This window comes from Amblyomma mixtum, chromosome 2, assembly GCF_055824585.1.
Source record: "Amblyomma mixtum isolate Tamu chromosome 2, ASM5582458v1, whole genome shotgun sequence".
In the NCBI taxonomy this organism is placed as follows: domain Eukaryota; kingdom Metazoa; phylum Arthropoda; class Arachnida; order Ixodida; family Ixodidae; genus Amblyomma; species Amblyomma mixtum.
In genome coordinates, this window is record NC_143013.1 from 43,851,114 (window position 1) to 43,973,009 (window position 121,896).

The window sequence follows — 121,896 nt, forward strand, 5'->3', positions numbered from 1 at the left end:
AGATAATTCTAGGCGCGGCTTGCGTCACAAACGAAGTGATAAAGCGGCGTGCCGGCAGCCTTAAAACATGAACAAATAAACACAACAAACAAACGCTACAAAGATTCGCGGCAATATGCACTGAAGACAGTCCATAGAAGATGACTTGTCAGGGGCACACATTCATTGTCTCATTCGAATCCTTTCGAGGACAGAGACGCAAGAGCAACACGTATCTGGCAAAAAACGTAATTTCTTCGAGAGAAGTGCTGCCGGAGCCAAACTAAAGGCACGAGGGAATCAGAAAAAACACACTGCGTCGACAGGAAACATCCCTCGTGAATGTAGACATCGTCGGCCAGCACGCTGTTCGAGAGCAGACGCCAGACTGACTTTATTAGATGGTAGTGCTAACACCAGCCTCAGTCCCCACGTTGTGGACATCGGCAGTGGGGCGACGGGGCTGAATGGAACGCTCGAGCTGGGCTCCTTGGTAGAAGCCTATAACTGCTGTGAGCCAGCACTGTTCTCTTCGAAGCCCATACGTTGACCGTTCGCCTTACTCTTCCGATGAAGAGGAGATGGGATGCTGACTTGAGAAAAAGTGATTTGGCTATTACGGAGGAAAGCATGAACATGGACTTTTTTTAAGCATGAGTGTAATAAATGTTGGAAGTACGCGAGTAAAATTGCCTCAGAACTTGTAATCATTCTTTATCGCTCCTCTGGAGGTAGTGAATCGAAAGTAGAAAAACAAAAAACGAATAAACGGCCACACCGTTTAAGAGTTCGTTTCGAGCAATCCGGACTTCCGTCGGACAACAGCCTTCGGGTGAAAGTGAAGAGGGGACTGGCATTCAGCGTTCTTTCAAGTGACTGCTTTCAACGGCGGACAGGGGAAAAGGAGGCGGGGGTATACGGGGCGTAGCGAAGCAGCCGAGACAGAGACGGTAGCTGCCGCTGAAAAACAGGGTTCTTCGCCTCTTCCTCCAGAAAATAAGAAGAATCCCCGCTTCCACCTCGGCCGCGCCGAAACCTCTGCCGTGAATAGCACGCCCGATCTCCTCTCGGTGCGTATACCATGCCGCTCGCCCGAAGCCAGCCGCGGTAGCGCATCCGCCGCTTCCTAGTCGCACCGCGTGCTCGGCGGCTAAGCTCCGCTGCACGCCATTTTTCGCGGGGAATGCCCTGCGAACACGGAAGAAAGGGAAGCGGCCGGCAATGCACGCTGTGCCATCGCATCATCAGTGCCTAGCTTTATACCGGCTTCGCCCCGAAGCTCTCATCTCCGCGTGTGTGCTGCCTTTCTTGCCTCTTTCTTTCTTTTTATCTCCAAATCCTTTCCCGCTGCTCTTGAACCTCGTCGAGCGGATTAAAATAGCTCGCCAACAACTCTCCGTAGACAAAGGAAAACGAATAGTGCATATACTGAGGGCGATTCGAGAGATAGCGTCAGACGGGGCTCTATAAGCCGGCAGTTTTGCCCCGATCGCTCTTAATTCGAGTCACGAGGATTTCGCTGAAAGATTCCGTTGCGCAATAGATCGCCTGCAGCCACAATTGCGACAGCGTGTGCGGGTGCAATGCGAGGAATTAAGGTACCTACAGCTCAACATGTGCGAAACGGTCCGTGTCTCGTATAGGACACGTGTGGAGGTGAGGGAACCATGACGACTGCGACGCTCATTCGCGGAAAGATGCGTGTACCGCTAGCGCAAGAAAGGGTCAGTCTACTTATTCACGACCTCCTCACGAACCCAGAAACTGGGGGCTAAGAAGACGGAATTTTATCCATATGTATCAGCAGCGCGAACACCACACAGGAAGAAGAAGGAGAAGAAGGTAAAGAGCGCTGAACTTCCAACTTTTATTTGAGCAAAAATTGAACCCGCACTTTTATACACCAGGTAAAATCCCACCAGGGGGTAATCAAGGCGTTCTATCGAATTGGGACCAACACGATGTCCAGGGCATCAAAATGATAACTACTATCACACTATTCAAAGACTTCCATGAAAAGCACGAATGACATGCGGAAAAAACAAGACAATGTAAAAACAGGGCTGAGTGTGCGCGAATGGAAAAATGGAAAAACAGGGTTGAGGGCGCGAATTTTGCTAAAACCATGAGAAGGCAAGAACACGGTAAAAAGGTAAAAACAGGGTTGAGTGTGCGCAAATGGAAAAAAAAATGGAAAAACAGGGTTGAGGGCGCGAATTTTGCTAAAAGAAACAAAGAAAAAAAACATGAGAAGGCGAGACACGGTAACAACGTAAGCGATGCGAAGGGATGAGCGCCAACAATTAACACGGCTAGAACTAAAATGCAGGGTGCCCCTAAAAACCAGGTAAAATCAGGTAAAACCAGAGAGAAAGGTGATTTCTTTTTCAGATAATGAGATGGAAGGGGTGCTTACGCAACCTTCTTTGAGCCCTGAGATGTAGGTAGCTTCAATGATTTCGCGTGTTAATTGGTTTTTATGTTTCTTTAAGACGGTTGCTTTCTTAAAATGAGGAATGCACTTCTTTTGGCTGTCACATACGCTGCAATGGGCGGGCAGGTTCCTCAACGGCGCCCCAGTTAGATCGTTCCTATGTTCCATTAACCTTTCGTTTAAGCATCTTCCTGTTTGGCCTATGTACGCCTTACCGCAAGCTAAAGGTATAGAGTATACAACACCCTCCGCACAAGGTACAAAAGGATCTCGGTGCCTGGTTGTACAGCCACTATTCTTTTTCTTTTTATTAACTTTGTTGCACAGGCTTGACAGGCGCAGAGGGGCTGAAAAGACTACGTCTACGCCTGCTTTTCTGCCAATTTTCTTCAGATTATGCGAGATTTGGTGCAGGTATGGCAGAACGGCGAACGGGTACGTCGATGACTTCCTGGTCCTCTTAGATTGCGACACTGAAGCCTTTAAAACAGAAGCAACTCAAGTCCTCCACATTTTTTCTAATACTATATCACCTCTTGAAGTTACTCATGAATTCCCAGAACAAAACGCGATGCGGTTTCTAGAGTTAAAGTTGTTTTTCGGAGAGAACCATGTGTGCTGGTTATTTGAACCAAGAGCCAATAAGCCCATCCTACCCTACGATTCAGCCCATTCAAAACTTGTAAAAAGGAACATAGTGAAGTCAACTTTTAAGAACGCACTCACAAAATCGTGTCACCACAGGTTACAGGACAGTTTTTCGAGCCAAGTGCTGAGGCTGAAGCAATCAGGATACCCGCAATCTCTCCTTTCGTCTGTTGCAAAAAAAGTCCTGATAAGTATGAAGCATGAATGTGAAGCCCCGGATGATACGCGACAGCGGAACAAAAGGGTCGCCGTTCTGCCATACCTGCACCAAATCTCGCATAATCTGAAGAAAATTGGCAGAAAAGCAGGCGTAGACGTAGTCTTTTCAGCCCCTCTGCGCCTGTCAAGCCTGTGCAACAAAGTTAATAAAAAGAAAAAGAATAGTGGCTGTACAACCAGGCACCGAGATCCTTTTGTACCTTGTGCGGAGGGTGTTGTATACTCTATACCTTTAGCTTGCGGTAAGGCGTACATAGGCCAAACAGGAAGATGCTTAAACGAAAGGTTAATGGAACATAGGAACGATCTAACTGGGGCGCCGTTGAGGAACCTGCCCGCCCATTGCAGCGTATGTGACAGCCAAAAGAAGTGCATTCCTCATTTTAAGAAAGCAACCGTCTTAAAGAAACATAAAAACCAATTAACACGCGAAATCATTGAAGCTACCTACATCTCAGGGCTCAAAGAAGGTTGCGTAAGCACCCCTTCCATCTCATTATCTGAAAAAGAAATCACCTTTCTCTCTGGTTTTACCTGATTTTACCTGGTTTTTAGGGGCACCCTGCATTTTAGTTCTAGCCGTGTTAATTGTTGGCGCTCATCCCTTCGCATCGCTTACGTTGTTACCGTGTCTCGCCTTCTCATGTTTTTTTTCTTTGTTTCTTTTAGCAAAATTCGCGCCCTCAACCCTGTTTTTCCATTTTTTTTCCATTTGCGCACACTCAACCCTGTTTTTACCTTTTTACCGTGTTCTTGCCTTCTCATGGTTTTAGCAAAATTCGCGCCCTCAACCCTGTTTTTCCATTTTTCCATTCGCGCACACTCAGCCCTGTTTTTACATTGTCTTGTTTTTTCCGCATGTCATTCGTGCTTTTCATGGAAGTCTTTGAATAGTGTGATAGTAGTTATCATTTTGATGCCCTGGACATCGTGTTGGTCCCAATTCGATAGAACGCCTTGATTACCCCCTGGTGGGATTTTACCTGGTGTATAAAAGTGCGGGTTCAATTTTTGCTCAAATAAAAGTTGGAAGTTCAGCGCTCTTTACCTTCTTCTCCTTCTTCTTCCTGTGTGGTGTTCGCGCTGCTGATACATATGGATCGCAACCAACTAGCCCGACAGATGGTGGAATTTTATCCTCGCTTCGATTTCGATGGAAGCGAAATGCAAAAGACGTCCGTGTGCTGCGCGATGCTTGTGCACAACAAACAATCCCAGGAGGTGGAAATTAATCCGAAGACCTCCATTATGGTGACTGTTCCTTCCTTTTCCACCTTCTTCATCCCTTCCTCCACGATGAGGTTCGGTGTCCACCCTGAGGGAGAAGGTGATGGCGCTAAGGGGCATGGGAGAATAGCGTATACCTGTCACAAACTCCTACCGCTGTATAAGAAGGCAAAAGTCCTCTAAGAATTTCAAAAGTAGCCTCGCCACCACGCGCCTTTTAGAAAGTGGTCCTTCAAGGAACACTAGGTGAGCGGCGGTGTCCAGTGACACCATCGAGCTGCGCAGAAATGTCCCATGCTACCAGGAAGGCACTTAAGTTTGCCTTTCCAAACTTTGTCACAAGTTATTGCATTCAGTGTTGACAAGATTATCGCCGTGCACATTACACTTAGGCGTTCGAGCTAATGCTGTCTTGAGGTAGGTAAACTGCTGCTCCGTATTTCTTATGCTTCGCATATCGGGCTTACCAATACTTGTCCCTGAGCTCGCGCAAAGCAATCTTGGTGTGCAGTGTGCGTCAGTAGAAAGCAGGCTGCGCAATTTTCTTAATACTTATTACGGGCAGATTCAATTCAGCCTCGCGCAAGACAGCAATGAGTGCATTTGACGGTTTAATGATTTCTCGTCGCATTCTTCTTCTAGCTATACGGGGTTAATAATAATCTCGCTCTACCTTTAGCTCGCAGCAGTGTAATGAATCATTGCAGAAAAAGTTTAATTTTACATTCCGATCCGATAATCTTTTATCAACCAGGACAACCAGAAACTTAAAGCAGAATACAAGCTCGTTCACTCGTTCCAGTTTCTCGCTAACTGCTGCCAGATGTCCGGTTGCCCTCGTATGTATACGAGTCACACCCAAGTAGGAAGAACAGGTACAGGCTGCGCCGGAAACTCACCGACCGCCATCTCGCACCCGCATACCTCACAATACAGCACCCACAAAGCCAACAAAGCGCTCTGCGTATTATGCAGCACCCTTAATTGGAGTTACTCGCCATTAAAGAAGAACAAAAACGGTGACCCCCTCTGCACGATGCAGCTACACATAGGCGGCGACGGCCGGTGCCATGCGATGCAGGCCGTGTAATAGCAGGTCGTGGCGACCAAGCAGGGTCCCCCCGGCGAGAACCGGCGGGGACCGTAATTGGCCGTGACCCAGAGAGCTACATGGGTCCGCTAAACGAAAGGGGACCGAACAGGAAGACGTGCCTACAACGTCCGTCCATATGCACGAGCGGCGCTTGGCACCGCTCGATGACCTTCATACACCAAAAGAGCGTTGCGCCCCCTGCCCGTGCACACCCCTCTACACCCTTTAAACATTGTCTGCAGCTACAACGGTGCAGCGCGCTCAAACCTGTAGGCCTGGCGCCCGCGAATCGACGGCGACAATCACTTTTTCAAGCATGAAGCGAGTTGTACGATTGGCTGTTGGGCGTGTGCTGGTCAATCCTGACAGGTAAAGAAAGGGGGACCAATCAGTCACGAAACGCATACCAGTGCTGTTTAGTATGGTTTACTCTGCCACCCAGAGCCCTTGAATGAGAGGTCGGTGCCGTTTTTTTTTTTACCAAATGTAACCAGGAAACGGGGTTTGCTTCTCAGTTGCACAGAAGATCCTTTTTTGCTCTCCGAAAGACCAAAAGGTCTTGAAAACTAAGGACAAGGGCTCTCCTTACCTTACACAGGTGTAGAGCTTAAGGGATGCTGTATGTGCTTCGCTACGTGGCTAAGACACGAACCCGGTTGCCTGGTTACTTTCAACAACGAGAACTGAACATTTGGAACCTTGTAATGTTCTACGTGCCGAGTGTGCAATGCAGCGAGTACAAATGTCAATTGTTTTGGTTTCTATTTGAAGAAGAACACGAAATAATCGCAGCAATGTAGAAACCGCAATTGCCAGCATATTTCTCAAACCAAGGAGCTAAAAGGTCAGCTGCGAGAGGTGTAGAAGACACTGTCTGAGATTAATCGCTGCAAAACCCTTCGGCAAGCAAAAAAAAAGTGAAATTTCAGTGAGCGTGGTAGAGGTAAAGAAATGATTTTGAACTTCTTGTCGCTAATTCGCTAAAGTGTCGCTAATTCCACTTCTGTTGCCACGACCGCAAAGCTCGTTCGGCGGCGTCGTCAACTATTGTGACTGGTATTAGGATCGGGTGAGCGTGGTCGGGCCGGAGAAGGGACGAGGAAGGCGGGAGACGGGGTTACGAGGAGAAAACAAGGAAGGAGAACTTTATGCAGGGATATTTACATTATTTACAAAAGGGTAACTGAGAGGGATTCTCAGTGAAAGAGAACGTCTTCAGGAGTCAACAGGAGTGCTCTGGAGTCCTCAAAACAACACCCGTTAAATAACGCACGGATTCCCCAGATCCCTGTCTGGGGAATATATTCCGAAGAATGACGTCCAATCGCATGGGCAGACGTGGACCCGGGAGGTACCACCCACGGCTGGGCGGTGCTGGCTGTCCCGCTCTCTCGTAGCTCGGTTGATGGGAGAGGGTAGAGGCTCAGTAATTAAACACTGCTGTCTTTCACGCAGCACACCACCACTCTGTTCGTTGACCCGAGGGTCGACTCGGCCACGGAACGCCGCCATCGTCGCCGCATCTTCGGCCTTCGGCGGTCTTTGACTTTCGCCGCTGCCATCGTGGTCCCACGGTCCTGAAGGTCGCTGCCTAATCCACTTAGGCAGCAGGGGAACCGCGAGCTGCCTTAATCCACAAGGCAGAGGGGGGGGGGGGGGGGGCATCCCAAACCCAACACTGGTCAGCGCACGGGCGCCGGCCGATGATACTACGAGCCGACCTGCCTGCTGAACTGGGGTCCTGATGTGGTGCCGCCAGATGTACAGCTTCAATAATGCTGCATAGTTTTAGCGGGACAGCGTTTGGACGTCTGAGCAACATCCAGGAAGCCGTCCTCGGATGCTACGCGGAACCATCATCACTATGGCTGCGATGGTGGCAGCTCCGAGCGCATGATGTGCATGACCCCCCTCCATCCCCTCTTTCTTTCCACTCCCACACACACCCGGCCCCTTCTATATATATATATATTTTTTGAGAGCTTCATTTAGACGCAGTTGGTGCTTAATCTTCTTTTCGGTTGGCCTCGCCACCGTAGTAAGACAATGCGCTCAGCAGTTAGCCTTACCTCTCAGGTGGGCCAGCGCTCATTTGAGAGCGGCTTTCGTTGCATCATCGCATGGAGGTTCGGCGCCGCTGATAACGACGAAGCCGCCGGTGCGCGCCAGAGGTGGAAGCACAATGAGTGGGCGTGTGATTTGTGGCTTGTCGGCAGCGGCGCGGGGAGCGACGGCCATGCGAGATACGAACCTTGAAAAAGAGGTTCACGGCCTGACCCTCCCCGTGTTCGTCCAATGCGGAGATCGCTATTCCTTTGCCGCGTAATGCGCCCGTAGTACGTGGCCTACAAGAGAGCCTCGTGCTCGTTTTCTTTTTTTCTTACTGAGGAAGACGACATGCAAAGATGAACAAGTGAGTCTTTAATAAAGACCCTTATTGCAAGGCGATGCAGGAATTTTCAGCACAGGCACAAACAAGACCGAAGGACGAACGTGTTTACATTCATACTCAAATGTGAAGGCGGTGTGGGCGGTATTAGTGAAGTTCAAGGCTTGCTTTATATTTAGCCTTTTCTTTTTAACCCTTGACGATAAAACTACATAAATAATAAACATACATCTGAGAGTAAGCAAATTTCTATTCTGGCAACGAGATGGACACGAAAACATTGACACTTTCACAGAAACTGTTCCACCTGTTCGGTACAGAAAGTGCCAGGGGCCAAATACTTTCTGCGGCGAATTCTGTGATGGGGTGGGGTTCACCTTTCTTGGTACAGATTAGGCTGATTAGCGCACGCCATACAATATGGTCTGTTGCGCCTCGTTTAGCTATAAACTGATTTTAATAAGGTAAAAAATGCCGACAACCGATGATGATTGCAATTGCGCGCGTTTCTCTTGCCGATATTCGTTCCTCGTTGGCAGTCTTCAAAGTAGGGGCGGTAACGGCACGACAGCAGACTTGAAAAAAAAAAATGCAGTCAATTGGCAGAGTGTGGCTTTCCAGTTTTATTCAACGCTCCCACCCAGTAGCCTATTAACTCCAGATGAAATCTCTGGACACTAGACCTATGAGCAATATAATCAGCTCACAGTGACCTAATGTTAGGCAAGTCGTCAATTTGCGCACCCAGTGCATGAACCATAGTCTTAAAAATTCCCTTAGGGTACGTGCGGTGAAAACAGAGCAATTCCAAATGCTTTTTGCCAGATGAGAACAATAAAATATTCAGAAGCAATTAGATTTTGACAGAGGGATCGAATATGTACCGCGAAAGCAGCTGAAAAAGCCTTTTTGTGCTATAATTTCCATGACTAAATTCATTGTGAGGATCCTGAGCAGCTCCAGCCATATATGATCTCGAGTGATACATTTTTGATGGAGCTAACCTCGGCGCAAGCCTCACTGACTCGGGGCTCCATCATTTACAGTGATAACTGCTGGGCTGCTCTGTACAGAAGCGTTGTTTTTTACAATACCTCAAGTAAAAAAATCTAGGGTGGTCCCCTCGTCACCCGAGGAGCCTTTACGTCTGGTCACTTTGCCGAATTTAGCATCCACTTGGTCGCTTATGCACCGCCGATCCCTGCCCTTTAGTTTATACACACGCATGCCCAATGGTTACAAATCGATGAAACCGGACACGAATGAACGATTTGCTTTGGGCAATTCTTTCTGAAGTCCTTTTAGATTCTTTTAGATTTTTTAGTCCTTTTAGAAAACATGGAAACGCGGAACGTTTTCGCCTGACTCGTGGCCACTTGCGTCGCTACTGACTGCAGCGCTGCTCAGGCGCGGGGGAAAAAGAAATACAAAGAAGGAAGAGAAAGAAAGAAATATCTTTTATGTATGTACCGGCAGTACGATCGAATGTCACAGCTGTCAACTAAGCAGTGGCTGCGAAACAAAATACTGAAAGGAAAAAGTAACTTAATGGACACCCTTCATGCGCATGAAGTGCACCAACACTAAGGAGGAGCTACATAAGATGAGAAACCTAGATCAATTTGTTATCGACGCGTGGTGCAGCAGGACGGGGAAAATATGGAGGGCAACCTTAGCTACGCCTCAACGGCATGACGCGACAGCATTATTAGGTAAATGACCATATATTCGCCACTGATCATTCTCTATTTGACGTGAATAGCTCGCGAGTTGTATGTCACCACTCCTGGTGCAGAAGTTCTCGTGACCACTTAATTAATTTAGCTGCACCTGCCAAAGTGGGCAGATTGATCATGGTGGGCAGGTTGTGATGGCGTCACAAGGTCACGTGTCCTTCATAACGGGAGCGTTGCGTGCCTCTTTTCGTGGAGCTTTCTTTTTGCACGTACCCGTCTGTATTAAGCAGGAGGAGCTGTCTTTAAACGTCAGCCCACTCCGTTTATTCTTTATTGCTGATGTCGTACACGTACATAATGGGGAATTAACAAGGCCTCGGTGTTAAGTCCTACAGAGAGATATGGGATTCAAATATTTGAAATGATCTTAGAAGAAATAGTAAAGATGAGTTGTGAAAGAAAATTTAAGTAATTAAAAATAAAAGTGGAAATTTGGGCTGACAACGTTATGAAAAAAAAAAGGCCCTTATCCTTGCTCATGTGTGGCAATCGACCCAACGTATGCCACCCACCTCCTTCAGACGTTCCAAACGACCAGGTTATGCTGCAGACGATGGCATGAATTACGTGGTGGAGACAGGCCGCCGGGCGCTTACAGGCGGCACGAATTACGTTAAAGACAATGCACTCACACACAGAGGCACGTCATCTCTGTCCCGCAGTACGAGAGCTTCGGACGATCAGCAGTCGTACAGGGGCGTTTGGCAGCAGCGTCTGCTACATTGTGAGGACGGAAGGTCGCGGCCGTTCGTTTTGCGAACAAGGGGTCTCTCGGACCGCATAACGTCCATGCGCCGACGGTAGCTCTCCTCCGCATCGCGCGAGCCACTGGCTTTACGTCTGCCCCTCGTAGAAGAAGAAGAAGACGGAATGAGCCGATTGTGATGGCCCTCGTACTATACGGTGTGTGTAGCGGACCGTTTCTGCGCTGTACCCATTGTCCCAAGGTCAGCGCCTCTCTCCGAGGCGCTCGGGAGGCCAGACTGGTAGGCCATTTTGCATCGGCGCACTTACGGAGACAGTTGGGCGAGAGCTCCATGTCGCTTACAGCGCCATCTCCGCCCCTCGCGGAGACAGACTTGAAACACCGGCAGATATGTTTCTAACGGTGGGGCGAATGGCGAGAAGCTTCTGCCGCCGAGCGGTGATGTACGGCGAAGGAGCTTTCCCGGGCCGTCTAAGATGACTGTAGAGGACTCGAGTATTGTGCACTCGGAATTAGGTCGCGGTTGCCGTCAGAGCTATGTACTGACGTAAGAAGACTCAGAGAAGAGCGAACAAAGGTGACGAACCATCCAGGTGGGACAACAGAGAAAACCTGCGAAGCGCTCCAATAACGCCGTAGATAAAAGCCTCCCGTCCTCCTACGGTACGGCCGTGAAAATGAAATGGAAACCAAAGAATGATTACAGGCTCCCGCTGCATCGGTTCATGTGTGACTGTATGTAGATGGACTCCGCATAAGGGTACGTTATTGCGGCAGCCAACACACTGTTGTCATGACGAAAGTTCGGCGTCGAGAGTTTTATCATCTGCAGATGCATCACACAGTGTGCCTCGAACGCTTGCGCTACACGGCCTATCTCTCCACTTAAAGAATATGTGCGCGGTACATTATCAACAAATACTGCTCAGTACAACAACGTTATATTTAGTCTTACATAAAACCAGGAGGCTGGCTAAATACGACTACTGCCAGAATTCAGCGTGGCTTCGCTTAGAGACAGCACTCATACACGCTTAGACAGAGATAACTGCGCCGGTTTAGGAGAGATTATCAACGCGAGTTCAGGTATTAGCGTTTCCGAACAGAAAAACTGTGGCAGTGGCTACGGTGTGCTACTCATGAGCACGAGGTCGCGGGTTCGAATCCGGCGGCGGAGGCCGCGTTTTGATGGAGGTGGAATGAAAAAACACTCGAGCGCTGAGATGTCATCGCACACTTTGTACAGCGTAGTTCACTGCAGCTCCCTCTGCTTCAAAAGATAATAACAGGTCACTTATTAATTCACATACGGATAAACTAGTATGTTATAAACTAGCATGTCATGACTAACAGCACTGGAGGACTGCACACTCTCATAAGAGGAAGGAGGCGAGCAGAATACCTGCGCGGCAAGGGTTCGCTCGCACAGACGTATGGGCCGACCAGAGCAGGTCTCCTCCCTCAAAAGTGCAATAAGGCGAAAATGTGCCGCCCACTGCTGGGCCTTACCGGCGCAAAAGCACGAAGCCGCAGCAGATAAAAAAAAACAAAAAAAAAACGTGCACACGCGCACTATGCAAGCACACGCACGTCGTGGGTAAACTGCGTGCGAAGATGGGGCGAGTCTGGACCACGGAAACGTGACGTGAGGTCTGCGGGAAGCGTGCGGGGCTGGTTAAGCTGACCTGCCGATGCGTTCGTTAGACAAACAAAAAGAAGGGGCAGGAAAAGAACAGAAAAGAAGGAACTGCCCAGGGAGGAGGTGCCAGCGGCGCCCAAGGACGAAAGGGCACAAAAGCTGCCGTTGTTTCAGTGGCCCCGTTGTATCGCTATAGAGTATAAAGGGAACTTTGCGCGCCATGTTTGAAGCCACAGCGCGCGCACCCTGCCACGCAGCAGTTCGTGTATTGTTCTCCGCAGCGCGGTCATAGGCTTCATTATTTCGCTGCCACCAAGCTGCAGCGAACTGCACAATATACACACCTTTTCAAAAAGCGCTCTAGTTGCTTCGCCACCTGGTTCGCTGGAGTGGTGTGCGGCAAGTACAGAGCAAGTTTTAGCCGCAGCTTCGTGTACATGACTGCGTAGCTCTAACCGAATTCACTGTGGCGGAAGTAGTAAGAGAATATGTCTATTTAGGGAAGGTAGTGACAGCTGATCCAGATCATGAGAGGGAAATAACTAGAAGAATAAGAATGGGGTGGAGCGCATATGGCAGGTTTTCTCAGGTCATGAATGGCAGTTTACCAATATCCCTCAAGAGAAAAGTATACAACAGGTGTATCTTACCGGTATTCACCTATGGGGCAGAAACGTGGAGGCTAACAAAGAGGGTTCAGCTTAAGTTAAGGGCAACGCAGCGAGCTATGGAAAGAAAAATGATAGGTGTAACGTTAAGAGATCGGAAGCGGAGGGAGTGGGTGAGAGAACAAACGCGGGTTAATGACATCCTAGTTGAAAACAAGAGGAAGAAGTGGGCTTGGGCAGGGCATGTAATGCGAAGGCAAGATAACCGCTGGTCCTTAAGGGTAACGGAGTGGATTCCAAGAGAAGGCAAATGTAGCAGGGGGCGGCAGAAAATTAGGTGGGCAGATGAGATAAAGAAATTTGCGGGAATATGGTGGCCGCGGCTGGCGAAGGACAGGGTTAACTGGAGAGACATGGGAGAGGCTTTTGCCCTGCAGTGGGCGTAGTCAGGCTGATGATGATGATGATGCGACATGACAACGGGTATATAGAGCGGGTGTCTTGTTTCTTCTCGACTTTCGACTCCCATACGTAAACAATACAAATGCCGTGTGGACCTTGCATAGTTTACATACAGGAAGCAAAACATGCGCTCGTGGGACTGTCGCGAACACAACCTCTGCACTATGTACATTCTGGAGTCAAATGGAGAAAGAAACGGGAGGATGGAAAAAGAACAGGCAGGTATTGAGAAAGGTAATACCGTAAAGCAAACGGCCTCGACACCAGCCTCGCTGAACTCGCTGTGCCATCATTCTTCTGAAACAAATTCATTCGCGCTTTTGTTTAAAAACATGTGGAGGCACCGGTGCACGAGCGCTGCCGATTGCCGACACGTTCTGCGCAGTTTCTTGTTCCTCAGATTGGGTTCAGAAGCAGCAGAGGGGCGCCGTCACGGTGAGGCACGTCGTCTCTCGAAAGCTGCCACCAGCGCCGGCCGAGGCCTGCAGTTGCGAAGCCCAGCCATGGCGACGGTCACCGTCACGCAAGCCAGAGGCCGTCGCTTCCTCTTTCGCCGCTGTGTTGTTCGTCTGCAACGCAGTCGATAAGGCGTCGCTCCTCTTCGCTGCGGTACATGGCCCAGGGGTCGTGAACCACGCCTTGCACCACACCACGCTCGTATGCACAGTGGGCGCCGGACTCCGGAGAACCTACCTCGTCGACAACGTCTGTCGCTACATCGCATTCACGCATTTCGCGTACAAAGAGACAGTCGACAGCTTCGTGGTGCACGAGCTCCAGCTGTGAAACCAGCAGTAATCCGTGCGCCAAGCGTCCAGTACAACCGCCAGCCTCCTGCTGTAGTCGCACGACAGTGGGAGCCACCCGAGCCGAACATGCCACGGCGCCAGCCTCGTCTGGGAGCGGCTACGCGGTCTGGCGTTCGTCGATGTCGGCGCGGTGATAACTGAATGCAAGCCCATTGAGCCCCTTTATCTCGGCATCGTCTTCGCGGGCGTCCACGAACCTTGGCTCAGCTTCCGCCAGGCGTCCTAAACAAGGAGTTGGCACCTCTGCAGAAGCTGATTATGAAGACGAAGGTGCTGCCATTCGTCGACGGTCTGCGCCGCACGAACCTCGTGACAGCACCGGTGGAGCCCTTCTGTGGCGATTCTCACCGGTGCCAGCAGTTGCTTTCGCTGAGAAGTGCCAACGGACTGGCAGCGAGCTCATCCACGGTGCTCGTCGGCGACGTCTCCAACGTGTACGAGCAGGACGCGTTGCCCGCACCAGCTTGCAAGTCGTGGTCGATGAACAGAGCGGGCAACGTACGCACAGAGAGGGCATTACGTAAGCAGGGAGCTAGCTGACATACGCTGACACAGCTTTCTTAATGCTGTGCACTTCACTTCTTCACTTTATTCACCTTAAAGAACCCCTTCAGGGGGTATTACATAAGGGGTGGGTTAGTATATTCAACAATAATAAATACATGTCATTGCAGTATGATGCGGCAGGACGAAGTCGTCGTCGAGAGTGCCTGCAGGCTGCGAGAACAACGAGGTGCAAACAGGCTCGTGTGTTGTGACACGTCAGAGCACATGAAAGAGCCCCGTGTGGTCGAAATTGTCTCCAGCCCTCCACTACATGACGTCCACACTCAACACGTGCGGCTTTGGGTCATCAAAACTCATATAGTGTGCAATATTTTTTGTCGTACTATCAGCATTAGTCGGAACGGCAAAGAGCAACCACTCTTAAAACATTCCACAGGTGTAATATAGCGCGCTTAGAGCATTCTTTTTAGCGCTTCCTTAACCGCACTTAGCGTTAACAGGCTGGATGCTTTCCGACGGATGATAACCTCTTAATAACATATCGGTGCACTAGCTGGACAACAAACACAAATAATACACCACGAGACACATTCACAGACAAACACTTGTGAGTGACTGTGCCTCGTTGTGTATTTTTTGTGTTGTCTGTTCCAAAGTTGGTGCACCCCTATGTCACTATGAACGACCAACTACACTCCTTTAAAGCACTGCTGATAGCTCTTGTCGCACATGACCCTGAGCCCGTAGCTGTGAATCCACCTAGCACGCACTAAAAATTTCGGACAGCCGCACACTGATCAGTGTTTAGGCCTTGACTGCACTCGTTGCATCAGTGCAGCAGTTTCGTATTCGTCTTTCCAGTGCCCTGCCCACGACCTGTACTCCACTTCCAATTTCGCCGAAGTACGCGCCTAGTTCGACACGAACTCACGGCCAACTCAGCAAAGTGTAGGTTCAGAGGGAGCGCATCGAGATAGATGGCGGCTGTCTGCCATCTGATATCTGCACGTGACATGAGGTCTGCTGTACGTATGCGCCAACTCTACGGGCAACGTGCTCGGTGCACACTCGCAGATAGCGCATCTGTATTACATGCAACGACTATCCGGAACGGATAAATTACTGGCCCGCAAATACGTCTTAACGCAATTCATTCCTTGTTCATCGGGCGTTCCTGCGAGTACCTTCTTGACCCTCTTCCGTGTAGCAGTGGGATCGTCTATTTCTCGATCCTGCTGTGTGTGTCTCAGATTGCGCTGTTCGCTCCATGCAGCTTCAGAGCCAACTAGCCTGCGAAAACGTCCGGAGCGGCGACCGCCTGCGGCTGGTCGATGGCAACAGGTCTCACTTGGCCGCAAATGGCGGCACGAAAATATCAACCGTGGTTCGGGGCCTTAGCGGCTGCTGTAGGGCGGCGCGCGGCTGGCTGTCATTTGGCGGAAACGCCGGGGCGAGTAGACGATCGACGGAGCCTGCACTCGGCCGCAGGGGCGCCAGCGTTCAGTTGAGCCTCAACTGTGCGAACTGGCACTGCGTACACGTGCTCCTGGCGCCGCCGTGTAAATGTCCAGCACCATCTCAGCTAAACCGAAGAGCCCTTTTCTATTTGATGCAGCTTGCGTACTGGAAGCGGACAAAGCACATAAAGGAATTCTAGAAATATCGCAACATTGCGAGTTTTCGGGTTCGAGCACTTCTGCTAGCAGAAAAACTTGCTTAAAACGATCTGAGGCAGCTTCCTTACATACAAAAAAGTATTTCGACGTCAAGGAAACAATAAGACAAGAAGTACGGCATTGTGACGCAAAGGCCAAAAGACGAGTTTTATAACTGTTTACTCAAATGCGTCCATATTCAGTTTTCGAACTCTCATGGGCTGCTTCACTTGGGTCCATGTAGTGGACATCTCTTCGTCCCTGCACTGCGTAATTCCGTTCTCCCAATGATACAGTATACCACAACTTCCGGTTTTACCTCCCGAATCGTCTCGGAGCTTCTCAAAAGCCGATTCTAGCTCGAAAGGACCTCAGAACGCAACCTAAAAGGCAACACACACCCAGGGAAGAGGGCATTCATTCTTGATTAAATAAGCGACAAGAACAAAACATTATTCCAAAGGAAGGAATTCGAGCTTTTGTCCTAAGCGTTCGATGCTGCCCAATGTGATCCAGTGCACAGTTATCCAATGCGCCACAGAACCGATGAGAATGAGCGCTAATTGTGCGCGTGTCCATACTCATGTAAAACACGTAGGAAATAGCAAGAACGGAATCATTCCCCTGTATCCCGCGATGAATTCGTTACGCCAACGTATACTTCCCCCATCTGCGCTCTGTATTGAAAACACTGTGCGGCAATGCCGACGACACGATGTTTCAAGATGATTACGACGACGTTGCACATAATGTCTCCTCGGTGCGTGAGCGGCATGCGAGCTTTCAGAGGTGCAGGGCGAGGGCTGACAGTGGAAAGATATCACATATAACAGCGGGGGATCCCGGAGAAAGTCCCAATACTGGGTCAGCCGCACGCGGCATGGGAGTTATTTTCCGCGCACGAAGAGAGAGATATCAATGGCGCAGAACGAATCGCCCGGAAGCATCTCGACTCCGGTAGAAAGCCCGAAAGGTCAAAAGGGCGACACGATAGCAGTGATACTAAAATACTTTATTCGGCAGAAGTATAGAAGGAAGCAAACACAGAAACGAGGATGGGGTGCACGCAGTCTGAACGGTTCAGGCGGACTCTCCTCGGCCGCTTCTGTCCAGCGAGCCGAAATCGACCTCACGGCGGCATCACTGAGAGGCTGGCGGATTCGACACCGGATATACTGGATCGCACTGGGAAGTCGGGACTGCACCGAAGTGCCTTGATGATCGAACACAAGAGCAAACACCATATTGGCTATCGGGGGGCATCATGCCTGTAGTCGCTTGTTACAGTGTTGGAAATTCGTTGTGAGAGCGGCTACCCGAGAAGCGGTAGCTATATGCTTCTGCGAAATGTCTCCGATTTCAGCCAGTTCCTCTCAAAGTTGCTTTCTCTCGCGGCGAAGATACGCGGAATGGCGCCAGAACATTTGTTGTGGTGTGGTGCAGAGAAGCACAAGAGGGAAAGGGTCGTGAAATATTGTGTTGTTATGATGCCTTTGGGGCACTGTTCTTCGTAAAACAAATTAAGAAAATGCAGGGATAACAGCGTCACATGCCAGCGATAGGGCCAATGCGGGCTGCACTATCTTATAAAAAGCCCTTTTCGTCAGGGTACGAACGAAGTGCTCGACACATTTTCCTGTTGCTCGACAAATTTTCCTCGACTTTCTCTGGCACCGTCAGTGGAAGATACGACTTGCTACCGCAAACACTGGGGCGAAGAGCGTAAGTGGCATCACACGCCCACATGCGTACAGTGCTGCTCAAAAGCCTTTAGGCCACATGGCTTGCTTTTCAGCCATGAGGTAGAACACTTACGGCTCTAAATTGAAAAGAACCTTCGTCTTAATATTGCAGTATCCTTCGATCTTTACGGGTTCCCTATGTGCTGCACCATACGACACAAAAGGAAACAACGTGGCCTAAAGTTTCGACGAGGGCTGTACGTTCACACTTTTTTTTTTTTTTTCAGGCAGCGTTTATTGCATGACGGTATAGGTCTATGTGCACGCGGCTCAAGCGCTGTATACGGCCCAAACGCAAGACGTACCACGTGTTCAATCTGCAGCTTTTGTCGCATATTTGTGCCCAAACTCGGCTCTCCGTTTACTTCTATTTTTTCCCTCAACAAAAACAAAAACGCTCCGCCGAACGAGCGCGTGAAGTGGGACGCACTTTTCTCAAGAGCAGCGTTCATTGCCAGCAGCTACCCTCATCGTTAGTTTTTTTCCAAAGCTTGCAAAGGTAAACTCGGTGCACTGCTCTCTGCCCGGCTGTCTCCGGCCGTTCTTCCTGTACAGCCCCCACCAATGGCAGCACTTTGTCCATCTCCGCGCTACGCTGACATTACTTGGGCAGGAAACCCTTTGCCTCAGTTCTCACAGCACCGACGACTCGTGCAAGAAGAGCTTTCGCACGGCGCAGGTCCGTCGCAACCTGCAGCGCGCACACAGCACTGCCCTGTTCTGCCTCCCGCCAGCGCCGATATAGACGACGTGCACGCTGCGCTCGAGTCAAAACGAGCCTTCGCGTGAGCGAAAAGTTGCGCGGGGCGTTCGGTGCGACAGGCGGCTGCCTTTATTATGCGCCCGCACAGCGCGTTCTCACGCTTCGGAGACAAAAGAGCCGAGCGCGCGCTAACGTGCAAAAAGCACCGTTGACCAATATGCGCGGCGCTTCGAGCACTACGCGGCGGCAACGGGGCCGCCGATACGGGCTGCTCCCAGGAACAAACGCCTGGGCGCTTGGTGGTCCATGCTCTGCAGAGCTTCGCTGTATAGTGGCGGCATACGTGACACGCTTGTGCGGGCACGACTTGCATCGATTTTTTTTTCTCTCGCTCTTTCTTTTTTGCCTGAAAATGACCTAGAAGAAAACGTCACTGGACCGTGTCCGTGAAGAAAGTACCTACGGGAGACGGTCTTTTCAGGCAACCGCAGCGGATACTCTGGCAACAAAAAAGAAAAGGCGACGACTGCACCGCAACGACAGCAAAGAAAGCCGCGCTCCAGCTCCTCCCTGCGTGTGTTTTCGAAGCCGATCGGCGACGATCGGTCGCGAAGCTGACGGAAACTAAGCCACTTGCTCGCGAGCAACCGGACGATGCGTCTGCCGACAGGTACAAGCTTCCGCCCCACGACGAGAGAGCGATCCTGAGCACGACTCGGTTTTAGCAGGGAGGAGATGCTTCGAGCAGAGCGGTAGGGGTTTTGATGGGATGGGATACTCACGAGTGGCCGCCATATTGGCGCTTGAGTGACAGCAAGATCGGCACGACCTACACTCGCGGACAGCGCTGCGCACACGAATCGAGTGCATCATGAGCGCATAGTCATAAATCACAATCGGCCGCTGGCGATGAACGGTGCTCTCTGCTCGTTGATGGGCGGAAGATTGCACGGCGGAAGTTCGTGCGCGTTTTTGTTTTTTTTTCTTTTCCCTCTCACCCGCTTCCGTTCATATTTGACGTTTTCATCTTGAGCACGGAACAAGTTGTTGCGTGGCGTGCACTCTGCTGGTGCTTGCCCAAGCTTCGAGAAGGCAGCAACGCAGGAACAATGTCGGAAGCGAGGTATTAAGTAGCCAAGCCTCATTATAAAGCAATCGAACGGATAAACGAACATATACACGCGCGAATGCAGCGGTTTTGAATGCTCCTTCTTCGCTGCACAGGAAACGACGCGTACGTCTGCCATAACATAATCGGCTCTGCAGAAACGCCCACTGCGAGAGCGCGGCGCGAGCATCGTGCATCGCAAGTGGAAGCAACAGCTTTTCATCTAAATGGTGAATATACAGCGACAGAAACGACAGTGACAGAAACAGCGAAATACGCACACGGGCGCTATCAATTGAATTTCATTTCTGAGGCACAAACGATATGTAGTCGAAGGAGAGGGCGGTACATCGAGAAAACGCTGCGCGCCGCCACCGGATTTCAGTGTAGTCATGCCAATCCATAAGACGTGAGTTATGAATGATGAACACGATAAAATCGATAAAAGCCGTGAGGTGTAAAGGGACGTCACGCAAACAAAAAGACCAGTAAAATCGGAATGTAGCGCTTAAATGCGGCCAAAAAGGGTTATACAAATGGAAAAAATAAAACATTAGTGATAAAACAATCCTGAACAAAGTTCAAACGTACGAGGCAGGTTACCGCACCCACAACGCATGCCCAGCGCACCCAAGAACTTAGCTCTTTCTTACAAAGGAGCAGAGGTGCGCTTACACACTGTTCCATGGAACGACGAATTTCAAAGGCTTCCACTATCTCCCTGTTTGTACGATCTCGTACTTTTCCTATGATGATACATGCTTCGAACGCGGCAGTGCAAGTCTTACTTCCACATTTCTGTCTGGCAAGATTCCCGGAAATGGAAAGTTATTGACATTTTTTGCATGTTCTTGGAGTCTGATGCACCTCCCCTTTGACCTTTCCCACAAGGGCACTGAATAGATGGCACTGGTGGCACAAGAAACATAAGGATTGCCCTGCGTCTGCATGCAGCCTCGATGAACCTGTTGACTGTTTACTTTCGAAGAGAACGAAAAAAGCTTGTTAGGTGCCGAAAAAAACCACGTCGACGGCTAAACGCTGACCGAGGTTTTTGAAACTATGGCTGAGTCCGTGCAGGTAGTGCAACACAACATTTTTGCGGTCGCTCCCATTGCAAGACGATGAATTTTCTCGTTCGCCCGAAAGACGCGGGTTCGATCCCGGCCGCGGCGGCTGGAATTTCTTTGGAGGAGAAATTCTAGAGGCCCGTGTACTGTGCGATGTCAGTGCACGTTAAAGAACCCCAGGTGGTCGAAATTTCCGGAGCCCTTCACTACGGCGTCTCTCATAGCCTTAGTCGCTTTGGGACGTTAAACCCCATAAAACCAAAACCAATCTCGTTCGCGTTTCTTTACCACGCTGCCGGCTACTAAGACCGGGAGGTGTAAGGGGAATACCCCGCTGCAAAAAGACGCTCTACTTGTATGTAAAAGCTATCTTGAAGCCGATGGTCAGGAGATTTTTGAAGGGCATCGCGAAAGCAGAGGCTGATAATGCCTCACTTTACTGAGCTTCGTATGAGCAGACGCAAATGAAAGGAGCGGTTCTTTACTTCTTGTGCCTTGCGCTGTATATTCACCATGCATAACCAACAAGCGCGTCAGCTCGCTCAAGTAAATCTCATAAATCTAAAGTTAATAGCCGACTGTGGGCATGACCAGCGATGGCGTCATGCTCTAAGGCACAGTTGGTGAAAATGCCACGTTCTCGATATAAACGGGCTGGTACTATGTTTCTCTATCATTTCACGTTTCTCTAACAGTTCATCTCGATCAGCTAACCTTCGAGGTTTGAAGCAATCCGAAAGATGGATTTTGATGTAGTGTACTATCGCGGTCAAAAGTCTCCAGGACTCAAGGGCTGCAACTAAAAGCTCTTATCATGTAGCTTGAGGCGACACTAGCGGAAGTGAAAGCCGGACTCACACGCCTTGATGCATGCTGATTAAACGAGGCGAGTGTGGACAACCATGAGACCGATTCTCCCAGATCAATTTTTGCGCGTCCTGGATACCTTTGTCCCCAATAGTACGCGTGGGCAGTACCGACGGACGGACAAGAAGACGTGGGAGTTCTTTACTTTTGGTGAGGAATTCAAGGAGGATACCGTGCTACCCTTATGGTAATGAAGTACGCATCCTGGATTCCACTGCAATTTCTTGGAACCCACTCCGTTACCCGAATGGAGTGAGATCCAGAAGCAGATAAACCTAGCAGGGGGCGACAGAGGGTCAGTTGGGCGAATGAGATGGGCAAGTTTGCGGGGATATCTGGTGGCCATGGGCGTCCGGAGGGGGGGGCAAGGGGGGGCGGCTGCACCCCCCTGGAAAATCACTCACTCGAACCGTGAGTGATGGCCGCACGCCAGGGGCGGTGGTGCGCTCAGCCAAAAGGGTAAGAGCAGACCCGCTCCCACGCTTTGGGTCACATCTGCGAAATGCCGCGGCCGGGCGCGCGCCGTTCCGCCGTTTTCAAACCACGCCATCGTTAGCTCTGCTGAAGGGCGACCTGTTGCAGACATAGAGCGGCACCGGCGAGCATGTGTTTCGAGCCTTCTTAAGATGGGTGTCTGTTTCTTTGATCTCTAGAGAGATAGCGACACGGAGGCAGACAGTGCACAGGGCATCTTGTTTTCGTACGCCGGCCACCGATGAATTCTTCAGGAGGGAAGGACAAATCAGCCGTGTCCACCCCTGCTTTGTCGGGCTGTTCAGGGCCAAGCGGGCGATGAGTTGGCGCCGCCGCCGCTCACTGTCTCCTGCGATCCACGGGAGAGCGCAGTTCGGTAGAGGCACCGCTTTCAGAATCTTCGGCAAAGGGGATTAGCAGTTGCTTTTGTTCACGGCGACGCAGTCTCCAGAGGCGCCCCCACACCAGCGTTCCTTGCGTCTTCTCCGAAAACCAGCGCCTATGGTCAACGCAGCCCGATGGCGCCTGCCTGGCTCGCCTGTCACCTCTGGCTGGGCCTCAAATCACAACAGCGCCCATGTACTGTGCGATGTCAGTGCATGGTAAAGAGACCCAGGTGGTCGACATTAACCGGAACTCTGTACTACTCCGACCCTCATAGCCTGAGTCGTTTTGGGGCACTGAACCCCATAAAAACACAAAAACAAATTTTCCGACCGGAGTGGCGAGTGTCCCTTCCCCTCGGAAGTCGCGCGGCGTTCCTTTCACCCCCAAAGTGCGCATTCGGGGATATTGCGGCAAGTAAGCCCTTGCACGTGCGCGTCCCTCTGTGTTTGTGCTTCGGTGTTTTTAGTGGCCGGTTGTCAACGAAGCTGAGAACAACCAGCGGACGAGAAAACGACGAGCGGCGAACAGTGTGTGTGCGGTTGCTCGACTGTGCGGATGCGCGAGCAAGATGGAGCGAGGTGTATGAAGCTGCGAGCGTGCATTTATCTTGTAAACAAGTTTTCGTTGTATATATAGTCATCTTTTGTTTTCAACGTACGCGTTCAACCGTTTTTCCAATCAATGTGTATGATGAGTGTGCACCGAGAACGTGTAATGAAGCACAGAAATGAATTTATCACCCGTGTAATCACACAATTCGCCCAGAAAAATCCGAGGCGCCTACAGTTGCTGTTCATGGAAGACTGACTGAGGGACTGTAGTTGCGTGTTTGTGAACATAGTGTGCTGTGTGCTGGTCATCAATCCGGGTGAGTCACGAACCCGTATGCAGCAAGACTGAGCACTCTTCTCCACGAAGTGACAGTATCTTTTTGCATTTTTATTGATTTTAATTGTTTCTTCGTTGATAAATTCCAATGTATCTCTCCTAGCCACGCTTTAATTTGCTGTTTGTAATTTTTCTTTCATGTGTGTATTTCACTTATTTTTTATTTATATATAAATAAATAAATTTACTCCGCAAATAGTGCCTTTTTGCTACGAACATAGCCCCCCCCCCCTCCGGCGCCAACAACCAATGGGCCCCCCCCTGCAAAAAATTCTGCGGACGCCCTTGCTGGTGGCCGTAGGACAGGGTAGCTGCGGGAATATGGGAGAGGCGTCTGTCCTGCAGTGAGCGTACCTGGGCTGATACTGAAAATGGTACGTGTCGCGGTTGCAACACTGTCGAACCCGCTAGTGCACCGACGTATGCTTGTTCGTCGGTGGCAAGCAGCGAAGCACGAAGAAGGAACGAGCCAGGCAGAGAAAAAAAATATAAAATACGAAAGAATGAGAAGAATGAGAGATGCACGCTAATAATGCGCACGCACATCGGCCGGTGTACCGCGACTGTGGAAAACAATAGCGCGGCCGGAAAGCGCGTGTGCGGGGGTGAACTAGGCTACTCCCCCCTTCCTCGGGATTCTTTTTCCTCAACGAGCGGCGTGCCCGGTCATGGCAGGCGAGGAGGGTGTTGGCCCCGCAGGAAACCGGCGCTGTGTGCGCTGCCGGCTGCGTGTACGCGCCTAGCGGGGGGCCGGGTGGCACGCACGCTACGCGGGCACAGCAGCGCGATGCGCAGGGAAGAAAACAAAGGCGGATCGGAGCCCGCTTCCTCGCCCCGACGAGCCATCACCGTGAGGGACGTCGACGCCGCGGGCTGTTCCGGCGTCAACCGGCACACGGCAGGCAGCAGCACGGTTGTGCTTTAACCACCACGCAGATATTACGCATAACATACATCCAGCTGGCGTCGGTTTGGCGCGTCCTGCAGGGCACGTCGCCGGATATGTGGCGTCGAGAGGAGTCAGCATGAATAAGGGTGTGACCTTCAGAGACCGGAACTAACAGGTCAAGTAGCACGTTGCTAAGTGGTACACTGATGGTAACCTTTGTTTATCATCTTTTCCACAGAAACACTCGGACGAGAGAGGGAACGAGACAAGCGCGGTGGTCCAGTTTCCTGCATTCAGTGTTTCAGACAGCTCTGCATAGTGGTGCCCACCACGCGCGCGCATCGCATGCGGTCTAACACTAGCACTAGTAAGCTTAGGAAAGTGTCAGCCTATTGAAAGAGGTACAGTGAGGAAGCGGATACATAGGCCACAGGAGTAGAGCCACAAGCAGCCTGCCCTTATGAAAATAGTCTACGGACTTCTTACTTACTCTATGGCCTTCCTATAGATATTTCCTTTTGTCTACTCAGAGTCTGTAGACTCTCTATAGACAAAAGTCTACTGAAAGTGTATGGCCATCAATCTATAGAACGGCTGCGTGGACGCTCGGTTTATCGCTTTCCTGCCGAGTGAGGGCTTCAAATAGTAAAGTCTCCGTACTGCAATTAACCCCCCCCCCCCCCCAACTATCGCATAATTAGCGTGGACTATGGTCCACATACACCAGCGCAGGGACACCACGTTGGTGCTTGAAAGAGGAGTTTCAGTTATTGGAAAACAAGCGCCCAGTAATTGTGCTTGGGTTTTGTTGATATCAAATACCCAGTTCATTCCCCCTAAAGCTTGGTTTATTAGGGTTTAACGTCCCAAAGCGACTCAGGCTATGAGAGACGACGTAGTGAAGGGCTCCGGAAATTTCGACCACCTGGGGTTCTTTAACGTGCACTGACATCGCACAGTACACGGGCCTCTAGAATTTCGCCTCCATCGAAATTCAGCCGCCGCGGCCGGGATCGAACCCGCGTCTTTTGGGCCAGCAGCCGAGCGCCATAACCACTGAGCCACCGCGGCGGGGCAATTCCCCTAAAGCAACTACCCCCCATTTTACGTGCACATGCGCCCAGCGAGATGTACCAAATGTCAGCGTCGGCGCTTCTGGAGCAACAACTTAATGTGGAGACCCAGAAAAGCAATTTCTATTTCCCGTTCACAGGAAGGCCTTGGTCCACATATCACGTAGCAGTTGACGCATCCAAACACACTGCAGTAGCTTCTTGAACCACTTTATTCAAGGTCACTTTAAAAACCATTTTGCATAGCTGTACTATACACAACTGGTGCTGGAACAGCAATGAATGGAAATGCGTGCGCGCGACAAAAGGACAGAAGAAACGCGTACTTCGAGATTACGAGAGGGAGAAAAAATATATCTCTGACGTGTAGCGAAATAAGGCAGTTCACATTACAAAAGTAAAACAGGAGGAAACGAAAGCGCGCACGCGTGAGACGAAAAAAAAAAAACATCACTGCTGGTGATTGTTTTACGTATAAAACGTACCGGGAACGGTACCTTTGGCGCCAGCCGCTTGAAAATAAAAAACCTGCGAACACATCCCTCTTGGCGGTACGCATGTAAAAGAGAACTCTACATCAAATACACTGAAAACATACACCCGGGTCATCGTTACCGCCACTTTCTTTGACAGACAGCACACGATGGCACAGACAAACAAAAGAAACTATTCAGCTCCAACCACACTTTTCAAAAGCCAGCTACTCTTTTCAATGGAAGCATGACACTGACGAAAGACAGGCCACATCTCCCGCATTGTCTGCCATCACCCCTGTATCGTCACCATGCTCGTAACAGTAGCTATCACTGAGAAAGGAAAAAAAAATCGATCGTGGTTTATGTGGTCAGTTTTTGCCTATACGCCCCAAACTTCTGTTCTGTTCCTTTTTCTCATTCACACGATGCTCCGGCAAAAGAAACATGGCACAAAGTAGGCATCCTCAGCCCACTTCTTGGTCTCAACATCAATCCTTAAAAAAAACACACAAAAAGAAAAAAAAAAAAGACGGCACGCGACAGGATATGCCGCATCAGCGAAGCACACACTGCTCAGAGGCGTACAGGTGAAGAGAGCAGCATCGGTTGCTGGGCTTGTTGGTTAATACACTTCGGGAAAAGAACACGGGCGCACCCCAAAGACGGGAACGCAGAGACAAGACGGTCTTCTGTATATGTCCGCGTCTTTGGTTTCCGCCGCTGCTCTCTTTCCTGAAGAACAGCAGAACGTCCCACACACACACACCGTTATAATACTGTACGTGACGAAGGGAAGCAGCGTAATCTGGGCTAGTCGGATATAATTATGCATGCGCTTATTAAACGAACTTGGTTAAATTATACTGAATGCGTTGCATGCTGCTGTACACTTGTGGACTTTTAGAGTCTCGAATTTGAGAGCTTTAAGAAAGATTCCAAATAAGCTCATGGCATATAGTGCAGTTAATACAAATAAGAATAGTGCAGGTACAAATGTCATGAAGATATTTAAGCAAACACAAAGACAGAAAGAAAAAAAAAAACGACAAACGAAAAGCAAACATCTCAACATCTACTGAGCACGATATTCTCGTGCGCTGAACAAGGAACGTGCTGTAATTGCGCGTCTTGCATACCTTCTTGGTTATCAACGTTCAAGTATTGTTCCGTACACCAGAACAGCAGCTTGCTTGTCGGAGACAAGAGAACGGCGACTCGCTCTTTGCTACGAAAGCATGACAGCCTGCGGATATCTTAAGACGGGTGTAGAAAGAAGAAAACCTAATGATAGACTGGGTTTCGCGTAATTATTGCACACACTCCCTTATGACCCCGACGGGTGTCTGTTTGCACACCAATTAAACACGGAGATCGAACTTGGCGACATCACTGTTTAAAGTATTACAAAATATGGTGTCGGCAACACCCTGCTTTGAGTTAAAAGACAATCATGGAAGGCAAGAATAATAATTCGATACTTTGATACAACAGCGAATTGTCTTAACGACATGACTTACGCTCGAAAACACTTGGCACCCGCATACATGCGCCGATCATTCACATCAAATAATCATTCACTATTCCGGGGCAAATCACACAAGTACAGATTCTGAAGCTGTGGCGTAATCAAATACACCTTGCGCACAAGCGGGAGAGGTATGAGGCTTCAGCCACTCCTAACGATGCTTCTGATCACAACGATTCTAGCGCCAAGGATTCTGGCGCGAAAATGAGTACCAGCGGCTGAACTAGCCGATCTCCTTGAAGTGTGCACAACAATTAGACGACACCCGAGAAACTCAAGTAGAAAAAAACTTTGCCAACTCAACGTGACGTTCTCGCGCTTGGCAATTGTGCGAGATGATTTTAAATATTTCCAGTTAATCCACGTAAGCGTGAATGTTGCCTATATATCCGTAGTATTTCGTACCACACCTGCTACCGCTGCGAGTCGCTGCTCTCTTCCCGACCACCTCCGGTCCTCTTAGACTAAGCCTTCAAGGCTGTGGCGCTGCATTGATAAAAGATTTTTGCTAAAGCAATCAGCGCTTTCGTGCGCGAAGTTATCCGTGGGCGTTGGGAGCTACGCTGCCACTGTACCGAAATATCCTCGCTTCTCGTCTTCTGCATACATTGAACAAACCTCCTCCATTTCACTCGTAGTCCTTAACTATACTCACCTCTGAAATACACGGCGGGCTAGGCTAATCTACTGGCGTTACGAAGTCGATGCAGCAGTGCTATTCGCGCGCAATAACTGTTTTTTTCTTCTCCCATGCCCTCAAGCGATGGCGGTGGTCTCCATCTCTCCCACAGCGTTTGGGATGTCGCATGAAATCACGGTGTAAATGTCCGCGTAGTCCAGCGCCATTTGGTCTTTAGCCAGTGCTTTGTGTGCTACGTGTACCGTAAATGCTGAACGGAGGCGGCTGAGACGCGTGCGCGCCCAGAATTGGGTGTTGTCCAAGAGAACCTGAAGTGAAAAGCAGCACCGTTCGTCACTGTTCAAAACACACATTCTGGCGATACCAAAAGGATGCAGGTAACAGTTCCATTACATGTTCACATCTAAATCCCACATTCTCATTCTCCAAGACTTCCTCACAGGACGACGCACAATGATAATAATATGATTCATAAGAGATCTGCTATAGCAGAGCATCTCTGCAGCGGTCTCGGAATGCCTCTCTTAGGACTAGCATGTGTACAGGTCGTCAGTGAGTGAAAACACCCGAGATAATATCCTCACTGACGCCATTCTGCACCCCATCGGAATGCATGGGCGAACGAGGCGGCGGAAGAGTGATCATTGCCGTCACTGGAAAAAAAAAAGAAAGAAAACACAAACGAGCAAGAAAAGAAGACAAAATGGACACGCTAACGCTCTCTGTGGTCTGCACTGACGCTAGACGTCACCGCAGTGGATCTTGCTCCATGAACAAGTTCCACTTGGCCGCCTTCTCCCTCCTTAAGAAGCAAGGGCAAGAAGCCGGCTTTGAACAGGTACGACTCTGAAGTTTTGGTATTCCTGCATTACGCCCACGGCTAGGCAGGGCATAACGCATGGTAAGCGAGTGCAGACGTCGCGGAGGCACACTGTGGACAGGGACCGTCGCAAGAAGCAAGGTGAGCTTGCGCTAGCTGTGGTTTTCGGAAACCAGCACCAAGAAACGCTAGCTGATCGCAGTTCTCACGCGCTGTAAGGGCTTGTTGGTGAAAATCGGGGTGCTCTTCACACCATCAACCACCCCTAAAACCTGTTCGTTTGCAGCCCTTAACTGGGGGCTCATAGCCTAAAGCACCACCTCGATGGACACTTCCGAGGCGTACACGCGAAGCGCCTGCGCGCTCAGCACGCGCCGCAACGGGCGTCGAAAAGTGGCATGTACCTCCATGCTCCTAGTGCTGGCTCGCTCCCCCTCGCGAGCCGACTGAAAAAATGTCATGCCGTGAACAGATGATTGGGGAGCGTCAAGGATTCCAAGAATCTGTGATTTAATCTGGGATTCCAAGAAAACTTTGGGGGGAATCTGAAAGAGCTTCAAGCAGTGAAGAAAAGAGTCCCCGAGAGCCCCGCGGTCCTCCCATTGTTGTAAACCGGACCCCGCTTCTGACGCGCGCGCGAGCGCCCGTGCGCAGGCGCCGATATCTGACATGCAGAGATATCTGCGCCCCGCTCGCGCCTGCTCGCGCGTCGCGCCTTGCGCATGCGCAGACAGGCTTCAGCGTACAGGGTCGTCCACTCTTGGGGTGATCACCGCTCCCCGTGGCTGCGCTCCGCGGAGCGCCAGTGCGTCCGGCGCGGCCGCGCATCGAAGCAAAGCTGCGCATGCGCGGGGGGAACTAGGGGAGGTGCTTCGCGTCGTCTGCTACAGCGCTGGAGCGCGCCGCTCTTGCTTTGCTGTGAAGCGCACTTCACTGAGCTCCAGCGACTGAGGGACCGAGACGGCATCGCGGGAAAGAGCACTTTAATCGCGGCAGCGTATTGGTTTCGCCTAGAGCATGTGAACAGCCTGTTTCTTCACCGTCAGAAAGTCAATTCAATGCAGAAACTGAAACAAGCATCTCCGCAGATAAACGACTTAAGCATTGCCCCCCCCCCCCCCCCCCCCCGATTGATGAGGATAAAATGACTAAAGCGCTATTCTTTTGCGCGCTGTGCTGGTGCTATTTTTTGTTGTTGCCGCAACTGTTAGTGCCGTGTGTCTGGAGATCCTATCAGGCGCGATTTTCTTGGTTTAGGGCGATGACGTGATGAGCATAGCGCGCAGTTTCGTGCATCGCTTGATGCTATATCGAATTTGATTAATGGGGCTAATAAAACGGCCAACACCCGTCGCTCTGCAGATGGAATCCCACACATCCGGCACGCACGAAGGCTGATCAAACTATTTGGTCACCGCTGAGGCCTCTGGTTAATATAAACCGCTCGGGGTTTATTAACGTGCGTTTCCATAGCAGAGCCACGGGCGTTATTGCATTATGTCATTAAAATTACCGAGGTCACTTAACACTGCTTGCGTGCTGTGAATGCGAAATCATTTATGGGTCATCATGAATTCTGCTGCGTGTTCTATTAAAGGTTTCCCCCACCTTTACCATAAAGGCCTTTGTCCAGAAGGTCTTTGGCCTATAATCATTTACCACAAAAAGCGTTCGACCCGAAGGCATTTAACAATCTCATAATGACTATCAGCATTTATTATGCCCTTTACCTAAAGGCCTTTTAGCTAAAGGTATTTGTCCTAAATGCCTTTGACCTAAAGGTCTTTGCCATAAAACTTTTTTCTGAAGGCCTTTATTGTTTATCATTAGTGCCTTTCACCATTAATAATAATGTCCTTTACCTAAAGGTCTCTATTGCAAAGGCCTTTCACCTTAAGGACTTTGTCCTAAAGACCTTTCACTATTATCACTACTAACTATTAATACTGCTAACTATTATCCCGTACACACATCTCTGATGTCTAGGCTATATTTCAATTATGATGTCTGGCTTTCCTTGATTACGTCATCTGAGTTTTTGGACCACTTTTGCAAACAGCAACATCCGGGTTTCGTTGCCGATAAGCCATATAATGTCGCTATAAAGGTGAAATGTTATAGGGCAAAAGAAGGACGAACACAGATAGTCCATGGACAGGACAGCCGCTGCCCGCTCCTGGCCACAGGACAGCGCCTGTCCTGTCCATTGACTATCTGTGTGTTCGACCTTCTTTTTGAGTTGCAAAAGTTGACCTTTCTTCAGAATGAACCAAGCAGCCGTGGAACACGTTTTATTCTATATTGTCTCCATCGAAGTACTGCCTCCGCGGCTGCGGTTGAACCCGCAACGTTTGGATCAGGGGCAAGAGCGAAAGTCACTGAGTCACGGCAGCGGGTTTCTCAATGATACGAAGCCGCACAGCACCAGCGCGAGTTCAGCTTGAATCATGTCCGAGATGTATAGGATGGCGGTCTGTGGTAGCCGAGTCATGCTACCCGCTCTTATCAGCTTACGATGCTGATACGTGGCTGCTCATGACTGCTCAACGAAGGGGCTGGCCACTCTCAAGCGAATGATTCTCGGATTGTTCGTAAAAGCGAAGGCCAGCGGACGTTTTTACTCTGACCGCAGTTCTGTCGGCTTGCATGATCATCGTGCGATCAGCTTTGGAATATGGATTGCTTTTATCTTTTGCTGCTTCCCATGCCCCTTCGGCGACAAAAACTCTTTGACAGCGCAGGCCCATTTCATTTCCCGGTGCACTTTCGAAAAGGTAGCCATGTCGCGGGTGCCAGAAAATGAAAGACGGCGCATTGTAGATCTCTGCCTTCAAAACTATTCCCAAAGAGTTATATCAGAGATGACTAATCGGCCATTTAAAACTGTGAATCGAATCATCCAGGCGTACAAAAAGGAAGGAAGAATTGCTGATGCTCCCCGTAAAGCCCGGCCCAAAGTGACCACGGAAGAGGACGACATGGCCATTGTTGCGGCGGTGGCTGACAACCCCACTTCAACTGTTCGCGAAATTAAGAATAACCTCGGGCTGGATGGCGTCTCAGACACGACTATCAAGCGTCGCCTCTACGTGGCAGGTCTGAAAAGCAGAACGGCGGCGCAAAAGCCAATAGTGAGCGCGGCCAACAAAGTAAAGCGCGTAAATTTCGCCCTTCAGCATGAGCAGTGGACCGAAAACGAATGGAGAAAAGTCGTCTTCACAGATGAGTCCACCTTTACAACAAGATGGGACCAGAGGCAGCGAGTTTGGCGCCCCGAGAACTGCCGGTAAGCATAATTAGCGTGAGCTCTCATGTCTTGCAAGTGCGCAGGAACTTTGCACAGATATGGAAACGAAGATGTTGATAGCTTGTTACTCTATTCAAAAAATTTCAATGATAGCATGTGTTCAAATTATAATTCATGTTGCGCTTTTTCTTCCGTGTTTTAAAGGAAATATTGAGCTAATAAATGTCATCTCGCAAGCCATATTTTCAGCGCAACGATTTTTGGGTTTCATCCCAGATTATATATACGTTTCTGTATCCCGTATTTACTTCCTGCCAAAGAGTTTAGAAAATTTTGAAACCAAAGACAATCTCCGATTTACTAGCGTTGTGCTGGACCCACGAGCGAAGAAATGTTTGCCTGAAGCTGGGCATAAATCGTGATCTATGTTGGTGCTTGTATTTTAGATTTAACGTCTTATGTCACATAGGCTATGTGAGACGCCATAGAACAGCGCGCTAAAAGAACCTTGACCGTCTAAGCGGTCTTTAAAATGTTATGATATCGCATACATCAAATGCGTTTTACATTTCGACCGCTCCTAACACGGCCGCCGCGGCCAGGTTTCGTTCCCGCGAGTTGGGATCGGTAGCCTGCGCCATATTGTAATGAGATCAAAAATGACAAAATGTGCGGCCACCGGGGTCTTTGTTCATTCCTTTCGTATTATATTCCGTGATAACCACTGGAATGACAGGAAAGGCAAGGTGGCTGTATATTTGACTCTGGGGACGAGTTCAATTGCGTTTCAGCCTGTTAGTGCCAAGCCAAAATCTTAAGAGGTCAGAACATTTCGGTATTCATTACTCTCAGTCCAGACTCTGCATCTGCTTGTTTAAAAAAGGAAATACAATTTTTTTTTATAGATACATGCCGGAGTTTATCCAGCGGGTCGCAGCTAGCGGCCGCTCTGCTGTGAGCGTCTGGGGCGTAATGACTGCTGAAGGACTTGGACCTCTTGTTCAAATCCAGGGCCGCTTCAATGCGGACTCATACTGTTCAATCCTGGACGACGTGCTGCTGCCGTATCTAGTCGGAGGACCATTTCCGGACAATGAATTTATCCTGCAGCACGACAACTCTCCGATTCACAAGGCAAGAAAGGTCGGTGCCTACCTGGACGACCGTGGCGTGGCAGTTCTGGACTGGCCACCACAATCACCCGACATCAACGTCATCGAGAATGTTTGGGGCAGAATGAAATTTTCTATGGCACGCCGACAACTCCACAGCCTCTCAGCGGACGCGCTTTGGACAGCTGTGGAAGAGGAGTGGGATCGCCTTAGGTCCAACACTAGCTTTTGTCGTTCGCTGTACAGCTCCATGCCAAGCAGAATGCGAGCTGTCATTGACGGTGGTGGCGAAGCCACTCGCTACTGAACAGAGTAGAGTTTTAAGAAAGAACTGCTCTGCAATGACGCCAACAGCGATTAGAGCGAAGATATGGGCCCAGGAGAAAACAGACCAAAAAAAAGGCACACCAGTAAGCAAGAAACGCTCACATATCCATACCAAAGTATCGCACGAGCCCCATCGCTTGTCTCCTCCTTTCAACTTGGGTTATGCATTTTCCCCCACCCCGACCACTTTTTCTGAGGTGAAGGGCACCCTCACAAGTACCGTCTTCAAGAGAGATGGTGACTCACTTCGTTTGTTTTCAGGCAGAAATAGTTGTGCCTCTTACGTCTAAAGTGTCATGTCTTTTACTCAACGTCTTTTCCGTGTCTAACTGTGCAGAAAATGTTTTTGTAAATATATGTCACTCATTTCTTTCCTCTTTCACTTGACTTCTCTGTGTTGCTTCTTTCTCACAGAATACAGCTTAATTGTAAGCTAGAAAACAGACACGTCTCTCATAGCTTTTCCCCTCCAACCGCCTATTCAAAACGAACACAAACAGCATTCTCAGACAGTGTGCATTGATCCCAGAGACTCAAAAAAGAAAAAAGAAACGTCAGTGCTACCTGCCTTACAACAGCTTATGAATGTAATAATCAAAGAATTGATTTGCGATTAATCTACCTTAGAATGCGACTTCCCGCGTCAGGTATCCCACAACGAACCGGAACTGCTTCGGCGATTTTACATCAAGTGATGGTAATCAAAATAATTTGTTAGTTGGTTTGTTTATCGGGTTTAACGACATTAAGCGACTCAGGATATGTGGGACGCCATAGTGGAGGGCTCCGGAGAATTTCGACCACCTGGGGTTCTTTAACGTGCAATGACATCGCACAGTACAAAGGCGCCTTGCGTTTCGTCTTCATCGAAACGCGGCCGGGATCGAACCCGCACCCTCGGGATCAGCAGTCGGAAGCCCTAACCACTGAGCCACCGCGGCTTCACATGACGTAAATAAGTTGTATTTTTTATCGGATCTAGAAATATGACTATGGGGCGTAAGGTTGCGACCCTTTGATCGCAGAAATCAGTTGCTATGCCGGACAGCGCAGTGTCGCACATCCCGTAAAGCGATCCACGAACACCTACGAGCGACATTAACACAACAATAAAATAGCCGCGGAGAAGCTGAGATCACTGATTAGCTTCTGTCAAAGTACTGTTTTTATTGCCCGGCTTAATGGTAGAAGAAATGACAAGCAAATGAACAAAATATATATACGAGTGAACAATCGCTCAATTTTTTTTTCCTGATTTTACACGGATGTTGGCCATTTTATTAGCCCCATTAATCAAATTCGATATAGCATCAAGCGATGCACGAAACTGCGCGCTATGCTCATCACGTCATCGCCCTAAACCAAGAAAAGCGCGCCTGATAGGATCTCCAGACACACGGCACTAACAGTTGCGGCAACAACAAAAAATAGCACCAGCACAGCGCGCAAAAGAATAGCGCTTTAGTCATTTTATCCTCATCAATCGGGGGGGGGGGGGGGGGGGCAATGCTTAAGTCGTTTATCTGCGGAGATGCTTGTTTCAGTTTCTGCATTGAATTGACTTTCTGACGGTGAAGAAACAGGCTGTTCACATGCTCTAGGCGAAACCAATACGCTGCCGCGATTAAAGTGCTCTTTCCCGCGATGCCGTCTCGGTCCCTCAGTCGCTGGAGCTCAGTGAAGTGCGCTTCACAGCAAAGCAAGAGCGGCGCGCTCCAGCGCTGTAGCAGACGACGCGAAGCACCTCCCCTAGTTCCCCCCGCGCATGCGCAGCTTTGCTTCGATGCGCGGCCGCGCCGGACGCACTGGCGCTCCGCGGAGCGCAGCCACGGGGAGCGGTGATCACCCCAAGAGTGGACGACCCTGTACGTCCGTGCGCGTAGGCGCTCCGCGTGCGCGCCTCGGAAGTGTCCATCGAGGTGGGGCTTAATGTCCCGTCTTCCGTGACTCTTCAGGCCTTACAGCACGTCGTCCTGTCTGCTTCCACGTGATCTGCACAATCGCGCTTTCCATGCCACTAATAAACGAAGATGGGCTATACATCGCAATTGGACCCACGAGATGCTGGCGAGTGACGCGCGTGTACTAAAACGCGCCGAACCCCTACAAACACCGTCGTCGTCTTGGTCGCGGCGATATGAGAAAAGAAAGCTGGCACAGCTTCGTGCGAAATTTGGATGTCCTGACTCGAGGAACGAAGGAAATATTGTACTAACAAAACAAGCACCGGCTGCGGGGTAACCGCTTTCAGGCTGACAGGGAGGCCAGGTCCAGCCGACAAGTATAAGCGGTGCTTGCCTCCAGTATTCGCAGGTCGGCTGCCACTGAATACGTGAAGACCGCTTTCGACGAAGCCGTGCCAGTTTTCTCACGGTGGAGCAGCGGATACACTACGTCGACAACTTCGCTAAACTATCCGCGTCAGCTCGCACATCCTCTGCACCGAGGACTATCACTGCGCTCTCACGGATTGAGCAATTCGGCTCCTCTTCTATAGATTACAGGCACTGGATCCGGCTTCTGCGTTCAGCCGGTTCCGCCAATATACACACTGGGCCTAAATACCCCTGGTAGCTCTGTCCTACAGGTAGAGCTCAGCCCCAGCACCGAGGGTCTACGGGACCCGCCTCAGCTATACGATAGATGATATAATGCCTGAACATGGCGTGGCCATGCGGAGACTCCAATGTGACACCCGTATACAAAATAAGAGGCACCCTGTCGAAAGCTGGAGCGTGGTTGCCACTCTGTTCTAACCGGATACGTCAGTGGACCAAGTTTCGGTTTTGCACAGCACGCCCTGTGACGGAATTTCTCTAAAAATGATTTCTCCAACGAATGAGAGCTGATTAATCGGCGACAGCGTAGGTACCGTGCTGTCCCTGCAGGACGTAGTGGGCTCCATGCCTGCTTCAGCTACCCTTCGGATGTCCCATCATCACGGCTGTGAGGGGACAGGTGAAAAAGCACCGGATAAATCTCACCACGCGAGCCAGGGTATGGTATAATATAACGATCCTTTATCTTCGATTCTGTTTCAACCTTATCTTTCGCTGCACCCCCTGGCGGAATTCGGCGACAGAGAGGGTGTGGCGTCGTTCCAGCAATTTGTTAAGGGTGAAAAGAATCAAACTTGAACGGAATCGGCGGAGAATCGTTACATTACACCGAATAATCTGCTAGTGCGTGCTGTGCACTTTGGCCGACAGACAAGCCGCGATTAGCAAGTCTTAATTACACGCTCGGCAGCCGTTTCGCGGCGTCCCAGCAGCAAAGTTGGATAGACGGCAACCTGGCCGCCGACTTTCGACAGGGTGCCCAGTGGCGAAGACAAATAACCGGCCCGGAAAGACGGCAAGAAAATCAGCATGGCCGCCGGGAGCAGCGGCGGGGAGGCCCGTCACGTCTCGAAGATGTGCAGGTCCAGCCGGATGACCACTTCGCCCTGGTCCACCTCGTAGAGCCGCAGATGCTTGGTGATGGGGCCCGGGGTCTGGCGAGTCTCCTGGGCGATGTCCCACACGCGAATCTCCGTGCGACCCAGGAAGTCTTTCATAAGGGCCGGGGCAGGGGAAGAGAGAGAACAAGAAGAGGACCCTATGGTAACTACGCCGCAGCACGCTGAGGCGACAGGATGATCTGCACTGCCCAGCAGGCTAAGGGTTCAGTACAGCGAACCGGACAGTAGAGAGTTCAAGAGTAGCGGGGAGACGTATACTAGCGCGGACGCGTGTCAGACCAGCTAAGACTTTAGGACTAGACGCAAACATGCCGCTATGCGTACGCCGCAGGCACCTCGCTCATTGTGCACAAGGCTACTGGGAGGCAGCCGAAGTGTCATTTTATCTTTCTTTTGGTCAGCGCCATTTATTTTTAGTGACCTTGCTGGAGCGCGTCCATGCCAGTACTCGTGTGCACCTATACAGACCTCTACAGACTATAGGCTAATCACAAGGAGGCGCCACACAACGAGACATTACCAGTTTACAAGGTGCTACACATGTCAGCAGCGCCTGCATGGCATTCATATTCCTTCGGCCGCCGCAAGCCTGCCCACCGACCACACCACATAAGAGTCGCGCGATCATGCGATTGGTCTAGCAGCGCTGGTCAGTGTTGCGATCGGCGAAGAAGCCTGGAAGGGAACGGGCATGAAATCGGGTGACGTGTCACGTGGTCGAGCGGCGCCGCGCCGGCGAGAAAAAGAGAGAGGGCATTCTTCCACCGTGACCACGGGCCCACGGGCGTCGCCGAGATTTCAGAGAAGGAGGGAAAACCAGAGAAGCCGCGAGGTCGTTCGGCAGTGCGAGAAATGCGAGTTCGAGCGAGTTCACACAAGCACCTCCCACAGACGGTTAAAAGGCCGATTCACACGACGGTCCGTTCGCCCGCGGCCCGCGCACTACGTGTTCATGCGTCGTCACATTGACAGGCGCGCTGTCAGCCCGCGGCCTGGTCAGCGCGCCTCTCAATTTGCTGACGCATGAACACGTAGTGCGCGGGCCGCGGGCGAACGGACTGTCATGTGAATCGGCCTTTACCGGCATGACATCAGCCACGAAACGCCAACGAGACGGGCGACGTGTTCGACGCGCCACTGATTACCAGTCATTAGGCGGGCCACGGTTTCGGTGACGGGCTCTTCACGCCTGTGCCCAAGCCACGAGTGATGCTCTGCAGGTTCCATCAATACTCAAGCAGGCTACGGTGCACAATTAACCTAAAGATCCGAGTCGAGCAAAATGTTGTCTCTGCGCACATCGAATTCTCTTTCTTCTTTGAGTTTCAAATTTTATCCACTTCGCCCGTTCGATGTAACCAACCGGAAGCAAGATTGGCTATCCTCCGCGCCTTACTCCAGATCTCTTCCTCCAATAGCCAGAGGCCCCACTGACGCAACGCGCGTCAGCCGCTGCCACCTCGAGTTGACTGCCAGCGCGAGCCTCACTGCCCTCACGGTAAGCTGAAGTAGTTGCATGCGGGCTCTTTTCCATTTCGCTCAGCCGTAAAGTTGAACTCGCGACCTACTGAGAAGGGTGTCGCCTCGTTGATGCTTCTTGACGAAGTCTCCACCGTACAAGTCCTCCGTTCGTCTCAAACTCACGAAGAGCAAGCGAAGGCATGAAGGAGCTGTATAACAGAAAGTGGTGCGGGCAGGCCTCAGGTAGACGAATATGGAAAATCGAGTGCAGCCATCGCGCACTCAGATTCGTAGCTTAGTTCAACGGAGGAAGTGCCTAGAAGGCAGCCCGTCGCAGGCGGTTCATATGTTGCGTCAGTGCGCGTACGAGTACGCACTTGGGAGAGACCGGCGACTGAGAAGGAAAATGAGGGGGGAGAGAAAAAGCCTGCGCTGGGGGCTGACAGCTTAGAAAGGAAGAAACCAGAAAGTCAAAAGCGGCACAACACTATTCACGGCTACCTTTCGTTTGAATGTAAGAACAGCACAAAACTGCACGCCAGCGGGCCATTCCCACTTACAACATCCAGAGATTGGAGCTCTAAAAACATACGCTGGTCTATTTCTCGACAACAGCATACACTGCGCGGAGAATGCGGGAGAAAATAAAAGTAAACGAAAACCTACAAACGCAGAAAAGGCGTACACGCTGTCAGCTGGCATCATGCAGCAAGCAAATGAATATGCACATATGCGTTGCTGGGAACGGGAAGCTAGCATGCGAGTGTGCGGCGTAAACCGATACAATCTGCTGGCGTAATTTGGAGCGACACGTTTAGTCATTCACGAGCTCTCGCGTGGACAAGAATACAGACGTCCTTCCTCACCCTATATCATGCCCACCCCATACAGACACCATACGCACACTCACATGCTTCCACCTCCCGCAGTTTCCCTCCACGGCGGACGTGCGACCCCGTTGCATCACGAGGACGGCGAGACGTTAGAGCGCCAACGCGTCCAGCATTTCTCACGGTCCCTTTCCTTTGTCATCCCCGTCCGCTCTATTCTTTCCGGGCGGGAAATAAAAAACTCCGCACCGGAACGTCGCCGCCGTCGCCACAGCTATCGTCGCGATTTCTCGCAAAAACGAATCACACCGCCCCCGAGCTCTATATTTGTTTTTTCTGCTCTCATTTCTCGCCAACTCTCGCCCTGACCAGCGCTGTCCGGACGCGCGACTGTGCCCGGTGATGTAGATTTCGCGCGTCACGCAGCTGTGGACGAGGAGCGCCGCTTTAATTCGCAAACGCGGCGTGTAATGGGTCTGCGACAGCGGGCGACGCCACTCAAGTAAGGACCCGGTCGCGCGACGTTGGGCGTTCGCGTATACACAGGCGAATTACACCGCGTCCGCGACGGGCAAGCAAGCACACGCGGAGACGGCGTAGGCGAGGCCGCGACAGCAAGCCGGCTGCTGACTGACTGTGTTTTGTTAAACGACTGCGGGAAAGGACGAAGAGTGGATGGCCGGCGTTCAGGAAAAGCAAGTAGAATGAGGTATATTTATGGAGCAAAACATCGCACTTTTCTGATGTCTGGTGCAGCCTAGATACAGACAATATGTTAAAAGCGATATATATATATATATATAAACAGGGGAAATACTTTTTTTGAAGCATAGTACTGTCACCGGTGGCGGCAGTCAATAAACCACCAATACGTATTAACCAGGAAGCTGTTTAACTAAACTTCTTTACTGCAGTTAGGCGCCTCACTGTAATCATATCGTCACTAGTTTATTTTTATTTACATGATATGCAGACCTTTTTAGTCCAAGTAGGGAGGGCAAAAGCAAATTACAAGAAATGGTCACAGTGCATTGAACAAATAGCAGCTTACGTACATACACATGTTTAAAATTCATGCATGTATAGATATAAAAGCACTCCGAGATACATCTTCGTCAGATCTAAAATAATCACAAATGCAAGTTTCAGAAGGGCATTTTCAGTGGTTAAAAGACATTGGTAATGACCTCTTTGAAGTTAGCACACGTAAAAACCTCTTTAGGTAGATTTTCGAAAATGCGAGTCTCGTCGGTACTTCGGTGCAATTAACGAATAATAACCCTGCAGACGCGCAGAAACCGAAACCGCGCCGAGGAGCGGCCGCAGCCCGGCGCTCACCGTTGGGCGAGAAGAGCTCCCGGCTGAAGACGGTCAGGCAGAGCACGTCCCTGCGCAGGTCGCGCACCAGGAACTGCATGGAGCTGTTCCACTGCGGGCTGCCGGTGCCGGCCTCCACGTGCGTCTTGTGCTCCTGGCAGGCCATGCTCACCTCGCAGTACGGGTCGCACGGCCCTATTATTGTTGCCACACACACTCACTTGGACTCGCCGCTCGAGTCCGAAACTCAGCACTGCTGCCATTTAACATGTTTTAGCCCCCCCGCTGGAATTATTAACCGATGTTCAACAAGCAGAACCCTAAGCCTCATTCACTGAACACCGCTCGAGAAGAGGACTTAAAGACAAGTTCTTCTGGAAACGCTGGTGAGCAGACTGGGGTTTCTTGTCCTAATCCATGCTTTTAGAACCGTCCTACTTCCTCTATTCTGCCATAAACCAATAAGATGTCCTTGTCAATAGAAGTAACATACTACCGTGTTTACTCGCGTATGAATGCGGTCACTCTCTTTTGGCTGTCAAAAAAGCAAATCAAAAACTTTTTTTTTTTATGCGAAGCATATTACTCGCACAACCGAGGTCTTCCTTGCTGCGCCGCGCAGGGCCGCGTGGCTACCACTTGACCTTCATCGGCGCTCCACGTGATATGACGTCACAACAGCTGTGAAAGCTGGGGCCTCGTGCGCTCGCTTGCGGACGCGCAGCCTCCGCCGGCGGCCTAACTCCAGCTCCTACCGCTAGGAGATACTGACGTCACGCAAAAGGCGACGCACTCGTTGAGTCAGTTGAGCAGCGAGATGTCGGCCAGGGAGAGGGCGGCTCGCCAGACCGCAAAACTATGCTTCGCATCCTAGGCTTAACCATAAACTAAGCCAGGCCATTTTTTTTTTCTTGCGTAATAAACGCACCCCTTTCCTTCTGCGCGCAGTCTGCTGTTGATGATAGTGAATAATAGCAAGCGTCCTTTTTTTTTTTGAACGCCAGAACAACTACGTAAAGCTACATCTGTCCATATTCTCGGTACTTCTCTTACGGTACGGGCAGCCCGCGAGAAACCCCCGAGAACCAGCGGAAGCCACGCCTGGTCACAAAGGGCTTCTCTATCGATGTGCTATATTAAGGATTGTAGCAAACTGTTGCGGTTGGGCTTCGCGCTGAATGGTAAAAGTAGAGCTACAGTCCGGTTGTGCTCGCTTTGGATAGCATTACGGGCTGCTTAGGGAGTTATACGGGAGGGAGGTTTAAGATATACTTTGTTGACTATGCTTTCGAACATGGAAACCACGCTGAAGAGTGTTTTGTTTTATTTAGAAATTGGGTCATACCGGATAAAGTATTTAATCCACCAGCTTATTCTTTGTCCAGTTTGCACTGCTTCCAACTTTCGCTCACTAATGAACACCGCGTAATGAACGCAGCCCCCTACTTTTTTTTTTTAATCAAAGAAAATGCGTTCATTATGCGAGTAAACATGACACTTATCTTGCGTACGTAGTTAAGCCGCATGAAAACCGAATATGCTCTGAAAGATTAAACAACTTCTATTCCAAAAGCTGCAGACCAGGCAAGGCCGCTATACTTTTAGCTACGGGGTACTCACTGACGGTTTAGTACGATATATTCAATGAGCACCCCTGAAGAGAAAAAAAAAAAAAAAACTCAGAGAAGACACTTGATAAGCAAGAAGCCCGAGACACAGCACAGGAAAACAACAGTAAAAAAAAAACGCAAGCAAAAATGCAAGCTAGAGAGCAACACCGAATTTTAACTGAACGCCACATCCTGGGCGGCAAACGCGGACATTACACAATGACAGCAAGAACAGTCAGCAACTACATGCAATGTGCCGTTAGTATCCGCCATGCAGCAAATCAGTATAGTATGTGTTGACACCGAGCACACCGCACACCACTGGTGCCACAAGGTCGAAACACAATGAGTACCGTTTCCACGATAAATACATAAAAGTGTTTCAGCTGTATGCAGGCATGCGTCTCTGCGACAACAGGCGGTTAATGCAGCTGGGGAGAGGGAAAATGGGAAGAAGGATGGGAAGGAATGGGCGCGACGGGAAGGGTGTGAGAGAAAATGCGACGGTTGAGGGAAGTGGTCAAGGTGGGGATGAGAGCAGCGCTTCACAAGAATAGGCGCAAGCTGGCCTCCCTGCAGAACATTAGTGGACTACACGGGAGCCGACCGTGCTGTGAAGGAGGGCTTCCAGGGAAAAGTGGTAATGAATTTTTTCGTTTCGATGGGAAGCAGATCAGAGTGGGAGAACAGTGGGGGAGAGGGGCGAAGATGAGTACACAGAATAATTCTCGGGCTGTACTTTTCTGTCGTTTTCTTCGAGGAGGCGAAGGCATCGGTCTGCTGCTGGGAGATGTGTGTGTGTGTGGGGGGGGGGGGGGGGGGATAATTAACTGGTTCAAACACACAGCTCTGCCGTTGCGTTTCCACCGCATCGTGAGACTCAACAAAAAGCCAACCTTGTTTCAGGGCAACGCTCATTACACAAAATCTCTCAAGTTATTCGCTTCAAAGATTAATTACCGAGGTGTAAACAATAAGTAAACGAGTGCTTAATGAGTGCGTACCTTCGACGTCCTTCAGGTCGAGATCGCACGCCTGCGCTACGACTAGCTTTAACTGGCCAACCGCTGGTCGCCGGCTCACTGCAGGTGACGTCACATGCAAGCGCGCGAGCAGGCACACGAACACGTCAGTCACTGCACACCACACCAAACGTGCTCGAGCAAGACGCGCTCGTTCAAGCACCAGCCGCCGTTTTAGAGAGTCAGCCGCAGCATGTACAGTCGCCGCCCTTATGAACGAGAACGCAGCCTGGCGCACCAGGCACACTGTCGCTCCGCGTGACGCAGTTACTGAGTCGTGGAAACAGGAGGCTTGTATGCGAGAATGCCCAAAGGACAGCCTTAGGGAGTGCACTAAGTCGGGAATGTGACAAAACGTGGCAAGAATAAGAAATGTGGAACTAAATCAGACTTTACCTCAGTCTTTTTATTTTCAAGCTAGTTGCCACGTTTGCTGCGCATTGTAAATAGAGGACACGGTCAGTAGCCCCTTTATGCGATTTTCTCAGCCACTGTAAATAGAAGACACAGCTTACATACGTTTGCCTCATCCACACTCGCTAGGGGGTTACTGCAAAACGAAAGTACCCAGAGTTAATGTACGAGCGGTTCTGAAGCAGCTAAATTACAATTTCATTCTTGCATGCCGACAGTTGCAACACAAAGGAAAAAAAGAAGAAACGAAATGACAAGGCGAACAGCAGCGTACCATACTCCTTTGAAATAAATACCAACCAGCGATTAAATCATCCTCGTCAAGTTCATAAAAGGCGACGACTGTACAGGCGCCCACAGACTTAACACGAACGACGGGAAGCGTGGCTTGGATTGCAGCCAGCGCCCCGAAGCGATAGTCATCGGGTGCGAGATAATGCTGTTCGTATGTCTACAGCGGCTCCCGATAGCTGCCGCACAGCTCGCTTTGATTTTTGGCCCGTGCCCGATCGCCGCGTAATCAGCACACTTGTTAGGGGGCGTCTCTCAGCGTTTTAAGGCGAAAGCCTTTAATGTATCATCGTCGTCGACAAAAGGTTGTCAGCAAAGGTGTCACGCTTTTCTAGTCAGACCAGAAAAAAAAAATCTTTGTGCACAATAGGATTCGGATCACCATCCCGCTGGTCCGCAGCGGAGCGTGCTAATGGCTACGCTACTTTCTGCCCACGCATATATAGTTCTCCTTATCTAGACCGCTGGAGAGTGTTTGCAGAAAGGCGTCGAATCAGACGGATGCCTCCCAAACGTCCTCCAGTGTCTCCAGCATGTAAGATCCACAAACTACTGTGTACTTAATTAACATCTTAACCCCACATCAGTGACACAAGCAGCAACACCGCGCTAAAGGCTTTCGCCTCACCGCACTTTAGGTCAACAAAGTGCCCCCTGAATTTTTTGCTCACCGATGCGGCCTCGCACGCCCAGGCAAAGCGTTGCAGTTTTTTTTTTTTCGCGGGAGCCCGAAATTGCCCGCTAAGTTGCCTCAGCTCGCGCGCTTTGCGAGTTTGGTCCGAAGGGTGTTGATCTAACAAAAAGAAAAAAAAACTAGCACAGGTTTAGCGCTAGTTACACCAAGCGATGCTGTATAGCAGCGGCGAGGCTTCGAGCGAGCGAAGCGGCGGCGCCTCTCCATTGCGAGTCACGTGGTATGACGTCACTTGCAACACATCCACTCCGCCGGCTCAGTGTCAAACATGTGATTGGGAGTTGAGTGCGAAGAGTAGAACTTCCGCTCTAATAAATTTTACAAGCCACAGTACGGTGCGCTTCCAAGTTCGCCCATATATGCCGGAACTTCAGGCAGCGCACCACACTGCTTCTAACATTTATTTTCCAAGATCGGCAGCCTTGGGACCAGACTCGCAAGGCGCGCGAGTTGAGGCAGCTTAGCGCGCAATTCGCGTTCCGCGATAAGAAACCTGCAAAGCGCGCGGCCGGCGCGTGCGAGGCAGATACGCGAGCAAAAGCCTGATAAACACCCTCGTAAGGAGTGTACGCGGCGATTGGGCACAGACGAAAAAGCAGTCAAAGCGAGCTGCGCACCGGCTGTCGTCAGCCGCCGTAAACATACCGAAAGCCACTATCTCGCACCCAATGACTGTCGTTTCGTGGCGCTGGCGGCACGCCGAGCCACGCTTTCCGTCATTCGTGTTAAGTCTGTGGGCGCCTGTACGTTACATACGATACGCAGTGGTAAAAGCACACCGACGGCCACGTGCTGTTAGTCCACACCAGCGCGCACAGAGGACCCAGACGCATGCAGCCAGAGCCGCGTACTCGTGCCACACCCGCACACATACAGGCGCACAGGCCCAGCGTCCTTACCGTGTCCCGCTCCGCTGTTCAGGTTGCGCCCCTCGACTACGACAACTAGGAGGCGGCCGACGCCGCTCTGTTTCGGCGCTTTGGCTGCACCGCAACGGCAGCAGGCAGAGGAGGGAAGCACGTCCACGTTAGACACAGGTTGCGTGAACGCTACACATCTCAGCATACAGTGCGGTAATAAGAACATCTTAGCGTAGCGCTTATTCAAGAACCGTTACCACTGACGTCGGGCGTTAGCTGCGCTTGTGCAGCATGCGCAGTGCCTTGCAGACTCGGTTGAGGTAGTGATAGTGCAGCAGCTGAGAACTAAGGCGTTAAACTATGGGCGCATGCGCGCTCCGTCTGCAGCTAGCGCCCAGCCCGTTGTGTTATGGCGGTGCGGGCAGGGCACTTATTTTTCTCGTGTTTTTCGCATCTGTAGCTGGCATCCGACAGCAGCGGTAAAGGTTGCAGCAGAGCGTTTTACAGCACATTGGATTGGATTGGAACAAACTTTATTTGTGCCTGCAGTTGGGCGCTCGCGCGCCCCGACGAGGGCCTACGTCGTCTACGAGGCTGCCGTTACTCGGCGCGGGTCTCCGCTCGCCGTTGCCGGCACAAAACACACCACACTGTCGGTACCACGTACACTGTAGCGTAGCTGTACACGCCACGCTATAGAACGCTCTAGGTATACTGCAACGCTCTGCTAAAACCCTCCAGAACATAGATGGAGGCGAAATGCTAAAGGCCAGTGTACATTAAAGAACCACTGGTGGTCGAAATCATTATCCCGAGCCCTCCACTACGGCGCCCCTAATTGCTTGAGTCGCTTCGGGTCGTTAAACTTCATAAAACCAAATCCCCAGTACAAAAGTTTGGCATAGCGCGATCCGCTCTCGCGAGGCATCATCTGCGCATGCCAACAGCACAAGTGTAGTTGGCGATTCACTGCCCCGACAGGCCCGGTGCGATAGCGCACATGCCACTGCACCAATGTAGTTAGGTACCCGCGTAAGCGAATCACGGTAGCACATCCCAGAATTCTGAAGCTGTCAAATGACGCAGTTCGCGGAGGTCGCGAATTCACAAGAGCGATCAGTTCCGCGTGGGGCGACAGGGGTCGCACTTTCCATGACAGTGACTGACCACGCGAGAAGTTCCACAGCAGCCCCTCACTCACGTTATCTTCACGTTATTACGCGCTGTGGCGTTACAGTCCGGAGCTGCTAAGCGTGAAATAATCATATTCAAATCGATTCAAGTCCGGTCATGAGAAAGTAGCGCGCTTTTACGAAAATGCTTTTCCCTTATCCCAGACATCTATGAAGGAAAAAAATTAAACTTCCAAATGTCTTATGCCGTACGTCACTATACAAAGTACTCTTGCGACACAGCTCGTTGGATGCCTCTTTCAATGCATCCAATGTATACATAGGAGATCAATTGTATTCGTTCCCGGAACAGGGATTTCTGACTTAAAGCTCACATAACACAATCGCTGTGCCAGCTGCAATCGCTAAAGCTCGAGATACCGTTATCTAATGAAAACAATCGTTTAAAGAAAGAAATAGAAAGAAAAGGGGGCAGTGAAGCACCCTACAAACCTGCGTGCGCTAGGCAAAAAGTATCAATGCGTGCTCAGCGGAATGTGTACGCAATAGTGAGCATCAGATAGGAACCAGATAACAATCACAAAAGGCAGTTTTTCAAAGACAAAGAGACAGCGTTACAAAAAGGCGAGACTCGAACAAATACGTGCACTTACACACATGCAAAAATCGCAAGTGGCTTGCTACTGCATGACTGGCTACACATTTGGCGATGGGCAATAAGTTCCCTACGGTTGTTTTTCAGTATATGCGAGGATACGTGCTCATACGCTTTCATCTAGTTCCTCTCATTGACCGAGAGCCTAGGAATAGTTAAAGAGAAATAGTTAAAGAGGTAGAAGAATAAACTCGTACAAAAAATAACACGCCGGGCAGTCATTGCTATTCGTAGGCAAACAATAAGGCTAAGGAGCGTCAACAGCGGTCACAAAGCGCCGTGACTGCGCCAGCGACGGCGCCACTTAACAAGCTTTCTGTTTCGCTTGCCGCTGATGCGGCCGTTTATGACAATAACCGAATGCCATATCATTTGTGTACGCGTACGACATTATGCGCGCACAAAAAATCGCGATCACGCTGCGTCGAGGCCGGGCTATGCAAACATGCCCTTTTTTCTCACCGATTCTTTTTCATTCATTCTCTTTCTCTTCGAGCGCGTACACAGAGAATAACTAACGGCCCACTCACGACTTCCCCTTTGCACAACCGGGCACTTCCGGTACACGACGCGCACGCGCGCGCGGTCAGAACGCAACGCAACTCAGTCACGAGTGAAAAAGAAACACCAGCGTAAACAAGAAGGCCAAGAATCAACATGCGAGGGAGATAGGAAGACGGAACAGCCGGCGGCAGGAAGAATGACGCTCACCCGAGACCTTCATCTGCTTCGCCTCCGTATTGCGGTAGTTGTGGGCGGCTTCTTTGATCTTCTTGACCCAGAGCAGCCTGCGCACGAACGGCGTACAGAAGCGAAACGCCGTGAACACACACGCACACATAACTGTTCCGGAAGCTCTGTATCCCATGGTATCTTTCCAAGGCCAACCGCCTATGGCGTCCGCTCAGGCAATACCGATACGCGTCAAATGAACCATAAAATAATCGCGCCCTTTTTTTGTTGTTTATTCATCCGAAGAGTTCGCAAAACTGGCACGTGCCCCACTGAACGGCCACCTAGTGCAACTGCGTGCCGAGTGTTGTAAGGACAAACGCTGCCTTGTTCATGCGTCTTTCAATTCACACTAGAACATGTTTCAACTTACACGAATACCTGCTACAAGTATGAGATGATTACTATTGGACCGACAAAATAACTCTGCTCAATGTTGCTTCGTGGCGGAGAGGTTTTGGTCGTCATCTTTCTGGCGGGCGACACCAGTTGCAAGTTGCGCAATTTATTATTTGCATCCGTCGAAATGCTTTTTCCCCGATCCCAAAATACTTACTCTTCAATTCGTGGTTACTACACCCGCAGATCTTCACAGCGTATTGTTGTATTTGAGGTTTAATGGCTTTGCAACGTATTAGAGTACACGCTCGGTGGTTTTCTAATATCTAGAGCATGCAGTGACGGCGAGCTTCGTCGGTACGTTTAAAATTTTAATGCTTTGTTAAGCAATACACGGTAATCGGCCTATAAGCAGTGCACACAGGGTACTACCACTGTCTGTTGGCTTTCACACGCGCCCACTAGCGACAGTGGCGGTAAAAAGGAAAGAGAGAGGGGGGAAGGTGGCGCACTTCTCGTTGGCGTTGGCAGCGCGGAAGACGCTCCGCGGGGCGTCGGGAACCGATATCTGGAACGTGTCGTCAGAAGGGCTGCCCCCGTCCGAGCCGTCTTCCACCAGCACCGTGTTCAGGAACAGCGGCTGGGTCAACGAAGAAAAGAGACAGCGATGCCCGTGAGCACTACCTGAATGAGAATGCACAGCGGAGACGTATCAGGGCAGAGATATACCGGGTTATCGGATGCTTGCTGAGCACGCGAACTAGCAGGTAGGGCCCACGCTCTCTATAACAGCACTTGGCTGGTCCGCGGGCACGAGAGGTTAAGTAATGAAGCAAACATACGCTCAGCGGGAACCCAAATGGTCCGGTATACTTCTACGCCAGTACGCCACCACTATACTAGACACCTTTAGCAAAAGGCGTACCGTCAGTGCGCATCGCCTTGAGGCCGCCAGATGGCGCCAAGTACCCGGCAGCTGCGCGCAAGGCCTGCCGCATCGGGACCAATCAGTGCGTGTGCACTGGCGGTGGGCGGGATCCCGGACCTCCGGTAACGGTAACACGGTACGCTAAGGGTGTCTACTATTAGACACCTTTAGCATACTGTGTACCGTGTTTCCGTTACAGGTAAAGGAGTACCGGGAGCCCGCGCGCAGCCAATGAGCATGCACAAACCTCTTTGATGTCGCCACGTACCCGGCAGCTACGCGCGCACCTGCAGCATCGGGACCAATCAGCGCGTGCTCACCGGCGGTGGGCGGGCTCCCGGTACTCCGGTAACGGTAACGTTAATACGGTACACGGTATGCTAAAGGTGTCTATTATTCTTACTGCGCATCTGCTGTATCCAGCACAGAATATTCTAAAAGCCTTCGAAAAGCGCGGTCCCGCTAGCAACAAAAGAAAAACGGAAAAGGGGAGGCAACAAGGTAGAGATATGCGGTTCAGCTGATACGCGATTAAAGAAAAAAAAAACGCCATCGACTAGAGGAATTGGCGCGCGCAGTCAAACATGACGCTGGCACCCATTCCCCATCAGCCTCGTTTGCTCTCGCTACCGCTTTTGCACACGTGGTTGCGTATCACCGCAAACATATCCGCACTGCCTGTTCCAGCGGCTACGTCACCGTCAGACAATGGGCACACACCATTCATCTGACCAGAGATACTATCGGGAATGTATCCGACACAATACAATAACGTTCCGCATGGAACGAGAGACAGGACTGGACATGTTAATATCCAGGACGCCCAGGCGACGGGTCACGCAACGACCTTGGAAGCCTTTTTATCGCTTAATTCCTCTTATCTCCATGGCCACATCAAACAGCTGAAATCGCTGATAGCTCCATAGCGCGCTGCGGCGATATGATACTGTGGCCTTTTGTCGTGAAAAAATCTGATAGTTGCACATAGTCTGGTCGCCACCGTGTCTCAACCTCTTCGACTTAGTCGCTCACAGACCAAGCTGCTGCTTTTACATCCTTCGTCACGGCCTGCGCGGCGACACGAGCCCTACGTCACCCCATAACGCCATCATCACTCGCCAATGAACGCTCAACGCAGCCGCTCTTGTTCACACCGAGGACGTGCGGCGACTGCCTTGCTTTCTGTGAGTCACCCTTCCCGTTTCCTACACAGCTGTCTGAAGAAGTGCGCGGAACAATGACAGCCGTAACTAAAAATTCTCGAGTGAGCCGGGAGCGCAGCCTGAAAGGAGTGCTGAGGCGGTCGCACACGCAGAAGCTGGCTGCACGTCTCAGTTACAAGGACGCATGTGTTGGCTGGACAAAAAAAAATTGGTGTAGTTTCTCATTTTCCACGGCTTCTGGATTCCGTAAACTTCCCCGGGTGATATACTGCCCTCTTGAAGGAAGGCCCGCCGCAACGGCTCAGTGGCTTTGCCGTTCGCTTGCTGATCCCCAAGGTCGCAGGATCGATGCTGGCCGCGGTGGCCGTTTTCGATGGAGGCGAAATACGAAAACGCCAGCGTCTGTGCGATGTCAGTGCACGTTAAAGAAGCCTAGGTGGTCTAAATTAAAATCGGAGCCCTCCGCTACGGCGTCCACCCTCATATCCCATGTGTCTCTTCGGGACGGTAAACCCTACAATTTGATTATTTACACTTTTAAATTCTTGCAGAAAAAAGATATCCATCAGTTTTGAAACCGCAATGGATCATAGATATCTGCATGTTCCAAACGCTCTAATCCATGAATTCTGAAAAAAGTATTTCTATCAAGTGCTACTTGTACAAACCAGTGTTCTCAGTGCTTTTTGCATTTTGTTGCTGCGTTTCTTGACTGCACCAAAAAGATGTGCAGTATTGCGTAAATAAATTACCATTACTGTACTTTTCGCACTTACAAACGGAAAGCAAATCAGTAATAATTTCCCATAGGACATCTTATAGAAATTACTGAGCTACTTTCCCTCTCTAGCAAAAGCAAACAGCAATATCAATATTTCCTTATGCTTTCCGCCGCCGCGGTGGCTCAGTGGTTATGGTGCTCGGCTGCTGACCCGAAAGACGCGGGTTCGATTCCGGCCGCGGCGGCTGAATTTCTTTGGAGGAGAAATTCTAGAGACCCGTGTACTGTGCGATGTCAGTGCACGTAAAAGAACCCCAGGTGGTCAAAATTTCTGGAGCCCTCCACTACGGCGCCTCTCATAGCCTTAGTCGCTTTGGGACGTTAAACCCCATAAACCAAACCAAACCTTATGCTTTCCTTAGCTTTCAAAATTGTTGCTGTGTGTGCGCGCGTGCGCATGCGTGCGTGCGAGCGTGCGCGCGCTATTACTGTTTTTTTTTGCTCGAGGCAAAATGCTTTAGTGATACTTTAGATAACCATTTAGGTAATCCAGATTACCTGAATCCTTTCCCCGCGATCAGATATGCAACGCTCACGGCTGCTCCTGCCTGACGTTACGAGAACTGCAATCGTATCCCCAGGTCCCTGTGTACCCGCCTTCACAAAGTCGTTATTATAAGTGACAGATTACATTTCTGACTTGTTGGTGCAGCTTACTTGGGTGACATCGAGAACGGACGCTCAAAAAAAATTTGAAACAGTAATTTTATTAACTCGCTGACGGAGCACCTTGCGCATGTATGTGGGTCCTATAGAGGAAAGCCGAGAGGCTTTGGAGACTCACCGCTGTAAGGATAGTCCCTGTAAATGGTAGCGTTTGCTCTTTTGGCAACATTGGGCGGCGGTAGCCATATTTCTTCCAAGCCTGTCGGCGCGGACAAAAGAAACGCGGTAGTCTAAAAATTTATCCAGTCCCTACTGGCTACTCGCGCCCACATGAAGGATCTTTCTGACCGAAAAACAAACGGGCGCGCGATTTCAGGCACATCCCAACGTGACGGGAGAGAGAGACCTCTCGCAAATGCGGAGAGGTCGGCCGGTGGAAAGGTGACCGTGTACAGCCACACTACGAGAAAAGTGAATGCGGCGGCGCAGCCGCACTCGAGGCGCAAGCACCTGCTTGTAGAGCTTGTAGGTGGCGTTCATGGCTTTGTCGGACATGAACACGTTGGTGACCCGGCCGATGTCGCGCGTCGGCTGCGCCAGCAGCAGGAAGTCGTTGAACAGGAAGCCGATCAGCTCCTTGCCGCTCTTCACCTGCGCAGGGAGTAATGAAGGTACACAGGCTATGAGTGAACACACTCTTCCCAGCGTGCACACCCGATACATCAGGGCAGATGCTTTTAGGAGCGAGTACTATATACTTCCTGAGCAACCGAAAGGTTAAGCGGCGTCGGCACTTCGATACAGGAAAAATGTAAAACACCTGTGCAGCGAGATTCCAAAACTCTAGGTGGCCTAAATTAATCCCGTAGCCCTTCGTAACAAAGTCTCTCACAGCCTAAGGTGTTGTTATATAAGGGATAATATCCATTCTTTAATTAATCCATCTTACAAGCACCCTGCCCACGGGGCTTAAGAACCAGTTGTACTTAATTTTCCAGCGGTTATCTGCAAGAGGCGACAGTACATGCTTGGACTGGGCATCTCTTCACTCTGATGCGAGGTCTCTTTCTCGGCTGTCAGCACTTGTCTATAGCTTCGGAAAAGTGTCTCAAGCACCTATCAGCTTATGCTACCGTACATCGCGAGCGCGAGACGCGTACCCAGAGTGAAGAGCAGGGCACTATATAGGCTATGGTTTCCCGCATGCATACTATAATACCACGTGCCTTGGTGAGCGAGCCGGAGTGCAGGAACTTCCTGGAGCCCAGGATGTTGGTGAGCGAGTTGAAGACGAGCTTCTCGGAGATGCCGTTGCACTGGATGTGCGCCTGCGCCCACTCCAGGTGGTCGGCGTTCTCGCGCTCCTTGACCGCCTCGTTGATCTGGCCGCACAGCTGCTCGGCCTTCTCCAACGCCTCGTCCAGATAGCCCCGGTCTGGGTGGCCCTCGTCCGTGTACTCGCGGATCTGAGACCGCCGTCCCTTCGAATTACTTCCACTGCCCCGCTCGTTTCAAGCACTAATTTAAAGGTGCAGTGAAGAGGAATCTGAACTCGTATTTTTGCCGCGGGAACTCTATCCACACGTTCCGAGCATTCTTAGAAACTGCGACTTTTTGCCCTGTGTGGCCGATTTCCCTACTTAAATCGAATTAACGTCCTGCTCCCGCCTTTATTTTTTGAATTCTCCTCGTACGGCGGGCGTAGTCGACCAACGCGTGGAGTGCCTTTCAGCCAGTCCCGTGGAGGCTTTGCTTTCGCTTTATTTTGTTTTTTAGGTTTCCGTGAATAAATAGTTTCATTCGCAGATGATATAGCCGCAAAAGAAGCCCGCAGAAATAAAAATGCGCGCGGACTATTTGCTACTACGGATTACTACGTATTACTCCGCCGATGGCAGAGAGGCAAGCCGCCACGGGACTGGGTGAAAGGCACTCCACGCGTTTGTCGACTCCGCCCACCGTACGGGGTGAATTAAAAAAAAAGGGGAGCCGGACGTTAATGCGATGTAATTAGGGAAATCGACCACACAGGGCCATAAATCGAAGTTTCTAAGAATACTGGGAACGTGTAGATTGAGTTCCCGCGGCAAAAAGACGAGTTAAGATTCCTCTTCACTGCACCTTTAAGGTAAGGCGATGTGGCCTCGCTGACGGGGTAAATGGCCGAAGAAATAAGCGCCTCGCGTCACCGTAACGGCAGCGCCTCAGAAAATCAGACTGAACCCTGTTCCCATCTGTTCTGCTATATTGTTTTAAGGTGAAACTTACCAAGTTGAGGCAAAGCCACTGTTCTTAAAACTTGCAGTGCAAGTTGTACGCCACACCTCTTCCTTGCGACATGAAGTTCTAGTGCCCCATTGCTGCTGAACCACTTCATGGATATCGCCTCCCGTCCGACGCTGCAAGGCGGAGCTTAGGCGTAGAAACCGAAGCGCATTCGACTTTGTATGAAGCAGCGGCTTTCTGGCAGACATGTAAAGTACACCCTTAAATTGTATTTGCGCCTGCGAGGTAAAAATCAGAAAGAACGGCGCATCCGCGGTTTTACTACAGATGTAGCCCTTGTCCCCATAGCTTTGTGCTGTATTCGATGCCTCGCTCCGTCTTGGTGGACAAGCTAACTTTGGTGGACAAGCGAACTTTGGTGGACACGACGTACCTTTTTGATCATGAGAGGATACTTGGTCATCCTCTGCATGGGCTTGAGAAGGAAACTCGTGAAGGGCATGCCTCGCGTTCGCGGGTTCTTGCAGAATTCCTGCAGCAGAGCAGAAGATAAGATTGCGAAGCGGTTCGCCAAAAGCGTGGCTTCGGTTCCGACATCGTTAATCCGATGGGAGTGAAAGACGCACCCTGGTGAAGGCTTTGAAGCGAGGGTCGTTTTCGGATCGCTGCTGAATGAAGGCCATGGACCGCACTTGGCAGCTGCAGAACCTCACGTATGGATTCAGGTAAGGCAGCTGCATAGGGAAAAGAGATGGAAGGAATGCAACCCCTTGTTTCGGTTTTCTGTACAGTGCGTGCTGAGCAACACTTAAAAGGTTTTAGAAGCTGACCGCCAAATTATATGCCGCCGATAATGTGACAACATCATCATCATCATCAGCCTGACTACGCCTACTGCAGGGCAAAGGCCTCTCCCATGTCTTTCACGTTAACCCTGTCCTTCGCCAGCTGCGGCCACCATATCCCCGCAAACTTCTTAATCTCATCCGTCCACCTAACTTACTGCCCTCTGCTACGCATGACTTCTCTTGGAATCCACTCCGTTCCTTAAAGGTGCACTGAAGAGGAATCTGAACTCGTCTTTTTGCCGCGGGAACTCGAACTGCACGTTCCGAGCATTCTTAGAAACTGCGATTTACTGCCCTGCGTGGCCTATTTCCCTAATTAAATCGAATTAACGCCCGGCTCCCGCCTTTCTTTTTGAATTCTGCCTCGTACGGTGGGCGGAGTCGACCAACGCGTGGAGTGCCTTTCAGCCAGTCCCGCGGCGGCTTGCCGCTCTGCCATCAGCGGAGTAATACGTAGTAGTCCGTAGGAGCAAATAGTCCGCGCGTATTTTTATTTCTGCGGGCTTATTTTGCGGTTATATTATCTGCAAATGAAACTATTTATTCACAGAAACCTAAAAAACAAAATGAAGCGAAAGCAAAGCCTCCACGGAGCTGGCTGAAAGGCACTCCCCGCGTTGGTCGACTCCGCCCACCGTACGAGGCAGAATTCGAAAAAAAAGGCGGGAGCCGGGCGTTAATTTGATTTAATTAGGGAAATCGGCCACACAGGGCAATAAGTCGCTGTTTCTAAGAATGCTAGGAACGTGTAGATCGAGTTCCCGCGGCAAAAAGACGAGTTCAGATTCCTCTTCAGTGCACCTTTAAGTACCACCGGTTATCTTGCCTTCGCATTACATGCCCTGTCCAAGACCATTTCTTCCTCTTGATTTCGATTAGGATGTCATTAACTAGCGTTTGTTCGCTCACCCACTCTGCCCCCTTCCAGACTCTTAATGCTACACCTATCATTTCCCTTCCCATAGCTCGCTGCGTTGCGAAAAGCACCAGTTTGAGTTGTTTTTCGCGTCAGTGTGCTGTATAGAGAAAACCAGTAGCTTCGCAGGCGCAGAAAAAATGCAAACATTTTAAGACAAACTCCATAAAGCAAAAATTAGGGTTGAGCTTTCTCTGTGTCTCTGCAGCAGTTCTGGACCTCCGTTGTGATGGCAAACACTACCATTTTGAAATTCTGGCCAATCGTCCACGGTGACCACAGGCTAGTTAAAACGACATTAGGAAGCAGCGGTATGCTTTTTTTTTTCTGTTGCGGTCTCACTGTGAGGCATTAAAACAGTCTCCCGCTTTTTTATTTATAAAAATAAAGGCTGCGCAGGATCATATTTTGCTTTCTGACCATTTCCAATAAAACTTGGTCACGAACTGAAAACAACGGCTGAAAGAAATTCACAAACACCGCAAAATGCCGAGCCAGACAGGCACACGCACTAACAAGGAAAAGAATGAAATACGTGGAGGAAACAACCACAACACACCGCGAATACAATAGAGAATTTTAGCACAGCGTGTACCACTGCTACCGGGCGCCGGCACTACGCATGCGCATATCTAAATGTCTCTAATAATGGACAGGAAAGACGCGCGTCGTCCAGACGACCCGCGCGGCGCCGCACTTACGTTTTCGCAGAGGATGTCTCCGATCATTTCGATGACGCCGTTTTCGCTCATCCGCTGGCGCACCCTAAACGACCTGGCAGGCAGAAGAGAGAAAAACACGCACGAAAGTGAAGCACCCTCGAGCATTTACGTGAATACAAAGGCAAGACCACCGGCACACTGACGCAGGCGCTTAGCCGCACATTCCGTTTCAGGAAACCTGACGGGTGCAAGTTAGCGAAAAGGGAATCTTTACGGAGTTTCAAGGAATTTCAAGAAGCGAAATAGCCTCCCTTTTTTCCAGTCTGGCGTAGTTCTCAAGATGCTGCAAGGAAAAGGCGCCTGAAATAGGAATTTCGGGTCTCCTTGAGGGAATTTTCGCTTACGGCGTGGAGCATCACTCAGTCAACGACTACCGCTCAAGCATAAGCGAGTTATTCTTTTTTTTTATTACTTTTCCTCCAAACCTACGATCCATTTACGCATTTTCCGGTCCGATGTAAAATTAGAAATAATTTGATCTTTGCGTGGGAACTAGTTAAACCCTCTTTTCTTTTTCTCCGTGTTCTTTCCGGAGTAGGAACGCGTTGTGCCCCCCGTTTTTTTTTAATTTTTTACTTTTACGAGTCTGTCATCGAGTTATCGAACCAAATAATGAACGATAATTGTAGTAATTTAGTACCACTTGCACCTGCACACTGAATACGAGAGAAGAATCGCTCTAGCCGCAACTAGTGAAACCGACCCAACCTCCCCTTCTCACTTTTCGATGGCTTCACACACGATCACAATGCACTACACAATGCGTGGCCGAAGAGCGAAGCAGCGAATCCTGATGACGACCGGTGTATGACCCCCAACATTCATGTAGAGCGCGCAGTGTGGGTGGCGACGGCCTTTAGATCAGCACCACGGCTGACGCCGTAATCGCATCGCGGACTCCGTTACGGTACAAACGACAACAACAGCGTGCGATGGAGGCGACGTCGACCCCGTCCAGGTAGTGCGCCCGCGCCGCGAACAAAGGCCGTTACTGTCTCTCACTTGAGCATCTTGGTGTTGCTCATGATGAGCTCGGGCCAGTTCACGAAGATGAGCTTCACCTCTGCGTCGGACAAGAGCGACGACTGTTTCATGGGCCGGTAGAACACCTGCGGGGAGAAAGTGCGAGGCCACTGACGACCGCCCCCAAGGCACAGATCGACAAAACGCGCCCCAGACCATCAGGATCATGCGTGTAGAAGAAGGCCCTGCCTTCCCCCTCCACAACCCCGACCTGGCTCCAGACCAATTTCTTTTTCCCTCTCTTTGTTTGCCTTACACGTTGCCGAATGGATGCAAAAGCGATGGAGCCAACAAAGGCCGTAGTATACACGGTGTATGGGGGAAAGTGTACAAGTGCGAATCTGAACCTTCCCCTCGAGGGCCGTCGCTCGTGCCGTGCCTACGCACCTCTTTGACGAGGGTCAGGTCCTTGACGTAGTTCTCCTCCGTCGAGATGAGCTCGTAGATGTGGCCCTGGCGTTTCTTTTCGCGGGTGGTAAGTGATGTGCTGAACAATATGTCTTGCAGGCTGCTGCCTGGAAACAGGAGAAAAAGAACAACAGTCAGGGGAGAAGAACTGACGCGCCGTTACAAGGAAATACAAAAGTGCAGGGCTTTTTGCTGACCGCAACTAGGACGCCTCGACTTAATTCTCCCTCTCAAGCGAATACGCTTACTTGTGTCTTTATGATCCAATACGGAAAACGCCTCGCTCTATGTGTTGGCGCTCCTGCATATTACAGTCAACTGGTTCGTAATGTGCTCAAAGCAAATAACGTCACCTTGTGATAACGACGTGTGCGGCAACATATCGGATTCTATAGTGTTTCGGATTTTTATATTATGAATGTGCAAATCCCACTGACGAACTTTTCATTAAGCCGAAACTAATACGTCGTCCGGTTCACCTCAGCGATATTGAGCAGTGAGCCAACCACATTTCCACCGGCACCTTTCTCTAGGTTGGCACTTGAAAACTTGGAGTGTAGGATTATAAACGGGCGTCTTATAAACAGAAAATATATAACATCATCACATTCTGTCATTCCACGCCACTGTTAGCGAGTATATTAAGGCCCCTATCCGCCATGAACAAATCGCGAAAAATAAATTGTTCGACGGTAACCAAGCGACTCGGATAAAAAGCTTTGGCCAGCTCGGCCGAAACTCCCACGGGAACCAATAGCCTGCAATCACCGTTATGGTATAGAGAACTTCCTTCCCTTTCTGCAGTGACGCTTCAAGTAAGCTAAGAATCTTCTTTACCTGTTTGTTTATGTAAGGCCAGCCAGTCGAACCTCCGTAGTATATCAAGAGCTGTAACCACTCCTTGCTGTCGTCTAGGGGTGTGCGAATAGTACTTTTTCCAAACCGAATACGAACAGTTTAGCTAAAAACCGAATCGAATACGATCGAATGGTGAGAGAACCGAATCGAATACGAATGGAACATTTTTACGAATATTCGCTACTTGTACGGATATTAAATGAGCAATCGTGATAAACACCGAAACGCTCCTTTCGCAGTTATAGGTGTATCTTAAAATACGCAACACTGATCTCCGTTTGGGGGGTCGCAACAGAAAGTCAAGGCATTAACTTTATCATTGTCACGTTATGCGCATAGGAAAGGTGCCTTTCGCTATTGATAACGGAAGATAAAAACTACGCCAAATCTCAGTGCATGAGACGGGCGAAAGCTAGGTATGAGGCATGGCCTCCGAGGTCAGGCATAAAGGCCGGGTTTGCTGAAACTGCCTGGGCCCTGTCGCGTCGTCCAATCTCTGAGGCCATGTGTGGGGATTACGAACACTGCCACGCGAATGGGCCGCACAGAGGAGTTGAACCCTCGCATACCGATCGCAGCAGCATGATACGCAGCGTGTATGGCCCATGTTCTTGGAATAGTCATGCGATGGCCAACGATTCGAAATGCATTCGAAAACTTGAAATGTTCGATTCATTTCGAATTATCTTCAACATACACAATTTGGTTCGTTCGAATAATCGAACGGGAGGGTATTTGATTCAATATTCGAAATTTCCGAATCGCACACCCCTACTGTCGTTCAACGTATTTTAAGATTTCGTTAAGCAAACAACAACAACAAAAAAAAAATTAGACGGAAGACCCAGAAGTTAAACCGCCCGCTGCGGTTTACAGCCATCCCAAGTTGTGATGTGCACAACCAAGCAGGTAGCCATACAGCGCAGAACCATCTCTCTTCACCTTTCCCCTTGATTTAACAACTTATAAGCACCGCTGAGGGCACTCCCCATAATAACCTGTATAGAGAACAATCTCCGATCCCCACTCGTACGTTGCAGGTCAGAGTGGCCACGATGCTCAAACTGAAATACAGGTCGTGTCTCACTTTCGAAGCGGGCAGTAAAACAGCCCTTGACACACAGCTTCCTTCCTTACAACGCTCCTTCTCCTCTTTCTTTTAGATGAACGCCACGAATACCCGGCGATGCGAAGAAAAGGAAACGCCATTACTCGTCCGTTTATTTTCTTTCTCGCTTCGATGCAATCGGCAACTCCGACATGCAGTCGAACGCAAGAGATAACATCCAAGCGCCAGCAATGCACACAGACGACACCACGTCAACGACCTCTGGCGGGAGACCAACGATGTGCGCAAGTGTCCGCACGGCATCGCTCCCGCGTCTACAATGCGTCCGTGCATGAAGGCGCGCAGAGACAAGCAATTGTAGAGCGCCAACCAAAGCCAGGGCCATGCAGCGCCTGCGGTTGGCCGCGGGGGGACTTTGTCCCCGAGGTGCCACTTTTGGAGGCATCGATCACCGTGAATTACGCGGGGACGAGGCACGTTTTTTTGTGGGGCTGCCTGGACGCGGAAGGCGGCGGTCCTTTCCAGTGGCCCGGCCGCGGTCAATTGGCGGGAATTGAGTTCACGCGGCGCAACGGCGAAGAGAGCCCGCGTGGGGCGCACGTGCCCGAGGCTGAGAATTGAGGAACTGCTCGACGCTGCCGTGTGCACACAAGCTAAACGAGGGGGGAAAAAATCAGGAAGACGGAGGGGGAGAATAAAACAGGGGGCCGCACCCAAGCAACCACCACGGACGGCGGCCAGCATGACGTGTCCATGACGACTACGGCTGGATATCCCAACTGTAGGCTGCGAGCAAGAGCGTTCATCACAAGAAGGGCGGCTTCCTTCGCAGCTACGAGGGGCACGGGATACGCGTCCGGAAAGAGGTGAGCCGTCTGGTACCGAACAGGGTAAGAGCATTTGCGTTTTAGCAATTCCTGGATATGTTATAAAGGAGTCATTACTCATCAGCATCCACCCGCAGCCATACGGCTATAAAATTAGCCATCGCCCTACCATCGCCGATCGTTCCGGGTTCGAACCCCGAACCAGGACGAATTTTTCTCCAATTACGAAGATTCTGTATAGCCTTCCTTTCTAAACATATGGCTGCGCTTGGGTGGATGCTAATGAGTAATTAGTCCTTTATTGCAAACTTAGCCCACCTTCGGTGTAAGGGATCGTTAGTGCGTGCGGGGTCATTACTACCGCTAATTCTTTCTCAGTACCCCGCCGCTGCAGTCTTCAATGGACCCCCCCCCCCCCCCCCCCCCCACTCGACGGGACGGGAGGACGGAACAGCGTCAGGACGTCGTTGACGAGGGGGGCGGTAGAGATGAGGAATAGCCGGCGACAGCGCGTCTAGTCGCGAGCAGCGAAGGCCCGAGTTGGGTGACGCTACGGATACCGGAGAGGCGCCGACTAAACAGCCTTGGGAAGGCTAAGTCGCCTTGGAATGCAGGTCCGAGCTTGCAGTGGCAGTTACAGCGGTAACTACCCGTTTAGGCCCGATAATCCCTTAATCCGGGACGACGCCAAAGTCGAGGGTTATTGGGGAAACCGACTCACGTGCTCGCACGAGTGGATTTTGTGTTTGTGTTTACTTTTATTTTGGAGGGAGAGAATGTTCTACGCCGCACATGCTGGCACTGGCTGGCACGACTGTGCGTTTGTTTGTTTTTATTTTTTTTTGCAATGGAGAGGGTGTTTTGCCCTACGGAGGCTAGAGGGCTGGCCATGCTCTCGATGAGCCAATCGTATGAAGAGTGTAGCATGATTGGTGGCTACCAAATGTGGGCCGGGCCTTTAGGGTTTTAAAACCGGGCCCCGGAGCTGGAAAAAGGGTTCTGGGCTAAGGTCAGGTGCTATGCATCTTCGGCTATGCCGAGTAGGGGCCTCCCCTAGTGTTAGCCAGTTCCACCTTTTTGTTGTTTGTCTTTTTGCTGCTTAATATGTCTCCAGTGCCTTAACTTGTATGTGATTGTAAATATCTGTACATAAACTTCAAGCATTCCCTTTATCCCTGCATCGTAACTCATCTTGAGACCGTCTCTGACGGGGCACCCCTGGTGCGAAGAAAAGCTTCAGTCTTCCAGTTAAAGAAACCGTCTCGGGCGGAGCACCTCTGGTGCAAGGAAGGAGAAGAGAACCTGAACTTTACTGGCGCAGTCGACAGGATCCTGCGGCCATCGGAAGTCGGCGCAGGAAGAAGACTGAAGGCAGGGAGAAAGGCGACGACTAGGCAACAGGTCAGCTTTCGAGAAAGGACCTGCGGAGAGACGGAAACCAGGAGAAGCAGCGCGTCGAGTCGGAAACTCGACGGTCACCGGCGGGTCAAAGCAAGGCGACAGCGGCGGGCACAGGAACAGCGGCGTGCGACAGCTCATCGCAGCGCGCGGTGAAAGTGGCGGTGGACTCCGACACCAGGAAGCTGGCAATGCGGATCGACGCATCGAAACCGTGAGTTTCCTTGGTTGCATTGTTCTCGTCCCTGTGCATGTGTTCGAGCCGGTAGGACAACAGACGGCGTTATGGAGGGTTATCCATGGCGACCCTCACTCGATGGGAGGTGCCAAGTAGAATTGGCGAAGGCGCGCGTGGCGTACTTTGAGGCCAAACTTGCAAAGGTAAATGGCGGAAAGACGCTGCATCGCGAGGAAAAACCTCAGGACGTTAAGTCCGTTTTGAAGGCGTTAGAGGCAAAGCGCCAGCAGCTAGAGCTCGAGCTGGCTGAGCTCAAGGGGGTTAGGAGGGCTAGTGAACTAGCCAGGGGAAACTACTCCGAGTCCAGACAGACTGCGCTGGAAGGCAAAGGCTTGTGCTCGTCGAGCACAAGTGAAGGAAGCAGCAGCCAGGTGGCTGTAAACAAGCAGCCGGCATGCGGGAACACCTCGTCGTTCGAAAAGGCCGAAAAAAAGGCAGGAGGTGAGGGCGAGATTCCTGAGGGGCGCGAAAATATCACAGCTTTTCCGCCACTACACGCGGCTAGCAACGAAAAGGAGCAGCCAAATTCCCATGTTTCGGGGGCAGTCGGGACGAAGCTGTCCGACAACAAACAGGACCGCGATGAAATTCCCGCAGGCTCGATGGCGGAGGTTGTGACCTCCGACATATCAGAAGAACGAAAGAAAAACTGCCAGGCAGAAGAGAAAACTGAGTCAGCTTGTCGAGAAAGTGTAATCTCAGGCGAAGAATGCATCCTGAGGGAACGCAGCCCCACGGTATTGGAGGCGGTGATCTCGCACTGCGATGATCCAGCCGCCCAGGTTAGCTCTACTCCAGATGAGATCAGGAGCGACAATGCGAGTCCAGGAACGTTGGAATTGAGTTTGAAAATTCTAAAAACGCAGTCTCAAGCAAGCTGCGAAAAAGAGCAGTTCGTTCATCATGAAATGGCCAGCGATGACAGACATCAGATTGGCGAGTTAAACGAAGCTACGGAGCCGGCAAGCCCCTATAAGGCAGGGAGCGGCAATTTCAGTGTTGGCTCGTGCAGGAACGGGGCAAATGGCTCCAAGCGAGGCGAAGTAGCCGAAGGCAGGGGCGTGGCTTTCAAATTGAAAGTCGCTGCCAGGAACAGTACGTTCCGTGCTGCGGTACGTCAGGTTAGTTGTAGCAAAGCCGGCCGCACTAGTATGGTTAGACAGGGCAAGGGATGCGCTCCCTACGCAGCGCGAGTTTCGTACCGGCGCGCCGGAAAGAGCGGGCCCTCATGTGCGTCGTGTGGTAAGGGGTTTGGACCCATCGAAGACCGGGATGTATTTGATCCTGGAGGGCACCAGCTTCAGAGTTCTCGCCCCGTGGGGTCATCAGCCTAACGAGTTGAGTGACCGCCAGGCGTTGGCGTTAATCGGGTAGATTAACGCGTAGCGGCTCGGATACACACGTGGCCACCTACGGACATCGTACGAGTGCTGCTGAACGCTCCAGTTGCGAGTGTCTGTGTGTGTGTGTGTGCTCGTTCGCGAGCAGGACGACGGTGTGCATGCAGGTGAACTAGGTACAGCCTATCAACTTGGACTCCGTTTTACGGCGCACAGCAAGCATGCCACCGTGGGTATTTGAGTGTGCATTTTGCTTATGTTTTCTTGGTGCCCGTAAGCATTTTGCGTAATGTTGTGTTAGTGCCCGTGTGCATTATTTTGCTTTTAGTTTTGTTGATGCAACTGGTCCCAGCGCGACAGCTTGGACTTCGGCCAATGCGCTGGATTTAGATGTGTGAAACGCGCATTTGAATGTGTATGGTTTGTGTATGTTATGTCACCCGCAGTGTGGTTTCGTGACAGGCACCGATCCCTTTTGTTATAATTCTAAAAGTGCCATTTGAGCCCTTTTTAGAATCTTGGAAAGGGCGTGTAAGGGATCGTTAGTGCGTGCGGGGTCATTACTACCGCTAATTCTTTCTCAGTACCCCGCCGCTGCCGTCTTCAATGGACCCCCCCCCACTCGACGGGACGGGAGGACGGAACAGCGTCAGGACGTCGTTGACGAGGGGGGCGGTAGAGATGAGGAATAGCCGGCGACAGCGCGTCTAGTCGCGAGCAGCGAAGGCCCGAGTTGGGTGACGCTACGGATACCGGAGAGGCGCCGACTAAACAGCCTTGGGAAGGCTAAGTCGCCTTGGAATGCAGGTCCGAGCTTGCAGTGGCAGTTACAGCGGTAACTACCCGTTTAGGCCCGATAATCCCTTAATCCGGGACGACGCCAAAGTCGAGGGTTATTGGGGAAACCGACTCACGTGCTCGCACGAGTGGATTTTGTGTTTGTGTTTACTTTTATTTTGGAGGGAGAGAATGTTCTACGCCGCACATGCTGGCACTGGCTGGCACGACTGTGCGTTTGTTTGTTTTTATTTTTTTTGCAATGGAGAGGGTGTTTTGCCCTACGGAGGCTAGAGGGCTGGCCATGCTCTCGATGAGCCAATCGTATGAAGAGTGTAGCATGATTGGTGGCTACCAAATGTGGGCCGGGCCTTTAGGGTTTTAAAACCGGGCCCCGGAGCTGGAAAAAGGGTTCTGGGCTAAGGTCAGGTGCTATGCATCTTCGGCTATGCCGAGTAGGGGCCTCCCCTAGTGTTAGCCAGTTCCACCTTTTTGTTGTTTGTCTTTTTGCTGCTTAATATGTCTCCAGTGCCTTAACTTGTATGTGATTGTAAATATCTGTACATAAACTTCAAGTATTCCCTTTGTCCCTGCATCGTAACTCATCGCAAGACCGTCTCTGACGGGGCACCCCTGGTGCGAAGAAAGGCTTCAGTCTTCCAGTTAAACAAACCGTCTCTGGCGGTGCGAGGAAGGAAGATAAAGAACTTGTGAAACTTTACTTTCGGAATTTCCCCTAAAATATTGGTCCTGGACTTGTTTCGACCCCCCATCCCTTTTTGTTTTTGTTGTATAATACTGCGGTCTTCAAGAGAAGGTCGTTGCATTCACTGAGGTTCTTATCCTACTCCTGCACTGCACACTTACTGAACAAGAAATCCACACAAGTATGATAGTTCTTAAATGCTTGTTTCAAGTTTCATTCTACGCAATGAGATCCCGGTGGACCCATTCGGAGTACTCCCAGTTGCACATATCCAAATAATGTGAGCTGTAGCGGTAGTTCCTACTGCTCTATAGGCTCGCCTGAACAATGGCGGTATCCGTTTTCGCTTAAGTGCAAGCGCAGTTGATATAGAGCGCCACCTTTCATCTTGAGTCCCGTCATGCACTCTGCTAGAAGGAGGAAAGGGGCGGGGGGGGGGTAGCATTCGCATACGGTGGTACGTGCGCCTTGCTCGACGAGGAAACTTTGCTGGTGTTGTGATATTTTTTCCTGGAGAAACTGCTTCAGAACTTCCTCTTCAAAAAAGCACTTTCGATATAAAAACGTTTAAACGGACACCGAGAAGAAAAAATTGAAGTTGGCCTGCATCGATAGATTACCGCATTCCAACATCAGGTACGCTAATTTCACTGAAAATGAAACTTTTATAAGCCAGAAAAACCGGAGGGCATTAAGGCTGGTCCACATGCAAGTGAGTGAGCGAAATGAGCAATTGACCGGCGCGTCGCGGCGAAAAATTTCGTCGCTCTGGTCACTCGAGCCGCCGCGACGGTTTAGCTGGTTTTTGGGGATGCGAAATGACGCAGTCACTGTCTCACATCTCGGTGGGCACCGGAACCGCGCTGTAAAGCCTGTTTCACATGCCAGCGAAAATGCTAGCGAATCCTGTCGCCGCGGCGGAAAAACCTGTTTTGAGTCGTCGCTGCGACGAGCGGCGAGGTTTCAACAAGTTGGAAATTTTCGCTGCGACGCGCCGCTCAATCGCTCAGTCGCTTGCATGTGAACCGGCCTTAAAGGGACCATGAAAAGAATTAAAAGACGCTTGTAAATGTTAGAAGTTATGCTCAGAAGCACTGACACCAAGTATGAGTCTTCGGAACTGAGCCGGCAATTTATTATGGCTTTTTAAAAATCGCGTTTTTTTAAATTCGCGGGCCGATTGGTGTCTTCGTAGGGAGCGATTTTGAAACCAAAACCGGGAAAACAGACGTCACTAGTCCCATGACGTCGGTAGGCCACTACACGCTGTCATTCGCTCGAGCCGCGGCACGACGTCACGGGCACACTTCCGGTAGCGGTGAAAATCGTCTGCTCGAGGCGCCGCGCGACCCCCTCGGGCAAGCGCGGGTCAGGGCATTGCCTTCACGCATATGTTTCCAATTTACCTCTGCCGCCTCTTTCTGCCTGGAGTTCGGGAGCAAAGAAAGCGCCGAGACCGGAGAGACGCTGCCGACGCACACTGCTCCTCGGGAGTGCGACAACCGGAAGCCGTAAACCGAACGTCAGCGAATGACGTATTCGTGGGCGGAGCCCAGTCCCGGAGCTGTTTTCTTTATTTTTTCCTTGGTGCTCCGCGCGTATGAGTTGAGGGGAGAGAGGAGGAGCGTGATTTTTAATCGTCTATAACTTCGTTATTATTCATGCTAGCTCGAAAATTCTTTCGCTGGGGTGACGAGTGATGGATTGCCTATCTTTACGTAGTGGAGAGCTCCGGAATAAATTCGACCACCTGGGGATCTTTAACGTGCACTGAAATCGCACAGTACACGAGCGCCTTTGCGTTACGCCTTCATCGAAACACGGCAGCCGCGGCCGGGCTCGAACACGCGAACTCCGGCTCAGTAGCCGAGCGCCCTAACCGCCGCGACGGAAGAAATCGCGAGCGATTTCTCCTGCGTCACTCTCACTCTAGATTCATAGGTCCCTGGGAGTCCTCATACCACTCCTGATGCAGTGGTGCAGCAGTTATTAAGCGGATAGCCAACGCCCCGGCTTCAAACACAGCCGTAGGTGGGGCTTGTGAGACCCAAGTTGTCCTTCCCGAGCAACCTCTCACGACCGATCATTAACTGAGTTGCCACCTGCCACGGTGGACAGGTTGTACCGAAGTCCCAAGGTCACGTGACTTTCGTGGAATTTTTGCTCACGGCCAACGACGCCGACTCCGGCCTACCTGCGACGCGGAAACCTTGACACTATCGCATTAAACGGCCAAAAAAAGTGAAGTACAGGCGTCGCCATCACAGGCCAATTTCGCATCTACACTGTGGTACGCCGAAGCAGTCTTTTTCAGCGCGGATGGCAGAGGTATACGGCTACATCGCTATGCATTTCAAAAACGATAATCACCGAGTTCTCTTCGCTGCAGACTTTTATTGCTGCCGGACAAACATAATTATACCCAGAGAGAGCCGTAGAATCGATTATTACTAACAAAAAAAAATAAGGGGGGGGGGGTCAATTGGACTGATTCGGAGGAAATGAGATAGCAATTTTCCTTCGCTCGCCATATATATTCTAACTCTTACTATATTTTAATTCTGAATCCATTGTCTGTCACTCCCTAATCAATTCCAATTCCGACTATGCAACTACGCGAAATGTGTCACATTGCGCATCTCGAAAAATGAGAGAAGGAATAGCTGCCGCAAGCCCAATTTTGGCACAGCTGTCTACTGTCTACTTTACACAAGAAGGTTATGGCGGGCTAATTGGTTAAGCATCCTGCATCGAACAGCGTGAACACATACAAACACACGAGACGGGGAAACAGATGAACATTGCGGTGTGCTCCTTATGAGGCGTCGACTTAGTGATTTTCACTGTTGCGGAGTCGTTCTTCGTCCAGCGTCTCCCTCCTACAAATGGAGAGGGGGAAGGTGTCGGGAAATCCCCCTAAGCACCACCTGCCACGGCTGGCAGGTGCAGGCCTCAGACAGACTCCGTCACCGGCCATTTTTCACCTTCCTGGCCCTCGTAGTTGACCTCGGAGTCGCTCAAAGGCTACCAGTCAGCAGGATTTAAATGCCTCCCAGAAGCCCCCCATCCCCAACGCCCCCTACAAGAATGACCAAAAAATCCGCCCTTGCGCGCAGAGCAAGCGCAACATTAAGCGCTGAGGACGACCTGGGCCAGGGTCAGCAAAGCCAATTAGTCCGTCAGCTGGTCCGAGACTAGCCAAGCCCGCCACGATGAGGGAGAAAGGGTATGGAAAATGAGGGGACTGAATGGAAAGCGGGAAGGTGAAAAGGGAAGTTCCCTTTCGTATAGTGCCACGGCCGCTCGATGGCGCCGTCGTAGTGTTCGTTGTGTTATGTTTCGGGTTCGACATTCATCACCGGCGGTAATGAAGCAACATCCAGAACAGCCATACTACAAAGAGTTTTAGCACTGCGCAATGCGCTACCGCGGTCCGTTTATGCAGGGACCCAACCCCGCTAGCATAATGGCAGGTGCCCGCCTGCACCTGCCCCTGAGGGGTTACATGCGCATGCAACGATCAACATATGCGCAATGCGTGCAATCTGTGCGCATGCGCACTGCGTGCCGTTTGCGCATACGCGCAGATGGGACACCACGCGGTAGTAGACCGTGCTACACTAAAACTCTGCTTCACTGAGCCGTGCTAAAGGACTGCTTCAAACCTCGAGTGATGGGCACTGTTCATGTTTTCCTTGGCAGTCTTCAGGAAGCCATGAACTAAAATGCCTCTGGGCGAAATAATAACGCAGTCGCCTCCAGAAAAACAAAACAAAAAAATTGGCAGTGGCTTAGCTCTGGTTAAGCCTGGATATACAAGCGAAGAGCTGCAGTTATGCTTTGCTTGACGTCATGGCTGTCGCAGTTCGCGCACAATTCACTGGGAGCACCACGATAACGGTGTAGGCAAGGGCATTATACAGCCCTCCTTGCGCATGCGTAGTAACTGTGGTAAACACGCGGCTGCAAGGAAAGGTGAAACGGTGGCGAGGAGGCGAGCGCGCAGTAGTAGCGGCGGTGAGGAGGCGGCGCACATGCGCAGTAGAGCGCGGCTGCGGCCCCCTGCGCCGCGCGTGACGTCACTCGGTTTCGCGCATGCGCAGAACTCGCCATTCGGTTTCACGGCATACGCGAAGCTCGGCTCCGACCCCCGTAGTGAAGCTTTTCGCTTCAAAAAAACTTCAGCTACAGCTGCGAAAGGAAATGTGTGCTCTCATGCTTTTAGGCTTGTAGAACGGCGACGAAGAGGCGAAGGCATGCACAAGATGACGCAAGCACCCTGCAACTGCACTTACTCCCCCCGCCGTGCACGTTCCTCAACCCTGCGCTCGACAACACAGAAAGTACCTCGGACAAAGAAACTTGCGAGGGTGAGCAAACAATCATCTGCCTTCAGCCTATCGAGGAAAGAGGTAGTCACTGCGAGCCAGTACAACTATAATCGCCCTCGCTGCAAGTCAGCAACGTCACGACGCTACTAGGCTGCGGCTTCCATTTTACAGCGACAGCTGCTAATGCCTCGTTTCCCGAAGCGGCGTCCATCGTCCAGAGTAAAGGCGGGGACACATGTCAGGCGGGCGCTCCGAATCCGGTCCGGCTCGCCGCGTCCGGCGGCGCCGCTCCGGCCAGCCGGCGACCGCCGGACGCGTCAAACCGCGTAGATATGTCCGGTGCACCGCGTCCGGCGAATGTCCGGCACGCCGCTCCGGCGGGCAGCGGCAGCCAATGCGAGCGCGCAGAGCGCCAACGTCACGATGACGTCGAGTTCGCGACGTCACAGGTGAGCACGACAGAGGTACCGTGGTGAGCGGTGTGTCGGCTGCTCAATTGTACGGTTAGTTTGACAGCGCTGTTTTCACCGAACACCATGACTTCGTTCAAACAGTCCCGGATTTGGGAGAACGAACAAGGGGTGCCGAGTGTAGCACCTTTTTTGAGCGCTGGCCAGTCCCGAAGAGCCCGCGGCTGCGGCGTCGATACGAAACCACTAGGCCTAGCGACGACTAGGGCAGTCGGGGACTAGCGCGCAGTTCGTCGCCCGGCGTTGCCGCAGGCGATGTCGTTGCCGAAAGCTCCACTCTAGCACAGGCATGCTGTCGTTAATCGAATCTAGGAAGCATCCTTTCTGGTAGCATGGCTGTTCTGTATTTTCTTGTGCGAACGTGAAGTAAGCCGAGCCTGCCGGTCGACCAGCCTGGATCGCGTCTGCTGGCGTCATAAAAACGAGCTAATGAGTGTTCTTGACGTAAATAATAAACCCTGGGATAGGGAAATGAGAAAATTATATCATTTTTCTGGTTCATTGGCCAATACCGAGTTGCTGGTAAAAGTAACAACTGTGGTACGAGCGAATTAGTTGCGAGAACCGCCTCGCAGCTGCCGCTAGCTGGCCCGACGCTGGGGTCCGGCTCGACTGGCGCCCGCTAGCCGCTGCTGAAGGCGCCACGGAAACTGACCATACTATTATTTTATTGTGTGATGATGCTGTTGACAGCAAAGCGGAGTGAAGAATAGGCCTTGAATTATAGCGCAGGCGACTTCCGAAGCGCCGGCCCCTGCCGCTTCGATGCGGAGCAGGCTATAGGCCTAGCGACGACCACGGCAGACAGGCAGCAGCAGAGCTCGTCGCCCGGAGCGCCCGCGAGCGGTGCCGTTGCCGAAAGCTCGCAACATAAGCAGGCATGCTTTGTCGCCGCTCGAGTATAGCATGCAGTCTTTTTGATAACAAGGCGATGCCGTCTTTTCTTGCAATATTTGTACACCAAGCCAAGCAGCGCTCAGGCACCGCTGCGCGGCGGCGAAGTGCGACGCCGGTTGTGGGCGGAGCTTGGGTTGAGCGGCGCAGCGATGCTCACCGCTCCTTGTGTGTCCCTGCTTGCTGTGGTGCGGCAGTTCGGAAGCGGCGACCGGAGCGGCGCGCCGGACGCGTTGCCGGACATGTGTCCCGAGTGAAGAGAGGAAGCCGCGCGGTAGGGAGAGGACGTAAGAAGCGAAGGGGGAGGCTGTGCCGATTGGTCGGCGTCAGGCGCCTGCGAGAGTTTTCGCCGTTGCTCCGTGGAGAGGAAGGTACTGCCCACTGGCGCAGCGCCTGTGACCCGCAGCACCGATCAGCGCTGGCGCGAAGCTGCGCGCTTCATAGTCTTCGGGGAGGCGTCTTCCCAACCACGGAGCAGTGCCGAAGCGAAGCACAAAGAAGCTCCTAGAACGGTTGCGACTCTCCCACTTTTCTTGGGAGCCAAAAGACAGCACCTCAACACGCATTCTGTAGCAACCTAGGCAAAACGCCGTCGACGAGAACTCCGTGCTGTGCGCGCTGCCGAAGCAGAGGCAAGTGAAAGCCGAGCGGCGACTAGCTATTATTGAAATTTACGTTAGTTTTCTTTTACCATCCTTGCGTCTGCCTAGAATGCTTAAGTTATATAACATGTCTTTTCTCCTAACGATCTCTATTTATCTGTACCTCAAAGGCCCCACTGAAGGGTATTACATGAGGGAGTGGAATATTCAGCAGTACATTTCTTCGATGGACGATTTAATGACGATGAGTCGGTCTGATTCACGATGGCGTTTGGCAGGTCATTCCAGTCCCTTGCTGTATGAATGAAAAATGATGACAGATGCGCAGAAGTGCGGGTAGGGGGAGGGTAGACAGCCTTCCCGTGGTTTGTGCGATTACACACCTCTCAGCCCTTTCTCCTGGCCTACAACTACCATCCTTCTGCCACTTGCACATCTGAAATGTAGTCCACAGTGAAAATGTTTGGTGCTCATCTCCACAGGCAAGCCACTCGCATCCTAATGACCATACCTCTCGAGCACTACTCGTTGCCTGGGTAAAGCCGCACGCTAGAAAATCTCGCACACAGAGCTTTCCACAGATATGACGATATGCAGGCCATTGCAGTTGCTTTCGGGGTAACATTAAAAATTTACCACCCTTCATAAAACAACGTGTGCAGCTTCCTTCGTGGTCCACCAGGCTTGCACCGGCTACACTTCAATTCTTTGTCTTGCAGAGCGAACCCTGTCGGCCCCTCCATTTTTTGGTTCAAGATTTCTGGAGCATAAACTAACAGCCACTGTGAAGGCTTAATGTTGGATAGAAGCATGTGACCCATGACAATGTCTTCGAAAGCCTTTATTATTGCTCCAGGCCACGAAGTGTGCACGCAACTGCTCCAGTGGCAGCTTGCAGGAAGCCGGTTCGGCACGACACGAGCAGCAAAAGCGGATGCCGTAACAGATGCATGCAGTGAGAGGCGCTGCTTTTTTTAGGTATGTTGACAACAGCCCCTAAACAAGGAGACTACAGCCACAACCCTACCCTTCCTTTGAGACGCACCTTGGAGAGATCACAAAGGAAGAACAAGGTAGATAGAGGGCCTGACGTCACATTCTGCAAAGCTGGAAGCAGGGATGCTAAGCCATCTAGGCGAGCAATCTCCTCCCTCCTACTTTTACTGCCATGTTGTTTTTACCACCGTCATCCGCCTCTGCTAAGCCATGCCGCCTTGGCGACAGCAATGCCGTTGCTATGACGAACTTGCGAGCATAGCTGGCATGATTTACTTCACATGTATGTACCGCAATGGTAGAGGATCACAATACTGGTAAATTCAAGAAATGATTACGCCTCCTCTAACCTTTTCCCTTCTCCATATACTTTTGACAGAGAGGTGGCATGGACGCAGATGATGTGTTGTTAGAAGCTGAAACTCTCTACTCAAAGCTCCTTCTCACAAGCTACTGAAAAATCTGAACTCATTCTTCAGCAGTTTAGAAGTCTCTAGTGCCAAAGAAGACAATATATTTGGGATAAAAAACTTTTCAAGCTGCAAAGCGCCTGCATTAAGTTAACACCGCCACAATCTAAAGCTGGGCTGGAAATTATGCATAGCGTTATGGTACACCACTGGCACTTCGGCACGATAATCTTCAGCAAAAAGCCCTATACCTTGTACTATTAAATCAGCAAGGACAGCAACTTCTAAATCCATTTATATCAAAGGAATGTAGACTGTGAATTGCAGCCAACATGCCGAGCATCAGAACGCTGCATACCAAAGGATTAGCAGCCTGCTACATTATATTACTACCACATACGAGAAAGACAAAAAAAAAGTATTGCCTAACATGCTATTGTTCGTCCATCACAAAAATGAGGTTACAAGACAATTTATTGCACATATAGCTAAACTTTCAAAGCATTTCCACAACAGCAGCTCCCACTTCAATGAAACCCCGCAGGCTTAACGTTTCTGCATGACGTGGTAGTCGACGTCATCGCACAATATGCGCTTTTAGAAAATTTAAAAAAAAATGCAGCGGCACAGCTATTACAAGCATGCACTGCTCACGTCTGCTGCTGTTAGTGTTCGTAGTTATTGGCCGAATGAACTTGCCACAGTTTACAGAAACGAGCCAAACTGAAAGGAACAGTCTGCTTCACCACGCACTTCACTATGGGTGCCGACAGTGTTCAAGGGGCTGTTGTCAAATTTGGCATTCACATTCTTGCACAACAGAGGAAAATATGAGTAATATGAGAAAATCAAGGTGCAGCTTGAGTTCGACAAAAAGCTACTTTGTGTTACGGCATTCACCTTACGTGACACGTGTTCAGGTAGAAAATAAATATTACAAGTCAAAACAAGACACTTGATGAGAAGTGCACTCAGCACTGACACAGGATACGGATGCTCTTCAACCCAGCAGACCACAAACTGGCTTTCGCAATAATTGCCCAGCTAAGTCTTCCAGCAAGCATCATTCAAACAACTACAGTTGCACCACAGGCGATTCCAACTGAGCAGCCGTGACAAAACATTCTGCACACACCTGGAACAGCTGATGGTAGAAATGCAACAGCAAGCATGACTCATGCTAACATGCTCCTCAGAGGTTGGACTGCAACAGAAAGAACCCTTCGAACAGCAAGCAGTGGAAAGTCTAAGTAGTAGAACTAAACTTAACGCACAAGCGACAGCAAGTCATGGACACTACTTAAGGGGGGACACTGGTCTTGAAAAAAAAATTTTTATTAATGAAGTCACAGTTACAAAATCTTCAGGGAATATGTACTTTTGTGTGCTGATTCTAAATATGTCATTTAATTTCATGTAAAACAATTCCTTGAGCACTTATGCACTTTTTATGCCAGTATTTTGCGGAGAGTTTTGAAGAAAATTTGCTGCGGGAAACTCACTGAAATGTATGCCATTGGGTTCTCTTGACACCAAGGAATGCAATAAGGGTGAAATTGTCTTCCTGCCTATCATAAAACTCGTTATAGGGTTTTGAAGTTGTCGCTTCAGAAATGAGAAGGAAAGTGTGTATTCCTGTTTCTGAAGTGGCAGCTTCAGTACCTTATTACTCAAGTCCTATGAGAGCCAGGATGATAATTTTACCCTTATTGTATTCCTTGGTGTCAAGAGAACCCAATGGCATACATTTCAGCGAGTTTCCTGCAGCAAATTTTCTTCAAAACTCTCCGCAAAATACTTGCATAAAAAGTGCACAAGGAATTGTTTTACATGAAATTGAATGACATATCTAGAATCAGCGCACAAAAATACATGTGCCCTGAAAATTTCATAGCTATGACTAAATTAGTAAAATTTTCTTTTCAAGACCAGTGTCCCCCCTTAACAAGGCTACCATTGATACACCTGGAGTCTGCCTCCAGCGTCTCACAGTTCCAAGAGTGATCCACAGATACTATATACCAGAATATTTTGTACTCAAACACTTATACCACTAGGTGAAACATTGTTCAGGAATTTCGCGGTACTCTTCAAGGATAATCCTACACCAACACAGTGGCCGCATGCATGCATGGGTCTCTCTGCACTCTCAATGCCTTGAAATTGTGCAGAGCTGCACTTTCAATTAATACCAAATAATTTTGCAAAGCCACTCTCAAAGCATCGTCTAAATATAAGGAACCTGCGCTGCCCAGGTGGCACTGCAATCGCTTCATTCGGCGACTAAAAACTGCTGCCGTCAGCCGCTTGGGCTGCAACAAACGTGAGAGCACACTCTGAATGATTAGAGGCCTGCATTGGGCTGATAGCATTCGTTGCCCAGGTTCTCTCTGCATAGGCCAGATAGCCGACGCATGGCACGTGTGGCTTTGACAGAGTGCAGAAGCTCACGCCAGTAAGCGTATGATGGTGGCTCAGAAAAGCACCAGGAGTGCACCCAAAACTGCTTGCTCCTCTCGCTCGGCTATGCACTATGGCACTGCAATCAACATGGCAAACTTCAGCGCAGGTTCCCTATACCCACCATTAGTCCTGATTTCAATGCACGTTTACAGTGCTGCATGTGAGAAGGCAACTTATACCCGTGCCACACGCGTACAAGAAATGGCAGTAAATGCTTAAGGCCTTAAGTTTGTTAATGCCATTATTTCCGGAGTTGGTGCTACACGTCCACATTTAATGCCATTATCGGAAGTGACGATGGCGATAACGCTTGCAATGTAGTTAAAAGTTTCATCTGAATATAAACATTCTTAATGAGCACAGTATATCGGGAATGTTGTTCAAATGTAATGTAAAAACGATTTTCCAGAAAATACGGCTGTTCCTGCTTTACAAGTCGAAAAAGTAGGCATAAACTCACATGTCAGCACATAAGTCGAGGGTACCTGTCCATAAGGCTATTTAAAATGGCGCTCTTCGCATCGAAAATGCGGTATAGATTCCTAATCTGACTGAAAGTTAAGAATTAACCATTTGCTACTGGTTAGGAAGTTGTAACTAACAAAGTTGCATGCTTTTCTGCGTGTGGAATGGGAACGAGAGTACACGTTGCACGGGCGAATGAGTTGTGGCGAACTCAGTAGGTCGCGAATGGCAGTAAGGCTAATGCCGTTAAATTTATGCGTAAGGCAGTAAGCACTTAATGGCATTAAGTCTGTCCATGTGGCACGGGTATTAGCCTCAGTAGCCTTTAAAGAAACAATAACGGTATCACCTGCATAATGCCACAAAGGACATTAATCTCGCCAACTGACTGCCATGTTAAAAGCCTAGCTGGACAGCCAACAGAAGGCCAAATTAAATGGTCACTACGCGGTATGTGGAGTTTTGACGTCTCAAAGCAACTTATGGGCTATCAGAAACACCATAGCGGAGGGTTCCAGATTAATTTACACCACCTGGGTTTTTGCATTTCACCTTCATTAAAATGTGGCCGCAGCATCCGGGGTTCGAACCCGCGACCTTGGGATCAGCGCATGCACGGCGAAGCCACTGAGCCACCACGATGGGTCCAAATTAATTCTATAATAGCATGTAAAGCCATAAAACAATATCTTGTAATGCCCCATTTTTTTTTTGCACATCTCACAACAAATGTAAGGAGGAATGCATAAAGGTTATACAAGGCCCTTCAAGCATGAAGGCTTGGAGGATGAGAGTTGGTGGCTTAACGTGCGCAACAGCAAGGATGAAGCTTTGCCAAGAGAAGAGTAAATGTGGGAGGAACTAACATGACCACAGTGTGTGTGCAGACGATGCACACTTCAAAGTGAGCAAAATTCAGGCGTTTCACAGGAATTTAAAGGGCGACAAAAGAGCCCCCAGAAAAATTTATTAAACATCTCTATGCAGCTGAAATAAGACAAATGAAAAAAAAAAAAGGGCAACAAAACAGTGTCCAACCCGCTTACTTACATATCTACAGAAAACATCTTCCACATTTCAACAGTAACCTTGCACATAAACAACCACTCTGGCAGAGGCCCAAAGGAGCAAAAGAACCTTTCATAAATCAGCAAAGCTTCTTTCACTTCGTTTTTTTTTGATTAGCAGACACCTTCACAACTAGCATACTAGGAAGGCATATGAAACAAGCGACGCGAAGTGTGGCTACACAGCAACGAGGTACACAGTTCATTATGCGGAAGGGCGGTTGCTTGAGGACAGCACATGGCTAAGCACTAGATACCTGCCTGCACACAGCACAAATAAATATACACGGGTTGAGTGAACAGCCATGGAGGTGGGGTAGTTCACAAGGAGTGTATTGGAGTGCGTACAAGTCAACAAAACATACACAGTACATCTCTCTATCAGGCCTCTCTCTCCGACAGAAGCATCACACAAGGGCCCCTGGAATCTACTACTGCCCCGAAGCAATATAGTTAGTCTTTGAAGAGGAAAGTAAGAAACCAGTTCATGCATAAATTAGAAAAGACGCATGAGAAGAGGTTGTAGCACCTAGCACCTCTCAATGCTAGATGAAGAACATGCACTGGAAAGTGCCGCAACAGTGTCATCAGTTGTGCAAGAGCTACTTGCATCTTAGCTAAGCAGAAGGAATGCCGAGTCTATATAAAAGCACAATTAAAAGCCAGCGAAATGATGCCCGGGAATCCAATCGGCACAGCTAGGTGACCAAGGCAATATATTAGTTGGATGTGTACAATGCCAAATAGGGCCAAATGGTCATTTATCTATGATTGCAAACAAAGTAATTAGGCAGTTGTACGGTGGTAATAAAAAATTGCACAATTAAGCTAAGCAGCAACAATGTGTTTAAACAGCGTAGGATATGAAAAATGGTTACGCATACAGCCAGCAGCACAATAGGTCAGATCGGGCTCATAAAATAGGCACAAATCAGACACTGAAATGCATGTTTAAAATTTCTTTTTTTTTTCATATAAAAACATGACAAAAATATTCTAACACTTAACAAGCAATGTCCCTGCAATAGCAGACATATAAATGCAAAGCAACATGCCTGGAAAGCAGCCTTGAGAAAACCGCAGCCCAGCAGTTTAGACATGCACCCGCAAGACAATGTGCACCAGCGGAGGAGCTACGGGAGATTCTAGCACAGTAATGTTCAGAGCCCCTATAATAAGAGCTAAGTTATTTCCCTCGGTGCGCACGCGTTTTTCCCAAGATGCTTTCAGGCACGAAACTAGTAAAAAAAACTTCTAAACAGTAACTATATAATCAACAAGGGGGAAAAAAAGAAGAATGTCAATGAACAATGCTGCCTGGCAAACAAGAACTAACAGGCGTGAGCCCAGTGCAACAAGCGTTCAGAGTCAAAAGAGCCTCTGCAGCATGGGCACATGTAGGGGGAAAAAAAAAAGGGTGTGAAGAAGAGCGCTCCCCAACTTTGGCGCAGCGAATCGTGAAGAGGAGAGATTCGGAGTATGCGCACAATGTCTCAAGTGGAGAAGGCGGGACAGAGGAACGAGTGCTGTGTGTGTGTACGGAGGAGGAGGAGTAGTAGGTTCCAGGGCTGGCTCATAGCGTGTCCCCTCTTTCACTCTCCCTCTCTCTCTAGATTCGTCAATGGGACATCCTGCAGAGAGACACAAAACAACTAGGCGTTACCCCCAGGCTGTTCAGAATTTTAGAAGAAAGAAAAAAAGTTTAGGGTTGAAAAAGGATGCAGCCAATCAATGCTTGGCCGAGATTCACCGTAGTAGCAAAGTCAAAAAGCCAACGTGCCAAGCTTGGAGTACAGGTCCCATACTTGCCCCCACCAACAAAAAGTGGCCTTTGATGAGGAGTCATGAGGGACGGTTTAAGGGGGGACGAGGGTCTTAAAACTAACTTTTTTATTTATGGCTAGAATCTCATGAAATTTTGCACACAGATGCATTTTTCTCTTCTGATTCCAAATATGCAATTATAATTGAGCTGGTGGTCTTAGATCTTACGAAGTCCAGAATGTAATTAGGTAATTTCTTACGCAGCTTTAATGAACTTTCTCATTGCAATTTGTTGCTTTTATTTACATGAATTGATAGCCAGAGAGTTTCCATACCCGATGACATTCTTCGTTTTTCTCTAAAGGCATGTCATCCTGACATACTACGTCGACAGTAAGAGGTCACACTATTTTACACGGCAACTCGTTAAGCTAATTGTAGATTGCTATTTATACGTGGCCTAAACAAAAAATGTAAGAATGTCATCGGGTATGGGAATTTGCTGGCTATCAATTCATGTAATTAAAAGCAACAAAATGCATTGAGAAAGTTTATTAAAGCTGCATAAGAAATTACCTAATTACACTCTTGAATTTAAGATAACTGTTGATCTAAGACAACAAGCTCAATTATGACTACATTTTTGAAATCAGAAGAGAAAAACACATCTGTGTGCAAAATTTCATGACATTCTAGCCACAAATAAAAAGGTCTGTTGTAAGACCCTCGACCCCCTTAAAAAATTTTAACAAGAAAAACAAAAAAAAAATGAACAGCGAAACTGGCACTTTCTTTACTAGCTTTACGGGCCCGTTACATACGGCACAGAGCACCCACTATGAGTAGCAGACTACAAAAATAAAATTCTTTCAACAATCATGATGTTTTTCACAGTTATGCCTGTGTGTCCTCAAGCAACGCCACCTCTACCAACAAGAAAGGGCAGAAACCACAAGAATCTGATTCGCCATCCAGCTAAAACCAGGATAAAAATATATTGCATGTTTTTGTCAAAGAAAAAAAGTGCTCCTAAGAGTTGCAGCCCATATGCAAACAAATCTTAACATGTGATGACTGAGCTCAAAGCTACTTCAGACCATCATCATCATCATCATCAGCCTGACTACACCCACTGCAGGGCAAAGGCCTCTCCCATGTCTCTCCAATTAACCCTGTCCTTTGTCAGTTGCCGCCACTGTATCCCCGCAAACTTCATAACCTCATCCGCCCACCTAACTTTCTGCCGTCCCCTGCTACGTTTGCTTTCTCTTGGAATCCACTCCGTTACCCTTAAGAACCAGCGGTTGTCTTGCCTTCGCATTACATGCCCTGCCCAAGCCCACTTCTTCCTCTTGATTTCAACTAGGACGTCATTAACCCGTGTTTGTTCCCTCACCCACTGCGCCCTCTTCCGATCTCTTACCGTTACACCTATCATTTTCCTTTCCATAGCTCGCTGCGTTGTTCTTAACTTAAGCTGAACCCTCTTTGTTAGCCTCCACGTTTCTGCCCCATAGGTGAGTACCGGTAGGATACAGCTGTTGTATACTTTTCTCTTCAGACCACATGCAAAGAAAAAAAAAAAACTCCTCCACTAAAAAGTTCTACACTGCAAACAAGTGAAATACTCTAGCGAGTACTTCATCAAGCGAGCCGCCCGCAGTGCTTGAACTATTTACTAAACATAGGCTTAGAATAAACATAAAAAAAAAAATGCCTCAACATTTGTCATAAATGATGCTAGCTTTTAGTGCTGTGATACAATTGCACTACACCCGTGAGCGAGATTCGCATCCCGTAGATCCCTCTTCCATAGTTAAGGGGGGACGAGGGTCTTAAAACTAACTTTTTTATTTATGGCTAGAATCTCATGTAATTTTGCACACTGATGTATTTTTCTATTCTGATTCCAAATATGTAATCATAATTGAGCTGGTGGTCTTAAATCTTAAAGTATAGAATGTAATTAGGTAATTTCTTACGCAGCTTTAATGAACTTTCTCATTGCATTTTGTTGCTTTTATTTACATGAATTGATAGCCAGAGAGTTCTCATACCCGATGACATTCTTCGTTTTTCTCTAAAGGCAAGTCGTCCTGATATACTAGTCGAGAGTAAAAGGTCGCAGTATTTCACACAGCAACTCGTTAAGCTAATTGTAAATTGCTAGCTATGTGTGGCTTAAACAAAAAAAGTAAGAATGTCATCGGGTATGGGAATTTGCTGGCTATCAATTCATGTAACTAAAAGCAACAAAATGCAATGAGAAAGTTCATTAAAGCTGCGTAAGAAATTACCTAATTACACTCTAGAATTTAAGATAACTTTTGATCTAAGACCACAAGCTCAATTATGACTACATTTTTGAAATCAGAAGAGAAACACACATCTGTGTGCAAAATTTCATCAGGTTCTAGCCACAAATAAAAAGGTCAGTTTTAAGACCCTCGTCCCTCCTTAAGATGGAAGTGGAAGGCACATAGGTAGCAATAACACACTTGACAGAAAACCCCAGAGAACATGCTGCACAAGTACAGTGACTGCAGCACATCGGCAATGTTTAGATCAGCTTTACATAGTTTTAAAGGGCTACTGAGAACAACTGCAAAACTGTGTGCAAAAAACGAAGCCCAACAGAAAGGAGGACGCATACATGCAGAGCCCTCTGTGTGTGTCCTCTTTCCTATTGGGCTTCGTTTTTCGCGCACAGTTTTGAAGATGAATGATTGCCGCCAACTAGCCCGCCAGAAAACATGGCTCTATGACTCTTTCTTGGTGTGTTGATGCTTGTACAGCACCAAAATGTGCATCTATTACCGAGCAAATTACAATCCAGATACTCCCCGCCGCTCGATTCAAACTAGTGACATCTACACTGAAGACAAAAGGAACTCTGATCACCGTTTTGAAGTGTTACCAGATCCCATTGTAAACAAACGTTACGCTAGTAAATTTAGAGACGCACTAATCGAACATTACAGCAAATGAAGAAAACAACCTCATGCTTTGATTTTTACCATTTATTTTTCTTGTTACTATTCCCTATTTAGCCTATCCGCCACCATGTATTGAATAGAACTGCATCTTAACATTTCACAGTGTATTCCAGTTCTTTTTTGTTTTTATTTTTTTTTATTTTTGCATTGCATTGTGTTGTATTTTACTGTATTAACATTGTTATTCTCTTTACTTTGTATTTCAACTGTTACCCCCCCCCCCCCCTTATGTAATGCCCGAAAAGGGCCTTTAAGGGTACAATGAATGAATGAATGGCATAGCAGCTTCCGGGATTCGCAGCATGAAGACTGCCTCAAAGCACCGCAGTTTACTCGCGAAATTGAACGGTGACGGTGACAACCGCATTTCGTTTTCTTTCTTTTCAGTGAGAGTCTTTGTCATTAGACTGCAGAAATCTACGGGTATAGGCCAGCTTCAGTTCGTCTTTAGTGTCACTTTAAAACACATCCTGGCCTGCAAGCCGCTTACATTTCTTTCTTTTTTTTTCCCCAGAAATTCAGGGACAGAAGCCTCAAAGGTGAGGTACTATCGGCAAGAAATGAAACGCGAACAAGACAGCTGAACCAAGGACTGCAAAATAAGCAGCTCTTAGCCAGGGGAAGCTGAATGCTAGCTCCTATTTTAATTTCGAAAGCACGAAGACTCTTCTTTAGAAGTGTTATTCAACCGCGCTTGTATTTCCAATACAGGAGCTAATACGTTGGCGTTTTTGTGTTGCCACCTCAGTTTTCTTGTTCGCGTTTCATTCGTTGCTGATAGTACAAGCATGCCTGCCCTTTCTTCATAGTGCGCAACCATGCTGCTTGAAGGCATAAGCAGTTCCTTCACATCTAGCACAAAGCACTAAAACTGAGCGGATGTAGACTGCAAACCAATGATTCTTTTAGCAATTCTTATGTTTCTCACAGCCTCAAGTTGTTGGCTGTCCTGTCTGTTATTCACCGTGTGCAGCAATGTGCATTAGCACAAGTCTCTCTCTTGCAGCTGCTGAAAGAAAGGCCATCAATATCTGCACGAATGCATAATGCACGCATTTGTCTTTAATAGACCTGATGTGCCAGTTTCCAGCTGTAGCAGCCTCTAACCAACACCTGCACCAACGTTTCAATGCACTCAGTCCCTCATCCCTTAACAGTGAAAGAAAATACCAAAATTGTCACAAGGGTGGCATCATGAATATGTATAAACTCATGGCTGGATAAACTTGACTGCCAATCGACATACCTCACGTTTGTGTGCCTGCCAAAGTTTACTGCCTGTACACCAGGCCAGAACAGTACTCATCCAACCTGGTACTCTTGAGCCAATAAGCTTCACTGTTCATGGCTACCAGTGAGAACTAGCCCTGTGTTCAGGTGCTTCTTTCCGAGAGAGTAAAAAATTTACTGAATCACTACCACAACAGCAAAAACACAGGTTTCCCACGGTGAACTTTGCTCTCTAGAACCCAAGGTATGCTGTACCCACTACAGTGGAACCTCGATTATACGACGTTCAGGGGACCGTGTGAAACCGTCGTATAATCCGGGTGTCGTATAATCGAAAATCAAGCGTGATATTTTTTAACGCCTGAACTTCATCGTCATTTTTTTTTTTTTTTTTTCGGAACACAAATGCAGCACATTTTTGCCGGCAGAGGGCTAGTCTTCAACAAGCAAGATAAAATGGCCATTGAGGCTGCCGTGAGCAGCGGGGCAGCAACTCGCGCGGTTTTCTTGATAGGTGGAAAGATTAAGGTGCACCGGTTATCGACTGGCTAAAGTGTGCCTACCGTATTTACTCGATTCTAAGCACCCCCTTTTTTTCACGATCGCGATGCCCAAAGTGAGAGGGTGTGCTTAGATTCGAAAAATCTTTTTCCGAAAATATTTTTTTTCCGAAAATAGGGGGGGGGGGGGGGGGGCGTGCTTAGAATCGTGAATATACGGTACATCCCGGCCTGCGTTTGCTGACGACCTTTTTTGACGGACGGTACCAGACGTCATACGAAGCGGGGTCCTTCTAAAATTTGCGTCGTATAACCGAGGTTTTTAATGCATTGTCTCTATGGGGGTTTTGCCGGGACCGCACAAATTCATCGTAAAATGCGGGTTGCCGCATGACCGGGGGACGTATAATAGAGGTTCCACTGTACACATAATGAAAGGGCCCACCATGGCAAACACACTGCAAGGATGCTTCAACCTTAAAAATTTTACTCAGGCTCTTGCAACTTGACAATGCTCTGTAGATCCCTCAGAACTAAAGCAAACGCCTTGCGACGTGCACAGTGGGGACGTCCTGCTAGAAGAGAACTGTGAAGTGGGGGAGCCAAGAAGAGTGGCGAGACTCACATTTGTCAACCGGCCTGTCCAGGGGCTCCACGTAGTTGGCTGGGAAGAGCCCCACCCGGCCTGCCAGCTCCCCTTTCCACCAGGAAGCATCATCTTTGCTCAGCACAACCAGGATGTCTCCCTTCTGGAAGGACAACTCATCCTCCTGCTGCCCAACGAAGGGAAACAGGGCACGCACTTGCTCTGCAGGGAGGCAAGAATGGATGCGAGATGAACATGGGTGAATCAGCGAGGAATCCTCACCTTCAAGCGAGGAATCCTCACTTTCAATCAGTAAACTGCCCACTAGATTCTGCTGCAAACGTTGGAATGAACACGAAACTTAGTAAATATATAATGGTCAATAAGTGGGCTCTCTCAGGTAAATTGTCTTTTACATTTTTTTTTAATCCTTTAGAGCTAGATTATGCCAGGTATGAACTGCCGTCAAACGCCTTCCTACTCCAGCTCGGAGCACAAAGAAACATTTCTAAGAGGAAACCCCATCTGCAATAGGCACTGATCATTTTGTTGAAATGTTTTCTTTGTTCACTGTGTCTCAACTGCTTTCATTTTGCCACAAATTGCAATGCATTAACTGCATAAACAGGCACCACCCGTATTATGCCAAGACTGGCGATCCCTTTCCAAGCAGCATATAAAGGCGACAGCAGACAGTGAGCCAACCTTGCCATGCCCTGCTGGAAACTACACTGAACAGATTAGTTAAATGACATTAAACTCAGTTTAATGTATGTATCTTACTAATTACCATGTATCGGACTCTTTTCCACAGCCAAAAGGAAAAAATATTTCCCCGAGCATCCTATTATGGAATTTTGCTTAAAGTTTTTCACTCATACGCCTGGTCTGTGTGTGTATGCATGTATGTATATATATATATATATATATATATATATATATATATGCTGGCAGCACGTCGCTCATTCAGTGTTGCTAGGCCTAGCCCGCTTCGCTTCGCAGCCATAGAGTTTCTTACCCTTAAAAAGAGCAAAAGGTGAACACTGAATATACAGTCAGGCCCACTTATAACAATACTGGTTATAACAATATATTGGATATAACAATGGTCAGTCGTGGCACCATCAGCTTTACCATGAGTTCTATGGTAAAATAAACTGCTTATAGCAATGCAGTGAAGGCACATTATTGGTTATAACAATTAAATTTGCTAACTGGAAGTCAATCATTACAGAAAAAAAACAAGGAAATGCTACAACCACACGAGCAAAACCATGCTTATACCACAAAAGTGCACGCGTGTGGGGCCGACCAATGGACTGAGCCGGCGCAGCGACGCCATGAAAGCAAAAGAATCAGTGACCACGCATTCGGAAACGCTGCCACCAGGCGCACCGAGGCTGCTTGCGTGTTGCAATGACACAGACAGGAAAAACGACGGATGCGTTCCCTGAGCAAAAGGCCCATGCAGAGAAGAAAGTAGGGAGCATGGTAGGGAGCCTTGGCGGAGCAGTCCATTATTAATGTTTCTGAGGGGTGTGCCGCTCGCAGAAAAAAATGCGCAGACGCATTTTTCTTTGTTTTTACACTTTGAGCTACGGCTGGCACTGGCAGCACGTACGTTGTCCCATCTTCCGCTGTTCTTCGCTACCTTCCCCATGGTCCCCCGCTTCACAAATTTCACGTGTCCCAGGGGCAGGCGTCATCGCGTCAGGCGAGCTGCTGCATTGCTGCATTGGCTACACATGCCATGCATACTCCCAGTCAGTCGATGCAGTGCGCGTGCATGCAGCCAATGCGGTTTTTCTCTTGTCAGCTGCCACCACACCCTTAGTTCTGCATGCTTCTTGAATTTCCCGAAAGAATCACTTCCGGAAAGCCGGCTTGATTCCTGTGACATGGAGGTGTGCGAAGCTCCCGCCAGTGCAGTGATGGCGGTGCTTTGGTCATTGGTGAACATTTTTCCGTTCCCCTGAACTTCGAATTAACGAGCTTTTACAGGCATTAGAACAATCAAACCCCTCCAGGTATTTACTATCAATAAATGCTCTGAAGTTTGTCATCTTTTCTTTTTTTCGGCATAGTCCTGTTATAACAATTATTGGTTATAACAATGGTATTTCTATGGCACTTGAATATTGTTATAAGTGGGCTTGACTGTATTAGCACAATAAAAGAGGATAACCTCACCACCCAACTGCTTCCTGATTGCAGTGTATTACATATTTAGTGCACTTTCGTTATTTCGAACTTCGGACAATTCAGACTGCGTCAGCGTCCCCGTGGAATTCTAATTAATGAGCTTTCACTGCAACAGGTCCAGACCAAGGGAGTGGTATGTAGTATGCCAGCAGTGAATGAAATGCGTACACACCTTAAACTTGGCCTGCTGCTGAAATTCCATTTTGTGCAAAATCTCCTTGATGAAACCCTCCCAGAAACAGATCGCATACAAGTGAACCATAAAGAAAAACATCACAGCTAAAAAGATGTGGCAGACAGAATGGAGAGGATGTGGCTGACACATGCTTTCTTTGAACACAATTTGCTATTTGAATAAGCACCAAGTAATGCCACCAGAAGTTCCTCTTTACTACAAACAAACTGCCACCACAACTGACCTCCACGAGAGCTGGAGCTGAACGCAGTTGGAACAGGTGAGTTCCGGCTACTGCTTGCCCCACTTCCTCCTAGGACTTTCACGTAAGTAGCAGGGAACCAGCCAGTCTGTCGTTTCTTCCCTTTGACCTACACACAGGCAGAGCAGAAGGAAACACGTGACGCTGCTTTTGACTTTGCCCTGAGCCACCATTACTGAACACAATGGATCAATGCTGGACATAATTCTCACAGATGCCAAACTGTGGTGGAACAAGTACGAACAGACATTGTTAATAAACATTGCCCACTTGCTACAGTACAACAAAGCACTTTGGTTGACGAGGACTGTCACCTTCATGAATGCAGAGAATAAATGCAAACAGTACTGCTTTCTTTTTTATTATTCAAGTCGACAGTTATGGACAACATATTTGAATAGATGTGCACAGAGTTTCCAGTTCCGCTTCAAAGCTTGCTTTGGTCTCGCTACGTACATACCCATGAGCATTTGGAAGGTGCCCTTTTTGAGCACTTCGTGATTAAAAAGGAGCAACACACTTCATGCAAGTGCAGTGCCCACCTGAAGCTCTCCTTCCCACCAGCCACTGTCAGTCTTCTTCCGCACTTGAATGAGCTGCCCTTTCTCCAAAGTCAGCTGCTCAGGCCCAGTTGCCTTGTAGGGAGCTATGACCGACACAATCTCTGGCTTCTTTGTTAGCTTGGAGTTCTGTGGGGCAGCAGAAAGGCAGCACAGGGTGAGAGCCTTGACATGGGCTAGTTGGTCAGTAACCACCATAAAACCACATAAGCAGCACGAAAAAGACTCAGTCACGACAGACAAAAGGTTTCTTTTTCCAGCAAAGTGTCAAAGGTGCAATGTACCTAAGAGCAGAAATAAAATATGGTCATGCTTAAACACGCATCAGCAGCTCATTCTTGTCAGGTAAGTGAAGAAAGAACAGCAGCAGATGACCAAGGCATGTCTTTCAAGCAGTGTAAAAAAAATTTGATAGGTATTTACCTTTATCTTCCCATCACTCTGTGGCGTCTCCGGTCTTGCCGGCTGCAACATTACAAAAAAATTGAAAGCTCTCAGCGCAACGACAAATGCTTGCATTTAGGAGCGTGGACACAGCCAAGTGGATGTGCTTATGACAAGGCAAGGTGAGACAAGCTAAACAAGTGTAAGCACTATGCCCTCAACATTCGCAAAGAGTAATTGAACAAAGAATCGTGCTGTCCACTGTCAACAGGCCAGATCTATATCCACCGATGCAAGTTAGCCTCAGGGCAGCAAACAGTACAGGCGTCAAAACAGCCTGTGGCAGTGTTTTTCGAACAGTTAAATGACATTTATTCAAGCAGTTGAATAAAAATGCTGTCGAATGAAAAGTACTCAGCGAACACAAATTTAACCATTTTAGCACAAAGTTAAATGCCACTGATCCCAGGGTAGAAGGCCACATTTCGTGAAAGGCAAATACATAGAGCGAATGTGGCAACCTCTTCATTTCAAGCGTAATAATTCCACTGAGTCACTGGGTGCGACAAGAAAAAAAGGATCGGGGGTTGGGGGCAGCTGAAGTAACAGCAACAATAATATGGCTTCGGTAATAAGGCAAACAGAACAAACACAGGCAATTTGTCATGCACGGTGACTACAGTGCCACCCTGTGGCAACTTGCTGCTCAAGAAACATGAACTCACGGGATACCTTGCTTTTAAGCAATTTATTAGCAGAAGTAACAAACAAAAAGGGAAACATTTAATAACACTTTTAATTAAAACAAAATATAATGGTCCTCTATCATTTCATTTCAGACAACTCTCCGATAACAAAACATGGCTGCAAATCTTACATAAACCAGTGAGCAGTTTAAACACTGGTCACAAAAAGGAATCCAAGAGAGTATAAAGAAAGAAGGCCAGAAAAAATGGCCATTCCAGAAAAGGGTAAAAATGCCACACAAGGCTGGCACCAGCACTCCAAAGTTCGAATGAACTTCATTACAACAAAATAAAGTGACTAGCAAGACTATAAGGCCATAAGTATAAATAAACAATGGTGAGTACAGAGTGGACAAAAGAAGCATTAATGCGAACATGTCCCAGTACACAGGTTAACGACATGCAAAAAAGAAGTTTGGAAAACAGAGGCTACTAGCACACCATAATCATAAGTAGTTAAACCAACTGCTAAAAAGCTTGGTCACACACAAACAGTACTCAAAGAGGCACATGAACAAAAGAGAAGCAGGAAACAAGTGTGCCACAAGGCTGCCATGAGGGTGTCTTAAAAGCTTTTGAAAAGAATTCGCAGCGTTTTTCCCATCTCCAGACACAGCACGGAAGTGCTCTTCCTGCAAGTCGAGTTGCGTGCAATGAAGCATCAGCAGCGGGGGGTGTGAGTGGCGGCTGATCAAGAAGAAGCCAGGGCTCAGAAAACCAAGAGATCTACCTCCACTCCAGTGAGGCCCAATTCTTCGTTGGTCGGCAGCGCGGAAGTCGCGCTCGGAGGAATTTCCTCAGCAGCCGACGCTGCTTTCTCCTCCTCCTCCTTCAAGGGAAAGGACAGCAACACTGTGGCCCGTGCCAAGTGGCAAAAGCACCTTGGGGCAACGCCCCAGTATAACTCACAAAACACCCGAGTGCAGACTGCAGAAGCACACACATAACGAGCACTACCACATCTGGTAACATGGCTGGCGCTATCTAACAACTGCCACAGTGGCCCTGGGCTCGGAACGTAGTGTGATGAAAAAGAGAACCTTCACTTTATCTTTCACTTTATCTTCAGTGACCATTACAACTGTTTACATAATGTTTTCTAGAGTCTGACACGAGGATCTAAGCCTCAAACGCCCTCCAAAAGTTAAGATGAACGACACCACCCATGCTGTTATACAGGGTCTTGAATATTTGGGGGCTGGGTTTTAAAAAATTCCTGTGCAAAATCTACTACCCCATTCGAGCTGAAATAACGTTCACAAAGTAGCAAAATGTGGTCTACGTTATCTGATAAGTGATTCTACATAGGTACTTGCCTAGATTTTTCGGAATAGACGGAAAACTGCTCTCGGCGGCGTGCACAATTTTCGCAGAAGCGAGTCGAGAAGCTGCGTAGACATGGTGCGCCATCTGTCGAGTGGCGAGGCAACCGCCATCTCCGGCAAGGCCATTGGCGCGCTTGCTTCGAAGGTGCAGATCGACAGATGGCGCACGATGTCAACGCAGCTTCTCGGCTCGCTTCTGCGAAAATTGTGCACGCCGCCGAGAGCAGTTTTCCGTCCATTCCGAAGAATCTAGGCAAGTACCTATGTAGAATTACTTATCAGATAACGTAGACCACATTTTGCTAATTTGTGAACGTTATTTCAGCTCGAATGGGGTAGTAGATTTTGCAGAGGAATTTTTTAAAACCCGGCCCCCAAATATTCAAGACCCTGTAGATGGCAGATGCATGCTCTTGTCCACTGACTGAGTATAAATCTACCCTTGAAGGAAAATTGACAGTTAGTTTATAATATGCAGTACAAAAGAAACACTGCGCAATTTCTGGCAAGCGTAACGAAGTTAAAAACCCTTCTCCCTGTGCAGGTACATCAAATCAAATTATCATATGCTGGCAAAGCATTGGCTGCATGAAATTTCTGGCCCCCTTTGATGCATTGGAGATCCGGAAATGTGATAAAAGTTTACCAGAATGTCATCAGTTCACAGTCACTATGTAATGCAGGTATCAATTTTTTCCAAACAAAAATATGAACCAATGCCTTTGGCTACAAACCTGCATAATACTGTTTGCAGGGAAGTCTATCTAGTCTAAAGAAATACTATTTGATCTGTCACAACTAGTGCAACATCTGCTCCACACACTTGACAACAAAAAGAGGAGAGGTCTCTCTCACTGACACAGAATGAAACAGCCACTTTCACTTTCTAATCTTTGAGGTGCAACTCACTTCCTCAATAATGTTTTGAACAATACTACACAATAAAACAAAAGCAACATCAGGTAATGTGTAAAAGTAATTTAAAACAAGAGAAAGGCGACCTCACTCATTGCATGGAGTCCACCGTCCTCCGATTTGTGTCATACACAGCACATTACTTCCTCAAGCGAATACGTTTAGCTAGTTTGCGCCAGTTAACAACCATTGCAATTCCCAATTACAAATGCAGTACCCCAGGCAGCTACCATCACTCAGCAATGCCCTGGACCCAAGTTATCTCACCTTCACCTCCGGCTCATAAGGGCGGACGTAGTTGCTGGGGAAGATTCCCGTCTGGCTGGCCAGTGTTCCTGTCCACCACTCCCCTTCCTTCTTGCTCACGCTGATCACATCGCCCGCGTTGAAGCTCAGGTCACCGGGCTCCTGAGACTGGTAGGCGTACAGGGCAATGTACTTCTCCTCAGCTGCCACTGCAGAGGAAAAGCAACCAGGCCATGCTGAACTGTGACAAATGAGCGGCTTATCGTACAGCAACACATATAGGAGCCACCTGTTCTTTAAGAATCCACAGATCATTTCTGAATTCAACAAATTGCCTTCAAGCAGCAGCATGGGGGAAAATAAAAGTGTACTGACGTTGTAGCAACCTGTCTAACTTTATGTGTGATGAAAAACCGCATGATCATGTGTCAAATGTTTGGTTTGGTTTATGGGGTTTAACGTCCCAAAGCGACTAAGGCTATGAAAGACGTCGTAGTGGAGGGCTCCGGAAATTTCAACCACCTGGGGTTCTTTAACGTGCACTGACATCGCACAGTACAAGGGCCTCTAGAATTTCTCCTCCAAAGAAATTCAACCGCTGCGGCCGGGATCGAACCCGCGTCTTTCGGGTCAGCAGCCGAGCACCATAACCACTGAGCCACCACGGCGGCCATGTGTCAAATGTATCAACACTGAAGGCGTGCTGCAATATTTGAAAACACATGCAACAGCTCCACTCATTAATGCATTTTAAAGAACTAAACAAAGTACTGAAAGTACTGCTTCCAAACACAACAGGCAACTAACAAACAGCTGCACGTAGCAATCACAGCACCCACAGCAAAATTGGGAATTCTTGTGAGATGCTCCTCAAGTGCGCAGTTAGTTTTGGTTTTTTGGACTTTACTGTCAACAAATGCTGCAAATCAAATTCCATATTAATAATAACTAGTGCCGACCAATAACTGTCTCACTCTCGCTGGACACCTGAACCAAGCAGTGAGGGTGAAGGGGCAGGTGAAAGGGTGGAGAGCTTCAGGTTCATTTCAACCACCTGGGGTTCTTGAATGTGTACTGCCGTCGCATAGCACACGAGCGCCTTTGCGCATTTCACCTCCACTGAAATGTGGGCACTCTAGCTGGGACATGTTGTTCCTTTACTTACCTGAAAGGCAACTTAATCTGAGAAAATGTGTGCACAGAACACGAGCGAGTGCACAAAAGGCAAGAAAACTGTATATGCTGCTTTATGTGACAGCCTGTACACAATGTGCGCAAAGAAAATTCAAAACCATACCTGGGAAGTCTGACGGAGGTTCAGGAGGCACGTCACCATATTCTTGCGAATCAGCGACCTGGTTGCTGAAATAAAAAAAAAGTTCAACATGGCTCAGCAGAAGGAGTGTAAGAATATTTTTGTTTAGTTTGTAACGTGGTAAGAGTTGCAGCTTAACTCTGCTATAATGAACGCCACTACAACAAAATTTCCGCCACAATGAAGTATTGCCAATTCCCTAAAAGCAAAGCATATAAAGCACTGCAATTATTTCACCCACAACGAAAAAGTTTCGGAATCTTGTGCGGTTTCCCCAAAAATATGCCCACTGCAGGGCAAAGGCCTCTCTCATGTCTCTCCAATTGACCTCTTCCTATGCCAGCTGCGGCCACCGCATCCCCGAAAACTTAATCTCATCTGCCTCCCTAACTTTCTGCCGCCCCCTGCTACGCTTGCCTTCTCTTGGAATCCACTCAGTCACCCTTAAGGACCAGCGGTTATCTTGCCTTCGCATTACATGCCCTGGCCAAACCCACTCCTTTCTCCTGATTTCAACTAGGATGTCATTAACTCACGTTTGTTCCCTCACCCACTCCGCCCGCTTCCGGTCTCTTCACGTTACACCTATAATTTTTCTTTCCATAGCTCTCAGCGCTGTCCTTAAGGGGAGACGCTGGTCTTTGAGACCAAAATATGACCAAAAAATTGATTTAAAAAAAAATGACATTTGTGAAATCTACAGCTGTTATTTTCCAACTGTACCAATTTTTTCCTCCAAGAAATCAACACTGGCCATAATATGAAATTCAGATCATTGTGTGGGCTGAATTTATGCAGGAGCAGATAATTTAATGGGATGAAAATTTTAGACATCTGGCTGTCTCAGTATGTTGATATCTTGACATCTAGGACAGGTAGCGATGTCACATTCTTTGCTAAGGGAAGCTCAAGGCACAGTGTGTGCAATAATCGAAGCAGATTCTTTCAATCGCACTTCAAAAATTTATGACTTCGCAACGTTTACCGATGCACTACATTCACACCTTGAACATTGATATTCCAAGTGCTGTAAAATTACTAATGAGGGTAAAATGGAAAAATGGTTTTGATTATTGCACTCTTTAGTCACCATACTATGTAGTCATGGATTAAAAATGATTTTTTATTGAGCGGTTTTTTCTGCTCCGAGGTACTAATGAATGACTAAATAAAATTAATTACCTTGGGAACTGACTGATTTATGAGAAAGGTAATTTCATTGTTGAAAACAGTATAAAAAAACTGAGCAAAGTGGTACAGTTTCGCTAGGATTGGACTAAAAATAAGGAAAATAGGTCTAAGACCAGTGTCCCCCCTTAAGCTGAACTTTTTTTGTTAGCCTCCATGTTTCTGCCCCATATGTGAGTACCAATAAGTTACAGCTGTTGTATATGTACTTGTCTGTTGAGGGATACTGAGGACTGTGCTCCACATCCAATGCTACCCCAAAAAGGGAGCCTGTGTGCTTGCTCACTTCCACTTTAAACACTACCAAAAGCCACAGCTGACTGAATTCACATCATAGTACTCACTTGTTGAATGTCTTCATGGGGCCAGAAATGAGCCTCACATAAGACTTCGGAAACCACCCCACCTAAAAGGTGCACGAGACAGAGCAGTTGAGAAAGTCAATGCCAAATATAGTGACACAGTTATTTACATGCACAAAAAACACTCACAGCACTGTAATAATGCATTAACCTAAAAGAAATTAAACTTACAACATGGGACCAAGAAAAAGGCAATAAAGGAGCCAATAATTACAAGAAAATCATGAACCTGAAACCAAGCTTGTTACAATAGAAAAATAAATCAGCAAACATTTCAATTACGCGCCACTATGGGGAGACGCAGGTCTTGAGATGATCAAAAAATGCGAAATCTAAATTTTGGCAACAATGGCATATTGAGGACCAATACACTCTGAAGTTTCTGCCTAAAAAGTTTCAAAGTCTAAATTCGACCTCCAACTCCTAAAGTATATCTGTATATTTCGCGCCTACGAAGCACGGAAATGGTGATTTCGGAGCGAAATAAAGCAGGACTTCGCGCCCGTTGCTTCCCACGATTGCATCCCAGATGGCCACCATCTTGGTTTCGTTTAAAAGCAGGGCCTCATCCTCACTACCTGGTATTACTCACTACTGTGAAATATTTTTGGAATCTCCGCATTCCGCTTTTTTTTAAAGACCTTTACAACGACCTTCGAATGGTTGGTGCGTGCACTTCAAATGCGGTTTTCTGAACTTCGTGTTTTTTGCCAACATGACTAGCCTTACGAAAGTATATTACGTTGTTATGGTGCCACTTCAATTAATCTTATACCGCTGAATTCAGAAAGAACTAAACTGTGGAGCTATGCTGTTTTGTTAACATTTTTATATGATGATATTCTTCAACACAATATAATTAGCATAGCTCTAGATGGCAGGTCTTTGGCTACAGGCCCATTTCAACCGAAACCAAAAAATGTAGAAAGAAAGTGTCTTCACAACCCCCTAAGAATTTAATTAGTCTAAAAGGTGCACTGAAGAGGATTCTGGACTTGTCTTTTTGCCGCGGGAACTCGATCTACACGTTCCTAGCATTCTTAGAAACAGTGACTTATTGCCCTGTCTGGCCGATTTCCCCAATTAAATCGAATTAACGTCCGGCTCCCACCCTTTTTCTTTAATTCTGCCTCGTACGATGGGCGGAGTCGACCAACGCGTGAAGTTCCTTTCAGCCAGCTCTGTGGAGGCTTTGCTTTCGCTTTATTTTGTTTTTTAGGTTTCCATGATTAAATAGTTTCATTCGCAGATAATATAGCCGCAAAATAAGCCCGCAGAAATAAAAATACGTGCGGACTATTTGCTACTACGGACTACTACGTATTACTCCGCCGATGGCAGAGCGGCAAGTCGCCACGGGACTGGGTGAAAGGCACTCCACGCGTTGGTCGACTCCGCCCACCGTACGAGGCAGAATTAAAAAAAAAAGGGCGGGAGCCGGCCGTTAATTCGATTTAATTTGGGAAATCGGCCATACAGGGCAATAAGTCGCAGTTTCTAAGAATGCTAGGAACGTGTAGATCGAGTTCCCGCGGCAAAAAGACAAGTTCAGATTCCTCTTCAGTGCACCTTTAAGTTACTTTCCTATAATATGGGAACTAATTGAGATATACTGAAACTAATTATATTTCTGAAAACAGGCAGAAGAAACACATAAACACACTTGATTTCATTACGCCATCTTTAATAATAAAAATGTTAATTTCAAGACCCATGTCTCCACTTAAGAAATGCTAGGCGAGTAATAAGCTATAAAAGAACAGTTTGCAGAGACAAAATATTGCGCAAGTTGAACATTTAACTATGTGGAGGAAGGGTTTCTAGAAAGGCACACATTCAGAAAGCCTGGAAGTCTGCCTGAAGGCACCCCTTCACTACTGAGTTCCAAGAAGACACTTGCCTTTCCCTGAAACTCCCCGTACCACCACATGTCCTGCTGCTCCTTCACTGCGATGACATCCCCCTTGTTGAAGGTGAGGTGGTTCTCCTTCTTCGCTCGCCAGGGAAACAACGCCTGAGCCTGCAGGCCTTGTGGAGCAGCCTGCCCCTGGGAATGGCACACAGCAAGGCGCACCGCGAGTCAGCACGAGAGCACCCTGTTGGGTTCAGTGTGCCTTGCACATGAGCAAATTTAAGAAAACTGAATACAGTGCATATCCTATTCACAGTGGAGGCCGGATGTACTGAGCCTGGATATTATGATTTACTGACTATATCCTGAACACAAAGATTATCCCCTTGAAGATCCTCTGTAGCAGTATGGGAATGTGTTGCAGTCTCTCAAACTTCAAGTTTACCAGTCACCCGATATATCAAATGGGGCACCGCACCCCTACACAAGGCACTTCTCCCAACGGTTCTGTTTGATTACTTTTCGCTAGGGGTGTGCGAATATTCGAAATTTTCGAATATAATTCGAATATTATATTTTTAGTATTCGTACTCGATTCGAAATCCAGGTATTTGTGTTGTTTCGGATACTCGACACGACGCGAATATTCGTATCTAGCCAAATATTCTATTGCGAGCACCAGCGTTCATTTCGGTCCGCAAGTCCGATCGACAGAGACATAACAACATGGCGGCGCCCAGAGCAATGCGTAACGTTGGGCCATGCAGTAGCTGACTGCGCTGGTGAACTTCTTTGTGGCTATACCTGCGAAGCTATACCTGCGAAGAGAGCTGTGCACGAAATACCTCGCAATACGTGTCAGTTCAGTGCCAATTGAGAGGGCATTTTCTTTGGCTGGAGAAGTCGTTTCAGCTAGAAGGGAACTAGTACTCCTGCCTGATCATGTGGAGCAGCTGGTTTTTCCTTCACGACAACCTTTTATGTTCATCCCAGGAACGCGCTTTTTGTGCTTATGGCAAGCTAGCCTTGATCAATGCTGTGTACTAGCCATCTTCTCTGATATTTCCACTATATCCACTCTTCTAAGAACAATGTTCGAGACTTTGATACTTTTTGTGCAGCCACACACACCTTTTGTGCTCATTTCATCACTGACAGTTGAACTGTGATGTTCTTGGGTGCTGAAATCAATGTTTTGTAGTGGTTAAATGCGTCTGTCCTTGATTATTCGATATTCGATTCGATATTCAGAGCCAAGTGTTCGTATTCGATTCGTATTCGAAAAATTTGATATTCGCACACCCCTACTTTTCGCTCATAAAGACGGGTTGGCTATGTGGCCTTGGACACCTGCTGGAAGCAGTAGTGCTGCAAAACCGCATAATGAGGCGAATGTGCGGTGTGCTTGGGGGTGGCCTTTGGTCTACTGTACACATTTTTCATGCCACATCGCCGTTGTGTGGTGAAGCCAAACCAACTAACCAAAGCAGCACATCGCTGCAAGAAGCACACATTCTTGCTTCTAGTTTACTGATAGGCTTATCTACTGGCACTCTTTATATATCAGATTACCGATATATTCAAGTACTTTCCTGTAGGGGGCCCTCTTGCACGATTTATGATTTTGCCACACATTCTGCAAGCCTGCATTGGGCCTATGCAAAATTAGATTAATTACGAATATTCGTACCAATAGTAAAGCACTCAAAATTAGATTCGACTCGAATGTGTGGAATTCGAAACCTTAAAAGGCTCACCTGAAGCGAATAACGTTTCTGAAACGCTTGCTTCAGTTGGTTTCAGTTCAGTGTACACGCGTGCGAAGACAAAGCCCTGACTTCATGGACACTTCCTAAGCTACGTGCGTGTACCCCCGCATATACAGTGGAGGGCTTCAGATTAATGCCAACCACCCGAGGCTCTTTAATCCCCACTGTCACCACACAGCACACAGGCTCTTTTGCTTTCAGCCTCCATCGGAATGTGGCCTCTACAGCTGGCGTTCGATCCCGTGACCTTGGGCTCAGTAGATGAATGCCGTAGCCATTAGAACATTATGGAAGGTGGAGAACAAGGTAACTTTCTAATCCGTGTTCATGTCAGTATGCATTCATGATGTGAACATGACTAGCTGGCCACCACAATACAGATGAATGCCAATGTCAGAATTGGTCCTGCCAATTGCACACGTGAAGTAGCAGCGTTATGTGAAGCAAATCCATAAAGTCTGAGCTCACTTCGCCGGGCACAGGAGAGGTGGTGTCCACACTGGGGGCACCCCGAGGCAGCTGGGTAAAGCAGGAGTTCTCCGAGGGCTGCAGAACGTCGGGCACAGGCACCTCGTCCAGTGCCGGCTCGCGACCATTCTCCGGGGCCTCGGAAATTCCTCTGCAGGCGCAGGAATGCCAAGAACTCAGGAGAGAGACCACAAGGGCAGTAAACACAGAGAGCATGATAATATGACATTGCCTTGCTAAGCCACGTCATATTATGACATGACATTGCCTTGCTAAGCCACTCAGGACAAGAACTGCAAAGCATGATCAATCAGCTAGACAGGCAGAGTAGAATGGTGGGGCTAAGAATTAACATGCAGAAAACCAAAGTAATGTTCAATAGCCTTGCAAGGGAACAGCAGTTCGCAATTGGTAGCGAGGTGCTAGAAGTAGTAAGAGAATATGTCTACTTAGGGCAGGTAGTGACCGCAGATCCGGATCATGAGAGGGAAATAACTAGAAGAATAAGAATGGGGTGGAGCGCATATGGCAGGTTCTCTCAGGCCATGAATGGTAGCTTACCAATATCCATGAAGAGAAAAGTATATAACAGCTGTATCCTACCGGTACTCACCTATGGGGCAGAAACGTGGAGGCTAACAAAGAGGGTCCAGCTTAAGTTAAGAACAACGCAGCGAGCTATGGAAAGGAAAATGATAGGTGTAACGTTAAGAGATCGGAAGAGGGCGGAGTGGGTGAGGGAACAAACGCGGGTTAATGACATCCTAGTAGAAATCAAGAGGAAGAAGTGGGCTTGGGCAGGGCATGTAATGCGAAGGCAAGATAACCGCTGGTCCTTCAGGGTAACGGAGTGGATTCCAAGAGAAAGCAAACGTAGCAGGGGACAGCAGAAAGTTAGGTGGGCGGATGAGATTAAGAAGTTTGCGGGGATACAGTGGCGGCAACTAGCAAAGGACAGGGTTAATTGGAGAGACATGGGAGAGGCCTTTGCCCTGCAGTGGGTGTAGTCAGGCTGATGATGATGATGATGATGATAATATGACTAAGTGACACTTCACATGAAATGCTGTATTTGAAACAGGTGGAATAGTGGAATACAGGTTCGCTGCGCTGGGCCGTGCTACAGGAACAACAGCAGAGTAGGGCACATGTCATATTGCACACTGCATATTTACTATGAAAACCTGCATAATGTGAGGCTTTTTTTCCAGATTCTACCATGTAGAATTTCCTCCTAGTACCATTAGCAGATCCAACCAATCTTCAGCCAAAACCCGCAGTTCTTGTTCCATTATCGAGCGTCATAACCACCACACTTCCAGCAAGAAGAGGCGCTATCTAGCGGTGGCATAGGTCGCAACGCCAGGACGATTGCACCTGGCATGGTATCGGGACTGTGAAAGCACTACTCAGCTGCTTCTAAAAGGACAGTGATCATAGCTGCTCAAAGCATCAGCGCCATTTCAAGAGCTGCTACATGGTCTGGATGAGGTACGGAGAGCCCGCAGTCACTGCCACAGGACACTGGCCTCTCCAGTCATCGTAGACACTTGGGCCAGTATCCCCTAGGAACTTGCCCGTTGTGATTTAAGGGGGGATGAGGGTCTTGAAAACTTTTTTTTTTTATTTGTTAACATATCTTTCTCAAACTTAGCACCTGGGTGTATCACTGAATGCTGATTTCAAATATGTAGGGGTGTGCGAATATTCGAAATTTTCGAATATATTTCGAATGTTATATTTTTAGTATTCGTATTCGATTCGAAATCCAAGTATTCGTGTTCTTTCGAATATTCGACCCGACGCGAATATTCGTATCTAGCCGAATATTCAATGTGAGCACCGGCGTTCATTTCGGTCCGCAAGCCCTATCGACAGAGACATAACAACATGGCGGCGCCCAGAGCAATGCACATGGATGAAGGAAAATTTTTCCTTCGAGGAAGGAAAATTTTTCCTTCCTCCAAGGGCCATGCTGTAGCTGACTGTGCTGGTGAGCTCTTTTGTGGCTACACCTGCGAAGCTGCTATAGTCAGAGCTGTGCACGAAGTACCTCGCAATACGTGCCAGTTCAGTGCCAAGTGAGAGGGAATTTTCTGTGGCTGGAGGACTCGTTTCAGCTAGAAGGAAACTACTGCTGCCTGACCATGTGGAGCAGCTGGTTTTCCTTCACGACAGCCTTTTATGTTCATTCCAGCAACGCGCTTTTGTGGTGATGGCAAGCTAGCCTTAATCAATGCTGTGTACTAGCCATCCTCTCTGATATTTCCACTCTTCTAAGAATAATGTTTGAGACTATGATACTTTTTGTGCAGCCACACACCTTTTGTGTTTATTTAATCCTCGATAGTTGAACCGTGATGTTCTTGGGTGCTCAAATAAATGCTTTGTATAGGTTAAATGCATCTGTCCTTGATTATTCGATATTCGATTCGATATTCGGAATCAAGTATTCGTATTCGATTCGTATTCGAAAAATTTGATATTCGCACACCTCTACAAATATGCATTTACATTTCAAATATCTCAGCTGGAAGGAAATATATGGCAAAATAAAATATCCTAATTAGGTCATTTCTTACGGGCCTTTTTAGTAATTTATCAGTTAAATAAACATTTTTAAAGAATAAGCAGACATTTGCAAAGGCCCAAAGCACATCCTAAAGCTAACAGAATGTCTACAAACTAATTTTGTTGGTCATAAATAAACAACAAAGTTGGAAAGAAAAAATGACGTGGCGGTAATTAGCCCACACTTCGCCTAATTGCTCATATATCATGTTTAAAGGAAAAAAGAAAGCTTTAGCATGTGCTTTGGGCCTTTGCAAATGTCTACTTATTCTTAAAAAATCATTCTTTAACTGATAAATTTCTATAAAGGCCCGTAAGAAATTGCTTAATTTGAATGTTATTTTGCGATAAATTTTCTTCCAGGTGAGATATTTGAAATCTAAATGCATATTTGAAATCAGCATTCTACGATACACCTGCGTGCTAAGTTTCAACAAGTTATGTCGAAAAATAAAAAAACAAGTTTTCAAGACCCTCATCCCCCCTTAAAAAAAAGTGGGATATCGAACAAGCTCGACGGTACCAAAGACGTTCCTATGGAAACATATCTTTGACAGGGGCCTCTCGGAAGACAGCACCCAACGATGACAATGACTAAAGCTCCAACTATGAACATTTCCGAAGCAAGCGTGCCTGCGCGTATGACAGAACCGGTCTGCGCATTCTCGCGGTGCAGGACGCGAGTAGGCACAAGCATGGTGCCCAGATCTGTACTTGCCAGATATTTGGTGCCCGTGCTATGCGCTTTGTATCCAGCGTGCCGGAGTGCATAAATAATCAGAGAACATTCGGCTTCCGCAACTTCCGGAGCGTCTTTGAGCTGACTGCCTTTCCTTATTCGCATTGTACAGAAACGAAAACTTTTTTCTGTTTTTGCTACCCCAAAATTACACCTTGTATTATATGCAGGTCCGTATTATATACAGTAGACTCCCGTTAAGACGAACTCGCTTAAGATGAACCCTTGGTTAAGATGAACAGTGGTGGTCATTTGTTTTGTTTCCCATAGAGTCAATGCAAAAAAAATCTGCTTAAGATGTACACTGCACACGTGCTAATTGGTTAAGATGAACTTTCACGACCAGCCGTGCCCAAGCCATGCAGCTTTACTCGACCATTCGAGGAGTATTTCAACGGAAGGAAAGAAAAAAAAGCTAAAAAATTGAAAGCTTTTTTGCACCACTGACAATCCATGCGATGCAGGGAGGCACAGAGACCTAACCACGTCTCCGTTGAAAGGGCGATTCTGTGAAAGCAGAACTGTGTCCTTCAGTGCCCTCACAGGGCACTGAAGGATTTCTTGGAAGGTTAAGTGTTATGCCTACGCTTGTAGCAAGCGGATGATTTTCTCGACAGACACAAAAAAAAAATAACAGACTGGGCAACACTCAGCAGTGCCTGATGCACTGCACTAGTATGTAGTGCAATAAATGCTTATGTTGCAATTATTTTTTTCCTAAAAGACTATTTCATGGCTTTGTTCACATATACGAAGTATTTGGACACACACTGCATGCTCGAACATCATTTTAAGAAGCACTCCTAATTAGATGAACTTCTGATAAGATGAACAGTCTTCATGGTCCCTTGGAGTTCATCTTAAAGGGAGTCTACTGTACTGGTTTTCATGCCAAATGTCTGTTAAAATTGTGTATCTTAGGAAAACAACAAATACAAGCAGACAATTGCCACTCTGTCCCCTGGACGCCATCAGCTGGCAAGTAGCCCTTCAAATGTTCACAGTACTCCAGAGGGCTCTCTGCAATGAAAACAGACCTCACCCTGCTATGGACTCTTGCTATATGGGCAAGGCTTACTCTCAACAAGTTCCCTACACTCTTTCATTACTGCAAATACAGAGTAAGTAACAAGGTATTCGAATGCAAGATGGCAGGGCAAAGAAAGTCAGGGACAAAGAAAAAGGCATAAGACGTGCAGAGTGCAAAATTACAATGCTAACAATCTTTAAAACTGATTTCTGTCTGATATCAGCCCAGTGCCCATGAGTGGTTAAATTCTGGTCATAACCTGCCACATTCCCTTCAACTGCCACCACAAACAGGGCCACAGGAAGTGGTCCTTGCACTCACTCCAGGGTCATCTTCATCTCGGTTCCCACAATGTGCACGGTCTCGGCGGCATTGGCAGCAGCCGTGCCCCCGTTGTCCAAGGGGAAGCCACTGACAGGTGGCGTAGTGACCACCTTCTCCACGTAGGACTCTGGAAACCAGCCTGTCTTGCCCTGCAGCTCTCCCCCGAGCCAACCTGGTTCCCCATGCTGGTTCTCCTGAACCTAAGCACAAACGAAAAAGACAATATAAAAAAAAATGAAGCTGAGTATCAAGCCCATTCATAGTTAAATGTGCCCACAAAGGAGCTCACGATGGCCCACATGTAATTTCTTACGGGCGGTACAATCAAGCTGGTCCCTTAAAATGCTTGCAGAAACCTGGGAACCACTTCTGACCTCCAAGACTCGAACGGCTACTGCCACTTGCTATGTCATGCGTAGGCACTAGACATACAAAACACCACTATTTTAAACAAAAGCAGCGGCAAGAAAAAAATGCTGCTTGCCCCACTTACCATGATAATGTCTCCCGGCATTATGGACAGCTCATCAGCGTTGCGTGCTTCAAAAGCATACAGTGCTCTGTATTTCACAAGGCCAGTGGAGGAGGTGACGGAGGACGCTGGCTGGGTGCTTTCTCCTGAAACAGGGACAAGTCACAGAATTGGCTCCACACTACTCTGTAAATGCAAGTCTGAGTCAATCTCAGTTCTACTTTCCCGACAAGTACTAAACACGGCATGTCAATAAAAAAGAACTGCCCATCTTGCTAAGGCATGCAGGCTTAAGAGGGGACACTGGTCTTGAAAAAAAAATTTTTATTAATGAAGTCACAGTTACGAAATCTTCAGGGAATATATATTTTTGTGTGCTGATTCTAAATATGTCATTTAATTTCATGTAAAACAATTCCTTCAGCACTTATGCTCTTTTTATGCTAGTATTTTGCGGAGAGTTTTGAAGAAAATTTGCTGCGGGAAACTCTCTGAAATGTATGCCATTGGGTTCTCTTGACACCAAGGAATACAATAAGGGTGAAATTGTCTTCCTGCCTATCATAGAACTTGAGTTATAGAGTTTTGAAGTTGTCGCTTCAGAAATGAGAAGGAAAGTGTGTACTTCATGTTTCTGAAGTGGCAGCTTCAGTACCCTATTACTCCAGTTCTACGAGAGCCAGGATGATAATTTTACTCTTATTGTATTCCTTGGTGTCAAGAGAACCCAATGGCATACATTTCAGCGAGTTTCCTGCAGCAAATTTTCTTCAGAACTCTCCGCAAAATACTTGCATAAAAAGTGCATAAGTGCTCAAGGAATTGTTTTTCATGAAATTAAATGACATATCTAGAATCAGCGCACAAAAATACATGTGCCCTGAAAATTTCATAACTATGACTAAATTAATAAAATTTTCTTTTCAAGACCAGTGTCCCCCATTAACCATAAATTGCCATGCTGTGCTCGTAGCACAGTGCCATCTGGCCCAACATAAAAATGCTTATTGCGACTGTCATGACTGGGCACAAAAAGATCTCAAATTCAGCACCAAAACTATCCTTGGCTCAATTAGCTTTGCTCATCAGATACTTGCTAAAATGCCAAGTATTTCAAGCTTATCACTGAAGACTGTGGTGCAATGGGGAGGGAAATGTCCTTCATTTCAGCCCGTGCGGCACGCATGTTGTACATCCAGGACAGAGAGAGTGCAAGAAAGGTGGGATTCTTGAAAAAACAAAATAAGCAGGGGATAAGATGGTGGGAAGAGTCAATCTACCAGCAAATTTTTGACAAGAGGGCATGTTTTAAGGCGGAATTACACACAGACTTAACGCATGCGCAACACAGCGACATTCATGATGGCTAAAGTGAGACCCTCTACACTTCAACGGCGCTTGTCTGGTGACATGCTGCAGAGTTAGGTGCGCTCTGAATGTGTTGGCGTGACACAGAGCGTGTCCATTCCACGTTGGGCGCATCAGGAACGCCAAATAGGTTTGCCCAGAATGCACCGCATGCTCCCTCTTGTCGTTGGATTGACAGCTTGTAAATTTCACCAGTGCTAACGTGCCAGACATTCTGTGCACTGCACCAAGTCGAAGCGGCTGTGGTGTAGGGCAGCCAAATTTTCACTTAGTGCAGTGTCTCCAACCTCACATCTTTTACTTCAACCACCACTCACCACAGTGCCGAAAATGCTGCAGTATAAAATAAAAGCGCCTTTAGTCCGGACATGTTCTATAGTGTCATCGGGGCTTGCTAGCATACCTGGCCAGGAATCAGCAGATGCAAACTCTGAATGATCATTCCAGGCATCTAATGTCGTGGTGCTGTTCTTCTGCTTCTTCAATGCCAGTACTTGCTGCTTTTTCTGAGTGAATTCCCGCATCATTGCTTCATTCTGTTGAACAAGGTCTGACAACCTGTCTTTCAACTCCTGGAAAAGGCAGAGGCAACGAGGGGGACCCCGATCAGTTCCGCATGCAGTCTGGTTACTAAATGACACAGGACAATGCATTAGCGCTGCTGTGCGTACGCACATGCCCAATGCGGAAAAAAAAAAAAGAGACAACTGATGTGCTCTCACCTTCAGCTGAGCATTATTGTTGTCTACATCTTGCTGCTTGAGCTCGGCCTCCTTTTCGATGTTAGACAGAGTGGAGCGCAGCATGTTTAAGCTGATTTCTTTGCTGCCACAACTGTTCATTTGGAGTGAGTAACTATCTGGAGGAGCCAAGGGGAAAAGACAGGAGGAAAAAGAAAACGGCAACCATTGAGATCATCTTTCCAAGAAAAGCAAAATTTTTGGATAGCTTGCAAATGCTAGAGGTGAACTCACTGTTGGTTCCAGCCACTGTTTTTAACCGGCCCTGGTGGCTCAGTTTCTCCTGATTCAAAAGGAGCATTTTGTCACCAATTTCCTGAAGGAAAAATAAAGAAAGGCACTGAATACTAGATGCAAGCTAAAGACAGAAAATTAATTCGTAATTTTACAGCATATTGCAATTGCAGAACAGTACGTCTGGATTGGGAGGTAAATGGTGGTTAGCCTAAAGCTCTGCTTTACTTAACTTTTTTTTTTTTTGCAGCCAAAAATGGGAACACTAGTTAAAAGAAGCAGCTGTTCGACTATTCTTACAATATTTCACTGTTATAGTATCTCAAAAAAATTCTTTAAGATATATTTTTCCTGTAAACCTTGTAAAGGCTACATAATTAAGAAGTTATAGCAGGAGGCTGGTTCAACATTCGATACATTTCTACTAGAGTGCTACAGGTCAAGACATTCTTGGAATTCTTTTTTTCGCACAGCACAAATTTTGGTTCTGAATTTTTGCGATGCTTGTTGACGAATCTAGAGTGAGAAGAAAATTTCATACGTAAATTTCAAATTCACAAAGTTGAAAGACAAGGAATGTCCTGACTTGCATTATGGTGCTAGGAGTGCAACAAAAGAAATCGGGTCAGAAATAGAAAAAAACAGTTGTGAAAAAATCTGCTCTGCAAGGAGAGTACCTAGGCAGAAAACTAACGGAAAAAAAAAATGCAGTTTCATCACAATGCACAGCTGCCACAGTTCACAAAACAATTTTTTTAGAGTACTGCCCAGCCGATTTCACCACTGAAACTCCGGGCACAAGCAGATACAGCAATTATAAAAAATCGATTCCGAGGCTATTTTTTTGTGACTTCAAAACCGCATTCCCCCTTGATAGAATGGTGGAGAGATAAGTGAACTTCTGACACTCACCTTCAATTCGAGCCTCGTTTCGTTGAGTTCCCTCATTTTGGTGTCCCTTTCTACTCTCATCTCATCAATGCAAGCTTTCATCTCTGCAACCCCCTTCTTGGTGTCCGCAAGCTTTTGGCTGGCCTCATTTATTTTGTTCTCCTGAAAACAAAACACCACATCAAGTCAATCCAAACAACAAAAGTGGACACTTCCCCTATAGATCAGTTCAAGTGGGCTACCACGAGTCTGTATGCGTCTACTGACTGCTAGACAGGGGGGTTCGATGAGCACGGAGATACCGCAGTCTTCGATTATCAACTGTCACGAGGTAGACTCCAGTAGCTTTGCCAAAACTTCGCTTATGTTCCTAACCACCACATTTACTGCATAATTTCCACACCCCTATTTTATTACCGGGGTTTATAAAAAAAAAACATTTTGCACTACCTGCTACACCAGACCACCAGCATTCATGCAGGTGCGTGCAACGCAGGCTTGGGAATATTGGCAGTGCCAATATTCCCCATGTTCCTCAATATTCCCAATACCTGCAAAAGGTGCGAGTGGTCAGGGGATGCCACCACGCCGATCTCCCAAAACATTCTAACTGCACGCTGCTTATCCGGCTCACTCATGCTGGTGGTCGCTTTTCCTGACAAGCGGTTGAGACAGCAAACTGCCGGTAACCCCCAGCAAGTGCCGGAATCCGAAAGTACTTAACAGTTTGTTGTTCAGTTTGCCGCTAGTTAGCCGGGCTGCATGCAAGAGCACTGTTTTATCGCCCTTAAAGGTGCACTGAAGAGGATTCTGAACTTGTCTTTTTGCCGCGGGAACTCGATCTACCCGTTCCTAGCATTCTTAGAAACAGTGACTTAATGCCCTGTGTGGCCGATTTCCCCAATTAAATCGAATTAACGTCCGGCTCCCGCCTTTTTTTTTAATTCTGCCTCGTACGGTGGCGGAGTCAACCAACGCGTGGAGCGCCTTTCACCCAGTCCCGTGGAGGCTTTGCTTTCGCTTTATTCTGTTTTTTAGGTTTCCATGAATAAATACTTTCATTCGCAGATAATATAGCCGCAAAATAAGCCCGAAGAAATAAAAATACGCGCGGACTATTTGCTACTACGGACTACTACGTATTACTCCGCCAATGGTAGAGCGGCAAGCCGCCACGGGACTGGGTGAAAGGCGCTCCACGCGTTGGTCGACTCCGCCTACCGTACGAGGCAGAATTAAAAAAAAAAGACGGGAGCCGGACGTTAATTCGATTTAATTGGGGAAATCGGCCACACACGGCATTAAGTCACTGTTTCTAAGAATGCTAGGAACGGGTAGATCGAGTTCCCGCGGCAAAAAGACAAGTTCAGATTTCTCTTCAGTGCACCTTTAATTCCCACTTGCCCCGTCTGCTGGCTTTGTGAATGTATCGACTTTTTTGACCACCAAGAAGTCCAAACTGGGGGGGGGGTTCACATAGAGGCAGCAATATACGATATATATTGTGCAATATGACCATTGCAGAGCTTCTAGGACATGTTCACGAAATTTCTGTGTAATTTGTGCACCACCTTCTTCAAGCCTTAAGAAAAAAAAACGTGCAATGAGTAAATACAGTATTTTAGGGCCTAAAATTTAGCTCAGCACCACAGGTTTCTTTTAAAAAATGATTGCCAGAACAGCAAGGAAATAAATATTCAAACATCTTGCTGAATGACAAAACCTTTCAAATCTGGTGACAGAGACCTGACAATACCACACACTGTGCGTAGGCCATGGATTCTAAATCTTTTTAGTCTTGGGGAACCCCAGTGGGCTTCAAAAGGTGCCGAGGAACCTTGCCTATTGAAGATGTAAAAAACAGCGCAGCGACAACGGACAAGACTGAAGGAAGAAGGACAGGCGCTGTCCTCCTTCCTTCAGTCTTGTCCGTCGTCGCTGTGCTGTTTTCTACATCTTCAATATGCACCAACTCGCTCAGTTTTCGATTCTTCTGCGGAACCCTGCCTGCTCTACCTGCTCAAGGTGCATGAAAAAAGTGGAATGCAGACAGGTGGCACCTCAAGAAACGCCCAAATTCAATTAAGAACGACAAGCTGCACGGTGAAACAGTCTGCAGTGAACAACAACAGAGTGATCAGTCCTAAAATAAAGCGAGCAAGGAAAAGGTGGGGGTTGAGGCATGCATGGATTTAGGCACCTGGGAAACTCCCAAAAAAAGCACTGCAAGAAACCCTGGCATTCTGCAGAACCCAGTTTGAAAACGCCTGCTGCAGGCACTTGTCAGAGTTGGGCGCAGTGCAAGCTTGATTGTACCATAAAGGGCATTGACAGACTCTTTCCCGGTCATTTTTTTTTTAGTTTATTTGAATAAAACGCCACACTCTGCAACCATTACAGTTACATAATGGCACTCAACTACACTGCTGAAAAAAAAGCTATCTTGCAAGAGAATGGAGAGGACATTCACAAGTTAATGGTGGAAATGCAGGTGAGTCACTGCCAGCATGCAAGCAATGTTGAGCAGCAGCAGCAGCAGCATCATCAACAAGAGCTTTGGACCCCATCGAAAGGAACCCTGTGCTGACAACAAAGTTCGTGGAGAAACGCTCACCACTTGTTCTATCTGCAGGACGAGCGTCTTCTTGTGGCCCTTGAGGCGACTGATGTTCTCCTGTTCCCGCTGCTTCTGCGAGAGGAGCTCCTGCATCCTCTGTTTCTCCCACTCCAGCTGACGCTGCCGCTCCATCTCCCGCCGTGCAGCCTGGCACAGCAAATAAACAGCAACGATATCCCACCGCCAATCCACGAGGCGGTGCAAAGCAGAAAATCCCCAATGCCAAAGCACGCCCAACATCTGATGACAAAATGCAAATTACACACATGCTTGCTATGCTGGCTCCAGTCAATCTCAGAGCCACGGGTTGTTGCATACATTCATAAAATTTTGAAATTCACCGCAGGGCAGAGCTGAGAATCCTATGGGGCAACAGTAACAAAATACCTATACAGTTGAATCCCGGTACAACGAACGCCGCTTCAACGAAATTTTCGCCACAACGAAGTAATTTGCATTCCCCGTGAAACCCCCATAGGACTTAATGTATTAAAATTTCCTCAAAAACGAAGTACTTTGCGAGCACGTGTTCGCTTCTACGAATTTTTTTTGCGAATTTTCGCGGGTGAGCGGCCCCTCCGTCTTGTCTTTCTTCAGAAGTTGAGTGCTGAAGAGCGACTTTCCCGTTCCCGCCGTTAATTTTTTTGCATCGCAGACTGTTGGGGGGGGGGGGGGGGGGGGGGGGGTACGCGCACTCAATCGCACATCCTCCTCGCGCACACCCTCGTGTGCTTTTTTTTTTTTTCTCCAGATGCCCACGTGATTTTTGAAGTGACGTCACGCCCCGCTCATTGGCTCTTTGCTGGGCTTCTTCGATTGATGTAGCTCGCTGTCATGGTGCTCGCGGTTTCCTGTCAAGCACGAAAGCGCGTCATGATCACTTGCTAGCGGTGTTGGCTGGTAAGCGTTCGCGGCCTCCAAGCGAAGAGGGGCTCCTCGAAAGCGCGTGTAAAATGCGCCAGCGCACGCCATCTGCTAGCGTTTCCGGCCGCGTCCTCCGTGGCCGCGTCGTCTGCTAGGCACCGAGCGCGTTTCAGGCAGTCTGTGTGGACCGGTGGGCGGAGCCATCGGTGGGCGGAGCTTCGTGTCCTGTCGGAGAAAAAAAAAAAAAAAAGGAAAACGCGAGAGTGCAGGAAGAAGCCTACTCCGCTTCACCATTTCTTCCTTTGTGTGTGCACCGTTTAGCGTGGTCTCGTCGCGTCTCTGCTCTGCTGAATTCCTAGGATGTCGCCGCCGGCGGCAGCAAGCCCGCGAGAGCGCCGTGGTAGCACGCAGCGGTGCAGATGCGATGAGGCCCGACGGCTCTCGAAACGATGTGGGGGAGGAGGCAAGTAGAGGAGGTGGTGAAAGAAGGAACGGAGAAGAGGAGGAGGAGAGGCGGCGTTGGGCGAGAAGAGAAGAGGAGGAGGAGAGGCGGCGTTGAGCGAGAAGAGGAGGAGGAGAGGCAGCGTTGGGCGAGAAGAGAAGAGGAGGAGGAGAGGCGGCGTTGGGCGAGGAGACATATGCAACGCCAGCCCGGGATCAGCCGACTCGTCTGTAATTTCTCCACAACGAAATTCCGCGACAGCGAAATTTTTCGTCCGCCCCGCCGATTTCGTTGTGGCGGGATTCAACTGTACTCTGTATTCGATGTGTTCCTCTGCAACTTAACCATCAACTGTGCTGCACAGTCAAGGTCAAACTACACTACTCTTAAAACACAAGTGCAGCTCTGACAGCAATGGCGACAAGGACAGCATCTCTTAAAAGAACAATCAAAATGTGATGAATGCAGAGCAGAGTTGTATATAACGCATCACATATTTTTAAAAATTTTGTAATTCATCCGTCACTTTTTTGAAATACTATTAACATTCTGGGTGATTCAATTACATTTTTCTGTAATCGATTGCCGGTGATAAGTTACTTTTTCTCCAAAAACAGTTGTAACTAATGGTACAGCTCTGATGACCTCAACCTGACGGCAAACACTGGTGCTAGCGGGAATGTTTCCTCCGTGACAGCGTGACAACGTACCGGCTGCAGAGAAGCATGGCATGCGATCATGTCCGGACCACAGCGGTGTCACCGCTATCTTCTACGGCAGTTTTTGTTCAGAGGTGTCACATGACCTCTCTATGACCCCTCTATAACCCCTCTATGACATGACCCCTGTCCTGTAAGATAGCACTGCAACTTACCTCCCACTACACACAACTCTGAGACTTCCACACAAAGCAGGGAGCAACAACGAAGCATGGCACTTCATACTGGACTTCGACACTAGCATCAAAGCATGGCGCAACAGCGAGCTGGTGTGCAAGTTTTTCGCAAGTTACAACAGTGTTCTTCCCTCCAGCGCATACAATGAGAGTGTGTGCATTGCGGCTGTTGATCTCTACATGTGGGAAAATTGGTGACGACAACTTCGAAACACAACTCCTCTTCAAAATGAACAATGTGCAATAAAGTATCAAGAAAACCACAGTACTTCATTGTAATCAGTAAATTCGCGTTATGGGATGGAAGGAAAATAACGCTACACTAATCAATTACTTTTCTGTAATTGTTCGATTACTTCTCTGGGGCTGTAACTAACCACTGCAATTAGTTATATTTCAGAAGGAGTAACTGTAATTGGCTACTTATTTTCCGTAATGTGTACAAGACTGATGCAGAGTGAACCGATATGGTAATCCGCCATGTAATGAGAACATGTCACACTGCAGCAGGGAATACAAATGCCATAAGCGCCAACGCCTGGTCATCACCTCTCTCTGCTCGAGGGCTTTCCTCCTCTGCTCCTCCTTCTCCTGCTCGAGCTCTCGCTGCCGAGCCAACTGCTTCTCCAGTTCGAGCTGACGTCGCCTCTCCTGCTCCTGCCTGCAAGACAGCAAGCGCTGTGAGCCGCGCATCATTTGCCAAGCACAAGGAAAAACAATAACGAGTATGGGGGCGCGGTTCCTAATCTCTGTAGCCCTGCAGCAGCTTTCTTAAAGGGACACTGAGGAGAAATTGAAGTTGGCTTGTATTGACAGAATACCCGCTCCTGATTACAAAAACGCCACTCATACTGACAACAAAGCTCTTGTAACGTAGAAAAGAGCAAGAACCAAAATACAGGTATCGCCGCCACAGGCCAAACTCACAAGTACAAGCGTGATGACGTCATAGGACAAAACAGTGTTGCTAGAACCAATGGTTCTAGGAACTCTAGGACCCGAGAAGCCACAAATCACTGAGGCGCAGCCAATGCATGCACAAATCTCCTTGTTCGCCAGATAGCGCCACGTGCCCGGCAGCTACGCGCACGCCTGAAGCATCGGGACCAATCAGCGCCTGCTTGCCGGCGGCAGGTGAGCTCCCGGTATTCCGCTAGCGGTAACAAGGCACACTGTATGCTAAAGGTGTCTATTTGCGAGAACTTCGCTGACGACTTCAAGAACAAGATCCATCGTAACGCTGGCAAAACGCCAGTGCAAACGAAGCGACTGTAGCGACGGCCGCAATAGCCGATAGATGCCTTCAACGTGCGGCCGGCAGTAGCTTTCTTTTCGGCTGCTGCTGGGCCGCTATGCTGGCCGCCAGAAATCACGGAGTCTGCATTACGTCATGTCACGTCATGTTTCTCGTCACTTAGTCCTGTGTCGTCATAGGAGAATCCCAAGTTTGAATCAGAGCGGCGGGAAAAACTTTTTCAACTTCGAATCCAAATTTCTCGGAAATAAATGCATCTTTCGCTGCCGGCCAAGTGGCAACAAAGCCATGAAATGCCGAACTGTCGGATTTTGCTATAAAAAAAATATTAATAGTGCTCTCCTCAGTGTCCCTTTAAGGAGCTGAGCAACCCAACACATCTTGGCAGTCTCCCTTTCTGTTGGACATGCACGCAAACTACAGCAAGCCGAAGCATGGTCCCTCAAAAAAATGCTCCAATTCAATAATACAGTAGAAACTCAATACGATCACGGTTCGCATGAATTCGTAAAATTACCTGGCTGAAGCACATTGTACAAAGTGCAGAATATTGGGTGTTCAAAACACTCACTCGCATCACTGTGGATTATACGAAGGTGTGGGCTGCAACCACACCCTCGACAACCAAGCGCTGCCCGGATCGCCAGTTGCGAAGTATGCCACTAGCAGCAAGTGGTGGCGTGCAGCCGAAAATTAATCTTGACAGCCACACACAGAAATGCGTGAATGTATTTCCTGTATTCCTTCATAAGGGTTTTGTCAGTTTAGGTGACATTTTTTTTGCAACCCTTCAAGATTCGCATCACAGATTCTACTGTAATGACAGACCGTACAAGTAAACAGTTAACTATAAGCAATTAGTTTAAAAATGGCCCCAAAATGAAGTGGGTAAAAGGAAGAGTAGGGGTTGAAGTTCACATTATTTTCGGCGCTCGAAGGACCCAAAGGAGTACTCCAAGGAGCGCGACAGGTTTTGCAGAACCCAGTTTGAGAACCCCTGAACTATATATCAAAATTAAGTGTCGAAAAGCTACACAGACAGCACAACCTGAGCATATTGGGATTCTGCTGGCACGGTTTTTGGTAAAATAGTACCCGCTACGTGCTCTAGGCCCGAGGGGAGTGTGGAGTACGCACCGTATCCGCTCCCTCTTCTCCTGCTCCTCCCGCTCTTTGCGCTCCCGCTCCTGCTGCTCCTTGCGCTGGCTCTCAAGCAGGGCCTGCCGCCGCTTCTCCAGCTCAGCCTGACCCTTCTCGAAGTTGGCCCGCCGCTTGTCCTCAAAGGTGGCCAGGTTCTTGTCCTCCATCGACAACTCGCCCGGCAGGCTGCCCAGCAACTCAGGCACAGGAGCACCTGCAATGTTTTCGGGGGCCCCCATGATGCTGGTAACTCTCGCCAGACCTCTAATACGAAACACTGATCTTAGATCTAGTTACCCACTTTGAGCCCACTCCTAACACAACTACTAACACCTTGCTCAGTTTTTTGTGCCGATTTCAAATATTAAAACTGCTTTTTCCATAAACAAATCAGTTTCTAACATAACCATTTTTAATTATTCATAGATTAGTCACCATGATCATCATCAGCCTGACTATGCCCACTGCAGGGCAAAGGCCTCTCCCATGTCTCCCCAATTAACCCTGTCCTTTGCCAGCTGCGGCCACTGTATCCCCGCAAATTTCTTAATCTCATCTGCCCACCTAACTCTGAGCCGCCCCCTGCTGCGTTTGCCTCCTCTTGGAATCCACTCCGTTACCCTTAAGGACCAGGTGCAAAAAAATGGCTCAATAAAAATTTTTAATGCGTGGCTATATCGTCCAATGAGTAACAAGTGGAATAGTCAAAACAGTTTCTCCATTTCACCCTTGCTAAAAATTTTTACAGCACTTGGAATAGCAACAATCAAGGCAGGAATAACATGCATTGATAACCTTTGCATTTTGTAAGCATGACTGAACAACTGTGCTTTGATTACTGCAAGTATTGTGCTTCCAGCTCCCTCGGCAAACAAAATGACATCTCTGTCTGCGTGAGATGCCAAGATATCGACACATTAAGACAGCAAGGTGTCCAAAATTTTCTAGCTGTTAACACATCTGCCTCTGTAAAAATCCAGCAAACATAGTGACCTAAATTTAATAATATGGTCATAATGCTGATTTCGAGAAGAAAAAAAGAAATTGGTAAAGTTGGAGAATAATAACTGTAGATCTCAAAAACGTCATTTCCTGAAAATCTATTTTTGGGTCTTTTTATGGTCCTTAAGTTACATAAACTTTAAATTACGTGTTCAGATACGCACATTTGCAGCTTCTTTGCTGAGTACTCCTATACAGCTTAGCAAACTGAGCCCATCTAACCAGAAAGTGCATTCTAATCTTCCAGTAGACAGCTATTGTGAACTGCTTTTGTCAAATCCCCTGCTGCAGATGAAATGAGCCATTAACTAATGGTCACCTCTATCAAACATATTTGGCTGCCAAAAATGATCCAACTATCATGCAAGGATAGCTTACAGCACAGATGACCTGTTTTCAACCATGAATGCCATGCGATGCATGCTAAAGCCTGACTGAAAGCTGTGAATAGTAGAAATTTGTATGAACATTTATCGCATCTCCGTACTGAACCTTCCCTACTGTCAGGTGCTGTCTGGTGTGCCTATTAGCGGGACTGAACCATCTCCTAGGAAAGCAAAAACTAAGAATAATCTAACATAGCCATATTCACTAATCAGCAAAGAACTCAGCACACCAACCAGTACTCGCAGTCCCTGCGTCAGTAATGCCACGGTGTGAAACGCAGAAAGTTAATTGGTTGAATGTTATTTCACTTCACTTTCCTGTGATAACCTGCGGTACCGGTCACTGACTGCTAGAAACAGAACCAGGTTCACAACTTGAATAATTAGTGTTACTGTGAGACTGATGGCTGCACGTAGCCAGAAAGACATCTGTTAGCAAAATTAAGATCAGAGGTTCCAAATAAAGTCAAACTAACCACACACACAGGCATACCGGTTACTTAAGTTATACAACACAACCAGCATTACGAATGTTGGCGCTGCACAAAATTAATTAACTGGAGTTTCAAATCACTTAAGAGTGGAATGCATTAGATTTCACATTTGCCGCAGCTTCTGCTGCAAATTCTGTGTGTGTTTGTGTCAATTTCTTTGCAAGTGTCAGTCTATCGATCACCATATTTGGACTGCTAGCCGTAGCAGCAGTTATCTCCTACGCACTGACTGAGCCGACATTTCCGTATTTCACATCTTATTAAATTTTTTATTTTGATTTTTTATCTAGGTTGCTGTCTAAAAACTAGGTTGCTCACAACCCAGTTGCAGGCTGTGATGACATCACAAGGTCACATGACCCTTCCCGAACAATCAGGAGTGGTCCAACAGGTCAGATTTCGATGATGTCACGTCACATGACATCTCTCGACCAATCAGCGAATTTCGTCCCAGACATAGGTGGGGTTTCGGTGTGGCAACTCTAATGCCAGCACATTAAAACAGCGAATGTCCCTTCCAAAGAAGACAAACGGGCACCTGATGACTGGACGCTGTCTGACCGCTTCCGCCGATATGAAGGCGGTATCAGGTCGAGAGGAAGTTTGGCTGGCAAGGTATCCCCTGCTTTCACACACTCCACCAAGTGCATGGCAAGAACGAACTCTTCGCATGTTAGCCGCCCATCAGAGTCTATATCAGACAGGTTCCTGGAAGAACAAGGAGCACCAATGAGTTAGTAATTATGCCACACTCCTGTTTAATAATCCTGGCCACAGCAGCTCTTGCCCTTACTCAAAATAAGCAGAAGCAATGTACATGCAAACTATGTTTACATTGCACTTGGAATTGGAATGAATACACAGACATCTGTAACGATGCGATCCAGTGCACGACTGCTAAGGACGGTTTTGCCGATGGCTTAGACTCTGCGCTTGCGACACGCAGCGCTGTTGGTGCAAGGCAGCTTTTGGCTGGCCCACTTTTTCACTCGCTTTATTTATGAAGGCGTAACTGACATCAGTTATACGCTCATTTTAATACGAAGTTATTCTGTCAGTGCTAACAGATAACAACATTAGACCTTTTATGACAAGCAGTGGCTAGTTACAAAACGTGCGCCGCAGCTGGAGAGGACATAATCGTCTTGATCATGATGTAGTTAGAGCCAAAAACGAGGACCAAGGTGGGAGAAAAACACAACACGACAGCTTTTTCGCACTTTTTTAAATCGTCTTCCTTTGAGTCACAGGCAAGCACCGCAGTAACTTTTCCTTTTTTTTCATTATTTTTTTCAACTTTTCATTTCGTTTACTTCTAGCTCGTGCAGTGGAGCCCTTACAGTTTCCCTGAAGCTGAAATGGGCGTTAAAGGTAAGGACTGGGGGTGTTCTTACCTTCCAACACCTTTTGATCTTTTTAGGAAAGCCCCATGGGCTCCCCTATACAAGCTAGAAGCAAACCATGCAGCCTGGTTACATTTGACAAAGACGGTACATCGCCACAGCCAGACACTCTTTACTTTTCTTTTTTTGAAAAAAAAAAAAACTTTACTATAACAGAACAAAAAAAGTACATCATCTATGGAGGGTGAAATGGGACTGCAGCTTCACTGAACTATATCCGAGATTTTACTATAAACCGAGTTTACTATAGCGGGATTCTACTGTACCCACATTGTCAACGCTTTGACCTGAGATTTCAAAATAAAATAGCAACAGGCATGACCAAAAATATGACAGGCAGCTCATGGAGCCCACAGAATCCTCTAATACTGTCACATACTAACTACTGTAGGTTTGTGCTTCTGTTCACAACTCACCATATCTGGGCAAGAACAGGCTGGGGCAGGCCTGACTGAAGGAGGATGGTGCGTGCCTGCCCACCGCCCAGAAACCCACTGCGGCTGCGGTCATGCGAGTTGAACAACTGAGTGTATTTGAGTTTTGACGGCTGGGAGACAGCCCACTCAGTGAGCGCAGGTGAGGTGGGGGCCGCGGGTGGCACAAAGGCGGCAGGGGGCGCCGGCTTTGGTGGAATGCCTACACCCATGGGTGGAACACCGACACTGCACAGAGCCACACAAAACATCGCCATGGAAAATCAAGTGTAAAAGAAAGCGACCTCCGCAAAACTTCCCCGATCACTCTGCCAACCTGATAAAACAAGAACACAAAGAACTGCACAGATATGAATCCAAACATTCCTGCAATTAACTGCATAATCATAGATAATACCCCCGCACTCCGCAAGGAACTTATGCTCTTGGCAAAGTATTACTATCATTAACAGTGTGGAGATGTCACAGACAGACCGTAGAGTCCCTACTTTCTACAGTGGTTTCCTCTCACAGCACTAAGTAGTACTGCCTGGTATACTGCAATAATTTGTGGCTCTTGTAGGGCTGCAATTGAGACATCACCCCAGAACAACCAGGGTCACGAAATGAAAAAACAGCACACACAGCACAACACAGTAGCACACCCAAAACAAAATGAGAAGTGCATGTGTGTTGGCACTGCGCCCACCACGAGTGATAGCAGAGATCAATCTCACCCAGGGATCATTCCCATTTGTGGCGCTGCAGGGTGAGGGGTGCCTGCCAAGGTGGGAGGGGAAGGAGCCACGGGAAAGGCAGGACCCGGCACAGGTGCTACCGTGCTGACTAGAGGTTGAGCCACGGGTGAACCCACAGACTCTGCAAGGGAGACCAGGCATCAGAAAGCGCCAACAGTGCCTCAAACCTAAACAAGGGACTAGTGTGTGTTTTGGCGCAACTCCCTACAATGGTGGGAAACTTTATAGCAGAGCAGCGGTAGCAATGAAATTTCACCTAAGCACACAGGCAGATTTGCGGATGACTCTTGAAGAGAGTGGTTGAGGGGAGGGTCCTAGTTACACAATGCATTTAACTTATTTTTGAAAAAAAAAAGGGGGGGGGGGGGGGGGGTTGGAGAGGGCTGCTCTCTTAATTTTCCGAAGAAAACTGTGCACTGAGGTGGAGGGGGAATCCGCCCCTGCCTGAGCTCAATTGTACATCTACAAAACAAAGTTAAAGTTGTACTGCTCAAAGTTTAAGAGTAGCGACATTCAGCTCATAATTAACAGAGGTTCTGTACAGAAAAAGTGTGCTAATTTGACCCTCGTTAATTTGGGAATCTGGATAATTCGAACCGCTGGCTTGGGCCCGGGCAACACGCACGTAGGTTTGTAGCATCAACACTTGCTAATTCGGATGCTATGAGTCTCGCACTGGTTAATTTAAATGGCCCCCTGAAGGGATGCTGCGTCCAGATATGAATGACGTGGCAGGAAATTGTTGATATAGTGTAACTCAAAACCTGAGTTGCGTACTGCACAGTCACTTGCACACCTCTGACAACGTGAGCAGGGGCGATGAAAAACGTAGCAGGGGCGATGAAAAACGGACAGTCACGTCACCAAATATAGTTCGACCAGTTAGTTTTGGACTTGCTTTTCTGAGCTTCATTCCAGTCCACAGCAACATCACATATCGATAGCCCATGCAACAGCAAACTAACCACACCCAGCTTGACCATTCAGAGTTCTAAACATCAAAATACATGTTGCTGTTTATGTAAGGATAAGACACTAGGTTCTATCAGAGCAAGAAGATTGACAACCTTCATCAAGAGGAAGAGAAGATTTTTGCATGTTTATGAAGTACACCACAGGGCAACACTCCCAATTAATTCTGACCACCTTGGTTCTTTAACACGCTATAAAATCTCACTAAACGAGCATTTACGAATTTCTTCTTTTCTCAAATGCAGCCTGCACAGCTGAGATCAAACCCATAAACTCAGGCCCAGCAAGAAAATTCCACAGGCACAGAGTCACTACCACCACCCGATTAATCTCTTGCACCTCACCACTGTCGGTCTAGTCTAACCAGCTGAGTAACCATGTGGACTAGGAAAGCATAACTGTAGCTATTAAAAGCTTACAACACAGACACCTATCAACCAGAATTGGTGCTCACCAAGAGGGGGCCCAAAAGATGCGGCAAAGTTTGTGGTGGGAAATGCTGTTGGTGATCGCAAGGTGGCTGGCAAGGTGGTGGGCAGTTCAACGCCCTTCAGCTTCATCTGGATTAGGTGCAGGGCTACGGCAAATTCATGCTGGTTTATCCTGCCATCCGCATCCATGTCGGCCAGGGACCTGCAGCAGTCAACGTGCAACAAAGCCAGCAATGAAAGGATTGAGAGGAAGCACCAATTTTAGAACCACTGGCATACTTGATGCTCAGGTTGATGTCCCACTTCCTCTCAATCAAAATAGCACACCATATGTTATGAGCACATATTGAGTGTCTTTAATGTGTACCAAGACACATCATTTATGTTAGAAACCATATAAATTTTCTGAACAACAAGGCAAAAACAAAGCATCCCAATCTGCTAATGCATGGATTGTAAGCCCTCTAAAACTAGAATTCATAACCACTGACATGACACAAAAATCAATATTGCTCTCATAGATATCACTTTACTAAGATGACGACTGATTACAAGCACCAAAATCTCAAGAAATGAGCTTCACAAATGCAGGTAAGTAATAAATGACGCAAAGACTTAAAAATTAGATTAAAGTCACGCTCATAAAATCTGCAGAGCTACAGCATGCGGTACTCACCATACTTTGGCAAGAACTGCAGCAGGTAAGCCAGACTGCAGAAATAGCTTCTTGGCTTGTTCACCTGAAATGGCATCACAGAAGACACAATCACTGAACGTTAATACTATGGCTGTTGTAGGCTAGAAATAGGGCCAAGAGGGGAACCCAGTTGTCAGAGAACCTTCACAAATACGGCAAAAAGGACCTCAAGGTAAGAGTACAAAAAAAAAAAAATGCAGTCTCCGTGTCACCCACACACCTGTTATAAATCCTCCCACCGGCTGCATCTGACGAAACTGGGCATCGAACTTAGCCCGAGATTCCGGTGGAATCACCCAGGGATCAAAACCTGCCATTGTGTCGCCGATTCAGTCAGCCTGACAAGGCAAAGGTCACATCCTGGAAATAAGGTATCACACAATTCCAATCACATACAAAATACTGGGCAAACTTTGGTGACACATAATGCTCAACTTCATGAAGCAGTGCCTAGCACCACAATCCCGCCATTTGAATGCAAGCATTCTAATGCATGACTAAAGAAGTAAGAGCACACATCACAACAATTCTGTTATAAAAAATTTAAAAAAAAAAGTAAGTTCCACGACCTACAATACGTTCCTGCTCTCGAAAATCATGCGACCAGAAATGCATTGCAGAAGAACTTGCTTTGGGGCTAGCCATTCTGAACTCCGACCAGAAATGATAGTAAACAAGTGGTTAGCTTGGCCACTATTAGGTCTCTGGCAAAAAGTCAATACGAGCAATCGCGCACTGGTTTCAACAGGATACAAGATAAGAGTGTCCCGCAGGTGTTTCGTATGAGTTTCACGCACTAGTTTGTTTCAAGGTCACAACAGATGATCGCGTTTGATGTTTACGCTTTCTTTTTTTTCTAGTCGCTCTATTTTACACGACTTCGCTCCAAACAGGCGCCCTTTCCTGGTTCTTGCACAGTTACCGTTTCGTCCGCACTTTCAGCCAATACACTGCACGGATCCATGCACCTTGCTGGGTTTTAGACGTCACAGAGTTAAATGGCTTCGGGAATAAACAATACTACGTGGGCCCACTTCCTCGTCTCTGAGGAGCCGCTATTCGCAGGCCTCAGAGACATGAAAGGGGGCATTAGCCAAAGGAAACAGGAAGATCGGTCACACGAAACGAAAGCTGTGACGTGAACACCGAAAATTGATTGAAATTCGTATCGGCTCGTCACACCGTTTCTGGATCACAAACTGGATAATAGAGTACCTCGATCGCAAATCGGACCACAGGCATCTGCACAGCGCCTACACAAGCCAACGCGGACAGCTGCTAGACTCCAAATGCTTCACAGCAAAATCGGCCACAATACTTTACACGAAATGGTGACGACCGAACGCGAGCAGTGGGCGCATCAGCGAAGCCGGCAAAATCGATCGCACTTCAGGGGCTAGTTCTAGCGCCGCACAGCAACTGACGCCTGCGGTGACCTAATGTCCGATAAACCGTGAAGCACGTTGAATTTTACAAAAGTTGTAACGAGGTAAAACCCGCCACGAAACGCCCATATTTTGAGTGCGATGTGTTGAGCAGTCAGAACTAGGCTTAAGTTGGTACGGTGGAAACGATGTTTGCAGGTTCCAAGCACCACTTCACGCCACACGGACTTAGCTTACCAGGCTGAGTAGTGCCCTCCGTCAAAGCCACATTGCCCAGAGGCTGGGTAAATGTCCCTGGTGTAGGCACATTTATCTGCTGTGTTATGAATGAATAAATCCCATATAGCGCCGTCAAAAACACCGCCCATCAACTGATCCAGCCGGCACCTTTAAATATAGGTTTCGCAAACGTAGGAAACAATTCATTTTGTTGGTCAAGAATGCAATTTTTTAATCAATATTGATTTTAATGTGCAAATGCACCGCATATTAACTAATATCCTAATAAGTACGAAACAATGATGGCTTGTACCGCCTGCGGTGTCTGCAGCTGCGAGAGAAGAAGAGAGGCGTACTACTTTCGGTTCCTCTTTTCTAGAGCGGTACGTTGCGGCGACAGCACGCTCCAGTATACGATATCGCTTGGGAATACAAAGAGGCAGTTTATGCGGCACAATTTATAAGCACGAATTTCCCAAGGAACAGATTTTAGATACAAA

General features: G+C 48.4%; 1 protein-coding gene, 1 long non-coding RNA gene and 1 pseudogene across 6 annotated transcripts; 2 read left to right on the plus strand and 1 right to left on the minus strand.

Moving 5' to 3' along the window:
- Positions 1–35,364: 35,364 nt before the first annotated feature.
- LOC149359162 (intersectin-1-like) lies at positions 35,365–121,552 on the minus strand. Of its 5 annotated transcripts, XM_089571411.1 has the most exons (39): positions 121,415–121,552; positions 120,013–120,152; positions 119,772–119,835; positions 119,119–119,297; positions 117,672–117,813; positions 116,938–117,183; positions 115,657–115,826; positions 113,234–113,450; positions 111,391–111,502; positions 108,638–108,787; positions 106,045–106,185; positions 105,133–105,214; positions 104,881–105,017; positions 104,562–104,730; positions 102,812–102,936; positions 102,316–102,518; positions 97,655–97,805; positions 95,466–95,612; positions 93,548–93,609; positions 91,998–92,062; positions 90,722–90,909; positions 88,945–89,043; positions 87,508–87,549; positions 87,067–87,213; positions 86,507–86,633; positions 83,925–84,107; positions 57,878–58,005; positions 57,470–57,576; positions 56,447–56,519; positions 54,608–54,715; positions 54,415–54,513; positions 52,982–53,221; positions 52,266–52,406; positions 48,790–48,917; positions 47,918–47,994; positions 45,458–45,541; positions 43,142–43,219; positions 40,549–40,722; positions 35,365–37,008 (listed from the first exon to the last, which is right to left on the minus strand). In XM_089571411.1, the coding sequence occupies exons 2-39, from the start codon at positions 120,107–120,109 to the stop codon at positions 36,860–36,862; spliced, it is 5,031 nt and encodes a 1,676-aa protein (XP_089427537.1). In that variant the 5' UTR covers positions 120,110–120,152; positions 121,415–121,552; the 3' UTR covers positions 35,365–36,859. The 5 variants fall into 5 exon arrangements, with proteins under 5 accessions (XP_089427537.1, XP_089427534.1, XP_089427533.1 ...); XM_089571408.1 differs by lacking the exon at positions 45,458–45,541; XM_089571407.1 differs by lacking the exon at positions 43,142–43,219.
- Positions 59,930–60,382, plus strand: LOC149359163 (uncharacterized; annotated as a pseudogene).
- LOC149359164 (uncharacterized) lies at positions 81,905–84,155 on the plus strand. The gene is made up of 3 exons (XR_016288759.1): positions 81,905–81,992; positions 82,084–82,108; positions 83,862–84,155. It is a non-coding gene; the product is annotated as an uncharacterized LOC149359164 (long non-coding RNA).
- Positions 121,553–121,896: the final 344 nt, after the last annotated feature.

What these genes read in the sequence shown, in the direction of transcription:
- LOC149359162 (XM_089571411.1), bottom strand. Translation starts at nt 120,109, where the DNA reads ATGGCAGGTTTTGATCCCTGGGTGATTCCACCGGAATCTCGGGCTAAG. An exon ending in GCAGTTCTTGCCAAAGTATG is followed by an intron (nt 119,298 to 119,771) that starts GTGAGTACCGCA and finishes TGACTGCTGCAG; the next exon opens with GTCCCTGGCCGACATGGATG. An exon ending in GGTGGGAAGGAGAGCTTCAG is followed by an intron (nt 86,634 to 87,066) that starts GTGGGCACTGCA and finishes GCCTGTGTGTAG; the next exon opens with GTCAAAGGGAAGAAACGACA.